The 138,586-nt window shown below is 49.2% G+C and overlaps 6 protein-coding genes, 3 long non-coding RNA genes, 1 other non-coding gene and 1 pseudogene across 50 annotated transcripts; 5 read left to right on the top strand and 6 right to left on the bottom strand.

Annotated features, from left to right (window-relative positions):
- The first annotated feature begins 8,888 nt into the window (after positions 1-8,888).
- LOC123573195 (U6 spliceosomal RNA) lies at positions 8,889-8,990 on the top strand. Its single transcript, XR_006697929.2, has one exon. It is a non-coding gene; the product is annotated as a U6 spliceosomal RNA (small nuclear RNA).
- A 27,731-nt stretch (positions 8,991-36,721) lies between these two features.
- Positions 36,722-38,057, bottom strand: C4H6orf15 (chromosome 4 C6orf15 homolog). Its single transcript, XM_005553589.4, has 2 exons — positions 37,969-38,057; positions 36,722-37,773 (listed from the first exon to the last, which is right to left on the bottom strand). The coding sequence occupies exons 1-2, from the start codon at positions 38,033-38,035 to the stop codon at positions 36,896-36,898; spliced, it is 945 nt and encodes a 314-aa protein (XP_005553646.4). The 5' UTR covers positions 38,036-38,057; the 3' UTR covers positions 36,722-36,895.
- A 1,471-nt stretch (positions 38,058-39,528) lies between these two features.
- LOC123572788 (uncharacterized) lies at positions 39,529-57,834 on the top strand. Of its 2 annotated transcripts, none has more exons than XR_006697310.2 (4): positions 39,529-39,672; positions 40,192-40,338; positions 44,825-44,876; positions 56,568-57,834. It is a non-coding gene; the product is annotated as an uncharacterized lncRNA (long non-coding RNA). The 2 variants fall into 2 exon arrangements; XR_010586460.1 differs by lacking the exon at positions 39,529-39,672 and adding an exon at positions 39,834-39,967.
- Positions 40,527-45,901, bottom strand: CDSN (corneodesmosin). Its single transcript, XM_005553588.5, has 2 exons — positions 45,790-45,901; positions 40,527-42,973 (listed from the first exon to the last, which is right to left on the bottom strand). Exons 1-2 carry the CDS (start codon positions 45,872-45,874, stop codon positions 41,454-41,456), a joined length of 1,605 nt encoding a protein of 534 aa, XP_005553645.3. The 5' UTR covers positions 45,875-45,901; the 3' UTR covers positions 40,527-41,453.
- An 8,059-nt stretch (positions 57,835-65,893) lies between the features above and the next one.
- Positions 65,894-70,376, bottom strand: PSORS1C2 (psoriasis susceptibility 1 candidate 2). Of its 2 annotated transcripts, XM_065544218.1 has the most exons (3): positions 67,881-70,376; positions 67,679-67,724; positions 65,908-66,664 (listed from the first exon to the last, which is right to left on the bottom strand). In XM_065544218.1, the coding sequence occupies exons 1-3, from the start codon at positions 67,938-67,940 to the stop codon at positions 66,309-66,311; spliced, it is 462 nt and encodes a 153-aa protein (XP_065400290.1). In that variant the 5' UTR covers positions 67,941-70,376; the 3' UTR covers positions 65,908-66,308. The 2 variants fall into 2 exon arrangements, with proteins under 2 accessions (XP_045246026.2, XP_065400290.1); XM_045390091.2 differs by lacking the exons at positions 67,679-67,724; positions 67,881-70,376 and adding an exon at positions 67,319-67,413 and having other exon boundaries at positions 65,894-66,664.
- On the top strand, positions 69,019-69,255 carry LOC123572787 (DNA-directed RNA polymerases I, II, and III subunit RPABC5 pseudogene; annotated as a pseudogene).
- Positions 70,377-70,505: 129 nt separating the features above from the next.
- Positions 70,506-85,922, bottom strand: CCHCR1 (coiled-coil alpha-helical rod protein 1). 33 transcript variants are annotated; one of them, XR_012434016.1, is made up of 19 exons: positions 85,047-85,922; positions 84,709-84,775; positions 84,417-84,630; positions 82,479-82,782; positions 79,194-79,357; positions 78,960-79,095; positions 78,690-78,800; positions 78,298-78,447; positions 76,805-76,960; positions 76,593-76,699; positions 74,995-75,088; positions 74,236-74,348; positions 73,991-74,036; positions 73,711-73,847; positions 73,429-73,617; positions 73,231-73,332; positions 71,336-71,487; positions 71,032-71,203; positions 70,506-70,782 (listed from the first exon to the last, which is right to left on the bottom strand). XR_012434016.1 is itself a non-coding variant. In XM_065544209.1 (18 exons), exons 1-18 carry the CDS (start codon positions 85,287-85,289, stop codon positions 70,658-70,660), a joined length of 2,688 nt encoding a protein of 895 aa, XP_065400281.1. In that variant the 5' UTR covers positions 85,290-85,922; the 3' UTR covers positions 70,506-70,657. The 33 variants fall into 33 exon arrangements, 27 of the variants coding, with proteins under 27 accessions (XP_065400281.1, XP_065400282.1, XP_065400283.1 ...); XR_012434017.1 differs by having other exon boundaries at positions 71,032-71,161; XM_065544209.1 differs by lacking the exon at positions 74,995-75,088.
- Positions 85,923-86,220: 298 nt separating this feature from the next.
- TCF19 (transcription factor 19) lies at positions 86,221-94,903 on the top strand. 5 transcript variants are annotated; one of them, XM_074038544.1, is made up of 4 exons: positions 86,221-86,413; positions 86,834-87,401; positions 89,149-89,707; positions 94,651-94,903. In XM_074038544.1, the coding sequence occupies exons 2-4, from the start codon at positions 87,164-87,166 to the stop codon at positions 94,670-94,672; spliced, it is 819 nt and encodes a 272-aa protein (XP_073894645.1). In that variant the 5' UTR covers positions 86,221-86,413; positions 86,834-87,163; the 3' UTR covers positions 94,673-94,903. The 5 variants fall into 5 exon arrangements, with proteins under 5 accessions (XP_073894645.1, XP_073894644.1, XP_005553628.3 ...); XM_074038543.1 differs by lacking the exon at positions 94,651-94,903 and adding an exon at positions 93,927-94,594; XM_005553571.4 differs by lacking the exon at positions 94,651-94,903 and adding an exon at positions 90,176-91,904.
- On the bottom strand, positions 92,044-98,278 carry POU5F1 (POU class 5 homeobox 1). 2 transcript variants are annotated; one of them, XM_005553576.4, is made up of 5 exons: positions 97,800-98,278; positions 93,574-93,694; positions 93,185-93,315; positions 92,744-92,902; positions 92,044-92,560 (listed from the first exon to the last, which is right to left on the bottom strand). In XM_005553576.4, exons 1-5 carry the CDS (start codon positions 98,202-98,204, stop codon positions 92,294-92,296), a joined length of 1,083 nt encoding a protein of 360 aa, XP_005553633.1. In that variant the 5' UTR covers positions 98,205-98,278; the 3' UTR covers positions 92,044-92,293. The 2 variants fall into 2 exon arrangements, with proteins under 2 accessions (XP_005553633.1, XP_073894641.1); XM_074038540.1 differs by lacking the exon at positions 93,185-93,315 and having other exon boundaries at positions 92,396-92,560.
- A 2,997-nt stretch (positions 98,279-101,275) lies between these two features.
- On the bottom strand, positions 101,276-113,152 carry LOC135970661 (uncharacterized). Of its 2 annotated transcripts, XR_012434019.1 has the most exons (4): positions 102,192-113,152; positions 102,075-102,107; positions 101,797-101,827; positions 101,276-101,592 (listed from the first exon to the last, which is right to left on the bottom strand). It is a non-coding gene; the product is annotated as an uncharacterized lncRNA (long non-coding RNA). The 2 variants fall into 2 exon arrangements; XR_010586461.1 differs by having other exon boundaries at positions 101,276-101,827.
- A 9,262-nt stretch (positions 113,153-122,414) lies between these two features.
- On the top strand, positions 122,415-129,515 carry LOC107129575 (uncharacterized). Its single transcript, XR_006697312.3, has 2 exons — positions 122,415-128,464; positions 128,623-129,515. It is a non-coding gene; the product is annotated as an uncharacterized lncRNA (long non-coding RNA).
- The last annotated feature ends 9,071 nt before the right edge of the window (positions 129,516-138,586 follow it).

Below are 138,586 nucleotides of genomic sequence, written 5' to 3'. Positions count from 1 at the left end.
GCTTAATTTAATGTCCATGTAGTTGACCCTTGAACAACATGGATTTGAACTGCGTAGGTCCACTTACACATGGGTTATTTTCAATCAAATGCAGATCAAAAACACAGTAATGGTGACATGTGAAACCCATGCATACAAAGGCCCAATTTTACATGTATTTGGGATCCAAAGGGCTGACTGCTGGACTTGAATATGTGTGGGTTTTGGTATACACAGGAGTCTTGGAACCAATCCCCTTCGTATACCAAGGAACTACTATATATCTGCTTTATTTCTTTTTTCTTTTTCTTTTTTTTGAGACGGGGTCTCATTCCGTTGCCCAGTGCAGTGGCACAATCTTGGCTCACTGCAACCTCTGGCTCCCAGGTTCAAGTGATTCTCCTGCCTCAGATTCTGAAGTATCTGGGACTACAGGCACCCGCCACGCCCAGCTAATTTTTTGTATTTTTAGTAGAGACGGGGTTTCACCATGTCAGCCAGGTTGATCTCGAACTCCTGACCTCAAGTGATCTGCCAGCCTCAGCCTCCCAAAGTGCTGGGATTACAGTTGTGAACCACTGCGCCCAGTCTCATTACCATTTTTTAAGAACTCATTTGAGCGGGCAACAGGTATACATCATCTCATGAAAACTGAGTCACTCAGCCTGTGCTCCCACCTGGACAGATCACCACACAGCCTCTGCTTAGAGATGCTCCACAGAAGCCAGCGTGAAAACACCAGAGCCAGGCATCCTTTAGAAAACCATTTTGGAATTGCTCCAGCTCATGAACCAGCAGTTAACTGAGTCACCAGCCATATCATAAAGCATGACTACAACTACGCAGGCCTGGTCCCTAAACTCATGTTACAGCAAAATATAACTCATTTTTATTTCAGAAAAAAAAAAAAAAAAAGCTAGATGTGATGGCACATGCCTGTAGGCCCGGCTACTTGGGGGGCTGAGCCAGAGGGTCACTTGAGCCCAGGGGTTCAAGGTCACAGTCAGCTGATGGCACCACTGCACCCCAGCCTGGGCAACAGAGGGAGACCATCTCTAAATAAAATAAGACAAAAACAACAACAACAAAAAAGAAGAAAATATGCCAAAATGTTAGCAACGTCTCCATCTTTATTTATTGGGGTTAGAAATTACTTTTGTTTTCTTATATTATGTATATTTTATTTCAGACCCAATAATTTTTTTTTTTTCCTTTTTGAGACAGGAGCTCACCCTGTTGCTCAAGTGGTGCGATCTCGGCTCATTACAGCCTCAACTTCCCAGGCTCAAGCAATCCTCCCACCTCAGCTCCCTGAGTAGCTGGGCTACAAGAACACACCACCATGCCTGGCTAATTTTGTTCACTTTTTGTAGAGATGGGGGTCTCACTATGTTGTCCACGCTGGTTGCAAACTCCTGGACTCAAGTCCTCCCACCTCAACCTCCCAAAATGCTGGGATTACAGGCTTGAGCCACCATGTCCAGCCAATGTTATTTATTTATTTATTTATTTATTTATTTATTTATTTATTTTTGAGACAGGGTCTCATTCTGTTGCCGACTAGAGTGCAGTCATGCAATCATGGCTTACTGCAGCCCCAACTTCCCCGGGTTGAGGTAATCCTCCTACCTTAGCCTCCCAAGCAGCTGGGACTACAGGTGTGAGCCACCACACCTGGCTAATTTTTGTATTTTTTGTAGAGACGGGAGTCTTACTATGTTGCTCAGGCTGGTCTTAAACTCCTGGACTCAAGTTATCCTCCCACCTTGGCCTCCCAAAGTGATGGTATTACAGATGTGAGCCACCATGTTCAGCCTTATTTTTAACAGAAGGAGAAAATTATTGAGCAAGAGAGTCTTTCTACAGTTCTTAAGATTGTTGTCAGAACCGCCTCAATACTCTTTCTGCAGTCTGTGCTTTGAGCAGCAATATAAAAATGCAGCATTTTATGAACATCAATAGCAGAGAATGTAAATTAGCCTATTTTTTTTGGCTCTGCTTTGCTTCTGATCATTAGAGGCCAGAAGAATAGAATGAGAACTGCAAACTCCCTTTTGTTGTTCCCAGAAGATCTCTCCATAGCATAGCACATCAGTCAGATTTCTGGGCTGTCTCATCTACATCTCCATAAGAAAGGATCTTGTTGGAAATACATTGAGGCATACACTGAAGCAGAGGCCCCAGTGCCACCTGGGCAGAGGCAAGCCAGAGAAAACAGAGGGAAATGAAAAGAAAGACTTCCTGGTATTCGCTTCTACATACTGCCAGCTAAGCTGCGCTGCGTACCTAGAGCCCACCACATCTACACCACAAATTCAACTGGGCCTTCAGGCTTTTTTCTTTTTTTTTAATCCAAGTTTCCCTCTTGTTGCCCAGGCTGGAGTACAGTGGCACAATCTCGGCTCACCACAACCTCCGCCTCCCAGGTTCAAGTGATTCTCCTGCCTCAACCTTCCTGAGTAGCTGGGATTACAGGCATGTACCACCACGCCTGGCTAACTTTTTGTTTTTGTTTTGTTTTGTTTTGTTTTAGTAGAGACAGGGTTTCTCCATGTTGGTCAAGCTGGTCTCAAACTCCCGACCTCAGGTGATCCGCCCACTTTGGCCTCCCAAAGTGCTGGGATTACAGGCGTGAGCCACCGCGCCTGGCCGGGCCTTCAGGCTTTATGTGGCTGATTGAACACAACCATCTCTGCTTCCAGCAGAAATCCCACCAAAATGTGATAAAGGGGTTTTAAAAGGCAAGAACTGACAAGAACAAAAGAGAGGGAGAGATAGGGAGAGAGAGGGACAGAGGGAGAGAGAGAGAGGGGGAGAGGGAGAAACTGACTACACAATCTAAATAAATAGAGAATAAATCAAGATATGGGTAACAAATAGACAAATGTCTTAGCAAATAAGAGAAATTTAAAGGTAGGCCGGGCGCGGTGGCTCAAGCCTGTAATCCCAGCACTTTGGGAGGCCGAGACGGGCGGATCAGGAGGTCAGGAGATCGAGACCATCCTGGCTAACACGGTGAAACCCCGTCTCTACTAAAAAATACAAAAAACTAGCCGGGCGAGGTGGCGGGCGCCTGTAGTCCCAGCTACTCGGGAGGCTGAGGCAGGAGAATGGCGGGAACCCGGGAGGCGGAGCTTGCAGTGAGCTGAGATCCGGCCACAGCACTCCAGCCTGGGCGACAGAGCGAGACTCTGTCTCAAAAAAAAAAAAAAAAAATTTAAAGGTAAAATGTCTGTGGGAGAATCCCAGAAGCAGGCTGATTTCACATAGCAGAACCCCAGGAAAGAATGGAGAGACCAAGTATCCCAAAACTGAGTGTGCAAGAGGGCCTGGAATCAGAGGTTGATGGTCTGTGTAAGAAGCCATTAGAACCCTAGATCTCCTAATTCAACGCACATGGCAGAGCGACCCCCTGTATTCCACCCTAATGAATGGTTCGCTCACTGGAGGCGTTGAACCATGCCACATCCTGGGAACCACAATGAAAATCATTTAAGACTGTGCACGATAGCTCATGCTTATAATCCCAGCGCTTTGGGAGGCCAAGGCAGGAGGATCACTTGAGTCCAGGAATTCAAGACCAGCCTAGGCAACATAGCAAGATGCCAGCTCTACCAGAAAAAAATAAAATAAAATTACACACATATATATGGCCTATGGTCTTCTGGCTTTATGTGGCCAGAAGAAAACGAAACAAAATAATGAAGAAATAATAATAGAAAATAAGCAGTAATAAAAGAAATAACAAAATAAAAGAAGCAATAAAGGAAAGAAAAAGTCATTTAAGGTTATGTAAAAGCCTGCATATGGAACAGTAAGGCTTCCTGGTCCCCTCCACAAAGCTGGTTCTGAGAACTCCAGCAGCCAGACTTGCCCCAGGCCGACGAATAGAGTAACCTTCTTTGGAGAGACTGACCAGACACCTAGGACCACAGGGGTAAGGGGTTCTGACAGATACTAAGCTACTGTCACTTGACTTCAAAACCCTCTTCCACTCTCTCCTTTCCAGCTGGTTTCCTCTTAGGTGTAGAGGGAGGTTTCGGCACTGGAGGAAGAAGGGACCCCCTTCCCTTGTTGGCTTCCCAATCCTGCGGGCATCACCACAGCCAAGGATCTTCAGCCCTGCAGCAACAGCTGGTCCAGCAGCAGTAGCAGGTCCCAAACTGCGGTTCTTCCCTACTCCCGGCAAGGGCCTCTTCCCACAGCCTCAGTGATAGCGGCTCACTGGCCAGGCTCCTCCTTAGGGAACTGAGTTCTAACTCCGTGGGGCCATCCTCCCAGACTCTCCCATTGAATAATCCTGACCTCTTCCCTCAGTTCCCCAAGCCTGAGGGAGAGGCAGTTGCCCCATTCCTGATTTCCACGCATTCTACCTCTGCAGTATCTCAGTGCCCTTTTTGTCTTTTTAGATCTCAATATGTGGTTAACAATCCTTTATACAAAATTACCTCTGTCTGGGCACGGAGGCTCACACCTGTAATCCCAGCACTTTGGAAGGCCAAGGCAAGTGGATCACCTGAGGTCAGGAGTTTCAGACCAGCCTGGCCAACATGGTGAAACCCTGACTCTACTAAAAATACAAAACTTAGCTGGGTGTGGTGGCAGGTGCCTGTAATCCCAGCTACTTGGGAGGCTGAGGCAGGAGAATCATTTGAACCTGGGAAACCGAGATTGCAGTGAGCCGAGATCGCCCCACTGCACTCCAGCCTGGGCAACAGAGTGAAACTCCTTTTCAAATAAAATAAAATAAAATAAAACAAAATAAAATTACCTCTGTTTAAATATTTGGATTTTTTTTATTTCACCTGACTGGACCCTAATTCAAGGGTCTTCCAGACAAACAGTTCAGCCCAGTTGCACTAGGGTGAAGCCCACTGAAACCTCCCCCCACCCCCACCACACACACCTGGAGTTTCCAAACAGCTTAAGATGTAAGTAAGCCAAGGATTACTGTATCATTCACAAAGCCCAAGCCCCAATCTGAGCAGAGAAAGTGTATTATTAGAAAGAATTATTGACTGTAACGGGGAGTAGCTAAAAAGACGTACAGAAAACTCCAAAGAAAGCTACAGGGCCGAGGGAGAGTACCCAAAGAAGGACACACGTGGAAGCATCCCCACCCCAAAGCTGGATTCAGAACTCGCGGCAGAAAGTGTGCATGTGCCCACCGGGTGCCAGATTATTTCCCTGGGATGCCCAGGCCAAAGCCTATGCACAGTCGTGAGCAAGCGGGAAACTGGAGGGTTGCCGCCCCGGGAGCCCACTCACTGCATGCAAGGTCTGGGGCAGGCAGTGTCCACGTCAGGGCGAGCTCGCCCGGGGAACGCATGCTGTCAGCACGCAGCTGGGACAGAGGCCACCGGATGTTGCCACCTGGCCATTGATGGGCCCTGCCGCAGGAGCAACAAGAATCACAAACCGTAGCTCCCGGAACCAGAGATAGAAGAAATGCTTTCCTCCGGCAGTGCCCCTCCGGCGCCCTCTACTGAGAAAGCTTGATATTGTGCTCGCTGCGAAGGAGAACCGCCTAATTCATTAATACAGAGCAGTTAAGAGAACGCGTTTACGGTTGAGAGGCAATACATTGATAAGAACCTAGTCATTATGGGATGAAAATCACTGACATGAAAGACATGTATTGAAAACACAAGAATTAAGGAATATAAAGCCAGGTGCGGTGGCTCACGCCTGTAATCTCAATGCTTTCGGAAGCCAAGCTGGGCGGATCGCTGGAGTCCAAGAGTTCAAGAATAACCTGAGCAACATGGCGAGATTCTGTGTCTACAAACAAATAACAAAAATTAGCCGGGCACGGTGGCGTGCACCTGTAGTCTCCGCTGCTCAGGAGGCTGAGATAGGAGGATCACTTGAGTCCGGGAGGTTGAGGCTTCATTGAGCTGTGATTAAGCCACTGCCCTCGATCACAATAGAGAGACTCTGTCAAAAAAAAAAAAAAAAAAAAAAAAAGGAAGAGGAAATTTAGAGAATGCAAAGAGCCAAATAATAAAATCCGGTGCAATTAATATTTTCGTAAACATAAGAGATGATATTTTCTCCATGGTAAAAGAACACATTGTTAAATAAAAAATTTTAAGTTGAAGAAATCTTCCAAAAAGAAGCAAAGGATAAAGAAATGTGGATGGAGCTGGGCACAGTAGCTCAGGCCTGTAATCTCTGCACTCTGGGATGCCGAAGTGGGTTGATCACTTGAGATTAGGGAGTTCGAGACCAGCCTTGCCAACACGGTGAAACCCCATCTCTACTAAAAATACAAAAATTAGCCAGGAGTGGTGGCATGCGCCTATAATCCCAGCTACTTGGGAGGCTAAGGCAGGAGAATCGCTTGAACCCGGGAGAGGTGGAGGTTGGAGTGAGCCGAGATAGTGCCACTACACTCCAACCTGGGTGACACTGTCCCAAAAGAAAGAAAAGGAAAAGAAATGTAGATGATATAGAAAATATATGAAAATTAGATAATCTGGATGAATAGGAGGATTTCTAGAAAGAATAGACAGAGGGAACAGAAGGGATGAAATTATCAAAGAAATAATTCAAGAACTTTTCTCAGACCTGAGAGATATGATTCCAAAGTGAGACAGACATAGACATCAAGTGTCTAACAGAAGTGTCTAACAAAAGGAATGAAGTCCAAGGCATAGTATCATAATTTTAAAAATACTGAGGACAAAAAGAAAAATCCCAAATTGGACAAAAAGAAAATAACAGGTCACATAAAAAAGATCAAAACTCAAATGGTATAGAGGTTTCTCCTATTTTTCTTTTTATTTTCTTTATTTTTTATTTTTATTTTTATAAAAATAAACAGTGAGACAGGATCTCACTCTGTCACCCGGGCTGGAGTGTAGTGATACAATCATGGCTCACTGCAGCCTTGAACTCCTGGGCTCAAGGGATCATCCCCTCTCAGCCTCCTGAAAACTACAGACATGTACCACCATGCCCAGCTAATTTTTAAATTTTATTTTATGTTTTGTAGAGACAAAATCTCACTATGGTGCCCAGGCTGATCTTGAACTCCTGGGCTCAAGCAGTCCTCCCACTTTGGCTTCCCAAAGTGCTGGTATTACAGGTGTGCACCATAACGCCTAGCTGAGGGCTTTGCAATAGCAGCTCTGGAAGCTGGAAGATAGTGGAGCAGTACTTTCCTAATTTAGGTGTAAATTTTACAACTTGGAATTTTATTTTCAGTAAAACTGTTAATCAGATGTAATAATAATATAAAAGACATTTTCAGACGAAATTTCAAAAATTACCCTCCCTTGCCCCTTACCTTAGGAAGTTCCATCAAAGTAAGGGATTAGATCAAGAGAGATAAAGATGTGGGATCCTCCAAAGAGCGAAGAAAATGAAAATCCCAGGAGGATGCTGAAGAGACACCCTAGGAGGTTGCTGTGTGGGAGAACTGAGGATCCACAGGTCCAGATTAAAATGGTTTGGAGGCCGGGCACGGTGGCTCATGCTTGAATCCCAGCACTTCGCAAAGCCAAGGTGAGTTGGTCACTTGAGGCTAGGAGTTTGAGACCAGCCCGGCTGACATGGTGAAACCCCGTCTGTACCAAAAACACATAAAAGAATTAGCTGGGCATGGTGGCACATGCCTGTAATTCCAGCTACTCAAGAGGCTGAGGCAGAGAATTGCTTGAACCCAGAAGGCAGAGGTTGCAGTGAGCCAAGATTGCACCGTTGCACTTCTGCCTGGGTGACAGTGGATCTCAAAAAAAAAAAAAAAAAAAAAGCTTGGGGCCAACATCTCAGGAATTAAGAAAATTCCTTTACCTGGTTACAGAAAGATATTACCAAGAAAAAGAGGGAATTGATTAATTGTAATACATTAGACTGCAGAGAAAAAAATAGACTTCTGTAGAATTTGCTGACAGATTTGTGATAAATTCATAGACAAATGGTTAAAAGAAAACCTAGCAGATCTGTATAGTTCTGGATATCATTCCATAAAGCCCAGCTTAGAACCTGCGCCCTCAGCCTTTCTAAAGATTTCAAAAGCTCTTAATACCCTTAGTAAAATGTCTTCCTGTTAATTTACCTAGCATAATCTCTAGTTCCTGCACTGAACCCTGACTGATATAACTTCCTATTAAGAAACAGGAAGAAGAAAACTAATTGAGCATCGAAATGCTTTTACTTCTAGGAACAGAGAATTAGGGGTTGGTACCGGATTATAGTTTTTGTTATGTCTTCTAGAACTATTTGACTTTTTAGATTACTTATCTGCATAAATTTGATAAAAATTTTAAATAGTTAAATAAAAACTCATTTAGGAGACAATATATTAGAATACTAAGATGTGTACTGAGTTTAAAAAACAAAGATGCCAGGCGTGGTGGCTCACACCTGTAATCCCAGCATTTTGGGAGGCCAAGGCAGGCAGATCACCTAAGGTCAGGAGTTTGAGACCAGCCTGGTCAATATGGTGAAATCCCACCTCTACTAAAAATACAAAAATTAGCCGGGCGTGGTGGAGGGCACCTGTAGTCCCAGCTACTTGGGAGGCTGAGACAGGAGAATTGTTTGAACCTGGGAGATGGAGGTTGCAGTGAGCAGAGATTGTGCCACTGCACTCCAGCCTGGGTGACAGAGTGAGACTCTGTCTCAAAAAACAAACAACAACAACAACAAAAACAAACAAACAAACAAACAAAAAACAAAGAACTCCACCATCCATGCAGACTGCCTTTTCTCTTTAAAAGCGGCATCTGAGGCCAGGTGCGGTGGCTTATGCCTGTAATCCCAGCATTTTGCGAGGCAGAGGCGAGTAGATCACCTGAGGTCAGGAGTTTCAGACCAGCCTGACCAACATGGTGAAACCCCGTCTCTACTAAAAATACAAAAAAAATTAGCTGGGGATGGTGGCAGGTGCCTGGGCAACAGAGTGAGACTCCGTCTAAAAAAAAAAGTGGCATCTGACACACAGAATATTAGCATGGCCCCTGCTCAAGGATGACACACACATTTGTGAAGGTTTCCATAAAAAAAAAAAAGTCTGGGCGAGATGGCTCAGTCCTGTAATCCCAGCACTTTGGGAGGCCGAGGCAGGAGGATCACTTGAGGTCAGGGGTTCAAGTCCAGCCTGGCCAACATGGCAAAACCCCGTCTCTACATAGCACAGAAAAATTAGCTGGGCATGGTGGTGCATGCCTGTAATCCCAGCCCCAGTTACTCCGGAGGCTGAGGCAGCAGAATTGCTTGAATTCAAGAGATGGAGGTTGCAGCGAGCTTAGATCATGCCATTGCACTGCAGCCTGGGCAAGAAGAGCAAAACTCCATCTCAAAAAAAAAAAAAAAAAAGGCATCTGAGTATGTACAATTACAATGTCAATAAAAATAGATAAATGAATAAATACACTTAGTCTGTTTTTTTTTTAATGGCATCTGGACATTCTTACATTGTGGAAAATGTACAAATCTATAGTGGGGATACCTCTCATAAATGTATAAGCCTCTCAGTTTTTCCTTCCAATGCATTGCAGATTGTCTTTATTTAGCCCTTTTCCCTGGGATCCTGAGACTGAGAACAGTGCAAGTTATGCTTTTTTTTGTAAACACAGCACCTCACAATTCTAGAAGACAACCAAGTAAACTTCAGGGCCCTGCGTCGATCACCATTCCATCTGCTCTTCTCTGCTCTGATTCTTCCTGTCCCTGCAGAAACCCAAGGCCTCCTTAGCCAATGGAGCTGCTGTGGTTGCAAATAACCTTGTGCCCCTGGGAACCTGTGAGATGCAGTATGTCATCAGTCTCTCTCAATCTTGGCCTGAGTCCAAGAGAAAGGCAGCTGCTCTGAGGTTCAAGACTCTCCGGTGACTCAGCTCTCTAATTCCCAGTACTCTGTGCATAGGCCTTCCTCAATTCCATCTCCTAGACTATGCCAAATGCAGGTCGAGTCCTCAACGATGAGATAACCAAGATGCAAAATCCTAAAAATCCTCCATTAAGCACCTACCAGCTGCGGTGGCCTTGCTGGGGCCCTGAGGGAGATGTGTGTGGCAGACTGCAGGCCAAGTCCTTTTTTAAGGCTGGTGTCATGAGAATTACTCAACGCCTCCTGCTGCTGAGGAAAGACACCTCACCCCTTTTATGGAAGCCCAAGGGGAAGGACTCACGGGACAGGGCAGGCTGCCCTGCCCCTTGTCTAGGCAGAGTCACTGCAATCACGCATGCTCACTAATCTAGTTCACTAACGTAGGAAGCCACAGTAAAGTTTGGAGCCAAAACTGTATGAATAAAGAGAGTTCCTTTATCTGGAATGGCCTCAATTTTTGAATAAGGAGATTTTGTTGTTTTTGTTGTTTTGTTTTGTTGTTTTTTTGTTTGTTTGTTTTTGAGACAGAGTTTCTCTCTTGTTGCCCAGGCTGGAGTGAAGTGGGGAGATCTTGGCTCACTGAACCTCTGCCTCCCAGGTTCAAGTGATTCTCCTGCCTCAGCCTCCAAAGTAGCTAGGATTACAGGCATCTGCCACTACGCCTGGCTAATTTTTGTACTTTTAGTAGAGACGGGGTTTCGCCATGATGGTCAGGCTGGTCTTGAACTCCTGCCCTCAGGTGATCCGCCTGCCTCGGCCTCCCAAAACACTGGGATTAAAGACGTGAGCCACCAAGCCTGTCCATAAGGACATATTTTTTAATGTCCTGCCTCCTTCTCTTTTTTTTTTCTTCTTCTCTTTTTGTTTTCAAATAATTAAAGATGCATGGAAAGTTGCGAAATTAGTACAGAGATGTCCTGTGCACTCTTCATGCAGCTCCCCAATGGTAAGCTCTTACACACTGTACCAGAACAAGCAACTAATGCATATTTTCTGAATGCATTGCAGTAGGTGGATTTGGTACTTGAGACCCTCAACAATCTCTTTCTGCATATCATGACTAACAATATAGGCTCATGGTTTTCAAAGGACTGTCCTTTGAAGGAACTGGATTGAATTTTGTTTGCAAAGGGCTGAGAATCACTGGAGAGGTAATAAATGGAAATGTTCCTGCAGATTGTCACTATAGACAGCAGGGCTGATGGATGTCAAAGGATATCTGGGGACATAAGCCCTCAGCAGGGAGGAGAGCCAAAAGGCCATTCTGGTTGGTTATTGGAGAAGTTATTTGGATAGTTTTTAATTAGAGACATCTCTTGCATGAATGGATTTCCTAATGAAATCAGATTTTGATTGTTGAAAACATCATTAAAATATAGGAAACATCAGTATATTCTAGGACCTGAGAGTAAAGAATGAAATCCCTTTTAGAGAGATACACTAGTCTCTTTTAGGAAGATGGGCATAGAAGTGCAGGAAGTCAACTAGATGTGTCAAAATATAAATTTTTGGCTGCTTGCAACAGAGACCCAAATGCCACTGGCTTAAATTAGGTAGAAAAAGTTTTCCCACCCTTGGATCCAAGCACATGAGGACCCTGCCTAGGCACCATGATTTAGAGGGACCTGCTCTATCATTCCCCCATCTTACAGGACAAAAAGTCTGAGAAGCCAAAGGGATAGGCCTACCCATGAAGCTTGCATCTCTTCTACAAGTACTACAGTCTAGGTACTGGGAACCCCTGAATTCCTGGCACAAATGGCCCCCACGCCTGCTTCCAAGCTTGCATGGGCCTCCTCCTGGGGCCCATCCTCCCGTGGGCATGCCCTGCTGCTGTTGTGCGTACTCTGAGGCCCCAAAGGGTGGCTGTTTTCAGAGAAGGATATGGGTCTGGAGGTTTCAGGGGACTTGAATTTTCAGGAAAAGAAAGTAGGGCAGATGCAGGTGGAGGACCCAGAGCTAGCTTTCTTCACTCAGCCATATTCTGCCATGGGACCTAGGGGAGTCTCAGAATTCTAAATTCCAGCCTGGCTGTCTTTGCTTGGATTCCCAGAAAACAGATTCTAAGATAGATTTGTCTGCAGAAGGTTTATTGGGTAACAATCTTGGGATAAACATCTTTAAAGGCTGAGAGAAACGGGACAGGGAAAGAGAGAAGTTGAACTGTAATGAAGCCGTAAAGAGGACTGAGCTGATCTCATGGATTGCGGAGGCCTCTGGCATTGGGCTAGTCCTTTAAAGTTGGCCAAACTAGAGGCAAGATAACCAGGACTTTGTATGTTCTTATCTGCCAGTCACTGGGTGTGGCTGCCCCAGGGAGGGGAGGCGTAACCTTGGGCAAGGCAGCTCTTTTCAGCAGAGAGGGCACTGTCACAACCAATACTCCCGGCAGCTGGGGAATGAGTGACAATAGTGAAGGCAGGATTTGAGTGGCACACAACAGTATCTGCAACACTAGCCTTCAAGATCAGGATGAAGGTATATTTATCAGGATAAAAGCTGAACATGGTTTACTCAATAATTTATTTGTTTGACTTATAACAGTAAACCATCTCTAGCACACATCTCAGACAGCTGCTCTGAGGGATACCCAAGACCCACATTCAGGAAGTAAGATAGACACCAGCCTGGACTGCTGAATAGATGCCCTGTGATTTATCTTCAGACATGACTCAGTGGAAATTCAGTAGACTCCATTCGAAAACCTCTCTTGATAATATTTCCAGGCCCAGTCAACTTATCTTGGTCTCACTATAAGGAAGGGAGCTGAGATCAGCTGCATCCTGAGATCCTAAGATCCTGATAGGAAGGGGGTGAAATCAGATTGGAAATAGACATGACAAAGGCAGGCAGATGTAAGAGGTATTCAAAAGCCCAGTTGTGCTCTATTTTTGCTATCCACGAGGAAACTTTTTTTTTTTTTTTGAGACAGTCTCGCTCTGTCGCCTAGGCTGGAGTGCAGTGGCCGGATCTCAGCTCACTGCAAGCTCCCCCTCCTGGGTTCAGGCCATTCTCCTGCCTCAGCCTCCCGAGTAGCTGGGACTACGGGCGCCCACCACCTCACCCGGCTAGTTTTTGTTGTATTTTTCAGTAGAGACGGAGTTTCACCGTGTTAGCCAGGATGGTCTCGATCTCCTGACCTCATGATCCGCCCGTCTCGGCCTCCTAAAGTGCTGGGATTACAGGCTTGAGCCACCGCGCCCGGCCTCCACGAGGAATCTCATGGGCAGATTCCACATTACCTGGTTATTGGTCAGGGCGGTGAGTTAAGGCTATTTTCTTGAATGAAATAATCAATTCCCCTCCTCTCCCTGCTGAAATGCAGTCTGTTTCGAAGACTTTCCTAATGTAGAGTGATTTTACTGAGCCTAGAGCATGGATTTCCCATTCCATAACTGTTTTTTTTTTTTTTTTTTTTTTTTCTTGAGACGGAGTCTCACCCTGTCGCCCAGGCTGGAGTGCAATGGCACGATCTTGGCTCACTGCAACCTCCGCCTCCCGCGTTCAAGCTATTCTCCTGCCTCCGCCTCCTGAGTAGCTAGGATTACAGGGGCACGCCACCATGCCTGGCTAATTTTGTACTTTAGGAGAGATGGGATTTCACCATGTTGGTCAGGCTGGTCTCGAATCCCATCCCACAACACTTTCAGAGGGATGAGATAGAACATAATGTGAGAAAATAACATTGTTCCAAGAGTTGTAAATGCCGATAATTGTTGAAGTTGCATGGTACGTAAACAGAGACATTTTCTTTATTTTTGTGTAAGTTTGAAAATTTCAATAATAAAAAGTGTTATAAATTGTCTTAGCAGGTCACGTAACTAATAATAACGGTAAAATTTGTGTTGGTCTTAATGAGAGAAAATTTGGAAAGTGGAGATATGCGGGGCTTTGGAGCTCCTAAACTATTCAGGCTGTGTTTTGACTCAGCGAGTTCCAAGTGGGAGAGCAGGAGAGCTCGCTCTTTAAAAGATCGACAGCGCCATCTACCGGTAACAGCGCCCAACTCCCTTGCTAAGGATGATGCTATCCTTATGCTAGGGTGATACTATCAAGCATCACTGTTAGTCACACAAGAAATTAAGACAATAAGAAATCACTCAAAAAATAAAATGGTGGCAGAACCAGGTGGCTCACGCCTGTAATCTCAGCATTTTGGGAGGCTGAAAGGGGAGGATCGCTTGAGCCCAGGAGTTTAAGGCCTGCCTGGGCAACATGGTGAGGTCCCCATCTCTACCAAAAAAAAAAAAAAAAAAAGAAAGAAAGAAAAAGTAAGCAGTTAAAATTAATTTTTAAAAGCACACAATACTGAAAATATTACAAAGTACTATTATTCAGCCATAAGAAAGAAATTACATTTTATTTATTTATTTATTTGGCTGGAGTGCAATGGCGCAATCTTGGCTCACTGCAGCCTCCGCCTCCTAGGTTCAAGCGATTCTCCTGTCTCAGCCTCCTGACTAGCTGGGATTACAGGCACGCGCCACCACACCCAGCTAATTTTTGTATTTTTTTAGTAGAGACGGGGGTTTCACCATGTTGGCCAGGCTGGTCTCGAACTGCTGACCTCAGGTGATCTGCCTGCCTTGGCCTCCCACAGTGCTGGGATTAGACGTATGAGCCACTGCACCCAGCAGAAATTACATTTTGGTACGTGCTACAACATAGATGAAGATTGGAAAAAATTATGCAAAATGAAATAAGCCAGACACAAAAGGACAAATATTGTATGATTTCACTTACATTAGATATTTTAAATGGAGAAATCTGGTTTGCCAGCACAGCAGGGAAAAAAATAAATAAAAGTAAAATAGGAAAATCATAGAGGTGAAAAGTCAATAAGGTGCCGTGGCTCATGCCTGTAATCCCAGCACTCTGAGAGGCTGAGGCAGGACAACTGCTTGAGGCCAGGAGTTCGAGACCAACCTGGGCAGCATGGTGAGACATCCATCCCCACCATCTCTTAAAAAAAAAAAAAAAGAAAAGAAAAATGTCGATTAGAGGTTACCAGGGGCTGGAGGGAAAGGTGAATGGGAAGTTACTGCTTAATGGGTAATGAGTTTCTGTTTGGAGTAATGAAAAAGTTTGGAAATAGATAGTGGTTGACAACTGCACAACAATGTCAAATGTAATTAATGTCAATGAATTATACATTTAAAATGGTTAGGCCAGGCACAGTGGCTCATGCCTGTAATCCCAGTACTTTGGGAGGCTAAGGCGGGGTAATCTCCTGCGGTCAGGAGTTCAAGACCTGACTGGCCAACATGGTGAAACCCCATCTCTCTAAAAATACAAAAATTAGCCAGGTATGGTGGCAAACACCTGTAATCCCAGCTACTCAGGAGGCTGAGGTAGGAGAATTGGTTGAACCTGGGAGGCAGAGCTTGCAGTGAGCTGAGATGGTGCCACTGCACTCCAGCCTGGGCAACAGAACGAGACTCCGTCTTGAGAAAATAAAGTAGCATAAAATGGGCCAGGTATAAAGTAGCATAAAATGGGCTCATGATTGTAATTCCAGCAATTTGGGAGTGAGTGGATCACCTGAGGTCAGGAGTACGAGACCAGCCTGGCTAACATGGAGAAACCCCGTCTCTACTAAAAGTACCAAAATTAGCCGGGCATGGTGGTGGACACCTGTAATCCCAGCCACTGGGGAGGCTGAGGCAGGAGAATCGCTTGAACCCGGGAGGCGGAGGCTGCAGTGAGCCAAGATCGCGCCACTACACTCCAACCTGGGCAACAACAGCGAGACTCCATCTCAAAAAATACACAAATAGGCCGGGCGCGATGGCTCAAGCCTGTAATCCCAGCACTTTCGGAGGCCGAGACGGGCGGATCACGAGGTCAGGAGATCGAGACCATCCTGGCTAACACGGTGAAACCCCATCTCTACTAAAAAATACAAAAAACTAGCCGGGCGAAGTGGCGGGCGCCTGTGGTCCCAGCTACTCGGGAGGCTGAGGCAGGAGAATGGCGTAAACCCGGGAGGCGGAGCTTGCAGTGAGCTGAGATCCGGCCACTGCACTCCGGCCCGGGCGACAGAGCCAGACTCAGTCTCAAAAAAAAAAAAAAAAAATACACAAATAAAAAATAAAATATAAATAAAAATATAAAATGGTTAAAATGCCAAATTTCATGTTATATACATTTTCATATATATAACATACATACATACACACACACACACATATATATACACATACAAGTATGAGCCAGTACACCTGGCCAAATTGACTTTTCACTTCTATAATTTTCCTATTTTATTTGTATTTATTTTTTTCCCTGCTGTGCTGACAAACCAGATTTCCCCATTTTAAATGTCTGCTGTAAGTGAAACCATACAATATTTGTCCTTTTGTGTCTGGCTTATTTCATTTTGCATAACTTTTTTCAATATTCATCCATGTTGTAGCATGTATCAGAATGTAATTCCTTGTTTATAGCTGAATTATATATATATTTCTTTTTACCACAGTAAAAGAAATTTTAGGCCGGGCGTGGTGGCTCATGCCTATAATCCCAGCACTTTGGGAGGCCAAGGAAGGCAGATCACTTGAACTCAGGAGTTTGAGACCAACCTGGGCAACATGGCGAAACTCTGTCTGTACTAAAAATACAAAAATTAGCCAGGCATGTTGGTGTACGCCTCTAGTCCAGCTACTTGGGAGGCTGAGTTGGGAGGATCGTTTGAGCCCAGTAGGTCCAGACTGCAGTGAGCCGTGATTGCACCACTACACTCCAGCCTGAGTGATAGAGCCAGAACTTGTCTCAGAAAATAAATGAATAGGGTTTTTTTGTTTTTTGTTTTTTGTTTTTGAGACACAGTTTTGCTCTTGTTGCCCAAGCTAGAGTACAATGGTGTGATCTCGGCTCACTACAACCTCCACCTCCCAGGTTCTAGCGATTGTCCTGCCTCAGCCTCCCTAGTAGCTAGGATTACAGTGTGCACCACCACGCCCAGCTAATTTTTGTATTTTTAGTAGAGATGGAGTTTCTCCATGTTGGTCAGGCTGGTCTCAAACTCCCGACCTCAGGTGATCCGCCCGCCTCACCCTCCCAAAATGCTGGGATTACAGGAGTGAGCCACTGCGCCTGGCTAAAAAAAGAAATTTTTAATGAAAATTACTTCAAAACAGTTTAAAAAGTTAAGAAAAAACCACATTATATAAATATGATATAAAATTAAAAGAATGACATAAAAATAAAAAAACAAAATGCAAGAGCAAAAAAGGATGCAATGAAATATGGAAACTAGTGAATGGAACCAATGAAATGACAAAATAAATAAATGAGTAGCAAGATACCTGGAAAGAAAAGTTGACTGTCAATCAAAATCTGTTGCTGGGTGACCAATAAATCAAAGTTAAGAGAGGTAGGTATTTTAGGAGTATTTCATCCAGGTCATAGTAAAACCCAGTCCAGGAATAAAACACTGTATGTATCTATACCAGCCTTGTTTTAAACAAAATCTAAAATAGCTTAAACACAATAAAATAGAATGAAAAATTACATCTAGGTCTGAGCCTGGCGGTGCCTGCCTGTAACTCCACCTACCCTGGAGGCTAAGGCAGGAGGATTGCTTGAGGCCAGGAGTTTGAGACTGCCCAGCCTGGTCAATATAGCCAGATCTCATTTCTAAAAAACAATAAAATGAATTAGCCAGGCTGTTGGAGCACATGCCTGTAGTCCCAGCTACTTCATTGGAAGACTGAGGCTGGAAGATCACTTGAGCTCAGGAATTTGAAACTGCAGTGAGCTATGAGTGAGACCCCAAAATCTCCAAAAAAAAAAAAGGAAAAAAATACAAAGGCAAGTGAAGAGTTAGAAAAATCAGATAAAACCAGTGAGATTACTATAAACATCATGCTGTGTTGTGGGTGGGGGTCACAGATTTGGAAATGAGCTCTCTAGAAACCAATTCAAAGAGGGAAACACAACCCTTACATGGCTTCCAGCGTCCAGAAGGTACAGAGACCAAAGTCTCAGAAGTAGTGAGACAGCCAGGTGGAGGGGGCTCCTGGGAGAAACCCCGACCAGCCTGCCCACTGAGGTGGAGCCTGGGGAAGTTTGCGCCCTTTGCAGCGGGGAGCAGCCTGGCCCCTCTTCTTCGTGTGTGGAACCTGGGGGTTGAATGTTGGGTGGGAAGCGCTCTAGCAGGGACTCTGGCCTAGTGAGAGTCTCTGTTTCCCCCTTTTCTTTTCATCCAGTGAAACCCTGTCTCACTCACCATTCAAATTATCTGTGAGCCTGAATTTTCATGGCTGTGGGACAAAGAATTCTGTCTTTAGCTGAACTAAGGAAAAGTCCCGCTGGTCTCCCTTGACTAGAAGGGGTGATAAAGTGAACAACATCTCAGCCACACCCCTACCATAAATACAAGTTTTCACAGGATTTATTCATTTCTTCCAGTGTTCCTGTTACAGCTGGTGGCACCATGTTCCGGCAGAATCAGTCAGATCAGTGCAATCCCGTGCTGTGTGCCCGTGCCACTGGTCTGGCTTAATCCAGGGATTGATTCCAGCGTACATGAAATAGACGGCACACATATTGTTCCATCAAACTGACGTAAGAAGCCTCTCTCCACCCATCTTTTGATATGTAAAGCATGACTGTGAGTTCAGTGTTATTATACACTTGATGGCACAGCCATTTTGAAGCCGCTGATTAAAAGCAGGTTATGGCCGGGCGTGGTGGCTCACGCCTGTAATCTCTTAGGGAGGCTGAGGTGGGAGAATCACTTGAGCCCAGGAGATCAGCCTGGGTAACATAGCCAGACCCTGTCTCTATTAAAGAAAATTAAAAAAATAAAATAAAAATAGGTTACAACAGAATACTCATGGCCAGAACTTACCCGTCTGCATGTTCCCCTGCAGGGAACAATGACTAAACAGCTCATGATTCTCGTCCCTTGAGCTCCCCTTCCCTAGATTCCATAAAGGCCACCCTCTTCTGCAGCCACATTCTTTCTTCATTTGGAACCTAGTATCATGGATTTGATTTTTGCTTCCTTAGGTCTAGTCTTTATCCATGCATGCTTCCCCTGGGCTACCTTTGATTGGATTTATTTACTCCCCAATTTCCTTAGCACCATCTACAGTGCCTTTCCCAGATAGTGCCTCTCATTCACTGTGCACAGATTCCCCACAACTTTCATTCGTAGCTGATTAACTTTCATGTAATGTCCCAGGAAATCCTTTACTAGCTGTGTTACTTTAGGCAAATTACTTAACCTCTCTGAGCCATATTTTCATCATTTATAAAGCTCATAATGCTTACCTTGGAAGGATGTTTGGAATTAAAGTAAGTTAGAGGCTGGGTGCAGTGGCTCACACCTGTAATCCCAGCACTTTTGGAGGCCAAGGTGGGCAGATCACCTGAGGTCAGGAGTTCTAGGCCAGCCTGGCCAACATGGTGAGACCCCCCTTCTCTTCTAAAAATACAAAGATTAGGCTAGGCACAGTGACTCACACCTGTAATCCCAGCACTTTGGGAGACTGAGGTGAGTGGATGACCTGAGGTCAGGAGTTCAAGACCAGCCTGGCCAGCATAGTGAAATCCCATCTCTACTGAAAATACAAAAATGAGTCGGGCATGATGGCCGGCGCCTGCAATCCCAGCTACTCGGGAGGCTGAGGCAGGAGAATCGCTTGAACTTGGGAGGCGTACATTGCAGTGAGCCGAGATCGCGCCACTGCACTCTAGCTTGGAGTGACAGAGTGAGTCTCAAAAAAAAAAAAAAAAAAATTAGCCAGGGGCATAGTCCCAGCTACTCAGGAGGCTAAGGCAGGAGAATCCTTTGAACCCGGCAGGTAGAGGTTGCAGTCAGCCAAGATCATGCCACTGCACTCCAGCCTGGGGGACAGAGTGACACTCTGTCAATCAAAAAATAAAATAAAATAAATTATAATAATAATGGTAACAGCAGCAAATTGTTATTGAGTTCTTATTGTGCCAGACACGATGCTAAGAATTTCATATACAAATATTTGGTTGAGTCATCTCAACGACCCTATCACATGGGAACTCTGACTATCCCCACTTTACAGATAAGGAAGATGAAGCTTAGAGAGCTTAGTGCCTGGCCCATTAGTTACAGTAGTTATAACTATAATTATTCAATGTCATGAGAAAGTCACCATGGGCCTGGGAGTTCAGTGGGAGGGTCAGGAAAGACTTGAACAATGAGTTGTTTGCAGATGAATGGGCTTTTGTGTGTGTGTGTTTTGTTTTTATTGTAAACCCAGTACTATACAGGTCTTTGTAAAAGTACAAAGTAAAAAGTTGAAAAGTCCTGAAAAGCTTCTACCGCCAAGGAATAACCCCCGAAATAACGTCTTATCAGACCTTTCTCCATGAATACACTGTTTAAAAATTATCACCAGCAGTTTCATGGAACATGAATACTCTATTTTAAAAAGAGATAAACTTTTATGTCTGTATTACTTTATTTTTTCTGAGTATCATTTTTCCCCTGATTTTCACTGAAAGGGTTGCTCTCTGTGTTGCTGTTTCAGCCCTTCCGGTAGTTTAAAATGTGGATCTTTAGTTCTAGTCTAATTAGTGATTTCCCTTACATCTATTTAAAGTTATAATTTTATTTAACGTCAAAGGTTATTCAGTAGCTTTAGTCTTTCCGCTGAACCAAGCACACTTATTTATTTATTTATTTTTGGAGATGGAGTCGCACTCTGTCACCCAGGCTGGAGCGCGGTAGCGCGGTCTCAGCTCACTGCAACCTCTGCCTCTGGGGTTCAAGCAATTCTCGTGCCTCAGCTTTCCGAGTAGCTGGGCTTACAGTTGCCCGCCACTACGCCTGGCTAATTTTTATATTTTTAGTAGAGATGGGGTTTTGCCATGTTGACCAGGCTGGTCTTGAATTCCTGACTTCAAGTGATCCTCCCGCCTTGGCCTCCCAAAGTGCTGGGATTATAGGCGTGAGCCACTGTGCCCGGCCACCAAACACACTTTAACTTCTTTCCTTCTTCCATTCCTCTTACTGTACCCTTCTAGGATTCCTTAAGTTTTGTTAAGAGCTTCTGGAACTGGAATCTAGCAAATGAATATTCCATTTAACAGGAAGAGAAAGAGGAGGTGGGCGAATCGCAGAACCAAAGTGCAGAGTGGTGAAGAGCTCCAGACGCGCGTAGGGTGGGGTGGCTGGCAGGGCCCTGGTGCATTCAGTCATTGGTTCTGCAAATGTTCAAGAGTTCCACCAGTGGTGTCTGCCCGACAGAGGGCAGGAACAGGGGTGAGGGTGAGGACAAGACACAGACAGAGCCTGGAGGGGCAGTCAGCCACACAGGAACGACCTTCTGTGCAAGCTGCAGGCTCTGCAGCCAGCCAGTACCTGAGCAGCGGAGAGGTCTGATGAGCTGACTTATAGGATGGGCTGGAGGAGGCAGAGCCTGTGGGTATGAGGCCAATTAGGAGATTGCTGTCACCACCCAGGCAGAAGGCCATGAACATCCCCATGTGAGAAAGAATGGCATAAACAGGAAACAAATTTAACAATTAAATAAAAGCACCTCCCTCATGCAGGAAACTCGCCCTGTGCCAGGCCCTGCAGAACCATCTGCCGAGTCATCTCCTCTCTTGGCGACTTGGCAGCCCCTAGCAAACACAATGCATCTTGGCTTGCCATCAGTGCAACCCTGGTTCTTCAGATACAGATAAAACGCCAAATCCCTAAGAAGGCCTAGAAGGCTCTGCAGTGTCAGCACCAGCACCCCTACCCCTTGGCCCCTCTCTGTGGCCACTTTCTTGGGTCCTGCAGATGCTCCAGGCTCCACCTCCAGGGTTTCACACCACTCCTGCCTTTTTTTTTTTTTTTTTTTTCTTTCTAGAGGTGAGATCTTGCTCTGTTACCCAGGCTGGAGTGCAGTCAGTGGCATGATCATAGCTCACTCCATCCTCGAACTCCTGGGCTCAAGCAGTTCTCCCATCTCAGCCTCTTGAGTAGCTGGGACTACAGGCATGCACCACCATGCCCGGCTAGTTGCTTTTTAAATAAAGACACAGATTCTACTGGATTAAGGCTCACCCTAATGACCTCATTTTAACTTGATTACCTCTATAAAGACCCTATTTCCAAATCAGATCACATTCTGAGGTGCCAGGGATTAAGACTTCAGCATATCTTTTGGGGATGGGGGACCAACATGGTCACATCCTGAATGACTGTAGCTCAAACAGGTCTTTGCTAGGTGAAAATAACAGGTGGAAAAATCACTGAGCACTTCATCTTATCTCAAACTATGACTTCAAAATCTCTACAGTGGACTGGTTTCCCAGCTGACCTCACCTTACCTGGAGTGTGGCCTAATTCACACTCTCCAGACTTCCCCACACGGACTGTAACTTCCACATGTTCCTTCACTTCATTCCTGCATAAACCTGAGTATGGTCCCCTCATTGTCTCTCAGTGATGTGGAAAGTTTTCATGATGAGTGCTACCCTACTGTCTCTAATACAAGTAGGATACAACAAATAGCATGTTAAGTTAGCAAATTTGACATTAACGTCTATCTTAAAAGTCGCCAACTATCGGCCAGGCACAGTGGATCATACTTGTAATCCCAGCATTTTGGAAGGTTGAGATGGGCAGATGGCTTCAGTCCATGAGTTTGAGACCAGCCTGGGCAACATGAAGAAAACCTGTCTCTATTAAAAACAAAAACAAAAATTAGCCAGGCATGGTGGTGCACTTGTAGGCCCAGCTACTTGGGAGGCTGAGGTGGGAGGATTGCTTGAGCCTGGGAGGTTGAGGTTGCAGTAAGCCAAGATGGCACCACTACACTCCAGCCTGGCAACACAGCGAGACTCTGTCTCAAACAAACAAACAAGCAAACAAACAAAAAAGTGGCCAACATAGAAGGTAGTAGTTTTGTCACTAACTGTCACGTGGACCCCCAGGACCTAACCTTTGGTTTCAAATACTGTTCTTCATTTATAGAAACTGGGACCCCTTAGAATGCAAGGCTTAGATGACAACAGATTCCATGTCTCAGAGAAGGAAAGAATCAGGACAGGACTTGAATGTTCTGTTGTTGCCAGAGAGCAAGGATGACTTTAAGAATGTGAAGGACAGGCTGGGCACAGTGGCTCATGCCTATAATCCCAGCACTTTGGGAGGCCGAGACGAACAGATCACTTGAGCACAGGGGTTCAAGATCAGCCTGGGCAACATGGCGAAACCCCATCTCTACAAAAAATACAAAAAGTGGCTGGGCATGGTGATGAGTGCCTGTAGTCCCGGCTACTTGGGAGGCTGAGATGGGAGGATCATCAGAGCCTGGGAAGGTCAAGAATGCAGTGAGCCGTGATTATGCCAGTCCAACCTGGACAACAGTGAGACTCTGTCTCAAAAAAAAAAAAAAACAAAAAAAAGAAAAGAAGGAAAGAAAGCAAAAGAAAGAAAGAAAGTCAAGGACAGTGCTAAAAAGGACAAAGGAGCCAACTTAAAAGAGCTCCCATTGTTCAAGTTGACAATTGGGCATGAAAGAAAGAAGATGGGGGAGGAATGATAATTATGGTTAATTGAAGTAAATTGAATCTGTGGCAGGCCATGAAATCACGATAATAACAGATAAAAATTCACAGAAAGGGCACAAAAGATGACTGTAATGGAGAAGAATTGAGTTTTAAATTTTATTTTAATAAAAAGGGAACTATTCATTTTGTCTCTTCTATTAATTATGTGTCTGTTTATAAAGCAAAGATAGGTGCTTGCTTTCGTCTGTGTAAGCAGAAAACCCACAGAGAATGCTGAGAAAGCCCAGTAGCCCTGTTGTAGTAGGCAGCTAGTCAGGCATGAGCAGAGCAGGAGAGGGCTCCCTGCCACACACACACCCACCAGGAATGTCAGGCGAGCATCAGGTGATGGCCAGGCGGTTATTAACTGTTTCTCTAAAATAATAACTGGTAACAGCTGGCGCCACGGACAGGCAGCCTCCCAAAAGATAGAAAAAACCTGAAATTGGCGATCAGCAATTTGGTGTTGGCAAAGGTGTGGAAAAATTGGAACTCTCATACACAGCTGTTGAAGTGTGAAATGATATAGCACTTTGGAAAATAGTCTGACTGTTCCTCCAAAGGTTGAACATGGAGGTACTGTATGACTCAGCAATCCTACTTCTAGGTTTATAGCCCAGAAAAAGGAAAATCTATGTCTACACAAGAACTTGTTCACAACTGTTCATAGCAGCATTATTCATAATAAATAGTCAAACAACAACAATGACAACAACAACAACAAAAATGGAAATGGCCTAAATGTCCATCAACATGAATGGAAAATAAAATGTGATATATACAGCCACACACTAGAATAAAAATGAATTTGAAAATAAAAAGAAATAAAGTACTGATATGTGCTACAACAGGGATGAACCTTGAAAACATTGTGCTAAATGAAAGAAGCCAGTCACAACGACCATGTTGTATTATTCCATTTATATGAAATGTACAGAACAGGTAAGTCCTTAGAGACAAAAAGTAGATGAGTGGCTGCTTAGGGCCGGGGTGGAGTGGGAGAGGGTTGCCAGGAGATTGGGAGTGACTGCTCTTGGGTTTGGGCTTTCTTTTGGGGTTGATGAAAATGTTCTGAAATTGATTATGGTGTTGGTTTTGTAACTCCATGAGTATACTAAAAACTACTCCCTGGTGTTGTACATTTATTTATTTTTATTTCATTTCATTTATTTATTTATTTATTCATTCATTCATTCATTTATTTTGAGACAGAGTTTCGCTCTTGTTGCCCAGGCTGCAGTGCAATGGTGCAATCTCCCCTCACCGCAACCTTCCGCCTCCTGGGTTCAAGCGATTCTCCTGCCTCAGCCTCCCGAGTAGCTGGGATTACAGGCATGCACCACCACACCTGGCTAATTTTGTATTTTTAGTAGAGACAGAGTTTCTCCATGTTGGTAAGGCTAGTCTCAAACTCCCAACCTCAGGTGATCCACCTGCCTCGGCCTCCCAAAGTGCTGGGATTACAGGAGTGACCCACCACACCTGGCCTCATTTTATTGTTTTATTAATTTTTTTTTTAATTTTGTGAGTACATTGTAGGTATATATGTTTATGGGGTACATGAGATATTTTGGTGCAGGCATGCAGTGTGTCATAATTACATCATGGAAAATTGGGTATCCATCCTTTCAAGCATTAATCCTTTGTGTTACAAACAATGCAATTATACTCTTGTAGTTAGTTTTAAATGTACAATTAAGTTATTATCAGCTGGGCGCAGTGGCTCATGCCTATACTCCTAACACTTTGAGAGGCCGAAGCAGGCGGATCACCTGAGGTCAGGAGTTTGAGACCAGCCTGGCCAACGTGGTGAAATCCCATCTAAACACAAAAATTAGTTGGGCGTGGTGGCAGGCGCCTGTAATCCCAGCTATCCGGGAGGCTGAGGCAGGAGAATCGTTGAAGCCCAGGAAGTGGAGGCTGCAGTGAGCTGAGAAGGTGCCACTACACTCCAGCCTGGGCAACAGAGGGAGATTCCATCTAAAAATAAAATAAAATAAAAAAATTTTAAAAGGTTATTATTGACTATAGTCTTCCTGTTGTGCTATCAAATACTAGGTCTTATTCATGCTTTCTAACTATTTCTTTTTGTCCCATTAACCATCCCCACGTGTCCCCCACAGCCCCTCTACTCTTCCCAGACTTTGGTAACCATCCTTCTACTGTCTCTGTCCATGAGTTCAATTGTTTTGATTTTAGATCCCACAAATAAGTGAGAACATGTGATGTTTGTCTTTCTATGCCTGGCTTATTTCATCTAACATAAAGACCTCCAGTTCCAACCATATTGTTGCAAATGACAAGATACCATTCTTTTTATGGCTGAATAGTACTCCATTATGTATATGGACATTTTCTTTATCCATTCATCTGTTGATGGACACTTTAGTTGTTTCCAAATCTTGGCTATTGTGAACAGTGCTGCAATAAACTATAGTTATTATTTTCTATTGGTTCATCATTTAGTCTTTCTACTTTAAGACAAGAGTAGTTTGCCTACCACCATTACAGTGTTATACTATTCTGTGTTTTTCTGTATACTTTGCTATTACCAATGAGTTTTGTAATGAGATTTATTTTCATTCACTAACATCCTTTTCTTTCAGATTAAAGAACTCCCTTGAGCATTTCTTGTAAGACTGGTCTGGTGTTGATGAAATCCCTCAGCTTTTGTTTGTCTGAAAAGGTCTTTATTTCTCCTTTATGATTGAAGGATATTTTCACTGGATATACTATTGTAGGGTAAAAGTTTTTTTCCTTCAGCACTTGAAATATGTCATGCCACTGTCTCCTGACCTGTAAGGCGCTCACTGAAAAATCTGCTGCCAGACTTACTGATGCTTTGGGAGTTTGATTATTAAATGCCTTGAGGTAGTCTTTGAGTTTAATCTGCCCGGCATTCTATTACCTTCTTGTATTTGAATGTTGATATCTTTCAATAGGTTTGGGAAATTCTGTTATTTCTTTGAATAAACTTTCTACCTCTATCTCTTCTCTACCTCCTCTTTAAAGCCAATAACTCTTAGATTTGCCCTTTTGAGGCTGTTTTCTAGATCTTATAGGCATGCTTCATTGTTTTTCATTATTTTTTCTTTGGTCTCCTCTGACTCTGTATTTTCAAGTAGCCTGTCTTCAGGCTCACTAATTCTTCTGCTTGATTAATTCTACTATTCAGAGATTCTGTCTTTTCTGAAAGATTAAAATAAATAAAATTTTTAAAAAGCTGGGCACAGTGGCTCACACCTGAAATCCTAGCACTTTGAAAGGCCAAGGCAGGCGGATCAACTGAGATCAGGAGTTTGAAACCAGCCTGGCCAACACGGCGAAACTCCATCTCTACTAAAAATACAAAAATTAGCCAGGCGTGGTGGCAGGCACTTGTAATCCCAGCTACTTGGTAGGCTGAGGCAGGAGAACTTCTTGAACCCAGGAGACGGAGGTTGCAGTGAACTGAAATTGTGCCACTGTACTCCAGCCTGGGTGACAGAGTAAGACTCTGTGCCCCCCCTCAAAAAAAAAGAAAAAAAAAAAAGAAAGAAAGAAAAGGAAAAAGAAAAAAGAAAACAAATTTCAAAAATTTCAAAACAGTTGTATATTCTTTAGCATGTCAATTGTATTTTTCAACTATAGAATTTCTGCCTGATTCTTTTTAATTATTTCAATCTCCTCGTTAAATTTATCTGATAGAATTCTGAATTCTTTCTCTGTGCTATCTTGAATTTTTTTTTTTTTTTTGAGATGGAGTCACACTCTGTCTCCCAGGCTGGAATGCAGTGGCGCGATCTTGGCTCACTGCAACCTCTGCCTCCTGGGTTCAAGCAATTCTCCTGCCTCAGCCTCCTGAGTAGCTGGGACTACAGGCACATGCCACCATGTCCAGCTAATTTTTTGTATTTTTAGTAGAAATGGGGTTTCACTGTATTAGCCAGGATGGTCTCGATCCCCTGATCTCGTGATCTGCCTTTCTCAGCCTCCCAAAGTACTGGGATTTCAGGCGTGAGTCACTGCACCCGGCCCTTGAATTTCTTTTAGTTCCCTCAAAACACCTCTTTTGAATTCTCTGTCTGAAAGATCATATATCTCTTTTTCTCCAGAATTGGTCCCTGATAGTCTATCTCGTTCATTTGATGAGGTCATGATAGTATTGATGCTTATAGACGTTTTTGGTATCTGGGCATTGAAGAGTTAGGTATTTATTGTAGTCTTCACAGACCTGGGCTTGTTTGTGCCTGTCCTTCCTGAGAAACCCAATAATACTGTGGTTTCGCAGACTCTTAGAAGTACTGCCTTGGTGGTCTTGGATAAGAGCTGGAAGAATTTTATGGATTATCAGGCATAGACTCTTGTTCTTTTTGCTTACTTTCTCCCAAACATACAGTCTCTCTCTCTCTGTGCTGAGCCACCTGGAGCTGGGGGTGTGGTGACACAAGCACCCCTGTGGCCAGCACTGGGACTGCGCTGGGTCAGACTTGAAGTCAGCACAGCACTGGGTCTTGGCCAAGAGCCTTCCCTTCAGGGCAACAAGTTCCTCTAGGCCAAGAGCTTGTCCAGAGATGCTGTCTGGGAGCCACGGATTGGAGTCAAAAACTTTGGTAATTTACCTGATGTTCTGTTCTACTCTACTGTGGCTAAGCGGGCACTCACACCACAATACAAAATCCCTGCTACTCATCCCTCCCCTTTCCTCAGGCAGAGGAGCCTCTCCCTATGGCGACCACCACCACCAGTCCACAGCAATTCTGCCAGGTCACCACCAATGCTCACTTAAAGCTCAAAGGCGGCCGGCCGTGGTGGCTCACGCCCGTAATCCCAGCACTTTGGGAGACCGAGGCAGGTGGATCACTTGAGGTCAGGAGGTGGAGACCAGCCTGACCAACATGGTGAAACCCCGTCTCTACTAAAAATACAAAAATTAGCCGGGTGTGGTAGTGGGTGCCTGTAATCCCAGCTACTTGGGAGGCTGAAGCAGGAGAACCTCTTGAACCCAGGAGATGGAGGTTGCAGTGAGCCTAGATGGCACCACTGCACTCCAGTGTGGGTGACAGCAAGACTCTGTCTCAAAAAAAATAAAAATTAAAATTAAGGCCGGGCGCGGTGGCTCAAGCCTGTAATCCCAGCACTTTGGGAGGCCGAGACAGGCGGATCACGAGGTCAGGAGATCGAGACCATCCTGGCTAACACGGTGAAACCCCGTCTCTACTAAAAAATACAAAAAACTAGCCGGGCGCGGTGGCGGGCGCCTGTAGTCCCAACTACTCGGGAGGCTGAGGCAGGAGAATGGCGTGAACCCGGGAGGCGGAGCTTGCAGTGTGCTGAGATCCGGCCACTGCACTCCAGCCTGGGCGGCAGAGCGAGACTCTGTCTCAAAAAAAAAAAAAAAAAAAAAAATTAAAATTAAAGCCCAAAGGCTCTTCCATCAGCTTGTGGTGAATGTTGCCAAGCCTAAGACTTACCTTTCAGGGCAGCAGGCTCCCCTCTGGACCTGCCCTGAGCCAGAGGGGCAGGTCCAGGACAAAGTCTACACCTAGGGGACTTCAAGAGACTGCTTGTTTCTCTACCCTACCATGGCTGAGCTGGTGCCTAAGGTACAAGACAAAGTCCCCTTTACTTTTCCCTCTGCTTTTCTGGAACCGCAGGAGTCTTTCACCTTAGCCACCATAGCTGGGAATGTGCTGGGTCACTCCTGAAGCCAGCACGTCTCAGAGTCTCACCCAAGGCCCACAGTGTACTACCTGGTTATTGCTGCTAGTTATTCAGGGCCCAAGGGCTCTTTAGTCAGCAGGTGATGGACCCTGCAAGTACTGGGCCCTTCTCTTCAAGGCAGCAGCTTCCCTTTTGGCCCAGGTGTGTCTAAAAATGTCATCTGGGAGTTAGGACCTGGAATGGGGGCCTCATGACTCTGCTCAGTGCCCTGTCCTACTGTGGCTGAGCTGGTATCCAAGATGCAAGACCAAGTCCTCTTTACCCGTTGCTCGCCAACCCTTAAGCAGAAGGAAGGAGTCACTTTCGTTGCTAGGAGCTGCACTGCCTGGGATTGGAGAAGGGGTGGCACAAGCCCTCCCTTAGCCATACCGGCTGGTATCTCCCTAGGTCAAGTGCGACCCTAGTCCATTGGCTGTAAGTCCAGCCCAGCACTGGGAGTTGTCTAGGAACTCCAGTCCTTGTGTCCTAGACTGCCTTTCCTTTTTTGTCTTTTGTAGAGATATGGCCTCTTTATGTTGCCCAGGCTGGTCTCAGACTCCTGGGCTCAAGTGTCCCTCCTGCCTCAGCTTCCCCAAGTGCTGGGATTACGGGTGCGAGCCACCGTGTCCAGCCTAGACTGCCTTTCAAGTTTACCTAGGACACTAGAGCACTTTGGCCCACGGTGGTGAGGCTTGCTGAGAAACTCAAATTCCAACCACTGGATAGGCGATTTCCCTCTGGCTAGGGCTGGTCCAAGATGCTTCCTCCATGTGCAGGTGCTGGCTGAGCCCAGCATGGTTTGCTCTCTGCTATGACAGGGCAGCTGTGATTTCAATGTAAAGTACCCCCACTCCTGTGCCCTCCCTCCCCAAAGTGCAAAGATTCTCTTTCCATGCTGCAGGGACACTGCCAGGGAGGACGGAAGGGGGCATCACAATTCAAGACTGTCTCTCCTGCCCTCCTCCATGTCTCTTTTAGTGATGCGAAGTTAAATCCAGTTACTGTGATTGCTCACCTGATTTTTGGTTCTTGTGATGATGCTTTTCTGTGTGCAGATAGTTGTTAAAAGTTAGTGTTCCGAGGTCGGGCGCGGTGGCTCACGCCTGTAATCTCAGCACTTTGGAAGGCCGAGGTGGGCGGATCACGAGGTCAGGAGTTCAAGACTAGCCTGGCCAATATGGTGAAACCCTGTCTCTACTAAAAATACCAAAGAAATCAGCCAGGTGGGGTGGCGCACGCCTGTAGTCTCAGCTACTGGGAAGGCTGAGGCAGGAGAATCACCTGAACCTGGGAGGCGGAGGTTGCAGTGAGCCAAGATCATGCCCTTGCACTCCAGCCTGGGTGACAGAGTAAGACTCCATCTCAAAAAAAAAAAAAATTGGTGTTCCAGGCTGGGCACAGTGGCTCATGCCTATAATCCCAGCACTTTGGGAGGCTGAGGTAGGAGGATCATTTGAGGCCAGGAGTTCGAGATCACTCTGAGCAACATAGTGAGACCCCATCTCTATAAAAATTAAAAAGTTAGCCAGGTGCAGTGCACGGCCTGTTGTCCCAGTTACTTGGAAGGCTGAGGAGGGAGGACTCCTTGAGCTCAGGAGATTGAGGCTGCAGTGAGCCCCGATAGTGCCACTCCACTACAGCCTGGGTGATAGAGGAAAACTGTGTCTCCAAAAAATAAAAATAAAATAATAATAATAATAATTGCATTTGTAGGCCAGGTTCAGTGGCTCACATCTGTAATCCCAGCAGTTTGGGAGGCCAAGGAGGATGGATCAACTGACGTCAGGAGTTCGAAACCAGCCTGACCAACATGGTGAAACCCTGTCTCTATTAAAAATAAAAAATTAGCTGGGTCTGGTAGTGCACACCTGTAATCCCAGCTACTCGGGAGGCTGAGGCAGGAGAATTGCTTGAACCCAGCAGGCAGAGGTTGCAGTGAGCTGAGATTGCGCCATTGCACTCCAGCCCGGGCAACAAGAGCGAAACCCCATCTGAAAAAAAAAAATGCATTTGTTTGCTTCTTAGGGGGTTTCAGACATTTAAGAGAATCCTATACATTAAATGCAATTTTTTTTTTTTAAGACGGAGTCTTGCTCTTGTCGCCCAGGCTTGAGTACAATGGCATGATTTCGGCTCACTGCAACCTCCGCTTCCTGGGTTCAAGTGATTCTCCTGCCTCAGCCTCCTGAGTAGCTGGGATTATAGGCACTTGCCACCACGCCCAGCTAATTTTTGTATTTTTAGTAAAGACAAGGTTACACCATGTTGGTCAGGCTGGTCTTGAACTCCTGACCTCAGGTGATCTATCCTCCTCGGCCTCCTAAAGTGCTGGGATTACAGGTATGAGCCACTGTGCCCAGCTAAATGCAAGATTTTAATTAAATGCTTAAATGAGTTTAAATCTAAAATCAATATTTAATGTTTAAATCAGTTTGGATTATTAAATCCATAAATGTATACATATTAGTTGTGTACATAGTATATAAATAGAAGAATATTATTTAATGCTTAAATGCTGTTTGCTTAATAAATTCATAAGAGAAACAAAATTACATTAAGTAGAAATGCCTTAACATCCTTTAGATACTGAGAGGGTGTCCCAGGAAAACAGAGGGGCACCTGAGCTTGAAGGTTGGTGACAGATGTTTAAGGGGCCACTAACATACTAGATAGATTTTATCTTCCTAGACTCATCATCTTTGCACCTAGTAATCACTAACAGAGTTAGTTCTCCTGAATTCATCATATGACAATGTCACAGTGGACAGAGAGACTCAAGAGAAGTGGGTTTTGACTTCGTGAGGCAAGAGGGATTATGGTCCTGAGTAGCCAGGGAGTGATTTAAGCACAGGATTCAGAGAAAGGAGGGACAGAGGAAGAGGTGCTAAAGAAACCACCCTCTGTCCGGGCACGGTGGCTCACGCCTGTAATCCCAGGCCGAGGGATTTGGGAGGCTGAGGCAGGTGGATCACCAGGTCAGGAGATCCAGACCATCCTGGCCAACATGGTGAAACCCCGTCTCTACTAAAAATACAAAAATTAGCTTGGCGTGGTGGCGCACGCCTGTAATCCCATCTACTCGGGAGGCTGAGGCAGGGGAATCTCTTGAACCAGGGAGTCGGAGGTTGCAGTAAGCTGAGATCACGTCACTGCACTCCAGCCTGGCAACAGAGCGAGACTCCATGTCAAAACAAAAAAAACAGAAAGAAAGAAAAAAAAAAAACACCTGCTCCATCAGTCACAACTGCCATCCTGAGGCCAAGAAGAACTAAATGGTCTCAAAATTATTTCACAACTGGTTGCTAGCACCTTTCCACAGTGGGGCTTGTCTAGCTGGAGATTATCTAGAATCAAACATTAATTCACCCAGGCTGGTCATGGTGGCTCACGCCTGTAATCCCAGCACTTTGGAAGACCGAGGCAGGAGGATCACTTGAGGCCAGGAGTTCAAGACAACCTGGGCAGCAAACGAGATCCCTATCGAAACAAAAAAAAAAGAGTAAGCACATCATAGAATTCTAAGAATTGAAGTAACCCTGTAACATTTAATTAATGGTAAATACATAAAGGAAGTTATTATTATTATCATCACCCAACAGTGTGTGTGTACATGAAAAATGTCTTTTTTTACTGACACATGGCTGAGTGAATGCAGTTTGTTTGCGGGATGAAATATTTAAATGAGAAGCCACTCAACTCTTCCTCTTGAACTTGGAGTCATTCTCTCGAGTGTAATTCCCAGTGCAAAGCATCACATCAACCTTATCAATCGACTGTGATGTCAACGACAGCCACTGCACCAGACCAGCCATCCTCTGTGGGATTAAGAATGATCGTGTGAACCACCTCACTGGGACAATGCACTGCATTAGGATCTATCCCTTACGATGGCTCAGGGTTTTCAGTCTCTAAGGCACCTTATCGTTATCTTACCTAAACTTCCTAACAACCCTGTGAGGAAGGCTGGACGTCTGCTTTCATCCCATGTTACAGATGAGAAAACACAGGTCCACAGAGGTCAATGACTTGCCTAAGGTGACCTGGCACAGAAAGTTGTGTGGCAGAAGGGGAACCTCGGTTTCCTAACTTCTGGTTAAGTGCCCTTCTAAGATAGGAGAAATGAACGACTCCTGCTACTCCAGCCACCACTTCCACCAATTAACCACTAATAAAAATGTAAAAATCAGTACGCCAGCAGTAGTCCCTGTTGCAAACATTAGGACCTTTCTTGTATCGCAGATTACTGAAAACATTCCCTCTCTTTTTGTTGTAGTTGTTGTTTGGTTTTTGGGTTTTTGTTGTTGTTGTTCTGAGATGGAGTTTCCCTCTTGTCACCCAGGCTGGAGTGCAATGGCGCAATCTCAGCTCACTGCAATCTCTGTCTTCCGGGTTCAAGCAATTCTCCTACCTTAGCCTCCTGAGTAGCTGGGATTACAGGCGCCCACCACCACACCTGGCTAATTTTTTATTTTTAGTAGAGATGGAGTTGCAACATGTTGGCCAGGCTGGTCTTGAACTCCTAACCTCAGGTGGTCCACCCTCCTCAGCCTCCCAAAGTGCTGGGATTACAGGTGTGAGCCGCCTTTCTTTCTTTTTTTTTTTAGAGTCTTGCCCTGTCACCCACGCTGGCGTGCGGTGGAATGATCATGGCTCACTGCAGCCTCGACCTCCCAGGCTCAAGGTGATCCTCCCACCTCAGCTTCCCAAGAGTAGCTGGGACCACAGGCACAACACCATGCCAAGCTAACATTTTTTTTTTTTTTTTTGCTCTTATGATTTTTTTTTTTTTTTTTTTGAGACAGAGTCTCACCCTGTTGCCCAGGCTGGAGTGCAGTGGCACAATCTTGGCTCACGGCAACCTCCATCTCCCAGGTTCAAGCAATTCTCATGCCTCAACCTCTCCTCTAGCTGGAATTACAGGCATGCAGCACCATGCCTGGCTAATTTTTGTATTTTTAGTAGAGATGGGGTTTCACCGCATTGACCAGGCTGGTCTCCGCCTGCCTTGGCCTCCCAAAGTACTGGGATTACAGGTGTGAGCCACCATACCTGGCCTACTCTTAATTTGTTTTTTTAAGTACAAAAGCTAATTTTTAAATTACTATTTGTAGAGATGAGGTCTCCCTATGTTGCCCAGGCTGCTCTAGAACTCCTGGGCTCAAGGAATCCTCCTGCCTCAGCCTCCCAAAGTGCTGAAATTACAGACGTGAACCACCATGCCCAGTTCCACCACTTTTTAAGCAACAACTAACCTTAAGCCAAAGACCACCCTGAGGGGACTGGCCACATCCCTCCGGGACTCTCCATGTTGCAGCCCATCTTCCCTGAGCCACCAGCACCAAGCGTCAGATGGACTTCACTGCCCTGGTTCAGTGCTGCCTGTGTGTGAGCCTCGGCTCCCCATCCTCTCTGCGCCTCAATGTCTTCCCTGTGCAGTGGGCCTAGCAGTGCCCACCCAATGGGGTGGTTGTGAGGATTTGCTGGAAGGGTGTGTGTGGAAGCGCCTTGTCCGGGACCTGGCCTATATGTAAATATAATAAAAGTTTGTTATTTCTGTTAATTGCATATTGTACTTGAATACTCCCTGGACAGATAATGAGAAAAAATGAGGTTGGAGTCACCGCCTCTGTCACTTGTAACCCTGTGTGAGTTGCTTAATCCCTCTAAATCTCAGTTCCTCCATCTGCAAAAATCTTTTTTTTTTTTTTTTTTTTTTTTTGAGACAGCCTCACTCTGCCACCCAGGCCGGAGTGCAGTGGCACGATCTCGGCTCACTACAACCTCCAACTCCTGGGTTCAAGCGATTCTCCTGCCTCAGCCTCCCAAATAGCTGGGACTACAGGCACCTGGCACCACGTCTGGCTAATTTTTGTATTTTTAGTAGAGATGAGGTTTTACCATGTTCCCTGTGTTGGACTAGGCTGGTCTCAAACTCCTCAGGTGATCTACCTGCCTCGACCTCCCAAAGTGCTGGGATTACAGGCGTGAGCCACCGTGCCCGGCCGCAAAAATCTTATAATACCTTCCTCACGGAGAGTAATGAAGGTCAAATGATAAAACGCACAGAGCATTTTAATGTTGAGAAGGACTTCATGAGGTTGGTGAAAAATGTCAGTGAGGCTCTGGGAGGGCCACAGCACAAGTGTAGATTAGACTCCGAGTGTAGCCGTGTGGCTCAGGAATTGAGTGGAAGTAGAGAGAGGATAAGAGAGGGGCAGGGACAGAGAGAGAGGATCAAGCATTCCTTCAGTGCCTACTGAGTGCCTGCCCTGGTCCAGACCCTGTTCTTGGTGCTGGGGGGTGCAGCAGTGAGTTAAAGAGACAAAGCCCCTGTCCTCATGGTGCTTATGCTCTAGTGAGTCTGGGGAACAGACCAGGGGACTGTTGACCCCAAATTTAAATGTGTGAATAGGAATGACTATGGAGAAGAGGCAACCAGGAGGAGGGACAGAGAGAAGTGAGACTCCAGGCTTGAGAGAATGACCTCAGGCTGGTGGAAGAGGCACGTGCTGAAAACAGGCACGGAACCCCTCACCCTAGGGCAGGGAGAAACCAAGAGAGTCCAAGATGGGAAAAGAATCAGGTGAAGAGGTTGAGGTGATGAAGAAGGGCGCGTGCTTGGTGATGCGGAAGGTGGGCTCTGCGGAAGGTGGGCTCTGTGGAAGGTGGGCTCTGCGGAAGGACTTCCTCTGCGGAAGGTGTTCCAGGGAGGACTTCTCAGTGTAGGATGGAGCCTTATGGCAGACGCTGGGACTGGGCATCTTCTCTGGAAACGCCCCTCTCCCACTCAAGCAGGCAGGCAGCTCCCTATCCCTTGAGTTCTGGTGTTTTTCCTACTCCCTTCTCCCCTCCCACAAGCTGCTCAATTCCCAGGGACCTGGCTGAATGGAGAGTACATACACCTGGACCACTGCAGGCACGGCACAGGGGAGAGCGAATCCAGAACCAAATCACCTCCAACCGCACCTGCTAATTCTTCTGTGCTTTTGTAGACTGACCCTTGGCTGCCCTCACTCCAACTCCTGTGTGAGGATGCTGAGCTCCTGGGAAAACCAAAGGGAGGGCGGGAGAGACAATACAGTGACCAAAGGCTGAGACTGCGTCATCGCTTGGGCATGAAAGCATCAAATGCCACCCCAGGTGGGACTGTTGGCTCCAAGGTTTTTTCTCCCTTTCCTTTCTCCCTTTTCTCTTTTCCTTTATCAAGGTCTGCTATTTACTCAGCAAATGTTCAAAGTCTGTGGTTCTCTGGGACACAATGTGCCAAGTGATGCATGGAAGGGAGGAGATCAATGTATCCTCCACTTCTAAGAAGCTTGACTTTCCGGGGAAGAAAAGACAAGTGAAGCATAGACTTTGTGACGTTTGGCTTCCTGTGTCTGTGAATTGTGAGGAATCCTGTCCACCTGGCCCTGGAGCCGCCATCCCCCTGCTGCAGGTGCCGTCTTAATTAGTCCTGCTGTCCCTCCTCCCCCTTTCAGATTCCAGCACAATTCTGGAACAGCTCTCCCACCTGGCTGAGACTCTCCCACCTGGCCAGGGTGAGGCTCCACCCTCAAGCACTTGGGCGTTGATCCTTTGCAAAGGATGGGTATAGCAAGAGAGCGTCTGCAGGGGCCCCTAGAGGGCCGTGGAGATGGCTAGAAAACAGGAGTGAACAGACTCACTTCAGCTTATGCCCAGAAACAAAGACACCAAGAAGAAGCAAATTCCATAAGTGCTTTTATTTTACTGGAGAGGAGCAAGGGAGGCATTGAAAAGTGGGGATAGGGCTGGAAACATGCTGACAGGGCCTGGATTGAGCCCACACAGCAAGGGGCGGGAGCAGGACTCTAACTCCCAATGTTGGGTTTCCCTCTATGTGCTCTAGCCCCACTGCAACCCAGGGCTTGGAGGATTAGGGAAGCCAGCTGGGGTGTTCCAAGAAGAGCCAGGAGGGCGGAGAACTCCTGGAGGAAATGGGTTATTGATACCTGGGTATAGATGAATATTCCCCCAGCTGCCTCCTGGATACCGATTAATATTCCCCCAGCTGCCTCCTGGATACCGATTAATATTTCCCCAGCTGGTACCTGGGGGTTGATTATTGATACCCCAGATTCCCCCAGGGTGTGGCATGGGCCTCGTTCCCCAACCAGTCCCAGGGCCTCCACCTCCCCAGGACACACTGGGATTCAGGGTCCCCCAGGGGTGATCAGGCAGAACCCTGTGGATGAGAGACCAGGGAGGGCGCTGGGAAAGGATTTTTCCCCCGGGTCCCAGTGGATTAGAACGGGGCAGTCGTCTGGACTCCGAGTCCTGGTGGAGGTGTGAAGCCTCGGGTGAGAGGTCTGTGGCGTCAGGAGAAGACTCCCCAGGCAAAGGGCCACTGCCTGGAGCGAGGGCCGCAGCACTGGAGAGGTAAGAGAGTTCTTCAGGCAGCGCTTCCCCCAGGCGGTCCGCAGCCGCAGCAGCCATCATCAGCCAAGGATCCTCAGGGGGCCAGGAGTACATGGCAGGCAGCCTCCCGGACGGAGGCCACCTCTGCACTGCAGAGCCTCCTGCGGGTGGGAAGCCGTCTGATGGGGGCATGCTGAGCTTCAGAGGAGCCCTTGCCAAATCGTTAGACCTCGGGTCCAGAGCGGGCTGAGGATGTTCAGAGTTAGGGGGGCCAGTCAGGGAAGGTTGTCCAAGCTGAGGCAAGTTGGTCCCCAGGTTTTGGGAAACTTTCTCCTCCACAGCACCAATGCTCCGGGCAAAGAGGCCTGAGGGAAAGGGAAGATAAAGCAGCCAATGGTTTCCCTTCCCCGATTCCGGTTCCCTTTGCTTCCCCTGTGCCTATTCTTCCTTTTCCCTCAGGGACCTAAATGTGTACCCTCCTGCCTTTACCCCTTTCCTTAATTCCTGTCTCCCGGGGGACCTCCAGTCTCTCCTGCCCAAGGGCATCACGGCCTCCGTACCTGGGAGACGAAGACAGACCAGAAGCAGGCCCAGGGGAGCGCAGCTCCCTGCCACGCGGCCCCGCATCCTGCTCAGCACCCGAATCTCCCTCAGCCCCAAGACAGCCAGCCCTTTATCCTGGTAGTGGGGTGGGGGACGGCAGAAACAGGCTGGGCTAGTGGTTGTGGAGACAATAAACCTCCACATTCCACCCTCATTCCTAATGCGGTCTGTGGCAACAGGTGCCACTTGAATGAGTGTCCCAGAGGAAGCTGGGTGTCCCCCGCCCTGGCTCCTTTCCTTGACCTCCCTGCCCCTCCTTGGCCTAGGTGTCCTGGCTCACAGCTCATACATGGTTGCCAACCTCCCCAGCCCTGCTTCCCTACACACAAGGACCTCCACCCTGGGGTCCCACTCTGTTAATTGCCTCTCTCAGCAACGGAAACACTGGTTTCTCTTTGGGATCTGGATTGTTCCCTCCCAGCACCCCTTTCTCATGCATCCTCATATCTCCTTCACCTTGGCCCCAACCTGCAGGAGGTTCTGGGGTGCGGAAGTGGCCCCATCTGAGGAGCTGCTCCTAGATGGGACCCTGGATCTAGCTAGGGAAATGGGCCTGGATACCATCCTTATGAGAAGCTGGCTAATTCCTGCTGCTGCAGCGACAAATTACCATGAACCGAATGGCTTACAACAACATGGATTTATGACTTTACAGTTTTGGAGATCAGAGGTCCAAAACAGGTCTCAGTGGATTAAAATAAAGGTGTCAGCAGGGCTGTGATTCTTTCTGGGGGCTTTAGGGGAGAATCCCTTTCCCCCCCTTTTCACCTTCTAGAGGTTACTTGTGTTCTTTGGCTCATGGTCCCCTTCCTCCATCTCTAAAGCCAAAATCAGCCAGTTCTTACACTGTGTCACTCAGACCTCCTCTTCTGCCTCCCATGTCCACACTAAGGGACCTGGTGACTACACTGGACCCACCTGGATAATCCATGGTAATGTCTTTAAGGTCAGCTGACTAGCAACCTTAATCCCATCTGGAATCTTAATTTCCCTTTGCCATGTAACCTAATTCCCACATTCCAGGTATTAGGATGTGGACATCTTTGATGGTGTTGGGGTTGGAGACATCATTCTGCCTGCCACAGGTGGTCAGATGTGCCACATAGTGTAAGAAACACTGTGAGAAAGTGGCTATTTCCCAGTAACAGTAGAGCAGGCCTTTAAATGCTGCTGTCAAATGGCCAGGACTTGATCCTTGTTGAAGCTGGGTGGGGAATGTAGAGACTCATTGACTGTTTGTTGACTTTTAAATACGTTTTATTTTTATTATAAAAATACAATGCCTTTGTTCTCTCCATGGCTTCCCGGAGGCCCCAGGAGTAGGCTTCCCCGGCTGCCCAAGGTCTAAACATGAGCTGTTGGCTGATTCTACTGCTGTGTCCTCCTCCCCAGCCCCTGCTGGCTTAACCACTGGAGGAGCAAAGAGCTTCTCTCCAGAACTGGCAGTGGGAGGAGCCCAGAGGCCTTTTTGGATGACATGCATGAGTTTTACACAAGCTTTTAATTTGGAGCACAGCAGAAGACTCGAATCACCGCATCCGAGGGCTTCCCTCCCTGCAATTCCCATCCATGAAGCATCTGAGGACCTCAATTCCTGCCATTGGCTGCAGATCAGGGGCCAGATGCTGGACCAAGGGAGATTCAGCCCCTTTCTGGTCAATGTAATACATTTCTGCTGATTCCAGACTTGGACTTTCAACAGTTCTAAATTCAGGACCAGACAGCACCATCCTGATAGGAAGGAATGGGTTAAGTGCTAGGGTAGGGGTGAATTCCTTTGCAGCCAGCAGAGGTGGCCTGGGGTGGGGGTGGGGCTCCTACAGGGACAAGCACGATCCCCTCTGCCCTCCTTGGGATGCGGGAACTCCGTCTGCCTCAGCCGCTCCCTGCCTGTCTCAGGACTTAAGTCACATGGACCCCACCACCACTCCACTTTCTCTCTCTTCTCCAGTGGAGGTGACTCCTCTTCCCCACTGGGGCACGCTGCCCTCTCAGCCCTCAACTGAGATCCATGTCGCTCACACTGTCACTCTGGACCCCAGCAGAGCAGCGAGTGTGAAGACGGAGAGACCACTGGCAGCTCTGTTCTGCCTCTTGATCTAGGCCAGTGAGTCACCCTGTTTGGCTGCACTCCCTGCCCCGCTCCCATCCTCTCAGTCCTTTACTCTCTCCACCCCCAGCTCCAGGAACAACGCCCACCTGGGCTCCTACTCAGCTGACAGGAATCTGGTTGGAGTTGTTGTGTCCCAGCCTTCCCAAGCTTCCAGGTGTCCCAGAAACCCAGGAAATCGAGACTCATGACTCCCAGAGAGGATGGCGTCTAGAAGGTGAGGCATGCTAATGGTGGAAGAAAAGGAGTTTGGGTGGGGAGGGGAGGGAGAGGAAACACTGAGGGCCCTAAATAAGGAGAAGGAGGACCCCATGGTGAATGAGGAATGGGAAGAGAATGGATTTCCTGGAGCAATGAGAGAGGACGGAAAAGGAGGAAGGATCTGGGAGGCCAGGCAATCTCTGCTTTCAGTTCAACAAATATTTATTGTCTTCCTCCTCTGTGGGAGGAGCTGGAAGGTAGAAGAGAAATACAGGCCAGCTTTTGAAGGAAAATGAGAGAGACAGAGACCTATAGAGGCGTAGGAAGAGCACCAGCCAGGCTCTCAGAGGAGACCCAGGACTCCAAGAAGGCAAAAAGTCTGCACCTAGTCCCCACAGTTTACTGAGCATCTGTCCAGGATCCAGAGACAACAGGGAGCCTGCTCCAACCTCTGAGGGTGCCCCAGTGTCTCCCTCACCCAGGGAAGCATCTGAGCACTGAGGGAAGTGGCCGCAGGAAGGAGCTGAGATAAGGGCCTTGAGAGGCAATGGGTGTGTTGGGGACGGTGATCTAGGAGGGCGTGGTGAGCTCTGTAATGGAGGGTGGGCTGGAATTGGGAGCCAGAGCCCAGTGGCATATTGGGTGGGTTGACCAGAGGTCACTGAAAAGTGGCCACTGTTTCCAGATGATGGTTTGACTTTGCTTTATTTGGTAAAGGGGAAGAGGAAGGTATAACTTTTCCAGGCGTCAGAGGTGCTCTGGGAGCATTTCAGGGGTTTCCCAGTTGAGAAGCTGATGGGTGTGTTACTCAATGGACCATTTCAAAGACACAGCAGAGGGAATTGTAAGGGGTGGTGATCTGGCTGAGGGGCACTGTGGTGGAATGGGAATTTAAACAGTAGGAGAGAATCAAGAGAGGAGCTTTGAAACTACCATTTTGGGAAGAGGAAGGAGGAAGGGGTGATAAGAGAGAGTCTGCAACCTTGGGGTAGTGGAGAAAGCAGAGCCATTCTTTGGGGAAGGAGGAGGGAAACTGAGCTGACCCTGTGCCTGGGCACTGGACTTCTCCCATATGGGATATAGTGTATGTGCTTGTTTGTGCCCAAGGCATGCACACACACGAAAGTTGACTTATGGACTGTCGAGTAACTCTCCCTGGGGTAGGAAAACCTCAGGGTCAGCTAGCTGGGGCCCCAGAGGCTTCACTTGGGCTAGGATATCCCGGATGGAGCGGCAGGGGATCTTTCCAGCACTGCCGGAGCCACAGGGCTTGGCACCAGCGGAGGGATCAGGATGGGGCGAGCCATCGGGGTCCCCAGTCAGTGTCAAGGAGGAGACAGACATGCAAGGGTGACCAGAAGAGCTGGACTTGCTGCCACAAGGCTGAAGGATGATTTTGCCACTGGATTGGGAACTGGAGCTGCTGCTGAAGGAGCCGGTGCCTGGCGGGGAGCAGGGGCTCTGGGAAGTGCTGCCACAGGGATGGTAGGGTGAACCGGAGCTGCTGGAAATGCTAGAACTGCTGTGGACTCGAGAACTGAAGGGAGAGCAGGGTCCCTTGGAGCCTGTGGAGCCGCCTCCACAGAGCTGGACCCCACCAGTCCCCACTGGCTGGAACGCAATGACTGAGGAAGCTCCCGACTGGCTGGGGATGATGGGGTTGCTGGAGAAGTATTTGCCCTCAGAGATGGGGGGCCCAGCTGCAAAGGAAGGGACCCCTGGAGAGCCTTTCACAGGGTTATCTTTGGTGAAGTAGCCCACAGGGTAGATTTTCCCTTTACTGTAGGTCATGCCTGGAACCAGGTAACTGTCAGAGGAGCCACCCACCACCTCGTAGCCACCATAGGATTTGTCTACAGAGGTGATTGGGGGACAGGGCTTGCCTGGAAGGCCACCGTTGCTACAGGGGAGACCTTGAACCACTCCAGGGCCACCAGAACCATGTTGCTCCACCACCACCACCACAGGCCTCTGACCCCCTGACACAGAGTGGGAGCTGGGGATGTAGGGGCCAGAGTGTGAGATGATGGGCCCTCCACTGCAGGGAGAGTCGGGGATGTCCGAACTACAGGGACGCTGGTTGGAGCTGACCCTTTGGCCACTGGTCTGGGAAAAGGAAGAGCTTTGTCCAAACTGGGAAGGGTTTAGTATTCCGCGGTAAGCGTTGTCACTGGTTGGCAGAGCAGAGCCACTCCCTACTTGGGAGCTGCTGCTGCTGAACTGAAAGGTGCTGCTGCTGCTGGAATGAGAGCTGCTGCTTCCCAAGTGAGAGCTACTGCTTCCTGTATTAGAGCCGCTGCTTCCTGAGTGAGAGCCGCTGCTGCCGGGCTGGGAGCCGCTGCCGCCCAGCTGGGAGGAACTGGATGCACCTTGTAGACTAGAGCCAGATCCGGAGGAGTAGCTGACCTGGGAATACCCTGTTCCTGGCTTAAAAGATCCTGCAGAACCACCCTGGGCAACGCTGGATCCACTGGAGCCACCGCCAGAGCCACTGGCACTGGAAATGGAGCTGCCAGAACCGCTGGAGCCACTGTAGCTACTGAAGCCACTGGAGCCACCCTTCCCAGTGAGGCAGGGGTCATTAGGAGAGGTGATACGCGTGGGGTCCTTACAGGGGTCTGAGAAGGTGCCAATGCTCTTAGCCAAGGTCCCTGTGGAGGAAAGCAGTGGTTAGTAAGGGCCAGGGAGGCTTGGCTTCCTCCCTCACCTTTCAGCCCTATCTCAGTCATCGGCCTCTATCTCAGTCATCGGCCTCTCAGGTTTCTCCCAAGCGGAGCCCAGGGAGAGTTTAGGGATGGAGAAAGGAGGAAGAACTGGCTGTTGTCTCTAAAGGATATCGAGGTGGCAGAATAAAAGCAGTTTCGTTGTTTGGGAAGGGTGGGCAAACACCAACCAGAAAAATAGAAAATTAGGTGCCAAAGTGAGGGGCCTCAAAGGAATACATTGAAGATAAGGGGGGGCTGGGCACAGTGGCTCACGCTGGTAATCCCAGCACTTTGGGAGGCCGAGGTGGGAGGATTGCATGAGGCCCAGAGTTTAAGAGCAGCCTGGACAACATAGTGAGACCCCATCTGTATTTTGTTTTTTAATTTAAAAAATTTTTTAAAGGAAAAGGGAATGGAAAAATGGCAGGAACAAGTAGGTCTAAAAGAAAGGACCCTAAAGAGACAGAGAACTGGGGAAACTGTGGCTCTGAGAAGTCCAGGCATAAATTCTTAAGGAGAAAAATCCTGGGCCAGACAGTGGGACCAAAGGGAAGGAGAAGACAAAAGGCAAAACAATGGAGGGCTGAGAAGCGGAGAAAAACATAGAAGGAGACACCGGAAAAAGACAAAGCCGGGGGCAGAGGGGCTGAAATAAAGGAAGGGGCACTCGAGGACTAAGATTTGGTCACCAGCTTCTTCGTGAGAGCCCAGGCTGTGGTCAGGAATGGAAACCCTATTTCCCATCCCAGCACTGGCCATGCCAGTAAGGCTGGGTGGGGGCCAGGATGTGGGGTCACTATCTGTTGCTTCAGAACCTGCTGGTACCAGTGTGGCAGGACACCGCACCCTGAGCCAGCCCTGCTCTCGCCGGCCCAGCCCAGGACGAAACCCTGAGAGCCTCAAAGACTCCTGGCCATGATTAGCTTCCCTCTGTGAGCACACCTGCCTCCATCCAGCCCTTCATCTGACTTCTGCTGCCTTGACTTCCCTTTGGGATGTGGGAACACATCTTTCCTTATCTTTCCTTTCCTTTGCTCAAAACCCCAGGCCCAACTTACCCCGTGGTTCCTCCATGACTCTTTTACCTGCATTTCTTCTGCATTCCCTGGTCCCTCCAGGTCCCACGTGACACAAACAGAGCCACATAGCAAGTTACTGAACCTCTCTGAGCTTTAGTTTATACATTCAGAGGGGCCAAATTTGTCTTGCCTTCTCACAGCATTACTATGAAGAAGACTAAATGAGAGCATCCATCTGGAAGATTTTTTTTCTTTTTTTTTTTTTTTAGATGGAGTTTGGCTCTTGTTGCCTGGGCTGGAGTGCAATAACATGGTCTCAGCTCACTGTAACCTCTGCCTCCTGGGTGCAAGCAATTCTCCTGCCTCAGCCTCCCAAGTAGCTGGGACCACAGGCACCCGCCACCACACCCAGCTAATTTTTTGTATTTTTTGTAGAGATGGAGTTTCACCATATAGGCCAGGCTGGTCTCGAACTCCTGACCTCAGGTGATTCACCTGCCTTGGCCTCCTGAAGTGTTGGGATTACAGGCGCAAGCCATCGTGCCCGGCCAGAAGATGTTTTAGAAAGTGTAAAGCATTATATATTATGATTTATTACTGCCACTCATCCTGACCCCTCCACTAACAACCAGACTTCCATCCTCTGTGATGTCCCTGTTCTCTCCTCAGAAAGAAATTCTCTGCATGCACCTCTACACCAAACCCCTTCTGTGCCAATTCCCTTCAGTACTCTGCAAAATTCACCAAGCATTGCCTTTCTCTTTCTCTACTCCCTCAGACACCAACCACCTACCAGACCATGGGAAGGTCGCAGAAATTCCTTAAGTGCTGTAAGTACCCGGTGGTCAACAACACAGGTCCAGGGGTCACCTGGCCTGGGGTTGAAATCTTGGCTTTGCTGCTTTCTAATGCATGATCCTGAGCTAGTTTCCTAATCTCTTCATGCCTCAGTGTCCTCATCTGTAGAGTGGAAATAGCAAATCTCCTTTCATACCATTCTTGTAATGATCAAAAGTGCTAATGTAGGCCGGGTGTGGTGGTTCATGCCTGTAATCCCAGCACCTCGGGAGACCGAGGCGAGTGGATCACTTGAGTCAGGAGTTCTAGACCAGCTTGACCAACATGGTGAAACCCTGTTTCTACTAAAAATACAAAAAAAATTATCCAGATGTGGTGATGGGCGCCTGTAGTCCCAGCTACTCGGGAGGCTGAGGCATGAGAGTTGCTTGAACGTGGGAGGTGGAAGTTGCAGTGAGCCGAGATTACGCTACTGCACTCCAGCCTGGGAGACACAGTGGGACTCCATCTCACAAAAAAAAAAAAAAAAAAAAAAAGGTTCTAATATATAATCCAAATGTGCTTAAAACAGAGTCTAGCATATTAAAAGCTCTAAAAATGATATCACTATTAAATGTCCAATCATTATCGTGTAGTTCTCCCATAATAAAAATCACCACCACCACCATTTATATAAAGCTCTAGAATTTCCAAAGCATGTGTCACATACATTATTTAATTTGAGACACACAGACTAGAGATATAGGTGTCATTAACCCCACTTCAGAATTTCAGAAACTGAGGCTCAGGAAGTTTAAGAAACTTACCTGAGGTGACAAGGCAGTGAGGAGCAACCCCCAGACTCAAAAGGCAGATTCCAGAGCCCCTGCCCGTCCCCTTCACTGGGTCCTCTCCTGGACTCTCCCTCCCACCTTCCTCCAGTTCCCAGAGCCCCCAGCCTCCTACCTGGCAGAAGCAGACCAGCCAGCAGCAGTGCCATCATCCCGCGCCCGCCCACACGCCCCATCCAGGGTGCCCGAGACAAGCCCATCTCGGACTGCACAGCCTCCTGACTGACGGCAGCTCGAGGACACCCGGGTCCTTTATGCCAGAGCTGGACATTCCCTGGGCAGGAGTCACTGTGGGGAGGGGAGGAGAGGTGGAGGGGGTGGGTGCCCTGGGGGAAGTTGGTGTGGCCGGGAGGAGCGTGGTAATCAGCCCGGTGCATCTGCCTACTCAGCAGCAGCAGTGGCTGCAGTGTGGGGTACCCATGGCCACGGGGCCCTAACGATCCTGCCACCTGACAGGCCTGGCCCCGGCTCCTCATTGCCTAACCCGGAACCAGGCGCTCTGCCCCACGGCCACCCACTCTGGGGCGGCCACTCTTGCCACGGGACCCAGCTGCCTGGCTCCTTAACTCTCCTGCCTACCCTGGCTTGGCCTGTCTCCCCATCTGCCCTCCACTCACAGACATGGGCGTTTCAGCTTTTTTTTCCACACTTGGGTGCCTGTTCCAGCCCCACCTGCCCAACCCCAGTGAGGTCCCATTCACAGCCCCCAATCTGCTCCTTCCTTGGGACCCCATCACTCCACCTCCACTTTCCTCCTCCAAATATGAGTTCTGCCCCCATCCCCCAGGCTCTCCCTCCCACCACTCCCCAAGTACTAGGCCAGCCATACACCTATTACATGTTCCATCACCTGGGGAACCTTCTCCTTCCCAGAAATGGGGCACCACATTCCCAAAACCAATCCCTGACCTGTTCCTTCTGGGGGCCTCTGGGGACGGCATGGTGATGGGGGTAGGGAGGGTGCTGGGAGCCAGGGCTCAGCCAGGGGAGGGACCTGGGCTGATGACCTCTGTCATAGCTGGGCCTTGGTTACTCACAGGCCACTCACAGCCCCTCCCCATGGCTGGAAACTCAGACCTCAAGGGTGAGCAAGAAGCTAAGAAGGCTAATTGGGAAGGTGGTGGCCCCATAGCCCATCTGCTGGCCCTGGGCTGGATGAGCGAGCAGGAAGCAGCAGCCAACTCTGGGCAGGTCAAGGAGGGCCAGGCAGGCTCCCGGGTCCTCAAAGGATGAAAGGAGGCCAGGAGAACCAGAGCCCTGCCGTCTGCTGAGAGGGTGGTGGCTTCTCCTCCATTGCACTGGCCTCCCTCCTGCTCTGGCCCCGGCCCTGCCCCAGCCAATTAATTGCTCCCTAGTATTGCCGGAGTATCAGTATCGGAGGGAGGTGCCTAGGAGTTCAGCAAGCTGCCCTCTCCCCCGCCAGGCCTCGGACACCCCTGCTCCCCTCACCCAAACTCACTTCCAAAACCTCATCTCCTCACAAAGGCAGGTCCATCCCTGGAGCCCTTGGGCTGGTCTCTCCCATTCCCTCTACCTCCTGACCGGCCTTTAAGTCCAGACAGGCAGGATGGAAATGTTCCTGTCTGTGCTGTCTGATACAGTAGCCACTAGCCACATGGGGCTAGTCTAACCACCAAAGATTTGAAGCTTTAATTTTAATTAATTGTAATGATGTGGTTGGCCACGTGCAGCTAGTGGCTACCATCTAGTCTTGCTCTTGACTTGCTGGTGACACTCAGAATGGGAGTGGGAGGAAAGAGGGGCTGAGGGAGCCGAGGAGAGAGGAAGGGATAGGACAGGGTCCCCTGAAGGGGGCTAATGCCTTGGGAAAAACAAAAAACACTGGCTTCAGAATGAAGATGACATGGGTTCAGGTCCCAGCTCACCTCTTGGCTTTGGGCGACTCTTCAAACCTTTCTGAACTTCCATTTCCTCATCTGTAAAATGGGGATATTTTAAACAACACTTAGCTTGCAAGGTTTTTGTGAACGGCAAATGGGAAATTATCAGAAAGGTTAAATGGGACAAGGGGTGCAGTCCCCCTGTAGGAAGCCCAGCAAATGGAGCCCTGCAGGTGCTCCTGTCTTCATCCTTCCACTGGGGGAAACAAATAGGCCAGGTTCACCCCTACAGCCCCAGGCTCCCTTTCCTGAGTCTCCAGCCCAGCCAATGCTAGCAGAGTCTCTTCTGCTCCCTTCCTGCCTTGTGTAGAGCTGCAGGCACAAATGTGAGACACAGATACCATTTAAAGTGATGCTGCTCGGCGGGCGCGGTGGCGCTTATAATCCCAGCACTATGGGAGGCCGAGGCGGGCGGATCACTTGAGGCCAGGAGTTGGAGATCAGCCTGGCCAACATGACGAAACCCTGTCTCTACCAAAAATACAAAAAAAAAAATTAGCCAGGCTTGGTGGTAGGCACCTGTAATCCCGGCTACTTAGGAGGCTGAGGTGAAGGGGTGGCCTGCCCCTCCACACCTGTGGGTGTTTCTCGTTAGGTGGAACGAGAGACTTGAGAAAAGAAATAAGACACAGAGACAAAGTATAGAGAAAGAAAAGCGGGGCCCAGGGGACCGGCGCTCAGCTTACAGAGGACCCACGCCGGCACCGGCCTCTGAGTTCCCTTAGTATTTATAGATAATTATCTTTACCATCTTAAAGATAAGGGAGTGGCAGGACAATAGGATCATTTTTAGGGAGGAAATTAGCAGTAAGACATAAGAACAAGGATCTCTGTGACATGAATAAGTTTAAAGGAAAATCCTGTGCCTTGAGATAAACCTTTTAGCAACATTGTTTCATCCTATCACATGGGGATAAACCTTGGACAATACCTAGCTTTTCTAGGAACAAAGTCACACCCTGCACGCCCAAAATCCATTAAACCACAGCACATGTCTCTTGCAAGGACAAGGTTGGGGGTAGGGTCACAGATTAACAGCATCTCAAATACAGAACAAAATGGAGTCTCTTATGTCTACTTCTTTCTATATAGACACAGTAACAGGCTGATCTCTCTTTCTTTTCCCCACATTTCCCCCTTTTCTTTTCAACAAAACCACCATTGTCATCATGACACCGAGATTACATACTTCACAAAGTAATAGAATATCACAAAGCAAGTGGAGGCAGGATGAGATCACAGGATGGTGTTAAAATTAAAATTTTTGGGCATGCATAGTCATGGATAACATCTTATCAGAAAACAGGGTTTGAGAGCAGACAACCTGTCTGACCAAAATTTATTAGGTGGGAATTTCCTCGTCCTAATAAGCCTGGGAGCGCTACAGGAGGCCGGGGCTTATTTCATCCCTTCGGCTTCAACCGTAAAAGGCGGCACGCCTCCAAGGGGGTCGTTTATAGGCCTACCCTCAGAGCGCATTCTCTTTCTCAGGGATGTTCCTTGCTGAGAAAAAGAATTCAGCGATATTTCTCCTATTTGCATAATGAAAAGAGAAGAAATATGGCTCTGTTCCGTCCGGCTCACCGGCGGCCAGTTCAAGGTTGCCTCCCTTGTTCCCTGAACATTGCTGTTATCTTATTCTTTTTCCAAGATGCCCAGATTTCATATTGTTCAAACACACATGCTCCACAAACAATTTGTGCAGTTAAGGCAATCATCACAAGGTCCTGAGGTGACATATATCCTCCTAAGTTTACAAAGAAGATGATAGAATTAAAAGATTAAAGACATAAGAAATTACAAAAGTATTAATTTTGGAGAACTAATAAATGTCCATGAAATCTTCACATTTTATGTTTTTCTGCCGTGGCTTCAGCCAGTCCCTGCATTCAAGGTCCCTGACTTCTCGCAATGTTCTCCCTCCCTTTTCCTCTATATAAATGTGCCATGGTGATGAAGGCTTGTTCATTAGTCAGTGGTGCTCGATTGTGGTGTTTCCGTCTCCGTGGAGGCGCTTTTCTTTGCATCTCCGATGGGTTCATTGTAGAACTTCAAATGTTTAGTGGGTATCCAAACAGGAAGCTGATTTTCTCCTGGTGAAACACAAGCAAAACCTCTTCCCCAGGTTATCACCTTCCCTATTTCCCATGTCTTATTTTTGTTGTCTTTCCACCAAATCAGTTTTCCTTCATGTGGACTGTTCTTTTTACCAGTAAGATGTTGTTCTGCAGAAGTAGTAGTCTGATTTCTATAAATGTTTAAAAAATTTAAAGTATAGAGTGCTAGATTAAGCTGCATCTGAGGAGTGGTACACTCCTTACTGTCTCCCCCTTTTTTTTGTTTAACTAACTGAGTTTTGAGTGTTCTATTAGTTCTTTCAACTATGGCCTGTCCTTGGGAATTATAAAGAATTCCTGTTGTATGTGTAATATTCCACTGATTTAAGAATTTTTGGAAAGCTTTACTACAATAACCTGGTCCATTGTCAGTTTTAATTTTTTCTGGAACTCCCATTACAGCAAAACAAGATAATAAATGTTTTTTAACATGGGAAGTACTTTCTTGATTATCTGGTCCTAAACAATGTAAAATCATTGTACTTTCGTACACTTCTGAAGCTGTGCCTGCGCCGACAAGTCTTGTAACAGCCTTTTGTTTAGGCCAATTTTTTGGCCATTGATTTAAAGCAATGACAGAGACATCTGCTCCAGTGTCTACCAACCCTTCAAACTCTTTTCCTTGAATGATGGCCTTACACACAGGTCTGCTCTCAGAGACCAGACTTGCCCAATATGCAGCCTTTCCTGTCGGATCAGTGCTTCCGAACCCTCCTGTTCTTTTTATCTCACTGTTTCCAACTTTAATATAAGGTAGGAGTAATAATTGAGCAATCCTGTCTCCTGGACTGGCACTCCAAGGAATTGAGGAACTAATAACCAATTGAATTTCGCCTTTAAAGTCTGAATCAACCACACCAGTATGAATTTGAACTCCTTTTAGATTTAAACTTGATCTTCCTAAGATTAGTCCTACAGTCCCCTCAGGCAATGGGCCATATACCCCTGTGGGGATTTTTTGTGGAGGCTCCCCTCGAAGCAGAGAGACTGCTTGTATGGTGCATAAATCTACTGCTGCACTGCCGTTTGTGGCGGGGGATAATTGCTGTATTGTGATAACTGGCTTATTCCCTGAGACACTTGTGGCAGTGGGGGTTGTTGTTCCTGAAAACCCTGAGGAACAAAGGGCTGAATTTGGAATGCCCCAGTTTGTTGCGGGGCCTGAGGCTGGCCCCTCCTCTCGTTTCCCGACAGTGGTTGCCCATTTTTATCAAATTTAGAACGACATTGATTACCCCAATGTTTTCCCTTTTTACATCTTGGACATAGGCCAGGTGGCTCTTTATCTGTTCTTGTAGTAGTTTGAGTAGTTGCATTTTGTTTATTTGTGACTAGGCAATTCTTTTTTAGATGACCAATTTGACCACAATTATAACATCTTCCCCCAAATGTTCTAACCTGTCCTCCTAAAGCAACTCCTGTGATTGCTTGAGCCATAAGCATAGCTTTATGCATAGCTCCTCCAATTCTATCGCAGGCCTTAACGTACTCTGAGATTACATCTGATCCTGCGGGAACCCTTCCTTTTAATGGCTTAATGGCTGATTGACATTTAGGATTGGCGTTTTCATATGCCATCAACTCCACTATGACCTTATGGGCATTCTCATCGGTAATTGACTTTTGAGCAGCATCTTGAAGTCTTGCTACAAAATCAGGGTAGGGCTCTTTAGAGCCTTGTCTTATTGTATTAAAGGAGGGGCAGGCGGTTCCTGGGTCTTGGATTTTCTCCCAGGCCCTAAGGCAGATAGCCCTAATTTGCTCAATGGCCTCATTTGGCATTATTACTTGTTGGTCAACAGTGCTCCAATTTTGACCTATTCCTAATAGTTGATCTGCATCTATGTCAATTGGAGGATTGGCAGTCCTATTTTTTCGGACCTGTACTTGTGCCCCATCAATCCACCAAGTCTTAAATTGTAAAAATTGAGAGGGTGAGAGTGAGGATTTTGCCAGAATCTCCCAATCATAAGGAATGAGTCTATGTCCATGAGCAATGGAATCTAATAATGTTCTCATGTAAGGAGAGTTGGGTCCATACTGTTTTACTCCTTCTTTCATTTCTTTTAGCATTTTTATAGAAAAAGACTTATATCTGGCTTCAGCTACGGGAAGCTCTCCCTCTTGGGCCCCTTCTCCAGGTGGTCTTGTTTCTAATATTACTGGGAATTGCCATGCCTCAATATCTCCTTGTTTTCTTGCCTCATCAATAATTTTATGTAACGCACTACCCTGTGTACTAGGCGGTGCTGTAGGATTAAGTCTCATGGTGGGCGGCTGAGGATATGGCGCCCTGCCCTGTGGCGCTAGAAATGTTCCTGGCTGTCCACACGGATTTTCTGGGGGCAACCGATACTGCAGTTCGGCTGGCGGCCAGTATTGATAGGCTACTGGCGGCTGGGTCTTATCTTCTACCGGCTGATATTGTGGACACTGCATTTGGAATGGCATTGCCATGACAGAAACTCTATCTTTTTCTATTTGATCTTCTTTTGGAGTTTGTACTTGTTTAACCTGCATTTGAGGTTGTAAAGTTACAGGCATTTGAGCTGCTGGAAGAGCAGTTGGCCATCGTGGTTTAGACTCTGATGGCTCTGCTAATTCTGGATTTTTTTCTTCTAATTTTAACGTTTCAGGATATACTACCTCCTGTAATTGATTATTGTCAACATTTTGCGTTGACCGAGCCATAGCCGGCTCTGATACACATTCACAGTGTGAACTTTCCTTTCCTTTCTGGGATTCTATCCCTGCCTCTTTTTCACAATCTACTGCACAGCTTTTAGGGACATCAGAAATTGGAACGTTATCTTCTTCTGTTTGAAATGGTTCTAAAGCTACTTTAATAATGACCCAATCATTCCATACTGTGAGCGGAATGATTTTACCTTCCCTACTTGCTTGTTTTAATTCTTTGCCAATTTTTTCCCAATCTTTTAGATCTAAAGTTCCCTGTTCCGGAAACCATGGACAAAACTGCTCTATTGTTTGAAATAGCATAATTAGATTTTTGGTAGAGACTTTAACTCCCCCTCTTTTTAAGAGAATTTTAATAAAGCTGCGATAAGAGGCATATTTACTCTTAGTTTGCCCCATTGTTACCCTAGGTTCTTCCGAGCGCACAAGCTTACCGCAAGGCTGACTGTAGACGTACTCGGGAGTCTCTCGTCGACTTGTCCTCAGTGACCACGCTCCAGCGTACCTTCACCTTAGAGAAAAGCTTCCACGTTGGGCACCAGATGAAGGGGTGGCCTGCCCCTCCACACCTGTGGGTGTTTCTCGTTAGGTGGAACGAGAGACTTGAGAAAAGAAATAAGACACAGAGACAAAGTATAGAGAAAGAAAAGCGGGGCCCAGGGGACCGGCGCTCAGCTTACAGAGGACCCACGCCGGCACCGGCCTCTGAGTTCCCTTAGTATTTATAGATAATTATCTTTACCATCTTAAAGATAAGGGAGTGGCAGGACAATAGGATCATTTTTAGGGAGGAAATTAGCAGTAAGACATAAGAACAAGGATCTCTGTGACATGAATAAGTTTAAAGGAAAATCCTGTGCCTTGAGATAAACCTTTTAGCAACATTGTTTCATCCTATCACATGGGGATAAACCTTGGACAATACCTAGCTTTTCTAGGAACAAAGTCACACCCTGCACGCCCAAAATCCATTAAACCACAGCACATGTCTCTTGCAAGGACAAGGTTGGGGGTAGGGTCACAGATTAACAGCATCTCAAATACAGAACAAAATGGAGTCTCTTATGTCTACTTCTTTCTATATAGACACAGTAACAGGCTGATCTCTCTTTCTTTTCCCCACATGAGGCAGGAGAATCACTTGAACCCGAGAGGCAGAGGTTGCAGTGAGCTAAGATCGCACCATTGCACTCCAGCCTGGGTGACAAAAGGGAAACTCCGTCTCAAAAAATAAAAAATAAATAAATTAAGTGATGCTGCTCTTTCCAAACATCATTTCCTCCTGTGGGCCTCCCTAGACTCTCAGGCTTGGCTCCCTGGAGGACCTGGGCAAGCAGGCAGGGGGCTCTGGGGCAGCAAGGGGAGTGACAGAGGTCAGGGAGGAATGGACTAGGAGGTGCTGGGCCATTCCCCAGGTTGGGAGGGGAGAAGGCAGCGGAACACCGGAACAGCAGAACCTGTGGCTTCTTTTCCAACACAAACTTCCCCTGACCAGCCAGAGGTAGCAAAGTTTTTCTTGTTTTCGTTCTCACATTCCTCCCAGCTGCCGTCAGAACTTGGCCAAGACAGCCAGGCTGGAGGAGGCACAGTCTCTCCCGGCCTCCTGCCAGGTTCCAGCCGCCCACGTGGGTTGGTGGTGCAGCCACATCCCTCCTCCTAGCTACTCTCTCCTGTCCACTCCTATCCACTCCATCCTGCCACCCTGGGCTGCCCAGTTCCTCTACTGTCCTGCCCACCTCTGGGCCCTCAAACTCCAATCTGCTGCGCTTTTTATTTTTTACTGAAACCCTGTCTTCAGTGCTGGATTTTACTCTGCTGCTCACCATTAATCTTCCTCTCAGCGCAGGCGGTGAAGACCTAAAGCTAAGGGGGCTTAGGAGGGTAGAGAAGGGCATCAGCTGAGTGCCCGCACAGGCCAGGGTCACCTTCAGTGAAGCTGCCAGTTTGGTGATGTCCACAGTAGTGCAGGCAGTTCTGCTGTGTTCTACAGCGACAGAGTCTGCCCCTGCCCCTGCCCGTGCATTGGACCAGGTGAGAAAGTGTGGGTGGCGTAGACACCCCGCACCTGAGAAAATCAAACTCAAAGCACGTGCCTTCCATAGGCAAAAGGTGGGGCTCCCAGTCATGTATTGTGAAGCAGGCAGGTCACTCTCCCCTCCATCCCTCCAGCAGCCCTGTGCTACTGTGTTTTCTGTGCCAGGCTTGGCCCCCAGTGCACGCTCCTCTGCTGTGCTTTGGAAGTTGCACTGAGAAGGAAGAGGAATTGTTCCTTGCCCTGAGGAGCTGCCATCCAACTGGGGACACACAGCCTAGAGTGGAGAAGCGGAGAGGCACTTGGCTTCAGGGAGGTGGCAGGACTTTCCCTAGGCCTTGAGGAATGATGAGAGAAGCACAGAGCAGGCAGCCAGACACAGGGCCTTGCGGTGCTTCAGGTGTGTTTAGAACCAGCGGATGGCGTGGGTTGGTGTGGGACATGCATGTGGAGGAACAGTGGTGTGGGAGAAGGGACAGGCTGCTTGGATCGGGATTGTAGATGACCTACAACACCGGGTTAAAAGGATTTGGATTCTACAGGAATTGCAGTAAATGTGAGAGGGTGCAGGGAACCAAAGGGCTTTGAATGATCACAAAGCGGGCTGAAGCATGGCGTGGTGTAGTCCCAGCTACCCAGGAGGTGGAGGTGGGAGGAATCCGAGGCCAGCTGGGGCAACATGAGGGACTCCATAAAGAGGAGGCTTGGGGCACGAGCTCCACCGTGTACTGACTGCCTGCTGCAGGCGGACACGGTGCCTGGGGATTTAACATGTGTTGTCTTGTTCAATCTTCACAACAGCCCTACAGGGTAAGTGCTTTTTCCCCCTGTTTCACAGATGAGAAAACTAAGTTCAAATTATTTGTCCAAACCAGCTGCTAACAAGCAAAAATGTTTGAAAAAGATTCAAACCCAGGCCTGTTGGACTTCCAGGCCACATAGATCCTGTTACTCTGCAGCTGACACCGCGCTATAAACGGGTGGCGGAGGTTCCCGGACAGGCTTCAGAGGTTCCCTAAGCCCTGTAAGGATGTGTGCAAAATTCCTTATGTATATGAATCTTTCTAGAGAGATTTCCACTCTCAAAGCTGGCCAGCTATGGTGACTCACGCCTGTAATCCCAGTGCTCTGGGAGGCCGAGGCAGGTGGATCACTTGAGCTCAGGAGTTTGAGACCAGCCTGGCCAACATGGCAAAACCATCTCTACTAAAAATACAAGAATTAGTCAGGTGTGGTGGCGAGCACCTGTAATCCCAGCTACTCGGGAGGCTGAGGCACGAGAATCGCTTGAACCGGGGAGGCAGAGGCTGCAGTGAGCTGATTTCATGCCACCGTGCTCCAGCCTGGGTGACAGAGCGAGACTCTGTCTCAAAAAAAAAAAAAAAAAAAAAGAATTCCTAAGTAAGGGTTACTGGATCAAGAGGTCCCTCCTTCACAGCTTTCCTCCTCTGGGGGCCTGAGAGTCAGGACAGAAGTTCTAGAACAAGTGTTTCCCATAGGGGTCCTTGGTAGACCAGGGCTTAGGCTTGGAAGAAGGAAAACGGAGTGAGAACAAGGAAGAGAAAAAGCCCTGAAGAGCAGCTTATTTTGTGCTGGGGAGACAAGGAAGGGGACCACCCGGAGCTGCTCTGGGGCTCCAGGGCCTGTGGGCTCCTCCCCTCCTTTGTTCTCTCTGCTTAGCTCCAGCGAGAGGCCATTTCCTCTCCTCCTCTCTCTTTCTCCATGACACCCACGCTTCCCTGTGGACTCACCTCTGCAGCCACAACACCACCCTCCTCTCCCTGGGCGGAAGCCGACGCTCCTGGCCCACTCCCAGTAGGGGATGTCCTCTGAGTTGTTTTTCCTGTGCGGGGAGGAGTGGACTGAGTCATCCACACTCTTCACCTGGATCCTCTGGTGACCGAGAACATGGAAGGAGAGGGCACATCCTCAACTGGGCGTTCCGAACATCTCTGTGGGGACAGACCCTCCTTAGCCCAGGTGCTCCCATGGGACTGGCTACACTTCTTGACTCAGTTTTAGTCTCTACTTTTTTGCCTTCCTCTTGGGAATGCCCCCTCACTTCTGTGGCTTCTTTCCTGTAGTAGACGATCAAGGGTGGAATCCACGGTCCATGGCCCTGACTTCTTGCCTTCCTCTCAAATAGACTCTGCAGCCAGCCATCTATGCAGCGCCCCAATGGCTTTGAAATGCAACAGAAACCATCACCCCTGGACCGTGGGCTCCATGCCAGTGGGCAAAGCACAGGTGTGTTCACTGAGTTCCCAGCACATAGCTGTGGCAGGCACTTGGTGATATTTAGAAATAAAGGAATAGATGAATGTGTCCAGGCTGTGATTCCCCTTTCTACCTTACTCAGGGACATGGTGCCCCCCTGTCTGGCTTCCTGCCCTGTGCCCCCGACTCCAGCACAGCTCCTGTGTACAAAGCCCCGGTAGGTGCTGGAGGGATTCACTGATGGCCTTGGCGGAGGTGGCAGTGGGCACGTGCACTTGGCTCTGACACAGCCACTCATGCGACACCCTGTGCAATCTCGGCCTGGGCCCGTGTGTCCTGCCCTCATTCCTCACAGGTGACTGTCTCCCCTGAGCCACTCTTCTCTCTATTGGGTTAGCTCCTTTTTTTCCCCCAGGGATGTAACACATTTTTATGAACAAACAGCAGAGTTCACATGGCTGTGATGAGGACACACTGGGGTTTCCCCTGGACAGGACTGTGCTGTATACTTTTAAAAAATCCCTAGGGGGTTCTGTTCGGTGCCCCCACTGCAGCATAACGAGTTGCCCCTAGCTGAGAAGCCCTTTCCTGGGGTCTGTCCACACCATCCTCTCCCTGAGATTATTCCAGGTATGGGCGGTGCTCGGCTCTACCCTTCCTTCCTTCTTCCCTGCGTGGCTCCTGGTCCATGGCTCTCTCCTCTATGGAATGGCCTCCTGGAGCTTGGCTGGGTCAGGCCCCACTTTCCACTCTTCCCATGCCTGTCCTCACCCTCCCAGCAGCCCTGCCAGCCTCCGAGGGGCCCAGGGCACTGCAGCCGGCACATGGGAGTAAGGACTGGGGCCAGAGCCAGGTGCACCTTCGGGCAATGAATCCTGAAAAAGGAAGAATTCGGCAAGTGGAGTTCTGCCCACCAAGCTATCTTCCCCTGAGTCTTTTCCCTTCACCCCCACTTCCCAAAAGCAGCAGGGAGTCAGCTGCAGGGCAGTCGGTCCCTGGGCCAAAGCCTTCATGGCTGTTTCAGTCACAGCCTGAGGCCACCCCTCTTGTCTTGCGAGGAGGGAGACCACAGAGGCTGTGTCTAGCTCTCACAGTAACAAGACTGTTCCCCTCTCTGTTCTACGGAGTGAGTGCGAGGGAAGAGAGCGCTCCTTGTCTGCTCATCATGTGCACCTATTAAATAGTCATTCTTTCCACTAGGGCTATTAGTGGTTTTTATTGTTACTGGTCACCCAGAATTAGAGTCCCACCTCCCTCAGGAGGGTGAAAGAGAGGGCCGAGGTGCAGTCTGAACGTGCTCTCAGGAGAGGAGGGGCCGGAAAGACTTGTACCAGCAGCGACTTCTAGGGTGAGCTGGCCCTTGGAGCGCCTGGGAATGGGACTGTCGCGGCCCATCTTCCCTCCTGTGTTCTGGGCTGTCTGAGTGCCTCTGGGTAAGAGCTCCTCATGGGAGGGAGCTTCTCCTACTGCCCAGTGTCTCCCTGGCACCTGGGCATCACCCAGCACACAGAGGTGACCAGCAAACACAGACTCCTGTTGGAGAGGCATCTCGTGTTCCACTCTGTTCTCTTGGGCCCTGAGACTAGAACATCTTCACCAGAGACCAGCACCGACTCCTTGGCAGTCTGTAACATTCAGCTTGGTGCCGACGTCTGCCCGTGCAGGACTGATCTCCATTCTCTCAATGACCCTAGGAGACAGGAATTATTAGTAGTAGCAGTATTAGTATTTTGAGATGGAGTTTCGCTCGTAGCCCAGCCTGACCAACATGACGAAACCCCATCTATGCTAAAAATATAAAAATTAGCCGGGCGTGGTGGTGAATGCCTGTAATTCCAGCTACCTGGGAGGCTGAGGCAGGAGAATCACTTGAACACGGGAGGTGAAGGTTGCAGTGAGCCGAGATCACACCACTGCACTCTAGCCTGGGCAACAAGAGCAAAACTCCATCTCAAAAAAAAAAAAAAAACATACACATGTTTGGACCATCCCTATTTCCTTGCTATGCCTAAGCTGCATCACACCATTCATCACTAGGTGACATCCTACTACAGATACCTTGTAAGCATCTGTGTATCTCTCTCCTTCCCCACTGGAAAGCAGGTCCCTGAGGGCAGGGCCCTGATCCTTTGACTGGCTGTGGTATCCTCTCCTGTAGACCACCGGCTCATGAAATAATCACAGAGAGAATGTGTAAATGATGATCGTGAGGTCCACTTGGACAAGCAGCCTGTGCCTGAATTTTCCTGAGGGCTCCAGACCCTGTCTAGCCTCATCTCACATGCCTGGCTCACCTTAGAATGGTTGCCTTGGCAGCTAAGGGGACACCTGTGTGCCTTGATGATGGCCCCAGGGAGGGGATGACATTAGTGAGGGAAAGAGCTCTGGAGGAAAACACCTGAGAGGAGTCTCTAGGCTGCCCTCTGGTGGCAGTTCTTGGAACAAGACCTGAGAGCCGCTACCTTGGCTCTCAGCATTGCCTGCGAGTTTACAGGTTATTAAAAAAATCCCCCTAAAGTCCCATCCCAAGGTCACATAGAGAACGAACGGCAAAGTAGGGACAAGAACCCAAGTCATAGTCTGTTGATCTTACTACCATGCTATCCTGCCTGCCCCCATCACAGGAGTTGAATTGCGCTGCAAAAGGAAAGGTGGGGATGGGGTGGGGACTGGGGATTTCCCGGAGGGAGTTGATTAATGCCTCTGAGGATATTAGGGGGAAAAACCCACAGGAGGTGCATTTGGTTTAATTCAGCAAGTTTTTTGAGTCAGTGCCAGGCACCTGGTGGGCACTTAATTAAAGATTAGCAGGAGAAAAAAAAATGTACAGTAAGAAAGCTTAAGTTTATACCAAAGCGAGTCTCAGGTCAAATGATTTTGAAACATGAAATTGGCAGAGAAGTTAGGAGTCCCTCCTGGGCTCCTACGTCAGGGTGTGCCCCTCTCTAATTTAACTTTTCATCAAATTTTATTGCCATAATGTGTATGTTTGTCCTTCCTAAACACAGAGCCCCTTGAGGGCAGGGAGGACTGAAACTGCTTCCTGGGACTGTCACCATCACCTAGCACCCCACACAGCAGATGCTCAATAAATGTTGATTGTGTGGGCAAATGGATGAACAAATGAATGGTTTGGAGTTTCCCTGGCCAGAGAGCTTCAAAGCAGAGCAGACAACCATCTCTTCTGTCTAATCCAAAGACATCATTCGCTGCCCAAAGGCTGAGGGCTGTGCCTGGTGCTTTCTCAAGGTAACTCAGATTGTATAATTAGATTTTACTATGATACTAGTTCTAGGTTCTTTCTTTTTCTCTTGGCCAAGCATTTAATAACTATCTGTCATGTCCAAGGTTCTGGGCTATTGGTCTGTAAATCTGTGATCCTATTCTGTTATTTAATTCCATGACTCTGTGTTGACATAGATGTGGCGGTGTCCCTGCTGCATTTACTCCTAGGTGAGCTTAACCAAGGCAGGTAGAGAGGAACCAGCATTGTCTAATCTGAATGGAGAAGTCAGCACAATGGGTTTCCCTGTGCAAATACCTCCATACCATCCAGGCCCACTCAGTCTCCTCCCCAGCTAATGAAGACAACCTGTCTGAGTGCCAAGATCCACTGCCTATTAATAGGTACTAAAATCTCCAGTTGCCTCATGCCTCCCCCTTCTCTTTCCCACTCACCTACCTGCCACGTCAGCCTGGGAAGAATTGGTTTGCAGCCAGGCAGTCCTGCATCCAGTCTTGACTTTGGCACTTGTGATATGACTTGCATAGCTGAGTTACCTCTCTCAGTGTTGGTTCCTCATCTGTGAAATGGGGCTAATCATTTGTTTTATTGAGTGCCTTCTAGGCCAGGTGCTAGGAGAGAAGTAAGGGATACAAAGAAAGACAAGGCACCATTACTGTCTTCAAGAAGCTCATACTTTCCAAGGAAGTAAAGGCATGGAAACCCACACAGTGCTGTGGAATTAAAGAAGGCGGCATGCTGTAAAGAGCCCCAGCTTTTTCCCTAGGCAACATCAGGGGCTCAGTTCCTTTCCCTCACTTTCTCTCTTCTTTAAGAATTTCTCTTAAATGGATGTGGTGGCACATGCCTGTGGTCCCAGCTACTCAGAATGCTGAGGCAGGAGGATCCCTTGAGTCCAGGAGGTCAAGGTTGCAGTGAGCCGTAATTGCACCACTGCACTCCAGCCTGGGCAACAGAGCAAGACCCTGTCTCAAAAAATTTAAAAATTAATTAATTAATTAACTTTTTCCTCCTAACTAACTCCACCTTATTGGCTTGAGGGTCAGTTTGAGGGGTCCAAACTTCCTTCTTCCTTTCTAGCCATAGCTCCCTGACACAGTATACCCAGAGATGTATGTGTTTCTCCCCACCCTGGGCACAATTTTTTTTTTTTCTTTTTTTCTTTTTTTTTTTTTTTGAGACGGAGTCTCGCTCTGTTGCCCGGGCTGGAGTGCAGTGGCCGGATCTCAGCTCACTGCAAGCTCCGCCTCCCAGGTTCATGCAATTCTCCTGCCTCAGCCTCCCGAGTAGCTGGGACTACAGGCGCCCGCCACCTCGCCCGGCTAGTTTTTTGTATTTTTTAGTAGAGACGGGGTTTCACCATGTTAGCCAGGATGGTCTCGATCTCCTGACCTCGTGATCCGCCCATCTCGGCCTCCCAAAGTGCTGGGATTACAGGCTTGAGCCACCGTGCCCGGCCACAATTTTTTTTTTTTTTCCTGAGACAGGGTCTCGTTCTGTCATCCAAGCTCGAGTGCAGTGGTACAATCATGGCTTACTCCAGCTTCGACCTCTCATGGTCAGGTGATCTTCCTGGCCAACATGGCGAAACCCTGTCTCTACTAAAAAAACTACAAAAATTAGCCGGGACTCCAGGCATGCACTACCATGACCTGGCTAATTGTTAAACATTTCTTTTTGCAGAGGTGAGGTCACACTATGTTGCCCACACTGGTATCAAACTCCTGAGCTCAAGTGATCCCCCTGCCTTGGCCTCCCAAAATGCTAGGATTACAGGTGTGAGCCACTGTGCCTGGCCCTTTTTTAATTTTTATTTTTTTTTTAGAGATGGGGTCTTGCTGTGTTTCCCAGGCTGGTTTTGATCTCCTGAGCTCAAGCAATCTTCCACCTCAGCCTCTGGAATAGCTGGGATTACAGGTGCACCCTACCATGTTCAGCTAACTAATTTTGTTTGTTCAGAGACAGGATCTCACTATGTTGTCCGGGCCCAGGCACAGTTCTAATAGAGGAGAGAGACTTTCAGATATGAGCTCCTACACCTAGCACCAAGATCTTCCCTAATTTTCCCCCGACTTTTCTCTCCAACATGTCTCTCTCTTCTCCGGGTTACTTTACTCCAATCATTCTGATCTACTCTTTGTTAACTGGGCCCTTCATTAAATAATTCAGCCTTTCACAAAACACACATTAAGTGTGCATGACGGCCCAGGCACTGTATTCTGTGTCAGGGTTACACAGATTAATAAAGAGCTGGGATGGGCCGGGCGTGGTGGCTCACACCTGTAATCCCAGCACTTTGGGAGGCCAAAGCTGGTGGATCATGAGGTCAGGAGTTCAAGACCAGTCTGGCCAACATGGCGAAACCCTGTCTCTACTAAAAAACTACAAAAATTAGCTGGGCATCATGGTGGGCACCTGTAATCCCAGCCACTTGGGAGACTGAGGCAGGAGAATTGCTTGAACCCAGGAGATGGAGGTTGCAGTGAGCCAAGATGGTGCCATTACACTCCAGCCTGGGTGACAAGAGCAAGACTCCGTCTCAAAAAAAAAAAAAAGAGCTGGGATGATGTAGTGGTTAATATCAGTGTTGTTAGCATAGCACGGACCTGAATTCAAATCCTGATTCTGCCATTTGTCCCCTGTGTGACCTTGCATGGGTCACTGTACCTCTCTAGGCCTGTTTCTGTCTTCTGTGAAGTGACCAGCCTGGCCAACATGATGAAACCCCCGTCTCTACTGAAAATACAAAAATTAGCCGGGCGTAGTGGTACATGCTTATAATCCCAGCTACTCAGGAGGCTGAGGCAGGAGAATCGCTTGAACCTAGGAGGTGGAGATTGCAGTGAGCTGAGATCACACCACTGCATTCCAGTCTGGGCAACGAGAAGGAGACTCTGTCTCAAAAATTGAATAAATAAATAAATACATAAATAGAAGTAATGAGGGGACTGGGCATGATGGCTCACACCTGTAATCCCAGCGCTTTGGGAGGCCAAGGCAGGAGGATTGCTTGAGTGCAGGAGTTCCAGACCAGCCTGGGCAACATAGCAAGACATCATTTTTTTTTTTTTTTTTTTTTTTTTGAGACGGAGTCTCGCTCTGTGGCCCAGGCTGGAGTGCAGTGGCCCAATCTCAGCTCACTGCAAGCTCCGCCTCCCGGGTTTACGCCATTCACCTGCCTCAGTCTCCCGAGTAGCTGGGACTACAGGCGCCCGCCACCTCGTCCGGCTAGTTTTTTTTTGTATTTTTTGGTAGAAACGGGGTTTCACCGTGTTAGCCAGGATGGTCTCGATCTCCTGACCTCATGATCCGCCCGTCTCGGCCTCCCAAAGTGCTGGGATTACAGGCTTGAGCCACCGCGCCTGGCCGCAAGACATCATTTCTACAAGAAATTAAAAAATTAGCCCAGTGAGTGGAGTGCCTCTGGAGTACCAGCTACTCAGAAGACTGAGAAGGCTGAGAAGGCTGAGGCAGGAGGACCACTTGAGCCCAGGAGGTCGACACTGCAATGTATTATGATCGTGCCACTGCACTTTAGCCTGCGTGACAGAGTGAGACCCTGTCCTAAAAAAAAAGTAATGAGGGTGGGGAGGAGTGGAAAGGGAGTGGGAAAGTGGACCCAAGCACATGAGTGGAACCAAGCTAAGACACATGGAGGGCTGGGGTATTGACACCTTCGTATTTGTGCACCATTGGTTAAGGCCTGGGAGTGGCCTGGGGGAGTGGGAGGGTGGTGGCATGTGAGGATGTGGGAGAGAAAAATTTCCAAGTGCTTCCAGCTCTCTGTCCCTGGAAAAGGTCCCAGCGGAGGCATAGGCCGGGCTGTTGTGGGTAATTTGGCTGTCGGGGGTGATTTAGCACTCTGGGAGTCCGTAGGCACAAAAATGGTAAAGGAGTTCAAGAAGAAATGCATAGAACACAGTCCCTGCTCCACAAAGTTCATGACCTGGGAAGGGAAGACAGACATGAATAAATCATTGCCATAGTGTGACTGGGGTGAAGGGTGTCGGGGGTCGGGCGGGGTGCCGGAGGGAGTGGTGTAGGCAGAGGCGTTCCCGAGGAGAAATACAGCTGGTTTGGGAAAGGAAGGACCTTCCAGACATAGGGAACAGCACACACGAAGGCTGATGCACATAGGCGCAAGGGCTGGTCCCCACAGCTGGTGGGTCTGGCCATGAGAGCACATCATCCAGGGGCATCTTCTGCACCTGCGCCCTGCATGAGGCTCCAGGTCCACCCTTCCTGGACCATCCTCCAGACACACCGCCTGCTCTTCTCTCAGGTCCAGCTCCGGGTCCTCCTCCCGGAAGCCTCCCTGACTAATCCAGCTCACTGTAACTCTTCTGAACTCACAGCGTTTACTGCCAAGGCTATTACATTGGCACTTACTCGTGTCATTATTAGGACATATGCATTTTTACTGTCTTTGATGTTATTTAAACTTAACTGTAAATCCTGCCTCTCTCAATTTTAAGTTTCCAAGTAGAAACTACATATTTTTACTCTTTATGTTCTTATATTCTCCCATGGCACCTGGCATTCGTGGACACACTAAGGAAGTAAGAGAATGAATGAATGAGGCAGGGCGCAGTGGTTCACGCCTGTAATCCCAGCACTTTGGGAGGCCAAGGCGGGTGGAATCTGAGGTCAGGAGTTCAAGACCAGCCTGACCAACATGGTGAAACCCTGTCTCTACTAAAAATAAAAAATAAAAAAATTAGCTGGACGTGGTGGCAGGCACCTGTAGTCCCAGCTACTCGGGAGGCTGAGACAGGAGAATTGCTTGAACCTAGGAGCCGGAGGTTGCAGTGAGTCAAGATCGGGCCACTGCACTCAAACCTGGGTGACAGTGAGAATACGTCTCAAAAAAAAAAAAAAGAAGAAAGAAAGAAAGAAAATGCATCCCTTAATGAGATGGGAAAGGGGGAAGGGTTGATTTGTTTCCCACTGACTTTTGGCAGCTCTGGGAAGGGCACTCTGGTCAGGCCCGGCACAGGCAGGAGATTCTTTCTAGGGAGGGGCACATATTCATCTGGAAAATGATTCCCTTAAAGCTGGTCCTGCCGACACACCCCTGGGAAGGTTTGCATATGCCACGAGGGGTATCCAAGCCACAGGCCATTAAACAGAGATGAAACTTGCCTTCCCATTCTTCAATATAGTGTTCACAGAAAGGGAGAAATGTGGGCCTGAATGTGACTGTGACTTGCATAGTGATATTTCCAACCCTCCTCCTGCTGAGCCCCATAGCCTTAGGTACTGGATATGGGCAGGATAGGAACTCAGATTAGTTCCAGGTCTCTGTACATTTAGGACTGTGAAGAGGGCATCCAAATAGTCAAAAACGTAAGTGTTGGCCGGGTGCGGTGGCTCATGCCTGCAATCCCAGCACTTTAGGAGGCCGAGGCCGGTAGATCATGATGTCAGGAGTTCGAGACCAGCCTGGCCAACATGGTGAAACCCCGTCTCTACTAAAATACAAAAATTAGCCAGGCATGGTGGTGCATACCTGTAATCCCAGCTACTCAGAAGGCTGAGGCAGGAGAATGGCTTGAACCTGGGAGGCGGAGGTTGCAGTGAGCCAAGATCGCGCCATTGCACTCCAACCTGGGCAACAGAGTGAGACTCTGTCTTAAAAAAAAAAAAAAAAAAAAAAAAAAAAGGCCAGGCGCTGTGGCTCATGCCTGTAATCCCAGCACTTTGGAAGGCCGAGGCGGGCGGATCACAAGGTCAGGAGATCGAGATCATCCTGGCTAACACAGTGAAACCCTGCCTCTACTAAAAACACAAAAAATTAGCCGGGCTTGGTGGCGGGCGCCTGTAGTCCCAGCTACTCGGGAGGCTGAGGCAGGAGAATGGCGTGAACACGGGAGGCGGAGCTTGCAACCGAAATCGCGCCACTGTACTCCAGCCTGGGCGACAGATAGAGACTCCATCTCAAAAAACAAACAAACAAACAAACAAACAAACAAACACTAAATGTTAGTTAAAGCAGCAGCCTAGATTCAGAATTAAGAAAACGTGATTTTTATTTTTCCGTTTCATGGAAGCAACAGCTGTCTACTGATAATTCCTGCCGCCGGCCACCAGGTGGCAGAAGGGAACACAGTACCGCAGCCCTGCCCCAGCGATCGCGCGGGCAGGAAGACGGGGAGGGAGGTAGGTGGGGCCGAGGCCCGGAGGTGAGGTAGAAGAGTAGGCTTAGGCTGTCAGAGGAAAAAACGGGCAATGTGAGGGCTAAGTACGGATCTCAGGAGGGGACAGGAAATATTGAGAACACCACCTTCTGGGTTCAGAATAAAACCGAGGGAATGAGGAAGAGGTTTAAGGAGACGGGCTAAATTGGGAAGAGTTCACGGGGAATCAGAGTGGAGAGGGCGTGGGTGTCTGGAGATGCCTGGGAGCAGAACGGCTGGGGGAAGCCCATTATCTGTACTCTTCCCGGGGTGGGTCCAGGTCTGGCTCCTCCTGAGGTCGGTGGTCCACCTCAGGGGCAGGAGGCCAGGGGTATTCTGGGGGCTGGGGTCCTGCTGGCCAAGGGTCATCAGGCCGGGGAGATTGAGGAGGATCCGTTCTAGGCGGTTCAGGGGGCCAGACTCCAGTTTCAGGCAGGTCTCTCCAGGGACGACTGGGGCGGGGAGGCGGAGGGTCTTCAAAGAGAGGGGGTGCCCCTGGCCAAGGGTCACCGGGGACTGGGGGGCCCTGAGGCAATGTTGGGGAGCTTGCCTCCTCTCGGTCCTCTGCGGGTGGGTGAGAAGGGTGGTCCTCGCTGCCTGAGATGCCTGTAAAGGAGGAAGGAGAAAGGTAAGAGGAGGTGAGGGCTTCTCTCTCCCACCCCAGCCCCAGCCCCAGAAGGAGGAGCCTCTCTAGTTGGACACAGCCTGAACCGACCCACAAACAGACCAAAAAAGTCCCTCTCAAAGAGCTCTCTGTACGTTTGTAAATACTTAACTGATGATGAAATGTCATGAACCCCTACCCCCGATGGATCTGAACCATTCACTTGTCCCACTTTAAACTGACCAGACTTCTCCAAATAAGCTCCATCCACCCTGGTTGGGGTACCCCACTGGCTTTGTCCTCAGGCTAATCTACAACCCAAAGTGGGCTACACCTTGGCCCCCGGACACACAGACCCCAGCTCCTTAACACAAATCACAGCTCCGAGGAAACTCGTCCGGCACGCATTAATCCTGACCGACTTTGCCACATGGAGCCAGCAAACCATTTCTGGTGAGAGCCAAACGCACCTTCTGCACCCCTGAACTCCTGTCCCCAACCCACTGTGTACAGAAAGCCGTTTCTGGTGAGCCAGACGCATCTTCTGCATCCCCTGAATTCCTGTCCGCAACCCCATGCGTCCAGTTCACCTCCCCCATCCTGACCATCCCTCATCTGTCCCCAAACTGCACTCCCTGCCTCTGTTCCCACCTCACCTCTGGCGTGCAGGCAAAGGACCAGGATCCCAAGGAGCTTCCAGTTGAGCATCATGGCTGTGTACTGGCCCCCAAAGCTGGGGTGGGCTGAGTCTGCGTGCCTGGGAACCCCAAGAGGCTTTATAGGGGATGAGGGGAGGAGGGGCCAGCCCAGTGGCACAGGAATACCATCAGAACAGAACTGGTCAAACCCGTTGGGAAGGCCTGGGCTAATGTGTCACCTCTGAAGGTGGCGTCCCTTATTTTAGTCCCCCTGTCCAGGACCCAGCTGCCGCTCTCCCTATCATGACCCTGACCCTGCGTCACCCCACCCTGGTTTTCACAACCCTCCATCCACACCCTGGAGCAGTCAATACTCACTTGGCATCTCCGTAATCACAGAGATGTCCACCTTCATCCCTTGCAACTATTGGAAGCCAAAGAATGGGAGCAAACCACGCGTTGGGAAGCGCCGTAATTACAGGGTTGGGAGGCAGGATGCCTGCGCTGGGGGAGGAGGTGCCTTTCAAACCTGGGATGCAGCTGGGACAGTGTCAGCTACTACCCCAGCCTCCCCACTCACCCACACACTAAAAGCTCCCCCTGGGACTTCGTTCTTTCCTGGGCACTTCCCTTCACCCATGGGATCCAGGCATCCTGCTCTCCAGCATGTCCTTCTTCAGGCATGCAGGGGACCTCCAAGCAATGACATCCAAGAAATTCCATCTGGGAGTCATCCAGGATGACTGCAGAAGAGGAAAGACACAGGAGGATATCCTGGTTCCCTCTTCCCACCCAGAGCTGTTTGCATAAGTCCTGCCAATGGCTCCGGAAGAAGCTTCCAGGCTCTAGCAACCTCAGCCCCTTCCTCCTCCCTCAGGAATCCACCTATCCGCCTCTAAGGGCCTCGGCTCCACCTCTATTGTATCATCTCGTCCCTCCCATTCTCCTTTTGGTCTCAGCTCCTTGATCTAAGCCTCCCAGAGAGACCCCTAGAATGTTTCCTTCAAGGGCCTTTCTGCCTGGAAGTCTGTTAGCCCTTCAGAAGTAACGTGTCCAAAATAAAATTTGATTCCTCCCAGGTTGTTCCCTGCCTGGTTCGCTACCCCACAGTAAGGGATACCTTACTATGCAATGGTGTGATCTCGTCTGTTCCCTCCAGGGCTCATGAAGGACAGAAACCTTCGTTACTCTCCTCCACCATCCACAGCCCATCCACCTGCAAGCCCCTCCATGCCCTGTCCAAACCCAGCCCATCATCCTGAGCCACCATCTCCCCCAAGCCTCTCCAACACCATTCTCAGTGGCCCCCTTGCTCCCACTCTTTATTCCTCCCCTTCACACAAAATCTGTCCTCCACCAGCAAAGGAGGTCTTAAAATATACATCAGGTGGGCCTGGCATGGTGGCTCATGCCTGTAATTCCAGCACTTTGGGAGGCAGAGGCGGGTGGATCACCTGAGGTTGGGAGTTCAAGACCAGCCTGACCAACATGGAGAAACCCCGTCTCTACTAAAAATACAAAAATATTAGCCAGGCATGGTGGCAAATACCTGTAATCCCAGCTACCCAAGAGGCTGAGGCAGGAGAATCAACTGAACCCAGGAGGCAGAGGTTGCGGTGAGCTGAGATCACGCCATTGCACTCTAGCCTGAGCAACAAAAGTGAAACTCCGTATAAAAAAAAAAAAAATGTATTATATCAGGCCAGGCGTGGTGGCTCATGCCAGCACTTTGGGAGGCTGACACAGAAGGACTACTTGAGCTCAGGAGTTGTGTGCGCTGCTTCACCTGCAGCAAGACTGTGGGCAACACGTGGGAGGCCTACCTGGGGCTGCTGCAGGCCAAGTACACTGATAGGGACGCCCTGCGCCTGAAGCACTACAGCCACTGCTGCATGCTGCTGGCCCACGTGGACCTGATCCAGAAGCTGCTCAATTATGCCCTCCTGGGGAAGTGACCTCGCTGGACCCACCCACCTGCCGTGCTGACCATGGGCAGTCGCTGTCTTGCCCTGAGTTCACTAAACTGAGATGTCGGGGTCCCGGGAGCAATTGCTGACCATAGTGCGTGGATGTGTGTACCTTACTCTGGAAGGGACCATCCAGTAAGTCTTTCAGGAAAAAAAATGTACACCAAATCATGTTGCATCTTCCCTTTGGGGAGTGAGGACAGGTTCTCGCTCTCAGGCTGGGGTGCAGTGGTGCGATCACAGCTCATTGCAGCCTTAACCTCTTGGGCTCAAACAATCCTCCCAACTCAGCCTCTGGAGTAACTAGGACCATGGGTGCATGCCACTATGCCCTCCAATGTTTTTTTTTTTTTTTCAGACAGAGTCTCCTCTGTCACCCAGGCTAGAGTGCAGTGGCGCAATCTCAGCTCACTGCAACTTCCGCCTCCCAGTTCAAGCAATTCTCCGCCTCAGCTTTCTGAGTAGCTGGGACTACAGGCGCCTGCCACCACACCTGGCTAATTTTTTGTATTTTTAGTGAAGGCTGGGTTTCACCGTGTTAGCCAGGATGGTCTCGATATCCTGACCTTGTGATCCTCCTGCCTCAGTCTCCCAAAGTGTTAGGATTACAGGCGTAAGCCACCACGCCTGGCCTTCTTCCCCATTTTTAAAGAAGTACTCCAATGGCTTTCTATTGACTTAAGAGTAAAATCCAAACTTGGCCACATCTTGGCCTCGAAGCAGAGTCCTTGACCATTCTCTACAGAGCCCTCCTGGCCTCCACAGGAGCCCACTTCAGGCAGGCCTCTCAGCACAAGGTCCCTTGCTCAGAGGCCTCTCCCCAGAGTCAGTTTCTATCACATAATTGTACTATACTTTCTCTTCAAGCACTTGTTTGAAATGATCTTGTTCATCTGTTTAGGTCGTCTGCCCTCTCTCTCCCACTAGGATGTAGGCTCTCAGGGCCCAGGTGGCCCCCAGGCTAATACAGTGCCTGGCTCTGACATTCTTGTTGAATGAGTGAATGTTTCGTCTTCCCTACTCCTAGCATTTATCATCTTCCAGAAGAAAAGAGTTTTAAAAGTTGAGAATAAAGAAAAGCAGAAGCTTCCCAAATATTTCCAAAGCTGCCTAGAAAAAGGATTTGAAAAGGTATCACCCAGAGAGAGCTATGGGTGGGACCACTTCTCACATCTCCGAGAGAGATGGCTGCAGGGAGAATTCCCAGATTCCCAGAGATTACATTTCCAAACAATGGCTCCTACTGTAGTCGTCTTTATTTAGAGCAGAATTTAGACTCAGCCGGTGTTCCCCAGGGTGACCCCGGGAGGGGGAAGGGCTTGTCTGTCCCCACCCACTTCTCCAGGATCCTCCCAGCCCCCAGGCTGGCTTTCCCTGGGCTCTCAGCTGCTTAGCTGCTCATCTGGGGATTGGAGCTGGAGCATCTGTCAAGGTTGTCTCCTTGACAAACAGCTTCCTCTTTGGAAATGGCTTCACTCAAGCCCTGCAGGTCATCGAGCAGGACAGAGAGGGACCCTGGGAAGGAAGATAGCAGGAGATGAGCACCAGACAAGGGGAGGTGCTCGTGGTTACAGAGGAAACAGGGCTGACACAGGAAATGAGGACTGGGAGAGAGGAGGCTCTTTGGTCCAAGCGGGGCATCGCTAAAAGAGGCTAAGGGCCTCGCAGGATCACAGAGAACACCACTCATCATGCAAGAGTCTGGAGGGGAGATTGCTGAAGTGCGCCCATTTGTCCCTTGTCCCTTTGTGCTTGGCCCAAGACCTTTTATGGATTCCCTGGTGGGTACTGCTGCTGCTACAGGTACGGATGCTGAACACTCTGGAGGCCTGGGGCTGGACACCACAGATTTCTTCTTATCCAGTAGGGAAGGAAGAACTGCCAACAGTCGCTGCTGCTTGTAACGGGAGAGGAGACCCTCCTGCTGCAAGGTGGCCTGGGAAGGAGAGGGTTAAACGCCACCTAGCCCGGGTAGAACCTCCCTCACCATCCTCGTTCCACACCTCTAGCCCAAGAACCAGCCCAGGATGGGCCCTAGTGTCTGCCTGTCTGCCGTCCCATCTCCTACCAGCATGAGGTTCTTATCCCTCTCCAGCTCCTGCAAGCGCCGGGCCAGTCGCTGCCCCTCCTCCTTCCGGGCCTCCTCCTGCAGACGCCTGAGTTCCTGGCTCCGCTCCTTTTCCTGGGCGGCTCTGCGCTGAATCTGGCGCAAGGAGACCACTACAGAGCGGCCAAGGCACAGGGGAGGCAGGTGTGGGTCAGGCCAGAGGCAGCCAGGCACCATGAAGACAGGAACAAACGCCGGGTCACCAACCCTGTGGCTTGTGGGGGCTGTTCTGCTCTGTGGATCTGTCTCTTCTGTACAGTTGGGGGGGGGGGGCGGGGGAGCTGACGCTCTAGGAGCCTGGGAATCTGAACCTAGTATCTTCCTCATCCCTGAACCATCCTGGAGTTCCGCAGGGGAAATCTCAATATGAACTGAGTGAGATTTTGTGCAATTAGTGTTCCTTGTCTTAAAGTGTGATGATTGCAGCTACATAGGAGAATTTACTGGCTTTGGGAGATGCAGCTGAACAACTTATGTTTGCAACTTACTTAAAACATTAAATGGTCAGGTGCAGTGGCTCACGCCTATAATCCCAGCACCTTGGGAGGCCGAGGCAGGTAGATCACAGGTCAAGAGATTGAGACCATCCTGGCCAACATGGTGAAACCCTGTCTCTACTAAAAATACAAAAATTAGCTGGGCATGGTGGTGGGCACCTGTAATCCCAGCTACTCAGGAGGCTGAGCCAGGAGAACGACTTGAACCCGGGAAGTGGAGGTTATAGTGAGCCAAGATTATGACACTGCACTCCAGCCTGGTGACAGAGGGAGACTGTCTCAAAAAAAAAAAAAAAAAAAAAAAAACATTAAATGATTACAACTTAAAGTGATTCAAAAGATGCACAAATATGCATGCATATAGATAAGAGACCAAATGTGGCAAACGTTAACTGCTATATTTAGAGAAGATATATTCATTACACAATTCTTTTTTAGACACACGGTCTTTCTCTATTGCCCAGGCTGGAGTGCAGTGGCACAATCTCGGCTCACTGCAGCCTCCACCTCCCAGGTTCATGTGATCTTCCCACACCAGCCTCCCAAGTAAGCTCAGGCTACAGGTGCCCACCACCATGCCTGGCTAATTTTTGTAATTTTTTTTTTTTTTTTTTTTTTAAAGAGATGGGAGTCTGTGTTGCCCAGGCTGATCTTGAACTCCTGGGCTCCAGCAATCCTCCTGCCTTGGTCTCCCAAAGTGCTGGGATTACATGTGTGAGCCACTGCGCCGGCCACAATTCTTTTAACTTGTTTAGGTGTGTGAAATTTTTGCTAGGGGGTAATTGCTGGTGTTAGACATCTGGAAGGTGGTGGCCTCTGTGAAGGGGTATGACTGGAAGGGGTACAGGGGGGTCCTGAGCTGGTCATATGCTCTTTATTTATTTATTTTTTGAGACTGAGTTTTGCTCTCCAGGCTGGAGTGCAATGGTGTGATCTCAGCTCACTGCCACCTCCGCCGCCCGAGTTCAAGCCATTTTCCTGCCTCAGTCTCCCAAGTAGCTGGGATTACAGGCACCCACTAACACACCCAGCTAATTTTTGTATTTTTAGTAGAGATGGGGTTTCACTATGTTGGCCAGGCTGGTCTCAAACTTCTGACCTCAAGTGATACACCTGCCTCGGCCTCTCAAAGTGCTGGGATTACAGGCGTGAGCCACCGCGCCCGGTCATATGCTGTTTCTTAATCTGGTGCTGGCTACATGGGTGTGTTCATGAAGTGAGAAATCTTCTGTGCTATTCATGGATACCTCCATTACTTCCTGTAATGAAGCTTTGAAAAAACTTGGAGGGGAAAACAATAACCTATGTCTTAACACTTCCTTCTTCCTGGAAGGCCCTATCCACCCTGGCAAGGCTCACCGGCCTTGGCATGCTCCCTCCGAGCCTCGTTCAGCCTCCTCTCTGTGTCTGACAGTTGCTCCCGCAGCCGAGTTTCCACTTCAGCCACCTTCTCTTGCAGGGCTGGGGTGAAAGTGCAGACGGGGCGTATCAGCAGGAGCTTTGATTTGCAATTCCCACGCCACCGTCCAAGGGAAGCACCCCTTTCCCTCTCGACACCTTGCCTGTAGAGGTCCTGCTGCTGGGTCAGCTCCTGCCGCAGACTGGCAGCCTCCTCTGTGCTCTCCTGCTGGCCCTGGCGTGCCACCTCCAGCTGCAGCCCCAAGCTAGCCAGGGACTCCTGGGTCTGCTGCAGCTCCTGCTCCAGCTGCTGGGCCACCTTGCTCAGCTGCTGCCGCTCTGCCTCCCCTAAAAGGAGGGGGTGCTGGGTCAGGCCTCTCCTAGCACCCTAGACACCGGGTCTTTCCTCATCCTTGCCACCCCCCTGGCAACCAGGTGTACCTTGTTCCCGAGCCCGGCCCACCTCCTGCTGAATGAGGCGGGCACTCAGCTGCAGTTCTGCATCCAGGCGGTTCCGTTCTTCCCGCAGCTGCTGCAGCTCAAGGCTTACGTCTGTGACTGGTGGTGGTAGGGGACAGCTGGGACAGGGAAGAGAGAGTCAGGAGAAATCACCCAGCTGCCTGACCCCAAAGCACCCATCCTGCCTCAGTTCTCATGGTTTTGGGGGTCCCAGTAGCCAATGCTCTAAAGCCCCATCCACCTCAAAGTGCCCAAACTTCACCTCTCCTGGCGCAGCTGAGCAAGGGCAAGCTTTCGAGCAGTCAGGCCTGGGAGGGAAAAGGCAGGGAGAAAAAGAGATGAAGTTTGCATGGGAGAAAGTGGGGGACAGGGAGTAAGGGAAAAAGATGCGAGGGCTGGTGAAAGGAGGAAGGTGAATGGATGTGGGATCACAGAGCTGGGTCAGGAAGAAGAAAGTCCGAGCTGGTGGGGCGGGGGCGGGACATGGCTCCCAGTTGCCCTACGCACCCCGAATGGTGTGGACCTTGCGGACAGCATAGCTGAGTCGGTTGTTGAGGCTGGGAAGCCGGGCGGCAGCCTCTTCCACCTTAGCCATGGTGCTCTCGAGCCAGATCTGAGAGCTGGAGAGGGCACAGGTCATTGACCCTCCATGCCTCCCCTCATTCCCAAAGGACTTGCTGTGCCTAGTAGAGACAACTCCCTCAATCCTGTCCTGTTATACAAGTGAAGAACACACAGCTTCCATCAATTATCTAAAGGGACCTCGCCCCAAGAATGCATTAAATGACTATCTTTTAAAGCAACCTGTTAAGCTTATTTCTCACAACCTGTGTTTCGCTCACTATTGTGCATCAAAGAGTAAAGTTATCCTCTCTGGCCAGAGGCTTCTGCCTGTAATCCCAGCACTTTGGGAGGCCGAGGCGGGTGGATCACCTGAAGTCAGGAATTGGAGACTAGCCTGGCCAACATGGTGAAACTCTGTCTCCACTAAAAACATAAAAATGAGCCGGGCATGGTGGCTTATGCCTGTAATCCCAGCTACTCCGGAGGCTGAGGTATGAGAATCACTTGAACCTAGGAGGTGAAGGTTGCAGTGAGCCAAGATTGCGCCCCTGCCCTCAAGCCTGGGCAACAAAGTGAGACTCCATCTCAAAAAACCAAACCAAAACAAAGTCATCCTCTCCAAGCCCAGGAGTGTTGATTTAGCACCAATGACGGGCAGACCCACATGCTTTACCAGCTGGCTGTGCCAAAAGTAGGACCGACCTGGCTCATGAAAACTGAGCAGCTTAAACAGGCCCCTGGAGGAGGCCAAGGAGTGTCTAGGGCCCGCGTGGGGTTTCCTCAGGAGAGTCCGGGTCTGCACCCACAGAAAAACACAGGATGATGAAGGCTTCCAGCTGCATCGCCAGCAGCACGGCAAAGTTCACTTTCATCTGGAAACTGTTCAAGTAGATGCTTCCAACACCTACCGCAGCTCGTAGTAAAGTCTCCAAGTACCTAGAGACAATCTAATAAACCCAGCAACAATCCGAGTTCAGACTGCTTTAAGCCTGGAGGACTTTTGGCAATGCATCATTACACAGACCATTTCTGTGATTGCCTGGTACCAAAGTCAAACCCTGTCCGCAGCACATCTTTCTGTTCTCCTGGAGGTAGGGGGCACACGCAATGGATTGAACCTGGGTGGTAGGTCATCATAACTAGTTTAATTCCATGCAAGTGTGAAATGTTTCATAATTTTTTAAGCTGAATTAGTCCCCAAGGTACAAATCCAAGAGAAGGAAGTGGTGGGCAAGGACTCATCCTGCATCTTAATTTCGCTAAACCAAAAATTATCTTTATCTAAATTAACCCATCAAGAAGAGCCTCATGATAATGATAAACATTTACAAGCCAGACACTGTGCTAAGAACTACCTGCCTTGGGTATCTCAATGTCCAAGGCTGAGGGGAAGTCATCACCAGCACAAAGAAGCTTTGCTGTTTCCTTAGAAGTTTTTCCGAAGGTCGTAGAACAATTGTTGGTAATGAAACAACTAGGAAGTTGGTATGAGACACAAAGGCTGGCAACTGATTTAGAAGGAAACTAACTGGCTTACATTTTAGATGGAATAGTAAGCAAGTAAGTATATAGCTTTAAATAAATAGACTAGGCCGGGCGCGGTGGCTCACACCCGTAATTCCAGCACTTTGGGAGGGTGAGGTGGGTGGCTCACCTGAGGTCAGGAGTTCAAGACTAGCCTGGCCAACATGGTGAAATCCTGTCTCTACTAAAAATACAAAAACTAGCTGGGCGTGGTGGTGGATGCCTGTAATCCCAGCTACTCAGGAGGCTGAGGCAGGAGAATCACTTGAACCAGGGAAGTGAGGTTGCAGTGAGCCAAGACTGCGCCACTGCACTCCAGCCTGGGTGACACAGACTCTGTCTCAAAATAAATAAATAAATAAAAAGACTAAATTTTTCTCCAGTGAAACAGAGAATGCCTGTAAAATTTTAGACAAGGAAAGGACGATGAAGTGTCTACACTCTCCATCCTTGAACAATGCTGCAAGTGAAGATCCTCCCCGGTGCTCTATTTAGCTCAAGCCATTACTAGACTGAACTGCAGGAGGAAGCAAGGCCTCACCTCCAGCCCAACATGCAGTGGGGAGTTCATGACAAGCAATCAGGTGTGAATGCAGAGGAGGCTGCCCCAGAAGAGAAATGAACACAGGAACATTGATAGGGCTAAATTTGCCCAGCCCTGTAGCCTCCAGTGGCCAGCTTTCCAGCCCCTCTTGCCCGAGGCTCCTCAGCAACAAGGTGCCCAGGAAGCTAAGGTGGCAGAAACACTACTCCACCAGCCCCTCCATCCCTGATACCTGCTGACGGCATTGACCACAAGCCTCAGCTGCTCCTCGGCCGAGGTTGTCTGCTGCTGCCACCGGCGCCTGGCCTCCTGAGCACGGCTCAGCTCCAACTGCAGGCCCTGGGGAGGATGCAGCAAAGGACAGGGTCCCTCCCTAAGTCCTGGCTGCAGCCCTGGACCAGGGCTCCCTTGCCCTCCCCGAGTCTCTACTAGGCTGACACCAACCCTGGAACCCATCCGCTCCACCTCCACCTCTGCGGCTTTGTCCTCCAGGGATCGCTGCAGAATGGCCTGCTCCTGGCTCTGGGCTGTTACTTGTTCCTGGAGTGAGGTCACCTGGGGGAGGAGATGAAGCTGGGCGGGGGCCTCTAGAGCTAAAAGCTGAGGGAGGCATTAGAAGCAAAGTGGCAGGTGCAGAGAATGTCATGCAGGGGCCAGGCGTGGTGGCTCACACCTGGAATCCCAACACTTTGGGAGGCCGAGGCAGATCGCTTGAAGTCAGGAGCTCAAGACCAGCCTGGCCAACATGGTGAAACCCTGTCTGTACTAAAAATACAAAAATCAGCTAAGCATGGTGGCATGTGCCTGTAATCCCAGTTACTTGGGAGGCAAAAATCAGCTAAGCATGGTGGCATGTGCCTGTAATCCCAGTTACCTGGGAGGCAAAAATCAGCTAAGCATGGTGGCATGTGCCTGTAATCCCAGTTACTTGGGAGGCTGAGGCAGGAGAATCACTTGAACCCGGGAGACAGAGGTTGCAGTGAGCCGAGATCACGCCACTGCACCCCAGCCTGGGTGACAGAGCAAGACTCCTTCTCAAAAAGAGAAAGAAAAAGAACCAATGCCATGCAGGGTGACAGAAGCTTAGGTTCCTGAGAATAGAATCTGAGTTCAGTGTTCCTTCCATGTTCCACGTTCCATGTGCCCACTTGAACATGGGAATAGCCCTTGACCCACCCCACAGGACCCACCAACTGACCATGCCACCCTCCTCAGATGCTGTCACCTCCTCAGAGAGGCTGTTCCTGACCATCCTACCTGAGGCTGACCCACCCCCCAGTCTCTCTGTCACATTATCTTTTCAATCTTTCTTGCTACTTTCTTTTTTTTTGAGACAGGATCTCGCTTTGTCACCCAGGCTAGAGTGCAGTGGTGCGATCACAGCTCACTGGGGCCTCGACCTCCCAGGCTCAGGTGATCCTCCCACCTCAGCTTCCAGAGTAGCTGGGACTACAGGAATGAGCCACCATGCCTGGCTAATTTTTTGTATTTTTAGTAGAGACGGGATTGCGCATGTTGCCCAGGCTGGTATCAAACTCCTGACCTCAAGTGATCCACTTGCATCAGTCTCCCAGACTGCTGGCATTTTACTTGGCTGGGCACGGTGGCTCATACCAGTAATCTCATCACTTTGGGAGGCTGAGGCAGGCGAATCATCTGAGGTCAGGAGTTTGAGACCAGTGTTGGCACTATAGGCGTGAGCCACTGCACCCAGCTTGAATCTTTCTATACAGCACATATAATTACTGAACATTATCTGTTTACTTGCGTGTTCTGTGTCTCTGCTCTAGAATGCAAGCTCCACATTTCGGTTTTGTTCAGGGCTGTGTGCCCAGCATGTGGCAACCACTCAATAAACTCTGGTTGAATGGATGCCACTCTTATGGAAAGAGCAAGGTGCTGGGAGGGAATACTGGGAGAACAGAGAGTGCAGTGACCTGTCCCTTCAGCTGCTTAACAGAGTCGCTGTGTTCCAGCTCCTGGGCCTTTAGCTGCACCATGAGGGCAAACACCTTCTCCCGCCAGCGGTTCAGCAGGGACTGGCACTTCCTGGTAAACTCAGGCTCCAGCGAATCTGAAGGTTGAACCTGAGGGAGAAGGAGCGGGAGGAAAGTGTGGGCTCCTGGGGGAGGAGAGGAAGGAGGTGGCATCTTTGTTTCTCCTCTGTCCTGCCCGGACAACATGAGCTACAGCAAGAGGAGTTCACAGGAAGAAAGAGATCCAAGCAGGTTCTGGGGCACATCGAACCCTCCCACCCACAGGGAGGAGGGTGGGGGACAGTAGGTGTAGGATGCGGCTGAGGGTGAGGGATCTGGGGGTCGGGCCATACCTTCCTGGTCAGCTCCTCCTCCTGCAGGGCGAGGATGTGCGTGAGGCTCTGCACCCGCACCTGTAGCAGCTCCGCGGTGGCGTGCAGGCCATCCCGGTCCTCCTGCAAGTGCTGCGGGCGGAGAGAAGCAGCCCCCCTGTAGGGCCTCCATGCCGCCTCGGGTACCACCTTCTCTCCTGAGGGCTGTGCTCTACACGCTCCTCCAAGGGCCACACTTGCCCCCCAACCTGATCCCCAAGTCCCCACACAGATGCACTCCTGCACACTCACCTGCATGTTTTCCAGAAACTTCTGTCGCTCCAGTTCCCATGTCTGGCTGTGGACCTCAGGAGGGACTTGTTCCCCAACATATTTTCTTAGATTCTCAACCAGGGTCACCTGAGCCTCCAAGTCTTCCTGGGTCTTGCTAGGGTTGGGGTGGGAATGGGACAGCCATCAGTGGGGCACCCTGCAGACCCACCACATCACCAACTGCTGGGCCCCCGTCGGCATCCACCCACCTACCTCAGCTGCTTCCGAAGCAGCTCGGCCTCCCTCTGAGCCTCGGCCAGCTCCTTGGCTTCCCCTGCTCTCCTGGTTTCCAGACTACTCAAAGACTGCTCCAAGCCCTCGGCCTTGCTGGTCAAACTGGAAAGAGCCTCCTGGTGAGCCTGTGTCAAAGAGGACAGCTGTGGAAAGAAGAGGAGGCTCAGCAGGAGCTCGACCCCACATGGAGGCCTTCCTTGTTCCCTTCACTCCCACTTTCTGTGACCTTAGACAATGACCAAACCAATCACCCAACTGCGCATAGCAAATGGAGAGCTGGTAACTCACTCTCTGCAGTTGCCCCACAACCCATCGGGAGTTCTTGTTCAATCTCCCCCAAAACATATCTTCACCTCTCTCCGTCTCCGTCTCCACTGCCACCAACCCAAGGTAAGCTACCCTCATCTCTTGCCTCGCAACAGGGACCATCTCCTAACTAGTCTTTACAAACCCTCGGTGGCTTCTCACAGCATTCACAGCAAAACCCAGGCATCTCTCCACACCTGCAGGCCGGGGGACCCAGCCTCTGCCTGCCTCCTGAGTTCACCCTAGAGGCTCTCCTAATGCTCCCCGCTCCAGCCACAGGGAGTCCGCTGAGAACCAGACAGCGGCCCCTCCTTGCTCCACAGACCCCAGGTGATAGCCCCTCCTCAGGGTGGCTTCGCTGGGCCCTCTAATAACCCTCACCACCCTCCTGTGCCCCATCAACTGCTCACGTCCTCCCGAGCACTTGGCACTGACCATATCTTGCTTATGTGTATGTGTTACTATCTGTCAGACCACATCGGAAGGAAAGTTCTAGGAAAGGAGGAATTTTGTGTCTTTTGCTCATGGCACCTCAAAGGGTTGCAAGGGTGTCAGAGCCAGCAACAGTCATGGGATGGACTGGGAAGGAGGGCAAAGTGGCCACCCTGCTTCCTGGTCTGCCTCCTCTAGCCCCGTCTCCATACAACAATAAAGTTAATTTGGGGGATATAAATGACAAAACTTTTTAGACATAAAATACAAATCTAATCATGTCATTTCCCTGCCTAAAACCCTTCAACAGTTGCTTATCACTTAAAAAAACAATTTTGTTTTCTTTTTGTTATTTTGGAGATGGAGTTTCACTTTGTTGCTCAGACTAAGTGCAATGGCACAATCTCAGCTCACTGCAAACGCTGCCTCCCAGGTTCAAGCGATTCTCCTGCCTCACCCTCCCAAGTAGCTGAGATTACAGGCATGAGCCACCACGCCCAGCTAATTTTTGTACTTTTAGTAGAGATGAGGTTTCACCATGTTGGCAGGGCTGGTCTCGAACTCCTGACCTCAAGTGATCCACCCACCTCAGCTTCCCAAAGTGCTGGGATTACACATGTGAGCAACTATGCCCAGCCCTAGTTTATTTAATAAAATAGAGATGGGGGCTCACGTTGTTGCCCAGGCTAGTCTCAAACTCCTGGGCTCAAGTGATCCTTCTGCCTTAGCCTCCCAAAGTGCTAGGATTACAAGTATGAGCCACCGTGCCCAGCCTGCTCATTGCTCTTAAGGGAAAGTAGCAAGTTCTGAAGTGGCTAAGGCCTTGTGCCCTGGGTCCCATGCTCTGCAGCACACTCAGCGCCCCTGATCTCTATGCTCCAGCCTTCTGGCCTCTGCCTGTCCCCGCCTCCACCGGTTGTCCTGCCGAGTGTCCTCCAGCGACCATTGGACCTCACACGCCTATTCACTGGCCAACTCCTATTCAGCACAAATGGTAGCTTGCTAGTTTTTTTTAGTCTCGCTCTGCTGCCCAGGCTGGAGTGTGGTGATCTCAGCTCACTGTAACCTCTGTCTCTCAGGTTCAAGCAATTCTCCTGCCTCAGCCTCCCAAGAAGCTGGGGCATTACAGGCGCCCACCGCCATACCCGGCTAATTTCTGTATTTTTTGTAGAGACTGGGTTTCTTCATGTTGGCCAGACTGGTCTTGAACTCCTGGCCTCAAGTAATCCTGCCCACCTCAGCCTCCCAAAGTGCTGGGATTACAGGTGTGAGCCACTGTGCCCGGCCTAGCTTCTTGTTTCTAAGTTTCTTTCATGAATCTCCTTTGTCCACTTTCTGACTGGATTGCTGGTCTTTCCCTTACCAATTTCTAGGCACACATTTTATATGAGGGATATTACCCTTTTCTTGTGATCTGAGCTATAAATAGAGCTTTTTTTTTTTTTTTTTTTTTTTTTTTTTTTTTTTTCCCTGCCATTCCTAATGTTCATGTTATAAAGTCAATGGATCAATCTTTTCCTTTACGGCTTCTAGATTTTGGATTTTGACTCACAGGTAGAAAGGCCTTGCCCACTACAAGGTTACAAAGAATTTCTCCCTTGTTTTCTCCCAGTTCCTTTTTTATTTTTTGCGACAGAGTCTTGCTCTGTTGCCCAGGCTGGAGTGCAATGGCATAATTTCGGCTCACTGCAACCTCCACCTCCCAGGCTCAAGTGATTCTCCTGCCTCGGCCTCCTGAGTAGCTGGGATTACAGGTGTGCATCACCATGTCTGGTGAATTTTTGTATTTTTAGTAGAGACGGGGTTTCACCATGTTGGCCAGGCTGGTCTTGAACTCCTGACCTTGTGATCCACCTGCTTCGGCCTCCCAAAATGCTGGGATTACAGGCGTGAGCCACTGCACCCGGCCTTATGGTTTCTTTCCTTGACATGTCCAATTGGTTACAGTGGCCTTCCCTGAACCCCAGACTAAGTTAGTGCTCTCTAGTCCTTCGCCTTCAAGGCACTCCTCCTGATTGCAATTAATTATGATTAAATTAAAAGTGGATGTGTGTATCCCCCATGAGGCTGTCAGTTCCATCCATGAAGGCAGGATTCAGGCTAATTTGGTCACTGAGTCTGAGATGGCAAAGAGTAAGCACTGAGTTTGCAGACTGAATAATCTCTCTCTCCCAGTCCACCATAGCCCCTTTATATCCACCTTCCTCACTGCCCTCCACAATACCCCCGATGAATTGGTACCCAGAGTAAAGCAGGGAGGCAAACTACTTCCTACTAGAAAAGGAAGCAGGGCTTCAAGTCGTGGGAGGCCACCTGAGTCTTGGGGAAAAAGTGCAACCTGAATTAAGATCAAAATAACCAAATTCTCCATCTTTCTAGGCCATGTGTGTTTCTTTTCACCAAAGGTCTCATCACTCCACTACTCACTACTCATGGAGAGTCTCTTCTGCAATACCTGTTCTTTGCTTGGAAGCTACTGCCCAGCTCTCCGTTATGAATTTAAATCCTTCCCACCCCTGCATTCACCTGCTCTTGGTGCAGCCTCTGAACCTCTTCCAGCTCGCGCTGGCTCCCCTCTTCCAAGTTCTTCCGGACGACCTCAGCCCCAGCCAAAGCAGCACGCAGGCCCTCGGCCTCAGCTCGGCCGGCCTTCTCTGCCTGTGCCAGGGCCTCCAGCTCCATGGCCTGGGCCTCTAGCCTCATCTTCTGCTGCAGTGAGGTCTCCCGCAGGAGCCGGACCTCCTCCTCCAGCCGCCGCAGTTCTTGCAACTGCCGAGCGATCACCTCAGCCTGCTGGCTCAGGGCCTGTGACCCCTCCAGCTCCCAGGACCTTCAAAGACAGGTTAGTGCAGGTGAGACTTGTCTCCAGTGCTGGAAGGATAGTTGAGGGTGTAAACATAGCCAGAAGGAAAAGAGGACCTCTCTGCCCCCGTGTGAGGAGGTGAAGGGGGTGCTGAAGCTGGGGTATGGGGATGTCTGCATTGACATTATTATCATTCATCAAAGCCCTATTGAGCATGTTAAGTCCAGTGCCTGGACTCACAGGACCTAAAGTCTGGCTGAGATGATGGAACATGATCTCCCTAGAGAGAGCTACATACAGACAGATTCAACATCAAATGTGTATATCATTAGGCCACACATTCTTTTTGTTTTTTGGTGTTTTTTTGTCTTATTTATTTTTTATTTTTAGGCCACACATTTTAAGTGGAAAGGTTGGAAGAACAGAGACTTCTCAATTCTGATTTAAGGGCAAGAAGTTTGAGGGAGGAATGGGCATAGAGAGAGCTGAGCTTCCAGTATCAATATGGTGAGGCCAGGTGCTAGTTAAAATGCATTTATTGAGTGTTAGGTATACTTTATGAGGAGTCTGAGAGAACAGTACATAAATAACATAGTGCCAGCCTTTGGAGACATTGTCTACCAATATCACGTGAAGTTTAATCTAGCTTGGAACGTGGCTCCTGAGGCAGCTGTCTCTCTGACACCCAGGACCACAGGAGATTGTTGTTGTTGTTTTTAGAGACAGGGTATCACTGTGTCACCCAGGCCTCAATGCAGTGGCTGGATCATAGGTCACTGCAGCCTTCAACTCCTGAGCTCAAATGATCCTACCACCTTAGCCTCCCGAGTAGCTGGGACTACAAATGCATGTCACCACAGCTAGCTAATTATTTTCTGTGGAGACGAAGTCTCACTTTGTTGCCCAGGCTGGTCTTGAACTCCTGGGCTCAAGTGATCCTCCTGCCTCAGCTCCCAAAGTGCTAGGAGTATAGGTGTGAGCCACCATACCTGGCCTTTTCTTTATTTTCTTCATTTATTTTTAAGTATCAGGGATTTGTAGGCTAGGGAAATTGACTTGCCAAATGTCCTCTAGCTGGTAGCCAAACTAGAAAGAGAGTCTCTGTCTCCTGACACCCAGTCTAGTGCTCCTTCTTCTTCATCGTGCTGCTGCTTCTAATGTAATCCTACTCTGGAGCAAAATGGCAGAATGATATCCCAGTACATCTGGGAAGACACATGAAACAACAAGAATAAGAATGTTTACAGACAATACGACAGCATGGCCAGCTCCCATAGCATGTCCTCTGTAAAGGCTTTCTTCCATCAGAATGAACCCACACTGCCACAGTCCTGGGTCTCTACTTCTAGTTTGCACTTCTTCATCTTGCCTCATACTATGCTTTACCATCAGTTGATGGTCAATCTATCTCCCCTCTTAGGATTTTAGATTCCTTATTAATTACAAATTTAAGTCAGGATTTGTCTTATTCATTATTGTTATCCTCATCCCTAGCACCTAGCACACTGCTTTATTATCTAAGCACTGCAGGAACTAATAATTGCTTGCATAAAAATGAGTAGGTTCTGGAAACTAGGGCCGAAATAGGGTAAGGAGTTTATTCCAGTGAAGAAGGGTCACTAGCAAGCCAGCCTGAGAAAACAGCGAGGATGGATCCCTACCTGCCTCTCCGCCCTGGCTCCTGCCTGTCACTGGAAACATCCTGTTTCCACATGGTCACTTGAGGTCTCTGGGTGTCTAGTCGCCTCTCTGAGACATCTTGATGGCCTGGGGGTTGGACCAGGGGAATGTCTGAGAGCCAGGTGGGAGCCATTCTCGGCAGAGTTGAAAGGGGCCGAGCTTGAAAATGGGAGGGAGGAATCAGCCCAGTGGAACCTGAAGAATTACAAAATCAAAGATGGTCAGTTTCCCAGGCAGAGACAACCACCACTCCCCTTGTCTGGTCCCACTGACCTGAAGGTGGAAACATCTCCACATTATTTGAAGGCTCTAGATTCTGTCTCCAGCCATCTATGTTCCCCTGGACAATAGGAGAAACAAAGACACTCCAATTCAATTTTCAGGCCACCTTCCAAAGAGAAAGCCCCTACAATAACCAAGTCATAATCCTTGAATTACAGCCAGGTCCACCCGATGCTCAGCTCTTTTCCTACTTCCCCAAAGAAGTAGGAGATACCCCAAATTCACTTGCTTGTCTCAACCTGGTTCCTCAGGGAACCCAGGCAACTATCAAGTGGAGAGAATTTACTGAAAAAGACAGACCGAGAGGGGCTCTGAGGCTTTACTCATACTTTCAGGATTCTGGGCAGTGCCTTTACCCTCCTCCTTAAGTTTCTATGGTCCCTGCTGCCCCTGGCCAGAGGTGAGAAAGGAGGTACACAGTGCAGGGGTCTTGAGCGCCATCTCCAGAGTTCTCTCCATGGCTCAGCAAGGCCTGGGGGAATCCCATCCAGACACCACCAGGCCATGACTCTTGGGTCCTTCCCTATTAAAGTGCTGGCCCAAGGCCTGGCCCCAGCTGAATGTGGCCACATGCAGGGCTAGACCCTTCCCAAGACCTTGGGAATCCAAGCAGCCTAGATCCCCAGGCAGAAAAGCCAGCGTCCTGACATCTCATCCAAATCTTTACTGCGGCTGTCCTCTCAGCTTCTCTCTACTATCCTCTCAGCTTCCATGCCTGCCGCCCGCCTCCTCTTTCTCGAGTCCTAACACATAGTGGGCACTTTAAGACCTTCCCCCCACCCTCCCACCCTCATTAATCTATTTTTTACCCGAATCTGGGATCCCTACTCCGGTCCCTTTTTACATCCTAATCTACTTTTTTCTGAAGGAATTGTTCTGGTCCTCACCCTCACCCCCATCTCTCAATAGTCTGCTCTCGCCCCCTGTACGCTAGCCGGCTCTGCTCTCCCCCCACTGCTCCCCTAGATACCCAAGGCTGTTCACCCAGTTGGCCCCTGAGCTCTTAGGCTGTTCTGATCTCCTCATCTACCCCTTCACCTGGCCCCTGTTCCCCCTTCCCCTTTGGACCCCTTGAACCCTCCCAGCACCCCCGCTCAACCCCTTCCCGCCCACAACCGACTCTTCCCGAACGTCCCTTACCCACCGCGAGAACCCCTACTGCGCCTTGACCACACCCCCTACGCCTCGCTCCGGGCCCCGCCTCTGCCTCGGCCTCTGACCGCGCCTGCGCAAGGCGGGGGCCCTAAGGTCCTATCTCCCTGTAGGGAGGAGGAAAGGTGTACGCAGGCGCAGTGGCGTCTAAATCTGGGCCCACAGAATGTGTCGACGCCTGTCCGCGCCCAGGCGGCTCCTCCCCACTGCGGGAACCCGGGAAAACTTGTGAACTAATCAGAAAAAGCGGAAGGCGGGAGATCTTAGGGAGCCGTCCAATGGCGCGGAAGAGAGCAAATGAGCTGGCCAATCAGAAACGGCACGGGGGCGGGCTCGCTCGGCGCGAAGTTCGGGCCCGGGAATTCCGAAGGAGGGGTAGGCGCTGCCCGCGCGCCGAGGCCGCGCCCCTCCTGGCCCCGGCTTCCTGGCTGTCAAACAGCTGCAGCAGTATCGGCTACAGCAGAGGAGCCCAGGGGGTCCCAGGACCCGCGGCACAGGCTGGCACTGCTTGAAGAGGAGGCTACTCGGAGACTGCACCGCGCTGGTAGATCCGAAACGGGGCTGGGGCCGAGAGGGAAAAGGCCGGGTATGCCTTGCATGATCGCGGGGAGCCCCTTCCTGTTTTTATCCCACCTAGAGAAGCCGGGAAGTAGGGGTTTAGGTCCAATTTGTTGGAGTACTTAAGAACTCGTTTGCACTTCCTTTTGGGGGATGACAGTAGATTCATTGCCCTCGGAGGTTCAAACTAGTTATGAGTGAGGGATTGGCCAGAAGATCGGGGCGCAGGCAAGCGGGAGTGCTCTATTAGGATAAGCAGGTTTGACAGGAAGAAGCTGCTCTTCTCCGAATTACACAGAGGTGATGTGTTCGTACTGCACGTAGACGTGTGTATAACAGGACCTCCCCCCCGCGCCCCGCCACACCGACACACACAGGAGCTGCCTAAAGTATCCTTGCCTTGCAGATTGGAGGCTCCCCAGATATTTTGCGACCTGAGGATCCAGCTCAAGTGAGGTGCCACAGGACGTGGTCCTGAGTTTGCATTGCACGGAGACCTTCCTGGAATTTTTCATTTGCAAGTCGGCTTAACAACCGATTCTGCATTGAGTCCTAGGCTGCTTGCACTCTGAATTTGGACTATTCAGGTAGTGTGCTCAAAGTTGAAACTGCACACAGCACAACTCAAGTTTGCATCAGACTGGTAAGCGAACTTAAGCCAGCGGTGCGTGGCCCAGGAGTGGGAAAGGAAATGGATCCCTAAAGTGGAAGAGGTGGTGCAAAGGGGGCACCGCCCATGCTGCCCTGCTTCCAACTGCTGCGCATCGGGGGCGGCAGGGGCGGTGATCTCTACACCTTCCACCCCCCCGCCGGGGCTGGCTGCACCTATCGCTTGGGCCACAGGGCCGACCTGTGTGATGTGGCTCTGCGGCCCCAGCAGGAGCCTGGCCTCATCTCTGGGATCCACGCCGAACTGCACGCCGAGCCCCGGGGTGATGATTGGAGGGTCAGCCTGGAAGACCACAGCCTCCAAGGTGAGCAGTAAGCAGGGCAGCTTTGCCCCTGGGTGGTTGAAGTTCCAGGCTGGAATGAGTAAGGTCTCCACAAGACCCTACTGCCTGCCTCCCATACTCCCATCAGATTGGATGGATGGTAATTGTCCAGACCTTCATCTTCCCACTAGAAGTATGCACAGTCAGAAGCTCTCTGCCAGACCGACCCTTGTTGGTCCCGTTTAGCTCATACAGGACCTGGGGTATCATCAGAAAGATGTCACAGAGGGGATGTTTAGAGGCCAAGTTTAGACTTGATTCAGTTTCCAGCTTTGCTGAGGCACTCTGTTCCTGGGTTAGGGCAGTTCTATGTTGAATAATGTTTTTGGTAATCTGGGTATATGTCTTTCTCCCTGACTTGAGGGAGTTAGCCTCAGAAAGCCTAGATTCACATTTGAGTTCTGCCACTGGCCCCTGGCAAAATCTCTTCCTCTTGGTAAAGTCAGTTGTAGGAGTGTTGTGGTTATTAGACTATGGTAGCCAACATTCATCTAGTGCTTCCCGTTATGAACCAGGCACTATTTTAAGTGTATTGAATGTAAGTGGCACTAATATTATCCTCATTTACAGTAAAGGAAAATGAGGCACAAAGAGATTCAGGAACTTGTCCAGGGCTGGGCATGGTGGCTCACACCGGTAATCCACCACTTTGGGAGGCTAAAGCAGGTGGATCACTTGAGCTCAGGAGTTCGAGACCAGCCTGGGCAACATGGTGAAAACCTGTCTCTACCAAAAAATTCATTAATTTTTAAAAAAAGGCCGGGTGCGGTGGCTCATGCCTGTAATCCCAGCACTTTGGGATCCCGAGGTGGGAGGATCATAAGGTCAGGAGTTTGAGACCAGCCTGACCAACATGGTAAAACCCCATCTCTACTGAAAAAAAAAATACAAAAATTAGCCAGGTGTGGTGGAATGCGCCTGTAACCCCAGCTACTCAGGAGGCTGAGGCAGGAGAATCACTTGAACCAGGGAGGCGGAGGTTGCAGTGAGCTGATATCATGCTACGGCACTCCAGCTTGGCAACAGAGTGAGACTCCGTCTCAAAAAAACAAAACAAAACAAAAAAAAACAAACAAAAAGCTTGCTCAGGGTCACATAGCTGGTAAGTGGTAGAGCTAGAATCTGAACGAGCTGGAGCTGGGGAAGAGTGAGCATGTTTGAAAATTGGACCTTAGGGCGGGGCATGGTGGCTCACGCCTGTAATCCCAGCATTTTGGGAGGCTGAGGTGGGCAGATCATGAGGTCAGGAGTATGAGACCAGCCTAACCAACATGGTAAAACCATGTCTCTGCTAAAAATAAAAAAATTAACCAGATGTGGTGGCACGTGCCTGTAATCCCAGCTACTCAGGAGGCTGAGGCAGGAGAATCGCTTGAACCTGGGAGGCGGAGTGCAGTGAGCTGAGATTGCGCTACTGCACTCCAGCGTGGGCAATAGAGCAAGACTCCACCTCAAAAAAAAAAAAAAAAAGGAAGAAAATTGGACCTTAGGAGAGTGAGGGCAGGGATCCTTTGTAGGAAAGCACAAGAAACACAGACTTGTTCCCAGCTGACAAGGAGCGTACTGCCTGGTACCTGTCACCTGCTGAGGGGCTTAGGATGTGAGGGAGAATCTGATAGCAGTTTCATGTTCTTCCCCAGAAACCAGACAGAGCCAGATTTCTACACTCCTGACTCTGGTCATTTCTGTTCTTGTCCTCCGTATTTGCCTGGTGCCCCACCATCAACAGGTACTTTGGTCAATAATGTCCGACTCCCAAGAGGTCACAGGCTGGAATTGAGTGATGGAGACCTCCTGACCTTTGGCCCTGAAGGGCCGCCAGGAACCAGCCCCTCGGAGTTCTACTTCATGTTCCAACAAGTACGAGTCAAGCCTCAGGACTTTGCTGCCATTACCATCCCACGATCTAGGGGAGAAACCCGGGCTGGGGCTGGTTTCCGGCCTATGCTGCCCTCCCAGGGGGCTCCACAGCGGCCTCTCAGCACCCTCTCCCCTGCCCCCAAGGCCACACTGATCCTGAACTCCATCGGCAGCCTCAGCAAGCTCCGGCCCCAGCCCCTCACCTTCTCCCCTAGTTGGGGTGGACCAAGGAGCCTGCCTGTTCCCGCCCCACCTGGGGAAGTGGGGAACGCCCCTTCTGCTCCACCCCCACGCAATCGGAGGAAATCTGTTCACCGAGTGTTGGCGGAACTGGATGATGATAGTCAGCCTTCTGAGAGCCCACCACCGGTCCTTATGGAGCCCAGGAAGAAACTCCGTGTAGACAAAGCCCCACTGACTCCCACTGGGTAAGTAGAGTACTCACTTGGCCCTCTCAGTGTTTTACTGCCTTTTGATTCCTTGTATCCCTAGGCTGTGAGGAGGTTCCCCTGCTTGGGGGACGGGCACGGGAGGTGGAATAGATGGAATGGCAAGACCTGGGTTAGCTCTGATAGGAAAAGAAAAATATGTGCAGGAGAAAATGAGAGGTGGGATGGGGTAGTGCTTATAAAACAACCGGAGTGGGCATGTCCTACTTTACATTCATATGGCTTTAACCCCATTCTTCCAGTGCCTAAGGATGGGGAACTTCCAGGCTCACACTAGAGGTTTTTAGGCCCACCCTATGTGTTTTTAAGGACGGAGTCCAGGCTCACCGTAGTCCTCAGACCACTGTGCCTCTGTGGCCTCACCCTATGACCAGCCATAGGGTGGCAAAGTCTAGGCCTTCTCCTACAGGTTTCCAGTGACCCTTGTGTCTGTATCACTTCCTTCAGAAATCGACGTGGCCGTCCTCGGAAGTACCCAGTGAGCGCCCCCATGGCTCCCCCTGCAGTTGGGGGCGGGGAGCCCTGTGCAGCTCCTTGTTGCTGCCTGCCCCAGGAAGAGACAGTGGCCTGGGTTCAGTGTGATGGCTGTGACGTCTGGTTCCATGTGGCCTGTGTTGGCTGCAGCATCCAGGCTGCCAGGGAGGCCGACTTCCGATGCCCAGGGTGCCGGGCTGGCATCCAGACCTAAGGTCCACCACCAAGGCACCATCGGACACACCTGCCCATGAGTAGACACAGCAGCGAGCAAATGGGTCTGCTAAATGCCCCCCCTTCCCTTCCCTCCCCAGGAGGGAATGACTACAGGGAAGAAGGGTGGATTGATGTGGACTCATTCAGGGCCTGGAGCAGACCCTGGTGGCCAAGCTGACAGAAGAGATGGTTTCCTGCCAAAGATATTGCCACCTCCAGGAAATTGCCAGTGAGCTGGAAGTTCCCACTATTACAAGCTATAAGGCCATGTTGCCATGGACACCAGAATATCTGTAGTCAGAGCACCTATCAGTTGCAAAAGCCATGCCTGCAACTGATGGAAAATGTGGAGTTCTTAAGGTTCTTGGTGGCATCACCCAAGGCATTCTGGGAAAACCTAGGGCCTGTCCCCAAAACTTCCCTACTCTGGCTAGTCCTGCTTCCGACCAAATCGTAGTGACCTGGCTTTTCAGAGCTTTGCTTTTATTTCTAAGTCAAAGACAAGCAGCTTCTTTCACTCCTGGGTATTTACTCTTGTGGGTCTGTGATATATTCCTTGCTTTCCAGGGAGAATGTACTTGGCAAGGTCTGGAGAACTAATTCAGAATCTTAGGGAAAGGGGAGGAGAGATGGAAATACAATCTGCTTACTGGAAAGGTGCAAATATATGGGTTGAGCTGGAGGTAGGAATACAGGTAATTAAGGTTTCTAGTTTAAGGGAAAACAGATCTATTTCCACTTAAATAAGGTAACCAGGATTTGGTTAAGTTCACAAAGATAGCAGAAGATTTATTTACAGGCTTCACCCGTACCATCAGGGGAAGAGAAAGCCTGGTAAACCAGCTATAGCAGTTTACCGGTGTGATGGCTGCGACACAGCTCCGCTCCACGGTTGGACACAGCAGAGGGCAGCTGGGCTGGCCCGGTCCAGTGTGAATCAAACTGCTTAACCCACACATGGTACATGTGATTTTCTTTTGTGAGCCTTACACCAAGCCAAGCTATTGTCAAAGCATCATTTCAGTAGAAATAAAGCCTTATCTTGACCTGTTCTATTACAACCTGCCACATCCACCCTTTCCTACCTAGATTTAATGAGCCCAGGTTTTTTTACATGGAGGAAATGACTCTGGGGCAAAGACCCCTAATGAACTAGTGGCAGAGCCAGGAATAAAACTTTAGTATCTAATGAGTTACTTATGGGCGGAGTATGCAAAAACCTTAAGTGGAAACCAAAGTTATCAAGAAAGCACAAAGTATTAATAGAAGTTTCTGGTTGGGGTGATTTAGGTACAACAGAAATAAGACGGTTTCTAAGCATAAAGCCATTTAAGAATTCCTGAGTAGGGTGGGGAAAGCAAAAAGCCAGCTCTGAACAGGTAACAGCTACATGGTGACTGATTCTATGGGCAAAAGCTCGTGTCACAGGTTTTTGGGAACTAGCCTATAAGAGGGCCCTGTACAAATAAACTTGGCTGCAATCCCACCTCTCCCTCTGACATTGCGTGACCTTAAGGAGTTTCAATGGCACCTTGGTTTCAGGTTCACTTGGGTATGAATGAGCATTGGATATTCCCATCCCCACCTCCGTAACTGAAGGACAAACCAAGATAAGTGTGTCTATCTACTGTGTCCCAGGCTTCTTTATTTAAGAAAAAAGTGATACATGATGTGGGATTAAAATCAAGAGCATCATTGAACTTCACCTTCCCTCCAACCAGTTGCCCCAAACTCCCCTGCCCCCACCCGTTGTGTTCCCAATTCCTTCCTTAGTGAATGAAGAACTTAATCCCAAAAGCCCTGGCACAAACTCTAGGTTCTCTTTCCCTAGCTCCTCCCCTCCCCCTGTCCCTCATTCCTAGAAGGGCAGGCGCCTCAGTTTGAATGCATGGGAGAGCCCAGAGTGGTGACGGAGACAGGGGGAAAGGCTTCCCCCTCAGGGAAAGGGACCGAGGAGTACAGTGCAGTGAAGTGAGGGCTCCCATAGCCTGGGGTACCAAAATGGGGCCCTGGGGCCAGAGGAAAGGACACTGGTCCCCCTGAGAAAGGAGACCCAGCAGCCTCAAAATCCTCTCGTTGTGCATAGTCACTGCTCGATCGCTTGCCCTTCTGGCGCCGGTTACAGAACCACACTCGGACCACCTGCAGGTGGATGACAGAAAGGAGAGTGACATTGGACAATGAGCTGAGACGGGCCTGACTCTGCTTGGACATTCTGTCCAAAGCCAACAGCCCCTAGAGCAGTCGGAGGAGGAGCCAGAGCTAGGGAGAGCGAGGTGGTGACAGGGGAGAGAGATGGAGCCCGCAGAGAGACATGGCACTCACATCCTTCTCGAGCCCAAGCTGCTGGGCGATGTGGCTGATCTGCTGCAGGGTGGGTTTCGGGCACTGCAGGAACAGATTCTCCAGGCTGCCTCTCACTCGGTTCTCGATACTGGTTCGCTTTCTCTTTCGGGCCTGCACCAGGGTTTCTGCTTTGCATATCTGTGCAGGTGGGAAGGGGGTGACAAGCGCAAGCTTTGGACTTGCTGAGTAACAGCATCACGGGGGTCTGTGACTAGATGTGTCAGCAAAGCCAGGTGGTGTGAAAAGGCAGGATCCTGGAAGGGTTGGCTCTGGACCTTATCCCAGCAGAACTGAGGAATTTTACTCCATCCCACTGAGAACCACTGCACCAAAGACGGAGAGCTACAAGCTAGGGATGGAAGCAATGGAAATTAGGCCAAGAAAGGGAAGGTCCCCATGTATCCCCCCTCCCACCCTCACCTCCTGAAGATTTTCATTGTTGTCAGCTTCCTCCACCCACTTCTGCAGCAAGGGCCGCAGCTTACACATGTTCTTGAAGCTAAGCTGCAGAGCCTCAAAGCGGCAGATGGTCGTTTGGCTGAACACCTTCCCTGGGGGAGGCCAGTCAAAGGAGAAGCAAAGTGAGGGAGCATGCAGGGCCCTTGTGACCCTGAGATCCAAGCTTCCCAACTCTTCCCAGAGGGAGCTCAAAGCCCAAGCATCTTCTCCCTCTCCCCACTCCCCTTTATGGGTGAGGGTGGAGTCTGCCCCTGTGCCTCCCCCACTCCCTTGATGGGGAGGAAAAGGCCTAGATTCAGGAATGTTCCTTAGAAGGGAGATGTGGTCAGAACATGCTGAGGGGAACCCACCAAATAGAACCCCCAGGGTGAGCCCCACATCGGCCTGTGTATATCCCAGGGTGATCCTCTTCTGCTTCAGGAGCTTGGCAAATTGCTCGAGTTCTTTCTGCAGAGCTTTGATGTCCTGGGACTGGATTTTAAAAGGCAGAAGACTTGTAAGAACATAAACACACCAGTTATCAATCTCCCCTTTCCATTCAGGATTCAAGAACCTACGTGTGGCCCCAAGGAATAGTCTGTAGAAGTGCCTCTACCTTCCAAGCTGCCCACCTAACTTCTAGAAATAACTTTTCCACAAATGTCATTCACCCACTCCCTGTTCACTGACTCATGCATGTAACAAGGGACTGGTCTTCCCCCAGAAACTGGCACATCCAGGGGATGCAGAGCACCATGAAAGGACAGAGAGACCCTGGACTCAAGGAGAACACCTGTCAGGTTATGAAGGTTAGAAGCTCTTTGCAGGGCGTGGTGGCCCACGCCTACAATTCCAGCACTTTGGGAGGCTGAGGTGGGCAGACACGAGGTCAGGAGTTCAAGACCAGCATGGCCAACATGGTGAAAGCCTATCTCTACTGAAAATACAAAAATTAGCCGGGTGTGGTGGCATACACCTGTAATCCCAGCTACTCAGGAGGCCGAGGCAGGAGAATCGCTTGAACCCGGGAGGCAGAGGTTGCAGTGAACTGAGATCGCACCACTGCACTCCAGCCTGGGTGACAGAGCAAGACTCTGTCTCAAAGAAAAACAAACAAAAAAAGAAGCTAGCTCATTTAATACTTGCAAAATTCTCTTTCACTCAAGTATCACCCCCAGTCTAAGGACGTTTTGACATTAGAGAAATAGGTAAGCTGCTAAGTTCTGGGTTAATTAAAAAGGAAGAGCATCATGTCTCAGAAGCTAAATTCGGTATACTCTCCCCAGCTTGCTTTGAGGGCCCCACAAACTATGACATGCCATGCGTGTACCCAAACACAGCAAAAAAGCAACAGGTGTCATAAGAATGAATAAAGTGCTTTGTGTGTACTTACTGCTCATTTAAAAAATTGATTATCCCTCATCTTTACTGTATCTTTTTCACTACAGAGGCATCCTAATTGATTTTTGAATTCAAGAGATTTATTGAGCACCTTCTATAAGCCAGCGGCTATACAAAGTGGACAGGGCCCTGACGCCCAGAGTGACAGAAGTGCTGTGTGGCACTTGTTCTCCAAGTCACCCACTTGGATCTCTTCCAAGTGCACTTTCCTTTTTTTCCTGCTCTATCACTTTTTAATAATAAACTTCCACTCCTGCTCTGAAAAATAAAAAAGGAAATAAAATAAAAAATGGCCAGGCACAGTGGCTCATGTCTGTAATCCTAGCACTTTGGGAGGCCGAGGTGGGCAGATTGCATGAGCCCAGGAGTTGGAAAGCAGCCGGGGTAACATAGTGAGACCCGTGCCGCCCCTTTTCCTACCACCGCTGCCTCTGTTTAAAAAGAAGTTATGGAAAAAAGTAAAGCAGTCTGGGAGCGGTGGCTCAAGCCTGTAATCCCTTCACTTTGGGAGGCCAAGGTGGATAGATCACTTGAGGTCAGAAGTTCAAGACTAGCCTGGTCAATGTGGCGAAACCCCATCTCTACTAAAAATACAAAAATTAGCCAGGCATCGTGGCACTCCTCTATAATCCCAGCTACTCAGGAGGCTAAGGCAGGAGAATTGCTTGAACCCAGGAGGTGGAGGTTGCAGTGAGCCAAGATCGCAACACTGCACTGCAGCCTGAGGAACAGAGTGAGACTCCGTCTCAAAAAAAAATAACAATAAATAAATAAAGCAGTCTACAGGAGTAAAGGAAGGAAAGGGATTATGGAGGACGGTGACACTTTAAAGACAGAGAAGGTGATTATCTGAGCAAAGGACAAGAATGGCAAGGCCCTGAAGTGGGCCTGCCAGAGCCCAAAGCTGGTCTGGTGGCTAGGTGGATCCTGTTGCGGACGTAGTGACTTTGTTTTAGTCCGAGTGAAATGATCTCTCACTTTTTTTTTTCCCCGAAGATGGAATCTCATTCTGTCACCCAGGCTGGAGTGCGGTGGCCTGATCTTGGCTCACTGCAATCTCTGCCTTCTGGGTTCAAGCTATTCTGCCTCAGCTGCCTGAGTAGCTGGGACTACAGGCACCCACCACTATGCCCGGCTAATTTTTGTATTTTTAGTAGATATGGAGTTTCACTGTGTTGGCCAGACTGGTCTCAAACTCCTGACCTCAAGTGATCTGCCCACCTTGGACTCCCAAAGTGCTGGGATTACAGGGTGAACCACCGCACCGGTCTCATCTTTTCTTTCTTTCTTTCTTTTTTTTTTTTTTGAGAGTTTCGCTCTTGTTGCCCAGGCTGGAGTGCAATGGCACGATCTCGGCTCACCACAACCTCCACCTCCCAGGTTTAAGTGATTCTCCTGCCCCAGCTTCCCAAGTAACTGGGATTACAGGCATGCGCCACCACGCCCAGCTAATTTTGTATTTTTAGTAGAGAGGGGGTTTCTCCATGTTGGTCAGACTGGACTCGAACTCCTGACCTTACGTTATTTGCCCGCCTCGCCTCCCAAAGTGCTGGGATTACAAGCGTGAGCCACTGTGCCCAGCCTCTAGTTGACATGTTGGCCACAGACAGTAGGGAGGAAGCAGTAGAATTCGAGAAGCTACTACGGTAATCCCAGCAGAGATGATGGTGGCTGAGGGTAGGGGGTTAGGTTGTGATTGATTCAGGATATTTCCTAAGGATAGGATGTAGGATGTGAAAGAAACTGAGGATGACTGGGCTTGGCCTTGAGCAACTGGGTGATCGGGGTGGAGCAGTTCAGGGAGCCATCACAGGAGACAGAAAACGCGGTAGTCATCTAGTGTCTAAATGGCATTTAAGCCTCGAGGGTGGGTGAGAGGAAGGAAGGGTAGATTGAGCAGAGGTTGAAGGACTGAGCCCTGGGGCATGCCAGTGAGGCTGCCGGGGGACAGAGGAGCACAGCTAGTGAGGAAAAAAACAAGGCCTTTTTGTAGTCCTGAAGCCTCAAAGGGTGCTTGATCATATCAATTTCAAATAGGCTGTTTTCATTCCCAACTTCTGCTCAGCCAATAACTCAAACTGGTAAATGCCCTCTGCTATCTTAGATTTTCCAAATTCTATTTTGGGGACTTGGAATAAAGTAAACACCGGTCCAAATCCTTGCTTCATCATTTAGCAGTTAAAACCCGTTAAATAGGATAATAATACCTCCCCCTAGGAGATTTTGTGCTGGTTAATGAGGTAATGATGTATAAACGGAGCACACAGCCAGGCACTTAGGAAGTGGACCACAATTGCCAGCCATTATCATTCAAGGCTCAGCAGTGACCTCCTGCAAAGAGGCTGGGGCTTCTCGGTCACTCCAGAAACCAGTCACACCTTTTTGTGAGGTCTCAAGGCTTAGTACTTAATCTCTAATTGCTTACACTTGTCGCCTTGAAGGACTGGAAGATACATCTTTAATAGTCCTCAGCAGGGCTGGATGCCTTCAATCCCTCAGCAGCTCTACATTTGGGGAATGGCCTGGAGAAATCTCTCACCATTTTTCTTGTTTACAACTTTGGAACCGAGGCTGAAGTCAATCAAAATCCAGCTCTCTACAAGGGGTGCCAGGGTGTGCACCTTAACACAGTGGCAAGTCACTGGCCTGAGGCACAGGTCAAGGGAAGACAAGCCCTATACTTGACTGCAGGTAAACCCAGCTCCACACGTGCACACACACAGCCCAAACAGGAGCCCCTATCAGAAACGAGCCACACCCTAGACTTTCAGAAACAATAATCCTGGGATAAGCACTGTTTTTATCCCCAGGCTCTGCTTAACCCTAAGGCCAAGATCTTGGGTCTGATAAGGGTCAAGCAGGACTAAGGGTGGGAAAAGGAGCTGAAACCAACCCCAAGCTGAGTCTGGTGCTGGGCCGGTAATGAATGACCTGACCCTGGGCAGGCCTATGAAATGTGAGAGAACCTGACAAGGGCTGGGCCAGAGCAAAGGCCAGCCTGGGCCAACTTCCGACTCTCCCAGGCCTCTCTGCCCTCACCTACAGTCGATACACACCCCTCCCAGGCCAGGACAGCTGCCCCTGCCCGCTCCTCTCCTGGGTGCCAGGTATGGGCAGCTGCAGGTGACCACTTCCCCATCAGGCTGCCCTGTCATGACCACCTCCCCACACCCCAACCCCATTGAAGCTCACTTGCCTCCTCCGGGTTTTGCTCCAGCTTCTCCTTCTCCAGCTTCACGGCACCAGTGGGGACGGTGCAGGGCTCTGGGGAGGCCCCATCGGAGTTGCTCTCCACCCCGGCTCCTGCTTCGCCCTCAGGCTGAGAGGTCTCCAAGCCACCTTGGGGCACTAGCCCCACTCCAACCTGAGGCCCACAGTACGCCATCCCCCCACAGAACTCATATGGCGGGGGGCACGGGGGAATCCCCCACACCTCGGAGCCTGGCCCAACCCCCGGCCCGATTCCTGGCCCTCCAGGAGGGCCTTGGAAGCTTAGCCAGGTCCGAGGATCAACCCAGCCCGGCTCCGGCCCCCCTGGCCCATCACCTCCACCTCCTGGAGGGGGCGAGAAGGCGAAATCCGAAGCCAGGTGTCCCGCCATGGGGAAGGAAGGCACCCCAAGCCGGGGGCCTGGTGAAATGAGGGCTTGCTAAGGGACTACTCAACCCCTCTCTCCCTCCCCAGTCCCACCCACTAGCCTTGACCTCTGGCCCCGCCCCCTGGATGGGTGGAGGAGAGGGAGGTGGGGGGGAGAAACTGAGGCGAAGGATGTTTGCCTAATGGTGGTGGCAGTGGTGTCTGTGGAAGGGGACAACCGGAGACACAACTGGGCGCCCCTCCAGGACCTCGGCACAGGTCCCCCACCGAAACCTTTTTTTTTTTAAGACAGGGTCTTATTTTGTTGCCCAGACTGGAGTGCAGTGGGGTACAATGCTGGCTCATTGCAGCCTCGATCTACTGGGCCGAAGCAATCCTTCTGCCCCAGCCTCCTGAGTGGCTGGGACTACAGGCTTGGACAACCTCGACCTGTTGATTTTATTTTTAGTAGAGATGGGGTCTTGCTATGTTACCCAGGCTGGTCTTGAATTCCTGTCCTCAAGCGATCCTCCCGCCTCTGCCTCCCATGTCAGGATTAAAGGCGTGAGCCACCACACCCAACTTTCAACTCCCAGCCTGCGCCCTGGCACTCTCTCGGGCTCTGCACATCCCAGCTGTCTGGAATCACTCCTACACCACCATGTTCTTCAGGAACCCAGGTGCTTCACCCCCTCTCCAAAGACCTCTGGCACTGTGCCTTCACGGGGAGCCAGTCACCCTCTCAGCTCCTCAAATTTATTGAATGTGTGTGTGGAGCTATCCCTCAATGCATCAACAGCCATAAGCACACTGGCCAGCTGCTCCCTGATGCCCTCCCCCTGACCCATCCAGAACCCTAGGCATTCCCATCCAGATACTGGCCAAATCCAGCCACCCCATCTGCCTGGCACCATCTGCCCAGCCTGCCAAGTTTCACCCCATCTTCAAGAGTAGACTGCCAGACTGGGCCTCCGTGTGTATCCCTTCCACCCCTTTTCCAGAATCATACTCTGAAGTCTCCTCATCTAACAGACTGAGGAGTTGGCCCCTACTTCCCCTCAAGGGACCAGGCTTTGGACTTACTGGGCCTCAGTTTCCCAACCTTTGCCCAAACAGAGGGATCTGACACCCGCTTGGGGCCCCCTCCACTATAGAACCTGCACATCAGGTTCCTTGCTCCCCTCTCAACCAAAACTCAGACATCTAATACCACAGCAGGCCCCGTTCTCCCTCCCCCACCTCCCTGGCCCAGGCCTCCAGCCCTAGGCCCTGGGTGGGGAAAACCAAGGAGTAGGGAGAAAAAAATATCTGACTTCAGGTTCAAAGAAGCCTGGGAGGGACTGGGGGAAGGGGGCAGGACAATGGCCTTGGCTGGACAATCCCGGTCCCCAGAGGGGGCAGCTCTAACCCTAAACAAGTGCTCAACCCTTGAATGGGCCTGGATGGCTCCCCTGGGGACTACTTCCTGCTCCCCAACCCCCAGTCCCAATCCCCTCACACAGAATCCCCTTCAGAGACGCTAAAAGGAGCTCCAGCAACCCCCCTCTACAATCCCCTCAAAGACTGAGCCTCAGACGGGCACCAAGGGCCCCCCACAGGGACCTAGGTATCTAGTTCCTCCTTCCTCTGGGGGACTCAGGCATCCAGCTTCATTGTGCATCCCTCCCCCAGCCCCCAGATTGAGGGATGTGCTTTGTTTAGTGGGGCTGGCTGGCAGAAAGATGGAGAGGAGGTGGAGAGTGATTTGTGGAGGGGTGCAGGAAGGCTGCCCTAAGCTCCCCCTCAGGGTCTGTTTTTCTGGGCCTGGCCTGAGTATCCTGAGGCTCATGCTGCTGGCCTAGTGCTTGATTCTGTTTGCAAGAGAATAGCCAACGGAATGCCTGTCTGTGAGAGATGATGTTTGTCTGTCTGCTCCCAAAACTTGATCGCAGTGGAGGGCCTGGGGTAAGTCTGGAGGCTCCAGAGGGGGCTCTGGGCCAGGGATCCCCGCAGCTTCGAAGGCCAGAAGGCCAGGTCTGGACTGGGCACGCTGCCCTCTGTCGATTTAAGTAAGGCTTCTCATTGCAGGCTCCAGGCTTACCCCTGCCTGGGCTTGTCTGCTGGGGTCATTGGCTCTGCCTTCTGAGGGGTTGGGTGTCCTGTGGCCAGCTGTCTTAATCTTGGTAGCATCCGTGAGTCTTTTAAGCCTTTTCCCCCACTCTGTCATGTTGCCTTTGTTCATGTGCCCATCTCCTGTCTGTGTAGACTTTCTGAGCCTAATTGTATGCGTGCATTTCAATACCTGCCACAGATCTGCCTAAAGGTCTTCAAGGCAGTGCGGTTGGAGCTGTGTTCACTTCTCAGCCTTTAACTGCCCAAAAGGCAGGTAGATTACGGGTCCTGGTGGGGGTGGGAGGAACAAGCTTTGGAACAGGAGGAGGCCCCTCCCCAGCCATCTCAGTCCCCAGGACAGAACCATCACGGCACCTTTGTCATGCATCTCTCTGCTGTCTGCCAAGAAGACGGCCTCCCAGAGGAGGGGGAGGGGCAGGCCTGGGATTTGGCTGGAATCTCCACACCAGTGTTTCTCAGCTTGCCATCCTACAGGTTCCCCAAAAGTGCTCTCCCCAAGCCAGTCCAGAGAGTCCCTGCTGCCCATTTTCCTAGTGGTTCCTAAAACACCTTCCACAGTTTCCCCACTCAACACCACCCTCTTGTTTTTAGATTACAATTTGTACTGTGGGTGGTGTATTTCTGGCTTGGGCAAGAGGCCCATTCCCGAGAGGGATGCAGACAAGGGGTGGGTGCCTGGGTCCCTGGCTGCCTTGTGGCTGGATATGAGCCAGGTCAGGGGTCAGCCTCCTGCATGCCTAGAGTTCTAGCCGGCCCCCTCCTGGGGTGCTCAGGGTTGATGGGAGGTTGAGGCATGCTTTCCTTCCGTCTCACTGTCCTGTTATGCCTGAAGGGTAGGTGGCTTCACTTCAGCCAAGGTCAGCTCTCCCAGGCCCGGACCAGTGCTGGGGACCACCGTTGGGCCTGGAGGAGACTGGAAACCAGGCTGAGTCATCAGAACTGGTCCCATGATTGCCTGGGTCTTAGAAAGTCACCATAAAAAGATACTTCACATACACCTTTATTATGACAGTACAATGTCAAGACTCTTCACAGAGCACTGCCAGGGGACCCAGGTGAGGCCCACCTCTCCCCACCAGGTGTGGCGGCTGGCATGGCTGGATGGGGAGAGGTGAGATGAGCAGCCTTGCTGCTGTCAGCCCAGTCTTCCCGCTGTCAGCCCAGTCTTCCCTTCCCCTCACTGGAAGATGGGGTGCTGTTTGGTTGAAAAAACAGCTGAAAAAACTCAGTTGGGACCAATAGAGACTTGCTCTCGACCAGGTCTAGGAAACCACTTATTTTGACTTCTTAGGCCTGTCAATCTGAAGGCAAAAGAAAGGGAAGAAATGGAGGGCTGAGGGTTCAGGCTTGGCCCACCGTGGGAGATGATCTCTCTTAATAGTAATTTAGACAGATTCCTTTGCTCAGTGTGGACCAAGTCCCCTCTTCTCAACGATGGAACCTCTGATCTCCACCATGAGACCTGCAAACTGAGGTCACCTTATCCCAAATCCAGACACTCTTACCTCAAATAGAGGAGTCAACTCTAGTTGTAGCCTATAGGGAGTCAGAGGTGAGAGAAAGAGGAGTGGGGAGGATTGGTTAGGAACAAACTAGGAGGTGTGGACCAGGTTCTAAGTCCTGGCTCTGACTCCCTGGCTAATGGCACCTCCCCCTCCTGTGCCTCAGTTTCCTCACCTAGTAAAGAGGATTTGGACTAAATGAACTCTAAATTTCCTTCCAACTCAGACATAAAATTGCTGCCCCACTCTCATATGCCCTCCCATCTACCCACCCCACTTACTTCACATGGGAATGTAGACTTCTCTCAGCATACCTGTGAAGAGAAATGGGGGTAGGAAAGCTGGAAGTGGTGTTCAATGAGAAGTTGGCACAGGCCTCCCTGTACCCCGCCACCTACCTCCAAGCAGCCTTCCTGGGGAATCTGGCAGGTTTTCCCCTGAAGTTTGATCAAGAGATATAGGAGGAAGCCAGGAGCAGTGGCTCATGCCTATAATCCCAGCACTTTGGGAGGCTGAGGTGGGCGGATCACTTCAGGTCAGCAGTTCGAGACCAGCCTAGCCAACATGGTGAAACCCTGTCTCTACTAAAAATACAAGAAAAAATGGTGGTTTTTGTTTGTTTGTTTGTTTGTTTGTTTTGCATGTGGTGGTGCATGACTGTAATCCCGGCTACTCAGGAGGCTGAGATACAAGAATCACTTTAACCTGGGCAGCAGAGGTTATAGTGAGCTGAGATCGAGCCACTGCACTCAGCAACTGCACTGCCTGGGCAATAGGATGAGACTCTATCTCAAAAAAAAAAAGAAAAAGTAAAAAAGAGAGAGAGATAGGAGGAGTTTGAGAGCCCAGTTTTGATTTGGTTTTCATTGCTTGGGTGTTTATAAGAAACATACCTGGGCACGGTGGCTCATGCCTGTAATCCCAGCACTTTGGGAGGCCGAGGCGGGCGGATCACAAGGTCAGGAGTTCGAGACCAGGCTGGCCAACATGCTGAAACCCCGTCTCTACTAAAAATACAAAAATTAGCCAGGTGTGATGGTGGGCACCTGTAATCCCAGCTACTTGGAAGGTTGAGGCAGAAGAATTGCTTGAACCGGGAGGCGGAGGTTGCAGTGAGCCGAAATCGCATCATTGCACTCCAGCCTGGGCAACAACAGCGAAACTCCATCTCAAAAAAAAAAAAAAGAAGAAAGAAACATACTTCAGGAGGTAAAACTTCTCATGGGTAAGATGGGGGAGGAAGGAGAGGGAGAGAGAGAGACAAAGACAGAGAGAGATGGAGAGAATGTATACGTATATTGGGAGAAGGCAACATAAGTCAGCTAGAGAGGAAACAGGACCCCTAACCCACTCCCCTCTCTTCATATTCCCTAGGCTGCTCTTCTTGAAATTTCTTTTCTCAAGCCCCAGCCTCCCAGAGAGACTGATGTCCAGTGATGCTTAAGGTTGCTTCCAGCTCTGATATTCTGAGCATACCTGCTGTCCTGCCCTTTCTCCACTTCTTCCAGAGGAAGGCACCGGCAGCTCCCGCAACAACCACTGCGGAAGCCAGAAGCCCACAGAAGATCCAGACTGGGGGGTGCTTCATGTGGGGAGGCTCTGAAAGGCAAGAGGGTATGTGGGTCTCTGTGAGACCAGCCGGGCTCCCTACCTTTGCTACATGCCTCCAAACCCCAGTTGCTCATCTGAGGTTACACAAAGACTCAGCATCAGCCCGGTGCGTCACCAGACAGGAGAACCTATGTTCACGTCAAAGGGATCGCAGCGGACTGCTGACTCTGAGCAGTGCCATGCCCCAGGGGGTAAGTGGCTTAGGGTTCCAGGGACTCGGGGGCTGGGGCAGGCCATCCCTCAGCTAAGTTAGCTGGACACTGGAGGATAGAGGTCAAGGGCCTAGCATATTGGGATGGCTCCTCTCCAGGGGCTTTGCAGAGAGTCCCATGCACCAAGGGGAGTAGTGGGACAGGGAAAAGTGGTGGCAAAGACCTCCTAGACAAACTGGCTGCCTCTGGTCTTATCAAGCTGCCACACATCCTCCACACCAGGACTTCAGGCACCATTCCACTGTGTTCCATGGTGACTGTAGGTGATGCCCCACCCTGAGAGCCCTTGGGTGCTCAGCCCTGGGTCAGAACTTGAACACCAAGTGGGAAAAGGGCTGACCAAGCACGGGAAAGGAAAGGCAAGCAGAGTGGCTAGGACGGTCAGCAACAGAGCTGTGTTCATTGAGGACATGGGTATTGGAGTTTTGAGGGCTGGCTGAGGGGCCTGCACTCCATCCCTCCCACAGTGCCCTCAGCTCCTCCACCTTCCCCGCACTGACCAGTCCGCAACTATCAACTACCTACGGTGGGCCGTGGTCCCACCCCAGCTTTCAGGTATTTCCAGAGAGGGTAGATGCAGCCCGAGGTCAGGAAGGATTGTTTCCTTCCCTTCTCCCCTTCTGCAGCTCTGCTTGGTTCTGGCTGGCCTTTGCTGGAGTTGAAAGACTCAAGTGTGCTAAGAAGGAAGTCCTGGCCGTCATAGTTGTAGTGCCAGTGTCCCCAGCTGCTCTGGTTCCTCAACAACTCACAGACCACTGTGGTCTGGAGGGTGTGTGACTATGAAAAGTCAAAACCCCAGAACTCCAAAGTTACAAGAGGGCAAAACGGTGGCTCTCTCCACCTCCACTCCTACCTCCTCCCAAAATGCCTGAAATTCCCTTCTCTGATAAACCCTCACTCATTCCCCAAGACAAATCTTCTCTGTCATCCACATCCCCACTGAAGTCACGCTGCATCCACCCTCCCTCCCCTGCAGCAAGCGGCTCCCTCCCATGTACCCAGCATGCCCTGTTCAGCCACACATACCCACCCGCCCTCCTGAAGGCCCAGCACAGACAGCACTGTGTTTAAATCCCCGATCTACATGCCAGCTACTGGCTATATGCCCATGGCAAATGTAACAGAATCTCTCCAGGCCTTGCTTTCTTCATTTGGCAACTGGACATAAGCATAGTCTCTACCACACAAGTAAGAATTACATGAGATAATCCTTGCCAGTGTTAATGTAGGACCTAACAATAAGAAATCAAGAACTAGTAGCTGCTATTGTAAGGTATATTATTGGTAACAGCAAAATGAACAGCACTTACTAGGCTTAAATGTTTGCTCGATGAAAAAAAAATGATATTGGTTAGAAATATATTTTGCTCGCCGGGCGCGGTGGCTCACGCCTGTAATCCCAGCACTTTGGGAGGCCGAGGTGGGTGGATCACCTGAGGTCGGGAGTTCGAGACCAGCCTGACCAACATGGAGAAACCCCGTCTCTATTAAAGATACAAAATTAGCTGGGCGTGGTGGCACATGCCTATAATCCCAGCTACTACGGAGGCTGAGGCAGGAGAATTGCTTGAACCTGGGAGGCAGAGGTTGCGGTGAGCCAAGATCGTGTCATTGCACTCCAGCTTGGGCAACGAGAGTGAAACTCCGTCTCAAAAAAAAAAAAAAAAAAAAAGAAATATATTTTGCTCAGGTCACCAGGGTTCTTATTAACTACTGGTGGTGGCAGGAGATGAATGTCAGAAAAAGGCCAGTTTTTCTCATTTCCTGGATTTGAGAAAGATGGATAAGATTTTTTCACCTGGCCGGGTGCGGTGGCTCACACCTGTAATCCCAGCACTTTGGGAGGCCCAGGCGGGCAGATCACGAAGTCAGGAGTTTGAGACCAACCTGGCCAACATGGTGAAACCCCATCTTTACTAAAAATACAAAAATTAGCCAGGCATGTTGGTGTGTGCCTGTAATCCCAGCTACTTGGGAGGCTGAGGCAGGGGAATCGCTTGAACCTGGGAGGTGAAGTTTGCAGTGGGCCAAGATCGTGCCATTGCACTCCAGCCTGGGCAATAAGACAAAAAAAAAAAGACTATTTTCACCTGAAGGGAAGGCTTGAGAGCTTAAAGACAGTGGTTTATTTATTTATTTATTTATTTGAGACGGAGTCTTGCTCTGTCGCTCAGCCTGGAGTGCAGTGGTGCTATCTCGGCTCACTGCAAGCTCTGCCTCTGGGTTCATGCCATTATCCTGTCTCAGCCTCCCCAACAGCTGGGACTATAGGTGCACACCGCCACACCCAGGTAATTTTTTGTATTTTTAGTAGAATGGGGTTCCACTGTGTTAGCCAGGATGCTCTCGATCTCCTGACCTTGTGATCTGCCAGCCTCAGCCTCCCAAAGTGCTGGGATTACAGGTGTGAACTACCGTGCCCAGTGACTGTGGGTTATTTCTTAGATACTTATTCCTTGACTGGGGGAAAGGGTGAGGGTCTTATACTTCTGTCCTACTCTTGCTAATACCTAAGACCCAGTCCTTTTGGCACCACTGGGTACATAAAACAAGGTCTGGGTCAGGGATGAATTCCCCCAGGCAGGAGGAGATAGCATCAGGATCTCAGTGAAGCAGGGTGGTATCTGAGTGCCTAGCACAGTGCCCCACGCAGAGCTTAATGCATCTTAGCTAAACAATAACGAATGCAGCTGCACATCTTCAGACCTATATTGAGCTCTTCTCTCTTTCCTGCCTCCTCCTGAGTCCCCAAGCCTAATCACCTTGGCTCTGGTTGTTGTGTGCCATGATACTCCTCAGGATGGTGACAAGGTGCTTGGCTCTGGCCTTCAGTCTGAGAACTAGCTTCTCCCAAGCTCTTAGGTCCCTGGCCTGAGCCCAGGATGTGCGGGGCTCTGCCCCCTGCCCTCCTTGCAGCACCATAAGAAACGGTGGTCATCCAGATGGCCTGAGACTTCATAAGGGGCTTGCCCAGGGCAGGACTGGGAAAGAGCAATGAAGTTGTAGTGCAGAGTGGGTTGCTGAGGAAAAGAGAATGATGGGAAAGGGTTATTTTCCAACAGGAGTCTGGCCTGGGAGACACTGCACAGGGTGCCTATGTGGTGAGGCTGTGTGACTATTTTTTAGGGCACCAAAGGAGTGGGTAAGGGGAATGCGGACTGAACAATGGGAAGGGAACCTCTTGTCTCCCTGCAGGGTCTCATCTAGACTCATTGTTTTAAATAGTAATGACTCCCAAATCTCTACATCCCTGCTCTTCACATCGGCATATCCAACTAACTAACTACCTGTTGGTCATCTGCACCTAAGGTTCCATATGGCCTCAAACCTGACACATCCAAAACTGAGTATTTCCTCTTGGCCCTGGCCATGGAACAACCTGCCTCTCATCCTATACCCCTGCTGGGTGGCATCATCCTCTCACCCGCCTGCTTACTCAAGCCAAACTGGGTTGAGGTGTGGGCAACTACCTCAATGTAGCCTCCTGGTACAACATCATGAAGCAATCTGAGAGGTCATGGAACAAAAAGGCTCATGGACCAAATTTAAATACTCAAATAACATGGTTTATTAAATAAATGTAAAACACATTCTGAGAAGCAGGAGCCAAGTGCTGGGTTGGGTCAACACACGGGAGAGGGTGCAAGTTGGGTGGAATGATCACACCAGCTGAACTGTGGGTCATGCAGTGTGCATACCCATCACATTGAGACTTCATGAATCCTGGAGTGCCTCACGTCTCACGTATTTAGGGTACTGTGAATATTTAGTGCCTACTCAGTCCTTCTGTCCCTTTCAATCTCTGTACACACGAATATGTTGTACTATCTACAGATGACTAATTTAGTTATCTATGTGCAACACTTCTTTTGAGTCCCCTCCAGCCTGTTTGTTTTCCTGTCTTCTACAACACAATTGGATATTCCCAAACAGTTGGCATATCTGGTGTTTATCCTAGACTGCTGTCTCCCTTCACACCCCCTAGTTTCAAACAGTCACCAAGCCCTGCTGATTTTTAACTTCCTGTTTCTTGAATCTGGACATTCCTCTACCTCCACCAAACCAGCCCATAGTATAGTTTGCTTGGATTATAGCCAGAGTCTTTCTAACTGGTCTCTCTCCCTCCAGTCTTAAGCATCTAAAATCTGTCCTCCTTGATATAATCAGAATGATCTATCCAGAAATACATATCAGACCGCATACCTCTCTGCTCCTCCTCTAAGGATTCCCCTTTTGTCCTCAGGATAGTTTCCAAGCTCCTTAGTAAGCTAAACAAGGACGCTTGAAGGCTGCTGTCTCCACCCTCATCACACCCTGCCTTCACCTGACCCACTTGGAACAGGAAGGTTGGAGCACTTCTGTACTCCTCCTGCAGTTCCACCTCCCAGTGCCTTCCTGAGATGGTCCACTGGAGGGAAGACCCATCCTTCCCTTCTCCAAACACCACTTAATCCCTTTCATTAAACCCTTACCCTGGCCTCAAACCATCTACCACGCTGCTCTACTCCTTTATTTCAGAGATGGCTCTGACTTTCACTCAGAGGTGGTGGGCTAACCCTGACACTCACGCTACCACTTGTCTATGGCTGTGCTTCCCTCTTGGGGGCCATCTCTTTTCCTGTTCAGAGCCGATTCCTCCAACTGCCTTGATCCCTTGGTTATTCCCTCTATTCAGCACGGAAGTCCTGAAAACCAGCTCCTGACAGAGGTAAAAGGGTACAGTGCAATGCTCTCCAAGCTCCCAGGAGCCTGAGAATCACCTGGATTGTTTCTCAGGCCTTTTCCCTTAAGAGCCTGACTCAGAAGGGTTGGGTCCAAAATTATTTACGTATATATGTATGTATGTATGTATGTATGTATGTATGTATTTAGACAGAGTCTTGGTCTGTCACTCAGGCTGGAGTAATTTTGTATTTTTAGTAGAGGCAGGTTTCACCATGTTGGCCAGGCTGGTCTCGAACTCCTGACTCCTGACCTCAGGTGATCCGCCTGCCTAATTTTTTTCTTTTTTTGAGACAGAGTTTTGCTCTCGTTGCCCAGGCTGGAGTGCAATGGTGCAATCTTGGCTCACCAAAACCTCTGTCCCCTGGTTCAAGCGATTCTCCTGCCTCAGCCTCCCAGGTAGCTGGGATTACAGGCATGCGCCACCACACCCAGCTAATTTTGTATTTTTAGTAGAGAGGGGGTTTCTCCATGTTGGTCAGACTGGTCTCGAACTCCTGACCTCAGGTGATCCACCCACCTCAGTAGGCATGTGCTACCACACCCAATTAATTTTTATATTTTTTGTAGAGTGGGGTTTTGCCATATTGTCCAGGCTGGTCTCAAACTCCTGGGTTCAGGCAATCCACCCACTTCAGCCTCCCAAAAGTGCTGGAATTACAGGTGTGAGCCACTGTGCCCAGCCTATTTTTTTTTTTTTTTTTGAGACAGAGTCTCGTTCTGTCGCCAGGTTGGAGTGCAATGGCGTGATCTCAGCTCACTGCAACCTCCACTTCCCGGGTTCAAGTGATTCTCCTGCCTCAGCTTCCCGAGTAGCTGGGATTACAGGCACGTGCCACCACACCTGGCTACTTGTTGTATTTTTAGTAGAGATGGGGTTTCGCAATGTTGGCCAGGCTGGGCTTGAACTCTTGACCTCGGGTGATCTACCCTCCTCGGCCTCCCAAAGTGCTGGAATTAACAGGCATGAGCCACCGTGACCAGTCCTATATTTTGTTTTTCAAAAATGGGGTCTTGGCCGGGCACAGTGGCTCACGCCTATAATCTCAGCACTTTGGGAGGCCAAGGCAAGTGGATCACGAGGTCGAGTTCCAGACCAGTCTGGACAACACAGTAAATCTCGTCTCTACTAAGGATACAAAATTTAGCCAGGCGTGGTGGCACGCACCTCTAATCCCAGCTACTCAGGAGGCTGATGCAGGATAATCACTTAAACTTGGGAGGAGGAGGTGGCAGTGAGCCGAGATCAGGATACTGAACTCCAGCCTGGGCAACAGAGTGAGATTCCGTCTTGAAGAAAAAAAACAAAAAAACACAAAAATTAACTGGATTGAACCCGGGAGGCGAGGTGGTAGTGAGCTGAGATTGCGCCATTGCACTCCAACCTGGGTGACAAGACTGAAACTCTGTCTCAAAAAAATAAATAAAAAAAATACAAACATTAGCTGGGCGTGGTGGTGTGTGCCTGTAATCTCAGCTATTTGGGAGGCTGAGGCAGGAGAATCACTTGAAACTGGCAGGCAGAGGTTGCTGTGACTCTAGCCTGGGAGACAGTGAAATTCCATTTCAAAAACAGAACAAAACAAAAGATGGGGTCTTGCTTGCTATGTTGCCCATGCTGGAATGCAGAGGCACAATCATAGCTCACTGCAGCCTGGAACTCCTGGGATCAAGTGATCTTCCCACCTCAGCCTCTTGAGTAGCTGGAACTGCAGGGACGTTCTACCATACCCAGCTCAAGAGACGGAGTCTGGCTCTGTCACCAGGCTGGAGTGCAGTGGGGCAATCTCGGCTCACTGCAACCTCTGCCTCCTAGGTTCAAGTGATTCCCCTGCCTCAGCCTCCCAAGTAGCTAGGATTACAGACATGCACCACTACCCCCAGCTAATATTTGTATATTTGGTAGAGATGGGCTTTCACCATGTTGGCCAGGATGCCTTTGATCTCTTGAGCTCATGATCCGCCCACCTCGGCCTGCCAAAGTGCTGGGATTACAGGCGTGAGCCACTGTACCGGTCTTTTTTTTTTTTTTTTTTTTTTTGAGACGGCGTCTTGCTCTATTGCCCAGGCTGGAGTGCAGTGGTGCCACCTCGGCTCACTGCAACTTCCTTCTCCTGGGTTCAAGCCATTCTCATGCCTTAGCCTCCCAAGTACTTGAGATTACAGGCACCGGCCACCGCACCTGGCTAATTGTTTTGGATTTTTCGTAGAGATGGGAGATGGGGTTTCATCATGTTGGCCACGCTGGTTTCAAACTCCTGACTTCAAGTGTTCTGCCCGCCTCGGCCTCCCAAAGTGCTAGGATTACAGGCGTGAGCCACCTCGTCCATTCAATAATCTGTATTTTTTTTTTTTTTTTTTTGAGACAGAGTCACGCTCTGTCACCCAGGCTGGAGTACGGTGGTGCAATCTCGGCTCACTGCAACCTCTGCCTCCAGGGTTCAAGCGATTCTCCTACCTTAGCCTCCTGAGTAGCTGGGACTAGAGGCGCGTGACATTACGGCCTGGCAAATTTTTTGTATTTTTAGTACAGACGGGGTTTCACAGTGTTAGCCAGGATGGTCTGGATCTCCTGACCTGGTGATCTGCCCGCCTCGGCCCCTGAAAGTGCTGGGATTCCAGGTGCGCACCACCACATCCGGCTGATTTTTGTATTTTTAGTAGAGTCAGGGTTTCACCATGTTGGCCAGGCTGGTCTGGAATTCCTGACCTCGGGTGATCCGCCTGCTTCAGCCTCCCAAAGTGCTGGGATTACAGGCGTGAGCAACCAGGCCCAGCCAAGAATCTGATTTTTTGTTTGTTTGTTTGGTTTGGTTTGGTTTCTTTGAGAGGGAGTTTCGGTCTTGTTACCCAGGCTGTAGTGCAATGGAACGATTTCAGCTCACCGCAACCTCTGCCTCCTGGGTTCAAGCGATTCTCCTGCCTCAGCCTCCTGAGTAGCTGGTATTACAGGCATGCACCATCACGCCCAGCTAATTTTTTTGTATTTTTATTAGAGACAGGGTTTCTCCACATTGGTCAGGCTGGTCTCGAATTCCCCACCTCAGGTAATCTGCCCTCCTCGGCCTCCTAAAAGTGTTGGGATTATAGGCGTGAGTGACCGTGCCTGGCCAATAATCTACTTTTAACAAGCACCTCAGATGATTCTTTTAAGACATACTACCTTGGACAAGGTTTTCACTCTTTGGGCCTCACGTTCTTCATATATGAGAAAATTACCAATCTCAGAGGATTAGAGGTCATACCAAAAAAGACACCTGGTAGTTACGCTAAAATATATATATATATATTGTTGTTTGTCTGTTTTGAGACGGAGTCTCACTCTGCTGCCCAGGCTACAGTGCAGTGGTGCGATCTTGGCTCACTGCAACCTCCGCCTTTCAGGTTCACACTATTCTCCTACCGCAGCCTCCCGAGTAGGTGGGACTACAGGCGCCTGCCACCGCGCCCGGCTAATTTTTTGTATTTTTAGTAGAGACGGGGTTTCACAGTGTTAGCCAGGATGGTCTCGATCTTCTAACCTCATGATCCTCCAGCTTCGGCCTCCCAAAGTCTAGTACAGGCGTGAGCCACCACGACCGGCCACGTTAAAATGTATTTTTAAGTCCAGGTTAAAAACCGCGACGAGGCGAAACCCCATCTCTACTAAAAAAATACAAAACTTAGCTGGGCGTGGTGGTGCATGCCTGTAATCCCAGCCACTCAGGAAGCTGAGACAGGAGAATCGCTAGAACCCGGGAGGCAGAGGTTGTAGTGAGCCGAGATTGTGCCACAGAACTCCAGCCTGGCGACAGAATGAGACTCCGTCTCCAAACATATATATATATATATATATATATACACACACACACACGTATATGTGTATATATGTATATTTTTAACAAACACAGCTGCTATCATTGGCTCCTTTTCTCTTTTCTCTTTTTTTTTTTTGAGACAGGGTCTCACTCTGTCACCCACCTTGAAGTGCAGTGGCACAATCATGAGGCCCACTGCAACCTCTGCCTCCCAGGCTCAAATGATCCTCCCACCTCAGCCTCCAGAGTAACTGGGACTACAGGCGTGCACCACCACGCCTGGCTTATTTTTTTGTATTTTCTGTATTGACAGGTTTTCATCATGTTCCCCAGGCTGGTCTCCAACTCCTGCACTCAAGCAATCCTTGGCCCAGCTCGGCCTCCCAAAGTCCTAGGATTATGGGCATAAGGACCTCCTACAGCCAAGTTTAATCTTCAAGTGTGAGACATGGGACAATTACTTACCAGAGACAACCAGTTTCAGAGGAAGCCCTACCTACCCGCTAAGCCTGACTTTATCGTGCAAGCTCCATCGCCCCAGACCTCCCTGGGCTCCAAAAAGCGCTCCCAAGGGGCCTCATAAAGGCCACAGTTTGGGGAAGGTTATGGCTCAGGGGAAGGGGGGAGGTGCTACATAATTAAGTCCCCCTACGACTCAGCACCCGCGTAAGGCATCGTCAGGACTCCAGTGGTGGTGGTGGTGGCACCCGGCCTCAGTCTCCCCGGAGGGCTGGACTCTCGCTGCCAGGCTGCAGGGGTCAGACGTTATCGGGGAGGGGGTCACTTAGCAGGTATGGAGGGCGGAGCAGAGTCCCGCACTCACTGGCTTGACTTCCGGAACGAACCGTCACCAGCAAGGACAGCAGTAGGACGAGGTGGGGTGCAAGAGGGCGGGCGGCCGGGATTGGTGCTTCTCGCTCAGGTGCAGGTCCCCTGCCACTAGTCCCGTGGATATCACAGGCGGTGCTTCCAGCCAGTGCTCCCAGCCAGCGTAGTCCGGCCCAGCTCCCAGCGAACATACCGGGAGGCTCCCATTGGACCGGAGCTGCTATGGAGGCGGGACTTTACCTTTTTCTTGAATCCCATTGGGTTAAATCCAGTCCGACCAAGCGTCTCTCCTCAGCAGTGGGAGGGGTGATTGGGCTCACCCATACTTAAGAATTTGGGGTTTGAGATCCGACTCGGTGGCTCAGGCCTGTAATCCCAGCACTTTGTGGGGGCCGAAGCGGGCAGATCACCTGAGGTCAGGAGTAGGAGACCAGCCTGGCCAACAAGGAGAAACCCCGGCACGCACCTGTAATCCCAGCTACTCGGCAGGCTGAGGCAGGAGAATCTCTTGAACCCGGGAGGCGGAGCTTGCAGAGAGCAGATATAGCTAGAGCCACTGCACTCCAGCCTGGCGACAGAGTGAGACTCCGTCTCAAAAAAAAAAAAAGGAGAATTTGAGATTTAAGTTGTCTCTCCTTGGTCGCTGTGGAGTCAAGTGTTTTTATGTTCAGACATCTTCCTGCCCATTTTTAAAATTTATTTATTTATTTATTTTCATTTTTATTTTATTTTATTTATTTTATTTTATTTCTCTCTGTCGGCCAGGCTGGAATGCAGTGGTGCGATCTCAGGTCACTGCAACCTCCGCCTCCTGGGTTCAAGCGATTCTCCTGCCTCAACCTCCCAAGTAACTGGTATTACAGGTGGTGCCACCACGTCCAGCTAATGTGTTTTTTTTTGTTTTTTTTGTTTTTTGTTTTTTTTGAGACGGAGTCTCCCTTTGTCACCCAGGCTGGAGTGCAGTGGCACCATCTCGGCTCACTGCAAGCTCCGCCTCCTGGGTTCACGCCATTCTCCTGCCTCAGCCTCCGAGTAGCTGGGACTACAGGCACGCACCACCACGCCCGGCTAATTTTTGTATTTTTAGTAGAGACGGGGTTTCACCGTGTTAGCCAGGATGGTCTCGATCTCCTGACCTCGTGATCCGTCCTCCTCGGACTCCCAAAGTGCTGGGATTACAAGCGTGAGCCACTGCGCCCCGCAGTAATTTACTTCTATAACAAACCTGCTCACTTAAAAGCTTTTTGGCCGGGGCAGTGGCTCACACCTGTAATCCCAGCACTTTGGGAGGCCGAGGTGGGCGGATCACCTGAGGTCAGGAATTAGAGACCAGCCTGGCCAACATGGTGAAACCCCAACTCTACTAAAAATACAAATATTAGCCGGGCATGGTGGCACGCATCTGTAGTCCCAGCTACTTGGGAGGCTGAGGCAAGGGAATGACTTGAACCTGGGAGGGGGAGGTTGCAGTGAGCCAAGATTGCGCCACTGCACTCCAGCCTGGGTGGCAGAGCAAGACAATGTCTAAAAAAAAAAAAGCAAAAAGTTTTAAAAAGAAAATAGTGGAAAGGTAGAGACTCTAGAAGAGGGAGAAGGCCTAAGGCAATTTCTCTTCCTCTCTTCCCCACCATTCTTTCAGCACTGTGGGGAGAGGGAGAGTATGGGGTGCAGGGTAGATGAGAGTAGACAATTGTGATTATTTGAGGAGGGTTTTTGGGTTAGGGAGTGAGCTGCTTACTGATGTTATTTATTTATTTTTTTTTTGAGACAGAGTCTCACTGTGTCGCCTAGGCTGGAGTGAGATCTCGGCTCACTGCAACCTCTGCCTCCCGGGTTCAAGTGATTCTCCTGCCTCAGCCTCACAAGTAGCTAGGACTGCAGGCAGGCACCACCATGCCTGGCTAATTTTTTGTATTTTTAGTAGAGATGGGGATTTCACCATGTTGGCGCAGCTGATCTCAAACTTCTTTTTTCTTATTTTTTTTTGTTTGAGACGGAGTCTCACTCTGTCGCCCAGGCTGGAGTGCAGTGGTGTGATACTGGCTCACTGCAAGCTCCGCCTCCCGGGTTCATGCCATTCTCCTGCCTCAGCCTCCTGAGTAGCTGGGACTACAGGCGCCCACCACAACGCCCCGCTAATTTTTTTTTTTTTTTTTTTGGTATTTTTAGTAGAGACGAGGTTTCACCGTGTTAGCCAGGATGGTTTCAATCTCCTGACCTCGTGATCCACCCGCCTTGGCCTTCCAAAGTGCTGGGATTACAGGCATGAGCCACTGCTCCCAGTCTGCTGATCTCAAATTTCAGACCTCAGGTGATCCCCCCACCTCGGCCTCCCAGAGTGCTGGGATTACAGGCGTGAGCCCCTCGCCTGGCCAAAAAACTTTTATATTAAGTTCGGGGTACATGAGCAGGTTTGTTATAGAGGTAAATTGCCTGTCACAGGGGTTTAGTGTACAGATTTGTTAATCACCTTGTAATTCTTTCCACCATTTATTTACCTTTCTCCACAGCAGCCTATTCACTTAACAATAAACTGAGTGCCCATTATGTGCCAAGAACTGGAGATAAGGATATGAGTAAGGAATCTTACTTATCTCCAGTTTTTGTAGCATATACTCATTCTGTTTCTCTTTCCTTCGTCCTAGTTTGAGTGCCCAGCAGGTGTTTCAAGTCACTGATTATATATCCACTCTGTGAAAGTTGTTTGTGCAGCCTGCATACCTACCTTCCTTTGGAACTTTGGTATTCTTTTTTTTTTTTTTTTTTTTTTGAGACAGAGTCTTGCTCTGTCGCCCAGGCTACAGTTCAGTGGTGTGATCTCGGCTCACTGCAACCTCCGCCTCCCGCGATTCTTCTGCCTCAGCCTCCCGAGCATCTGGGATTACAGGCGCCTGCCACCGTGCCTGGCTAATTTTTATATTTTCAGTAGAAATGGGGTTTCACCATCTTGGCCAGGCTGGTCTCGAACTCCTGACCTCATGATCCACCCACTTTGGCCTCCCAAAGTGTTGGGATTACAGGCGTGAGCCACCATGCCGGGCCATGAACTTCAGTATTCTATAGATAGTATTTGATAGATCCAAAGGGAGTAGATTAGGGGTCCAGAGAGTGTCCCGAAGCTTAAAAGAAAAATGATTTGGCTGGGTGTGGTGGCAGGCACCAGGTGTGGTGGTACGTGCCTGTAGTCCCAGCTACTGGGGAGGCTGAGACGGGAGAATCCTTTGAGCAGTGAGCTATGATCATGCCACTGCATTCCAGTCTGGGCAAGAGAGCGAGGCCCTGTCTCCATCAAAAAAAAAAAGAAGATACATAAACTGAGAAATCCATTGTGTTCTAATTTACTTAACCAGCCCCTTATTAATGAATTTGAATGTTTGCTTGTTTCATTTTTGCCTTTACAATGTTGTGACAGATGTCTTCATACATTATCTTGCCTCTAATTATTGCTCTCTCTCTCTTTTTTTTTTTTCCTGAGACAGAATCTCACTCTGTTGCCCAGGCTTGACTTGGCTGACTGCACCCTTCACCTCCTGAGGGGTGCGCCACTATGCCCTGCTAATTTTTTTTTTTTTTTTCGAGACAGAGTTTTGCTCTGTCGCCCAGGCTAGACTGCAGTGGTGTGATTTCGGCTCACTGCAACCTCCACCTCTAAGGTTCAAGTGATTCTCCTGCCTCAGCCTCCCCAGGAGCTGGGACTACAGGCACATGCTACTATGCCTGGCTAATTTTTTATATTTTTAGTAGAGATGGAGTTTTACTGTGTTAGCCAGGATGGTCTCGATCTCCTGACTTCGTAGTCCACCTGCCTCAGCCTCCCAAAATACTGGGAATACAGGCGTGAGTCACCACACCTGGCCAATTTTTTGTATTTTTAGTAAAGATGAGGTTGCACCATGTTAGCCAGGCTGGTCTTAAACTCCTGACCTCAGGTGATCCTCCCACCTTGGCCTCCTAAAGTGCTGAGATTACAGGTGTGAGCCACTACGCCTGGCCCAATTATCTTACTTATTATTATTATTTTTTTTGGGATGGAGTTTTGCTCTTGTTGCCCAGGCTGAAGTGCAATGGTGCAATCTCGGCTCACTGCAACCTCCGCCTCCCTGGTTCAAGTGATTCTCCTGCCTCAGCCTCCTGAGTAGCTGGGATTACAAGCCCCCACTACCACCCTTGGCTAATTTTGTGTTTTTAGCAGAGACAGGGTTTCTCCATGTGGGCCAGGCTGGTCTCAAACTCCTGACCTCAGGTAATCTGCCTGTCTCGGTCTCCCAAAGTGCTGGGATTACAGGTGTGAGCAACCACACCCGGCTACTTTTTATGATTAATATTAAATATTTTTATTTAATTATTTATTTTCTTTATTATTGTCATTTTTACTTTAAGTCTCAGGATACATGTGCAGAATGTGCAGGTTTGTTACATAGGTATACATGTGCCATGGTGATTTGCTACACCTATCAACCTGCCATCTAGGTTTTAAGCCCCACGTGCATTAGTTATTTGTCCTAATGCTCTCCCTCCCTTTTTCCCCAACCCTATTTTATTTTTTTGAGACAGAGTCTCTCTCTATTGCCCAGGCTGGAGCGCAATGGTGCGATCTCAGCTCACTGCAACTTCCACCTTCCAGGGTCAAGCGATTCTCCTCCCTCAGCCTCTGGTGTAGCTGGGATTATAGGTGCCTGCCACCATGCCTGGCTAATTTTTGTATTCGTTGGCCAGGCTGGTCTCGAACTCCTGACCTTGTAATCCACATGCCTCGGCCTCCCAAAGTGCTGGGATTACAGGCCTAAGCCACCACACCTGACCAAGACAGAGACTTTTAACCTTTTGAACCTTTGAATTTTGAACCAAGTGAAAACATAAAATAAAAGGTAATTCCAAGGAGAAAAAAACAAAACAAAAAAAACTCATAGTGAAAACTTAAGGAAGAAAAACTCACCCTCATAGAATTCTCTTACCTTCATTAAGAGAAAACAAAAGTTGTCTAAAAATTATATCAATCTTTTTTTTTTTTTTTGAGATGCAGTCTTGCTCTGTTGCCCAGGCTGGAGTGCAGTGGTGCGATTTCAGCTCACCTGCAACCTCTGCCTTAAGGGCTTAAGCGATTATCCTGCCTCAGCTTCCTGAGTAGCTGGGACTACAGTTGCGTGCCATGATGCCCAGCTAATTTTTGTATTTCTAGTAGATATGGGGTTGCACCATGTTGACCAGGCTGGTCTTGAACTGACCTCAAGTGATCCACCTTGGTCCACCCTGGACCTCCCAAATTTCTGGCATTACAGGCGTGAGCCACTGCTCCCAGCCAAAGCCCAACGTTTACAAGGGATTCTTTTTTTTTTTTTTTTTTCCAGATGGAGTTTTGCTCTTGTTGCCCAGGCTGGAGTGCAATGACGCAATCTCTGCTCACTGCAGCCTCCGCCTCCCAGGTTCAAGCGATTCTCCTGCCTCAGCCTCCCAGGTTCAAGCGATTCTCCTGCCTCAGCCTCCCCAGTAGCTGAGATTATTGGTGCATGCCACCACACCCAGCTAATTTTTAGTAGAGATGGGGTTTCACCATGTTGGCCAGGCTGGTCTCAAACTCCTGACCTCAGATGATCCACCCTCCTCGGCCTCCCAAAGTGCTGTGATTGCAGGTGTCAGCCACCACGCCTGGCCTTTACACGGGATTCAAATGGTCTAATGCGACAGTTGTGGCTTTAGTGAGCTCAGGATGCCCTCTGGTGTCCATGTGGGCTCAAGGATGTGATATTTTGAAAAACAATTCGGGGGGACACGTAATTGAAGCCATTTGCCAACTTTTCAAGATTCTCATTCGTTTTTATTTTGTTTTGTTTTGTTTTTGGAGACAGAGTCTCACTGTGTTGCCCTGGCTGGAGTGCAGTGGTGCGATCTTGACTCAACTCCGCCTCCCTGATTCAAGCAATTCTCTGCCTCAGCCTCTAGAGTAGCTGGGACTACAGGTGCATGCCACCATGCCCGACCAGTTTTTGTATTTTTTGTAGAGGCGGGGTTTTACCATGTTGGCCAAGGTGGTCTGGAACTCCTGGCCTCAAGTGATTCATCAGCCTTCGTCTCCCAAAGTGCGGGGATTACAGGCATGAGCCACCACGCCTGGCCTTTTTATTTTATTTTATTTTTTTTGAAACAGAGTGTCACTCTTTTGCCCAGGCTGGAGTGTTGGTGGCCTGATTTCTGCTCACTGTAACCTCCACCTCCCTGGCTCAAGCGATTCTCCCACCTCAGCCTCCCAAGTGGCTGGGATTACAGGCGTGAGCCACCAAAGATTCTCTTTCTTAGCCCATTCTGTTATCCCTGTGAGTTTGCTAATAGTTGTCATACTAGGTCACCTTGTATTTGGATCAGAAGGTATACAAGGAGATCCGAGGGTCTCCTCTGCCTCATAGTGCTCTCCCAGTCCTCTTCTGATGTTAGAGATCAAACCAGGTTGCCTCAGGTCAGTGGTTCTCAAAATGTAGTTCTGGGACAAACAGCACTGGCATCACCTGGAAACTTGTTAGAAATGCAGTTCTCAGCCAGGCGCAGTGGCTCATGCCTGTAATCCCAGCACTTTGGGAGGCCAAGGTGGGTGTATCACCTGAGGTCAGGAATTTGAGACCAGCCTGGCCAACATGGTGAAACACCGTCTCTACTAAAAATACAAAAAGTTAGCTGGGCGTGGTTGCAAGCACCTGTAATCCCAGCTACTTGGGAGGCTGAGGCAGGAGCATCGCTTGAACCCAGGAGGTGGAGGTTGCAGGGAGCCGAGATTGCGTTATTGCACTCCAGCCTGGGGGACAACAGCGAGACTTAACCTCAAAAACAAAACCAAAAACAAACAAAAAAAGAAATGCAATTCTCTGGCCTTGCCCACACATACTATATCAGAAACTGCAGTTTGACCTCCCCCTATCCCTGGAGAATTCTGCTTTTCAAATCAGGCCTTCCTCTTTTTCTGTGTCTCTGTCTTAAGTCTCAATATTGAGTAGCTGTGATTTTGGAATAGTCAGATGTGGGACACCCTTTCTTGCCAGGAAGCACCGGCTCCTCAGTCAGCTGAGTCTGATTCTTGGCCTGGCCCAGGGAAAGAAATTCACATCCTGGATTCTCAGCAATGCTCTCTTGTCCCAGCTGCCTGTTGGGCTCCTACTTATACCTCAAAACATAGCTTGAACATTGTCTCTCTTGTGAACGTTCTGTGACTCCTAGGTCACAGATGATGGTCTACTTGTGAGTTTGCAAAGTATATGTACACGTCCTGCCAACCATTAGTGTTACAGTTTCCTTACTGATCTCTGCCTGAGCAAGACTGGGACAACCCTGAGTGCAAGGGGGGTTTGGTTCCTCTCACCTCAGCCCCAGCTCCTTCAACACAATGCCTGGCACACAGTAGGCATTTGATAAATATTTACTCAATGAAGGAACTGCCTGCAATGGCCTGGTGGACAGGAAAGTGGAATGAAAACAGTCCAAAAGTGGCTGGAAAAAGATTTTCTAAATCCTGGTGCTGGGCACAGGGCCCCCTGAAGTTTGCTTTTGGAACCTTCCTATCTGTCTTGTTCTCCTCTCACCAGGCACATCCCTGCCCTCCAGAGCCCACCTAGTCACACACTACCTTTCAGGACTACCATCCACATCGGCCAGATGCAAACCCACGATGACTTCCCGCCATGGCTCCCAGTGCTCAGCTGCAACTCTGAGGCCCATTTCAGTGGGAGTCAGGAGCTTATCCAATGGAGGTGTCACTAGGAGTGACAATGGCTGGCTTTAAGGTTAGGGAAGTAGTGTTTACATTTCAAAAGATAAGACTGCTCCACAAGGAATGTACAGTTTTGATATGTGCAGGGCTCAGGTCTTCAGAGGATAAATGAGGTCGATAGCTCCAGGAGTACTGGGACCTGCGCTCATTGGCTGACTGTTCCGCCCACCTGTCACCCACAGCCTAGGCAGTGAATGGGCTCTCACCTCGGTCTCTTCTCTGCACGCCCTGGATGTGGATGACCTGAGTGTGAACTCGCCTGGGCTCTGACCCTGGGTGCTCTTCCTGATGTTGTAGAGCCTCTGTGGGTGTGATGCATGCATAGGGGAGCTTCACAGGAGGCTGTGTGCCCTTTAAGTCTAAAGACCTACATTTTTTGGTAATCTATGTCAGGTGTTCATATCTCAGGGACTCAGATGCCCAAACTGTGAAAATGAAACAATCCATCCCATTTCTCAGGTGTGGTGAGATTAATTTTATATGACAATCAGTAATCTGTACATTGATCGTATCCTCAGTGTTGCCTTTATCACTGGGCCAATGCCTAAAACCCAAGGATGGGATAGGCCTTGTGGAGGAAGAGCTCCTTTCCTCCTTCTAAAGGCGCCATCAACAGGAATTTCCTTCAGGATAAGTTGGAAAAGAGCATTTGGGCTTTTTAATTAACATTTTAAATGTTTTTAAAATTCACAATAGATATTTTACCCTAAAATAAAGTAAAACTTGCTTAATTACAGAAAATGTGAAAAGTATATAAAAGCAGGGTCTCGCTCTGTTGCCCAAACTGGAGTGCAGTGGTGTGATCATGGCTCACTGCAACATCAAAATGCTGGTCTTACACGATCCTCCTGCCTCGCCTCCGAAAGCGCTAGTTTTACAGGTATGAACCATAGCGCCGGCTCTTTCTGCCTTTCTTCAACACGTCCTCCCAGCCTTCCCTCCTTTCTCCACTCTCTGCATTTGATGCCCAGTGTATTCCAACCTCGAGGCCAACACAGGTGACCGCGTCCGCCTAGGGCAGGTGAAGGAAGGGACGCGAGGCGGCGCTGTCACCGCACTCTGTAAGCCGCAGCGCTCTGGGCCCCGCTGATCTTGTATCATTTCAGTGAACGTCACGCCAGATTTTTTATTTATTTATTTATTTTTTTGAGACGGAATCTCGCTGTTGGCCAGGCTGGAGTGCAGTGGCGCGATCTCAGTTCACTGCAACCTCCGCCTCCCGGGTTCAAGCGATTCTCGTGCCTCAGCTTCCAGAGTAGCTGGGAATACAGTTGCCTACCACCACGCCAGGCTAATTTTTGTATTTTTAGTAGAGAAGGGGCTCCACCATGTTGGCCAAGCTTGTCTCGAACTCCTGACCTCAATTGATCCGCCCGCCATGGCATCCCAAAGTGCTGGGATTACAGGTGTGATCCACCGCGCTCGGCTGTCATTGCAGACTCTGATGGGGACCACACTCGGGTTATAAATTAGGATCCTCACTGAAAGGGTAGGACCATGGGGGGCTTTTTCTTGGCCCCTTGGTTGTGGGTTTTCTTCTGGGCGGCGGAGCCCGTTTCCACCAGAACTGCTCAGAGGCGGCCTCTGCCTTCCTGGGGTGACGCAGCAGCGGGAAGCTTTTGCGGATCCTAGAATCCGTGGGCGGCCTATGGGAGGGGCTGAGGCGCATTTCCCTACTCACCCGGCCCCGAATCCACCGCAGTGCTGTTTCAAGCGAGTCAGATTCCAGATCGCGCTCCAGCCCGGACTCGGTATTCCTGCCCCGCGGGTCTGCATTTTCACAGCGGCAGGTGTGAGTGACCCGCAGCTGGAGACTAGAAGCCTAAAGGCAGCTCCGCCCTCCCCAGCCCACAGCGCCGTTATTCCGTTTCTATATCAGTAAACACTTGTCATTTTTCCTTAGCCCGGGGCGGGGTGACCGGTGATCCCAGTCCTCGCAGTGAACTCTGGGCCGCAGAATTCAAAACGCTTGCGGCCGCCGAGCGCAGCCCCGCCCTGGTTTATGTAAATGACCGCACTGGGCCGTTTCTTTCTTTTCGGGACCCAGCAGTGGCGCCTAAAGTCTGCAAGGAGGAAGTCACCTCTATGCTCGTGAGTCCAGGAATCTAAGGCGAGTGCTGAGGAAGAAAACGTAGTTGATGGGGCGGAGCAGAAAGGGTGGGGTGGAGGGGAGGGCTTTGGGCAGAAGACCTCGGAGGCTTGGAGGGGGAGGGGCACCCAGGCTTGGACCATGGGAAGTGACTCACCCAGAGCCGAAGACCATCTCGGCTTCCCCTAACGCAGAAAGGGTAGGATTGGCTTTATTTGTGTCTGTCACCACCTCAAAGTGCCCTGGAACAAACTTTACGTATTATTATTTTGAGACAGAGGCTTGCTCTGTCACCCAGACTGGAGTGCAGTGGCGCCATCTGGGCTCACTGCAACCTTCGCCTCTCGGGTTCAAGCAGTTCTCCCTGCCTCAGCCTCCTGAGTAGTTGCGATTACAGGCGCCCACCACCACGCCCGGCTAACTTTTGTATTTTTAGCAGAGATGATGTTTCGCCATGTTGTTCAGTCTGGTCTGGAACTTCTGATGTCAGGTCATCCGCCCACCTCAGGCTCCCAAAGTGCTGGGATTACAGGCGTGAGGCACTGGGCTCTGCCAATTTATTTACTTATTTAGAGACGGAGTCTTGCTCTGTCTCCCAGACTGGAGTGCAGTGGCGCAAATCTTGCCTCACTCACTGCAACCTCCACCTCCCAAGTTCAAGCGATTCTCTTGCCTCAGCCTCTTGAGTAGCTGGGACTACAGGCGCGTGCCACCACGCCTGGCTAATTTTTTTGTATTTTTAGTAGCAACGGGGTTTCACCATGTTGGCCAGGCTGGTCTCGAACTCCCGACCTTGTGATCTGCCTGCCTCGGCCTCCCAAAGTGTTGGGATTACAGGTGTGAGCCACCACGCCCGGCCCCAGTTTATTTATTTTTAAATAGAGATGGAGATCTCCTTATGTTGACCAGACTGGTCTTGAACTTCTGACCTCAAGCAATCCTTCCATCTCAGCCTCCTAAAGTGCTGGGATTACAGGTCTGAGCCACTGTGCCTGGCCTGTTATTTGCTATTATTATCGTTATTTTGAAGTATTAAAAGTTTTTTGGGGGTAAGCTGAATGAGAGTTCACTGGAGATGGCACCCAGAGGAAGTCCTGCAGGTGGGGGTAGACACTGTGGAGGGAAGGATTTGGGAACTGGTGTCATGAGAGCTGGGTCCATCTCCTTCTGCCTGTCACTACCTTTGTGACTGGGTCCATCTCCCACTGCCTCTCACTACCTTTGTGACCTTTATTTATTTATTTATTTATTATTATTATTATTTATTATTATTATTATTTTGAGACTGAGTCTCGCTCTGCTGCCCAGGCTGGAGTGCAGTGGCGCAATCTCGGCTCACTGCAACCTCCGCCTCCCTGGTTCAAGGGATTCTCCTGCCTCAGCCTCCTGAGTAACTGGGATTACAGGTGCACACCACCATGCTCGTTAATTTTTGTATTTTTAGTAGGGACAGGGTTTCACCATGTTGGCCAGGCTGGTCTCAAACTCCTGACTTCAGGTGATCCACCCGCCTCGGCCTCCCAAAGTCCTGGGATTACAGGTGTGAGCCACCGTGCCCGGCCAGGAAATATCTCTTACAGAAATAAAGACAGTTGGCCGGGTGTGGTGACTCACCTGTAATCTTAGAACTTTGGGAGGGTGAGGCAGGCATATCATTTGAGCCCAGGAGTTCAAGACCAGCCTGGGCAAAATGGTGAAGCCCTTTCTCCACCAGAAATACAAAAAATTAGCCAGGTGGGGTGGCTCATGCCTGTAGTCCGAGCTCCTCCGGAGGCTGAGGTGGGAGGATCATCTGAGCCTGGGGAGGTCAAGGCTGCAGTGAGCCATGATTGATCTACAACTGCCCTCCAGCCTGGGCCACAAAGCAAGACCCTGTGTCAAAAAAAAAAAAAAAAAAAAAGAGATTTTTCACCTTGGATTCCTGGGTCAGGGGATGATGGGTATTTTCATTCATAGTCTCAGATTATTTTCACAAACAATGGAAACAGTTTCCAGGCTCCTCTGCTTCTCACCTCCAAAATGCCTTTTTTCCTGTATCATTATCAGTCCTAAATGTTCTGGCTAATCAATTGAGCCACTGTTTATAGATTTGCAGGCCATTGGGATTTACCATTACTCTTTTTAATGAGGCTGAAATGTGAAGTTTATCTCAACCGCAAGTTTATTCAGCAAGGGTCAGTGGTTTCACTTAACAGTCTGGCTCTGAGGCTGGCTGTGGCCCTGTTATCCACGGTGAGCACCGCGGGAATGCAGGCAAGGGCTGTGAGAGGCTTGGACGAAGGCTCCACCCAGGAGAGATCTGGGTGGGCATTGGTGACCAGTAGAACCTAGGTGTCCTGGGCCAGTGCCCTTGGGGACTAGTCTTCTTCACCCCAGGCATCTTCTTTGTTCTGGAATGAGCCTGCCCATCCCTCAGAAGACTGAAAGGAATTTGGTCAGAATAATATTACTGACTTTTGTCCAGGCTTGAATTTATCCATAGAGTTCTGAGACCTGTCATATCCTCTGAGTGAGCTCTGTCCAGGTCCCCTTCCCTGAATTACTCCTGTCCTCTCCTCACTGACTGGGATGACACCTAATTTTACAACCTGCTCTAGCATCTTTGCTCCCACCGTGACAGTAAACTCCTTGAGACTGCTGGCATCTTGGGAGGTGATTAGATTCAGAAGAGGTTGAGAGATTGGGGCCCCTATGATGGGATTAGTGTGTCCTTTTAAGAAGAGGAAGAGACTGGAGCTCCCAATCTCTTCACCACCTAAGGATATGGCAAGAAGGCAGCTGACTGCCAGGCGGGAAGAGGGCCCTCACCAGGAACTGAAACTGCTGGTTCCCTAACCTCAGACTTCCAGGGTCCAGAATTGTGAGAAACAAATGTCTGTTGTTTAACCAATCCATCGGTGGTATTTTGTTATGGCACCACAAGCTGACTAAACAAGCACCAAAACCAAACCAGTAACTGCCCCTTTCCGGTCTCGGACCCAGTATTAAGAAATTCTGGTCACAGCGTTTATTCATCCATTTAACAAATATTTAGTAAGTGCTTCTGTGCCAGGCATTTTTCTAGGCCTGGTGATCATTTAATGAAAAGAGACTAACACCTACTCCCTGATGCTTACAATCTGAAAGACAGACAATAAAGAAAAATATAATAACAGTAGTGGATTATATGGATGTGTTTCAGCAATTTATTGCTGGGTAACAAATGATCTTAAGACATAAAAACGCCAGGCATGGTGGCTTATGCCTGTAATCCCAGCACTTTGGGAGGCCGAGGTGGGCAGATCACGAGGTCAGGAGTTCGAGACCAGCCTGGCCAGCATGGTGAAACCCCGTTTCTACTAAAAATACAAAAATTAGCCAGGCGTGGTGGTGGGCGCCTGTAATCCCAGCTCCTTGGGAGGCTGAGGCAGGAGAATCACTTGAAACCAGAATGCAGAGGTTGCAGTGAGCCAAGATCATGCCATTGTACTGCAGCCTGGGTGACAGAATGAGACTCCATCTCAAAAAAAAAAAAAATTGTTTGTGTATATATATAAATATATAAACAACCTTTATATTATCTCTCATTCTGTGGGCTGATTGGGCTCAGCTGGGCAGCTCTTCTGCTCCATGTAACAGAGGCTGGGGCTGCCATCATCTGGAACCCAGCTGGTCCAACACATTCAAGAGGCTCCTGCACAGGGCTGCAGTTGGTGCTGGCTGTTGACTGGGAACTCACTGGGGCTGTGAACCGGGTGACTTGGATTCTCATCCACCTATTCCTTCATGTGCCCTGGCTGCTTCTGGCTCCACATCTGGGGTCCGGGTATTTCAAGTGGCCAAGTTAGAACCACAAGGCATCTTATGCTGGAACCTCAGAAGTCAGGCAACATCACGTTCCTCATGTTCTAGTCACCAAAGCAAGTCCCAAATCCAAAAAGAAGGGGATTAGGATCAGCTCTTGATAGGGGATGGCAGGGTCACATTGCTAAAGAGCATGTGGGATGGGAGATATTGTTGAGGCCATCTTTGGAAAAGGACTTTTATAGTTACAAAGTGATATGTGATAAAAAGAAAAAATAGGCCAGGTGCGGTGGCTCACACCTGTAACCCCAGCACTTTGGGAGACCGAGGCAGGTGGATCATGAGGTCAAGAGATCAAGACCATCCTGGCCAACATGGTGAAACTCCGTCTCTACTAAAAACAGAAAAATTAGCTGGGCGTCGACCAGGTGCAGTGGCTTACACCTGTAATCCCAGCACTTTGGGAGGCCAAGGTGGGCGGATCATGAGGTCAGCAGATCGAGACCATCCTGACTAACACAGTGAAACCCTGCCTCTACTAAAAATACAAAAAATTAGCTGGGCGTGGTGGCGGGCGCTTGTAGTCCCAGCTACTTGGGAGGCTGAGGCAGGAGAATGGCATGAACCCGGGAGGCAGAGCTTGCAGTGAGCCGAGATCGCGCTGCTGCACTCTAGCCTGGGCGACAGAACAAGACTCCGTCTCAAAAAAAAAAAAAAAAAAAAATTAACTGGGCATGGCGGCGTGCACTTGTAGTCCCAGCTGCTCGGGAGGCTGAGGCAGGAGAATCGCTTGAACCCAGGAAGCAGAGGTTGCAGTGAGCCGAGATAGTGCCACTGCACTCCAGCTTGGCGACCGAGCAAGACTTGGTCTCAAAAAAAAAAAAAAAAGAAAATACAAAGTTGAAAGTTGACAATCAATGCAAGGTAATACAGGTGGCATTTTAAGTAGGGTGGTCACGGTGGGCCTCATGAAGGTGCCATTTGAACAGACTTGAAGAGGAGAGAAACTGAGCCATGCAGATATGTGCAAAGGAAGAACCTTCCAGAATCACCCTCATGTACCCCTATGCTCTGTACATACCCAGCGCTCTGCACTGAGGCAGACCCTAAAGCTGCAGTGGGAATGGAGGTAGATACACTTATGGAAAGAAAGACTTCTTCAAAGAATGGTGGCGACCCAGGTCTCCCCTTCTGCTGTGGCTCTTAGAGGACCTGGAGTTGGAGAGGGGAAGTCACTGGCATGTGGAGGAAGACCAAAGTGTGTCCCACCTTCACTCCACCTCTCTGCTCTCTCTCTCCTATATTGAGTGCCTCCCTCCCAGAGTTGTGGTCACTGATAAGGAGGACCCTGAGGGCAACCACACCTTGCCATGCAGAGCACCTGGCTTCTCACCTGCCAACCTCACTCTGACCTGGCTGCAGGAAGGGAAGGAGCCAACTCTGGACTCAAGATTCAAGGGGACCAGACCCAGAGAGATGAGACATACCAGGGCTGGGCAGCTGTGGGGGTCCTTCCAGAGAGGAGCTGAGATACACCTACCTGGAGGGGCCCCAGGGCCTGGGGCTCCTCAGTGTGACTGGGTGAGGTGTTTTCAGAGGACCAGGGTTGAGGGTGGGGGCATCTCATCCAGACCCTGCCCCCCTCTCTGCCCCAGGACCCAAGGCCCCCTTCCTCCCTCCTCAATGGAGATGCTGGGGATGTCCTTAGTCACCCTCTGAGTACTCACACATCACCCCTTATTTGGAAGTTTTTCTTGTTCTAACCTCCTTCCTTCCTGCTGCACCTTCTGCCTCAGCCCCAGGCTCTGGCCTCTGTCTCTCCTCTTCTACCCTCTAGCCGGTAATGACTGATTTCCCACTGAGGAGCCAGCTCTAGGTGAGAGTCTGGGCTCTCGGTGAGGTTGGGAGAAGGAAAAGGCTTATGGGCCAGGGGATGGGAGGGAGAATGGGCACAGCCAGAGCAGAAGTGAAAGGGTTGGAGGAGGCGATAAAGACAGATGTTTCCATATCACCATTTTTCTTTCATGGTCCAAGGGAGCTGTCCTTCCTCCAGGCCCAGGGAAGTGAAAAAAGAAGCAGGAACAGTGAAATACACCACAGGAAAGAAAAATCTTAGTGATCCCTCCTGCTGTCTCTCTCCTTTTGTCTATTCTGGCAAATTTTGTAAGTGAAATTTGTTACCAAGATGTGAAAATCTTATTATAAGAAAGTCTCTAAATATTTGAGAATAAAATGATCAATGTCTCAGCTCTGCAGACTGAAAAAACAGAATCTTTACAAAATAAAATCATGTTTGGAAAACTCCTCCTCTGAGGGATATCAAAGGCTGCACTGAATAAGCTCTAAGGAGGTGCTGAAATGACAGCCATTTATTTGCCTGTGTAAGCTCAGGCAGGTGTTGGAATTGAGGAAGGATAGGTAATGAAAAAAGTAACCATGTGCTTGGGGCACAGTGATGGTGATGACCACAGAATCAACACAATAAGCTGTAGCATTTGCATCGTAGTCCAGTTCATTCAAGCAAAGCTATCTCCAATAGGGAATTTACCCTGTACAGAACATGTGCATTTTGATTTCACCTTTTCTAACTGACCCTTTGCTCATGACAATAGTGAAAAAATACAGCCCTGAGTGGAGATTTAAGATGCTAACGAGTCATGAGATGTATGAACATGCATGTACAGCTACTGCACATGTGCACTCAGAAGACCACCCAGAACATGTTCACTAGTAACCCCTCTTCCCACCCACCTCCTATGGATAATCATGTAAGACTCCCATAAAGGGAGTTTCTCCAGCAGTAATCAATGCTGTCTCATCCATAGGAGCAGCCTGTCCTGAATCCTCTCTCTCAGGGTATACAGTTTATTTTGCACTTAACTTTCAAAATAGTATTTTTCCTTTGTAATAAATTGCTTTGTACTTCTCCTTTGCTGCATGTTTCTTATTTAAATTCTTTTAAATGAAGAAATCAAGAACCACAGTATTACAACAGCCGTCAACATTTCTGGTGCCATGACTCAGACAGAGGTTTGTCTGCTTCATTGGTTTCAGTTCCCCTTCACTCGTGGTGAGTCCTGTGGCAGCCCCAGACCCCTGATTGACTATCACTGCTTTCCCCAGATCTATTCTATTAAGGTTTTGGGGGAGGACCTTTTAAATCACTCACATTATTTGAGCAACTGATTGTGATTGCTTTCCATTTGGCTGCTGTTTTTGCAATGTTTACAATTACCTTATTTGGATGGAACACCCTGACTATTCAGCCTTTGGACTCTTGCTGCTTCTGTTTCACCTTTTGTTTTACTGTCCCTCCCAGGACTGCACCTGATCAGTACTTATTGGCTACTGTAACTTTTTTTTTTTTTTTTTTTTTTGAGACAGAGTCTCACTCTGTCACCCAGGCTGGAGTACAGTGGCTCAATCTCGGCTCACTGCAACCTCCGCCTCACGGGCTCAAGCAATTCTCCTGCCTCAGCCTCCCAAGTAGCTGGGATTACAGGCATGCGCCACCATGCCCAGCTAATTTTTGTATTTTTAGTAGAGACAGGGTTTCACCATGTTGGCCCGGCTGGTCTCGAACTCCTGACCTCGTGATCCGCCTGCCTCGGCCTCCCAAAGTGCTGGGATTACAGGCGTGAGCCACTGCACCCAGCACTTGTTTGTTAATCAACTAATCTCTTCAAAGATTTTTGTTCACCTTGAGGGACACATTAGATCTACTTTTGCCAGCAGTGCCCATCCCTCCAGCTGTGTGTGTTCCGAGACTCCTTCAGGAGACGTTCCAAGAGGCCATCCATGGTGAGTGCAGGATGTGTGGCCACATGGATGTGTCGTCATGGGGACTACAACTAGGCATTCCAAGCATGATGACTGGACATTAAAAATGGCAGATCAGTGAAATAAGGAAGGGCTTGTTGGCGAGACATCCAGGCCCTCCGGCTGGCAGCAAGAACCACTTCAGTTCAGCTTGGAGATGTCCAGCACCAGTGAGACCTAGAATGGTGCATGGCAAATGCCCATGACCTCCTAGGGCCTCAGTTTCATGGGGATTCAAGGGAACACCCTGGATTCCATCGTTGTCCAGCTCAGCTCACGGGGATGCATATGACCTCCTGGATTTTGGTACATGTTTCTGTGGTTGCAGGATTCTCTCGGTACCTAGAGAGCCACCTCCTCTACTCTCACTGAAACACCTCTAGGGTATATACTAAAAATTGGAATATTTTGAAACAGTATAAGTTAAAAGATAATAGGCCGGGTATGGTGGCTAACACCTGTAATCTCAGCACTTCGGGAGGCCGGGGTGGGCAGATCACCTGAGGTTGGGATTTCGAGACCAGCCTGACCAAGATTTCGAGACCAGCCTGACCGCGTCTCTATTAAGAATACAAAATTAACCGGGCGTGGTGGCGCATTCCCGTAATCCCAGCTACTCGGGAGGCTGAGGCAGGAGAATTGCTTGAACCCAGGAGGTGGAGGCTGCAGTAAGCCGAGATTATGCCATTGCACTCCAGCCTGGGCAAAAAGAGCGAAACTCCATCTCAAAAAAATAAAAATAAAAGATAATAAACAATGGCCAAAGAATAAAACTCTTGATACGATCGTCACCATTTTAAGGCTTAAGGTTTTCTTTTCCATCACTGAGTCTCTCCCTTTCCTCTCATTCTTCTACTTATAAATCTCGATAACAATTCTACTCACCCACTGTGACTTTGCTCCCTTCGGCTGATTTATCAGTTCATCCTGATGGCCTGATGGGTGACAAGCAGAGGTGAGGACTTCAAAGTCCACACCAAGTAGATCTAGTTCACTGTGGCCCTCCCTGACAGGAGGCTTGTGAAGTTGGCAGGGCTTCGGTCTAGGCTGTGCAGTATGGGAATCCTCATTTGCAATGTCTGGAGATCTTCATTTTTCTAACTAGTAATAACCATCTTGTTATGTTTGCACTTCTTTGCATTTCACCCCCTTTGAATTCTGTCCTCCCATGAAAATTTATTGTCCTTTTTGATCCGTCTGTATTCATAGACTTGCATTTGCTTTCCTTTTGTCTCTAACCCATAAGACTGATACAAATTATCCTAAAGTTCCTTCTTTCTGCTGTGTATGTCAGGGCTCCTCTGCCTTTGGTGAGAGCAAAGAGAGTTTTGTCTTTACCCAGAATAAAACTTTTTTTTTTTTTGAGATGAAATCTTGATCTGTCACCTAGGCTGGAGTGCAGTGGCCCGATCTCGGCTCATTGCAACCTCTACCTCGCTGGTTCAAGCAATTCCCCTGCCTCAGCCTCCCAAGTAGCTTGGATTACAGGTGTGCACCACCACTCCTGGCTAATTTTTTTGTATTTTTAGTAGAGATGGGGTTTCACCATATTGGCCAGATTGGTCTCGAACTCCTGACCTCAGGCAGTCTGCCCGCCTCAGCCTCCCAAAGTGCTGTAATTACAGGTGTGAGCCACGGCGCCTGGCCCTGGAAGAAAACTTTAATTGCTGGGTGAAATATATTTTCTACCAAATTCCCCTCATAAGACCTAGAAAGCCTAATGGACATAGCTACTTACATGTCCTAAGCTGTTATTTTAAGGCCAAAATTAAAACATTAAGGGCACATATAAGGTTGGCCATTACTAACCTGAAAAAAAAGATAAATGAATGTTCCATGATTAGGTCTTTTCAACAGTGCATGGGCCCACACAATACTGTTTCACAATTAGAGGTTTGTTTGTTTTTTTTTGTTTTTTAATAGAAAGAAAGGAAGGACAGGTGCGGTGGCTCATGCCTGTAATCCCAGCACTTTGGGAGGTCAAGGCGGGCGGATCACGAGGTCAGCAGTTTGAGACCAGCCTGGCCAATATGGTGAAACCCCATCTCTACTACAAATACAAAAATTAGCTGGGCATGGTGGCACGCTCCTGTAGTCCCAGCTACTCAGGAGGCTGAGGCAGGAGAATCACTTGAACCTGGGAGGCGGAGGTTGCAGTGAGCCAAGATCGAGCCACTGCACTCTAGGCTGGGCAAGAGAGACAGACTCTATCTCAAAAAAAAAAAAAAAAAAAAAGGAAGATGATCAGGGATTCCCCAAGGGCCCAGAGAGAACCTGACATTATTCCCCTTACTAACCAGACACCTCTATACTAAGACAAGTCTCTTAAAGACTGATACCAAATGTATTATGCTCATGTTATTCAAAAGAGTTCTGTAATCCCAGCACGTTGGGAGGCCGAGGCAGGTGGATCATGAGGTGAGGAGTTTGAGACCATCCTGACCAACACAGTGAAACCCCATCTCTACTAAAAATACAAAAATTGACTGGGCATGGTGGCTTGGACCTGTAATCCCAGCTACTCAGGAGGCTGAGGCAAAAGAATCATTTGAACCCAGGAGGCGGAGGTTATAGTGAACCAAAGTTGCACCACTGCACTCCAGCCTGGGCGACAGAGCGAGACTGTCTCAAAAAAAAAAAAAAAAAAAGAATTTCGGGAAATCTAACATAATTAATGACTCTATAATAAGAAATATACCATCTGGGTGCAGCAGTGGCCCTTTGGGAGGCCAAGGTGGGTGGATCACTTAAGTTCAGGAGTTTGAGACCAGCCTGGCCAACATGGTGAAACCCTGTCTCTACTAAAATTACAAAAATTAGTCGGATGTGGTGGCACGGGCCTATAATCCCAGCTACTTAGGAGGCTGAGGCAGGAAAATCGCTTGAGTCCAGGAGGCAGAGGTTGCAGTGAGCTGAGATCACGCCACTGCACTCCTGCCTGGGTGATGAGTGAGACTTTGTCTCAAAAAAAAAAAAAAAAAAAAGGCCTCCTACCAACAACTTTCCTCCCTTACAATCTAGTCGAGGATTACTCTTCAAACCTCTTAAGCTTGTACTCCTAGTAGTCTTTCCTCACTTGACACACAGTCTTCTGCACCCCACCCATATCAGTTTGTTCACCAAACACTCCCTGAAGAGTCCAGTCCTGTTGGGACAACTCATAGCAGGGTATCCTATTGCCCACCTAAAACAAAAAGCAACCTACGCTCACTGTCTGTATCTCCCTGTCTCAGGTAACATAGAGAAACAACGAAATCCTCTTAGAAACCTACTTCATTAGTCTGTTCTAGATTTCAGGAAAAAGTCACAAAACTAGTCATAAATCCCCAAGTCCCAATAAATTAACTGCTAAACATAACTTTTGGTGTCTTTAGTTACCAAGACAGTGGAAAAGGCACATAGAGATCAAAGGGAAGAAAAGAGAGACAAAAGACAGGCCCAATTGTTGGCCTTCACTCACTATGCAAAAACCCCCACCTCCAGGTTAACCTGGGTGGAACCCAAAGGCTATTGCTGCATTTATTTATTTATTTAGAGACGGAGTCTCGCTCTGTCGCCCATGCTGGAGTGCAGTGGCCCAATCTCAGCTCACTGCAAGCTCCACCTCCCGGGTGCACGCCATTCTCCTGCCTCAGCCTCCCGAGTAGCTGGGACTACAGGCGCCCGCCACCTCGCCCGGCTATTTTTTGGTATTTTTTAGTAGAGACGGAGTTTCACCGTGTTAGCCGGGATGGTCTCGATCTCCTGACCTCGTGATCTGCCTGTCTCGGCCTCCCAGTGATCTGCCCATCTCGGCCTTCCTCTCAAAATGGAAGTTTGAACTGGCAGTAGCCAGGTCCAAGGAACTCTCTTTGTATTGTTTGTTTAGCCAGATATTCCCATATTATGGTCCAAAGTTTGTTCCAGGAGGTGTATGGAAATGTTGGCCCATTCTTCCTGAGACACAGGTTTTGCATATTTTTAACTTTTGATAGCCATGCTAAGCCAGCAAAGCTGAGTTGATTTTTATAAGCTAGTAGTATGGTTTATTATTTCTTTATCAGATAAGGTCGTTTTACTAAGAGCGCCTAAAATGCAGTAAGCAAATAAGAAAAAAATGAAAACATCACATGTCACTGTGAGTTGTTTTCTTGAACAGAAGCTTATGCTGAGGCGACATTAATTGCCTAATGTTTTGGGTCTTGGCTGCTTTTGGACAGAGCCTTAGCTCCTCCAGTGCTTCATAGGAATAGCTTGGAGTCTTTGTTTCAAGCTTCTGTGATGACTTAAAAGGAATCATTTTTTATTTTTGATAAACACACCAAAGGCCTACACCCCTAAGTTTTACTGCAGCAGAAGTTGGTCAGCTGCGTGGTAGAGTGAAAATCCTAGTTTGGAATTTGTTATTAACACCAATGACAGTGACGTGTTTCGTAGACAGAGACCCAGGGCAGAAAGTGAGAACTGACAGGCCAGCCTCTGTCTTTAAAAGGATATTGATATTTTTGCCTGTCATGTCCAGGGTCACCCGAAGCTCCATTGCTGTGACTGGGACTGATTGCCACATAGGAGCTGTTGTTTGCCTTTGGCCTCTTTAGTCTTTAGCCAGGGACAATAAGGAATTAGGAATCCCTCCTCCCTTCAGAGTTGGAGACAGTCCTTCCATTGCCCTTCTTTGTCACATTGATGATAGGCTCCAGAGGGTTTGCAAGCCTGAAGGCCTTTGTTACTTATTTAGCTCCAGTGTCCATGCTTTTTATAAATGCAACAATAGGGCCGGGCGCGGTGGCTCACGCCTGTAATCCCAGCACTTTGAGAGGCTGAGGCGGGTGGATCATGAGGTGAGGAGATTGAGACAATCCTGGCCAACATGGTGAAATCCCATCTCTACTAAAAATACAAAAATTAGTGGACATGGTGGCATGTGCCTGTAGTCCCAGCTACTTGGGAGGCTGAGGCAGGAGAATCGCTTGAACCAGGGAGTCGGAGGTTGCAGTGAGCTGAGATCGCACCACTGTGCTCCAGCCTGGTGACAGAGTGAGACTCTGTCTAAAAAAAAAAAAAAATTTGTTTGTATTTGTGGATCTTCAGCACATCTACAACTCCCTCCACAATGAAGGGACGATGTCCCATCGTTTACATTTCCCCTTATCTACCTTTTGCATTGGCTAACACATCTCTCCCTTTCCCCATGTACCAACATCACAAGAGCCACCTCTGAGCAGGATTCCTTGTTCCCTTGGGGTTAGTGCTATCCTTTCTATTGGGACTAGCAGAGCCAGCCACAGGGACAGAGCCTTGGGAATCCAGCATAAACTGTCTCAGGAGACCACAGTGGCCCTCTGACAAACAGCAGAGAGCCTCACCAGACTTCCGCAACAGCTGGACTTCCTGGCAGTCCTACAAAACCGAAGAGCCTTAGACCTTCTCACAGCCGGACAGTGAGGAACATGTTTGTATCGAAAAGAAGAATGTTATTTTTGCATCAATCAAATTACGAATACATATTTAATAGCATTTTCTTGGAACAAGAAAATCATTACCCAGGCAGACAAAATTGAATATTTAGGAGCATCCATGGGAACTTGGAAGCAATGGCTGTTCCCTTTAACAGCCATTATATAACAGCCCAATAACCAAATTGCTCCCTTTAACAATGCCAGTCATTACCATATGTTTAGCTCCAACTTTTGGTGCAAATTTGTTTAAAGTGCTGATTTCCCAGTCTGGCCAACACGTCAAAACCCTGTCTCTATTTAAAATACAAAAAATTAGCCGGGTGTGGTGACAGGCGTCTGTAATCCCAGCCACTTGGGAGGCTGAGGCAGGAGAATTGCTTGAACCTGGGAGGCGGAAGTTGCAGTGAGCTGAGAGCTGAGATCGTGCCATTGCACTCCAGCCTGGGCATCAGAGCCGCACTGTCTCAAAAAAAAAAAAAAAAAACCATGCTGATTTCTTGCTCTGTCACCTATAGCAAATCCTGGTTCATGTGACGGTTTTGCAAGGCTTCCAACCTTTGGCTGCTAATGAGCTATCTCACATCTTGCCCACCAGTCCCCTGAAAGACACGGCTTACACACTGTTAGATTAGGCAGGAAAAGACTTCAGGGCCCAGGTTAGGCAAGGAACAATGCCGCACTCAGCAGGAAGCAGCTCTGGAAGAAATGACCTAGCCTCTCATCCTCCCATGTGACTGTGGCTCCTAAGATCTTTTAGGGAGGAATTGAGGCAGGATAGGGAGTCAAGGAAGTAACTATGTCCTTGGGATGCAGCAACAGTGATAACCATACAGTCAACAAAATAAGCTCCAGCATTCACATTGTAGACCAGCTCATTCAAGCAAAGCTATCTCCAGTAGGGAATTTACCCTGTAGAGAGCATGCGCATTTTGATTTTACCTGTCATCAGACTGACCCTTTGCTCATTACAATAGTAAGAAACACACCCCTGGGTAGAGATTTAAGATGCTCATGAGACATGAGATGCATGAACAAGCGTGTATAGCTACTACACATGTGCCTCCAGAGGACCACCCACCCAGAGGACCATGCAGAATGTGCTTACTAATAACACCTCTTCCCACCTCTTTATGAATAATCATGTAAGAACCCCATAAAGGGAGTTTCTGCAGCAATTATCAACGCTGTCTCATCCTTAGGAGCAGCCCACCCTGAATCCTCTCTCAGGGTATACTGTCTACTCTGCGCTTAACTTTCAAAATATCATTTTTCCTTTGCAATAAATTGCTCTGTACTGCATCTCCTTTGCCGTGTGTCTCTTGTTTACATCTTTTAAATGAAGAAGACAAAGACAGAGGTATCACAGGTGGCTTCAACAGAACCTCTATGTCCTCCTTAGGAAAGTGAAATGAACACCCAATGCCCAGATTTTGGTTATGATACATCATTCTGCAATAAAAGGAACCAGGACTCCTTAGAAAAATAACTGGTTCTAGGAGTGAAATAGGAAAAATACAAGATGAGCCCGGAACATCTTGAAATGTTACCAAAGAGCTGGGCAGGGTGGCTCATGCCTATAATGCCAGCACTTTGGGAAGCTGAGGCAGGCGAATCACAAGGTCAGGAGTTTGAGACCAGCCTGGCCAACATGGTGAAACCCCATCTCTACTAAAAATACAAAAAATTAGCCGGGCATAGTGGTGGGTGCCTGTAATCTCAGCTACTTGGGAGGCTGAGGCAGGAGAATAGCTTGAACCTGGGATGCTGAGGTTGCAGTGAGCCGAGATCACTCCAGTGCACACCAGCCTGGGCAACAGAGCAAGACTCCATCTCAAAAAAAAAAAAAAAAAAAAAAAAGAAAAGAAAAAAAGAAATGCTGGAAAAGAAGAAGCCTCCACCCACTCCACAACCCATACCACCAAAAAATGAGGGCAGGTCAGAGGGACACAGGAGTCAACCTGCAAGAGCTCCCTATGGACAAAGCTGCAATAATTTGAGCAACAAAGTAACAATAGTATTGGATTATAACCCAAAATATAAAATAAATATCCATTCCATACTAAAATTCATAAATGATTGAGTAAATAAATAAATAGGGAAGAAGGGACAAATCTTTCTTACAGAAGAATTCCAAAAAATATATTAAGAGAAACCCCCTTCCAGGGGGTGGAGCTTTATTTCTCTCAGCTTGATGTGGGTTGGACTTGCCAACTTGCTTCCAAAGACTTGCGTATGAAAAGGGAAAAATAGTAACCTCACAGTAGAGAAATGTGGCAGATGCCACCTTAACTAAGCAGTCAACGTCCTGTTAACATCTTGCCCCCCAGAAATGATGTGATGAAGACACTCCCCACTATGGTATTCTTCCCTTAAACCTATAACCCCAATCTAATCATGAGGAAGCATCAGACAAACCCAAAGTGAGGGACATTCTGCAAATTATCTGTCCAGTATTCTTCAAAACTTTCAAGGTCATGAAAATAGATAAAGACTGAGAAACTCACAGATCAGAAGAGACTAAGGAGGCCTAAAAACTAAATGCATTATTGTGCCCTGGATTGGATCCTTGAACAGAAAAAGGACATTAGTGGAAAAACTAGTAAAATTCAAATAAAGTCCATGGTTTAAATAATAGTATTATACCAATGTTAAGTTCTTAGTTTGTTAGTCTTGACATGGTTTTGTTAGATGTTAACATTTTTTTTTTTTTTTGAGACATAGTTTTTTGCTCTTGTTGCCCA

The sequence above is a fragment of the Macaca fascicularis genome, chromosome 4 (genome assembly GCF_037993035.2).
Source record: "Macaca fascicularis isolate 582-1 chromosome 4, T2T-MFA8v1.1".
In the NCBI taxonomy this organism is placed as follows: domain Eukaryota; kingdom Metazoa; phylum Chordata; class Mammalia; order Primates; family Cercopithecidae; genus Macaca; species Macaca fascicularis.
This window is presented reverse-complemented; position numbering and strand designations above follow the sequence as displayed.

Bases quoted from the DNA above. Each gene is read 5' to 3' on its own strand.
- C4H6orf15 (XM_005553589.4), bottom strand. From the start codon at position 38,035: ATGCGGGGCCGCGTGGCAGGGAGCTGCGCTCCCCTGGGCCTGCTTCTG. The intron at 37,774-37,968 runs GTACGGAGGCCG...CCTTTCCCTCAG, and splicing joins GGTCTGTCTTCGTCTCCCAG to GCCTCTTTGCCCGGAGCATT.
- CDSN (XM_005553588.5), bottom strand. From the start codon at position 45,874: ATGGGCTTGTCTCGGGCACCCTGGATGGGGCGTGTGGGCGGGCGCGGG. The intron at 42,974-45,789 runs GTAGGAGGCTGG...TTTCCTCCACAG, and splicing joins GGCTGGTCTGCTTCTGCCAG to GGACCTTGGCTAAGAGCATT.
- PSORS1C2 (XM_065544218.1), bottom strand. From the start codon at position 67,940: ATGGGTGAAGGGAAGTGCCCAGGAAAGAACGAAGTCCCAGGGGGAGCT. The intron at 67,725-67,880 runs GTGAGTGGGGAG...GGCTTCCAATAG, and splicing joins GGGGAGCTTTTAGTGTGTGG to TTGCAAGGGATGAAGGTGGA. The intron at 66,665-67,678 runs GTGAGTATTGAC...CCTCCTTTACAG, and splicing joins TGTGATTACGGAGATGCCAA to GCATCTCAGGCAGCGAGGAC.
- CCHCR1 (XM_065544209.1), bottom strand. From the start codon at position 85,289: ATGTGGCCACATTCAGCTGGGGCCAGGCCTTGGGCCAGCACTTTAATA. The intron at 79,358-82,478 runs GTGAATGCAGGG...TTCTTTCCACAG, and splicing joins AGAGGCTGCACCAAGAGCAG to CTGTCCTCTTTGACACAGGC. The intron at 79,096-79,193 runs GTAGGTGGGTGG...CCCCAACCCTAG, and splicing joins CTGCTTCGGAAGCAGCTGAG to CAAGACCCAGGAAGACTTGG.
- TCF19 (XM_005553571.4), top strand. From the start codon at position 87,164: ATGCTGCCCTGCTTCCAACTGCTGCGCATCGGGGGCGGCAGGGGCGGT. The intron at 87,402-89,148 runs GTGAGCAGTAAG...CACCATCAACAG, and splicing joins GGAAGACCACAGCCTCCAAG to GTACTTTGGTCAATAATGTC. The intron at 89,708-90,175 runs GTAAGTAGAGTA...CACTTCCTTCAG, and splicing joins GCCCCACTGACTCCCACTGG to AAATCGACGTGGCCGTCCTC.
- POU5F1 (XM_005553576.4), bottom strand. From the start codon at position 98,204: ATGGCGGGACACCTGGCTTCGGATTTCGCCTTCTCGCCCCCTCCAGGA. The intron at 93,316-93,573 runs GTGGGTTCCCCT...GGCCTCCCCCAG, and splicing joins CACCCTGGGGGTTCTATTTG to GGAAGGTGTTCAGCCAAACG. The intron at 92,903-93,184 runs GTGAGGGTGGGA...CCACCTGCACAG, and splicing joins ACAATGAAAATCTTCAGGAG to ATATGCAAAGCAGAAACCCT.